The 122,500-nt window shown below is 45.4% G+C and overlaps 4 protein-coding genes across 4 annotated transcripts; 3 read left to right on the forward strand and 1 right to left on the reverse strand.

Moving 5' to 3' along the window:
* Nucleotides 1-5,158: 5,158 nt before the first annotated feature.
* Nucleotides 5,159-17,811, forward strand: LOC130119966 (ethanolamine-phosphate cytidylyltransferase-like). Its single transcript, XM_056288578.1, has 13 exons — nt 5,159-5,413; nt 12,405-12,493; nt 13,848-14,009; nt 14,189-14,255; nt 14,387-14,471; nt 14,574-14,615; nt 16,068-16,200; nt 16,678-16,760; nt 16,880-16,957; nt 17,065-17,130; nt 17,217-17,282; nt 17,406-17,494; nt 17,697-17,811. The coding sequence occupies exons 1-13, from the start codon at nt 5,283-5,285 to the stop codon at nt 17,809-17,811; spliced, it is 1,206 nt and encodes a 401-aa protein (XP_056144553.1). The 5' UTR covers nt 5,159-5,282.
* A 3,493-nt stretch (nt 17,812-21,304) lies between these two features.
* Nucleotides 21,305-42,304, forward strand: LOC130119969 (guanine nucleotide-binding protein G(o) subunit alpha-like). Its single transcript, XM_056288581.1, has 10 exons — nt 21,305-21,343; nt 23,881-24,016; nt 24,120-24,211; nt 24,341-24,433; nt 28,519-28,679; nt 31,412-31,540; nt 36,155-36,284; nt 36,503-36,574; nt 40,486-40,573; nt 42,111-42,304. Exons 1-10 carry the CDS (start codon nt 21,305-21,307, stop codon nt 42,302-42,304), a joined length of 1,134 nt encoding a protein of 377 aa, XP_056144556.1.
* Nucleotides 42,305-43,114: 810 nt separating this feature from the next.
* LOC130119974 (neuropeptide B-like) lies at nt 43,115-44,152 on the reverse strand. The gene is made up of 2 exons (XM_056288586.1): nt 43,904-44,152; nt 43,115-43,243 (listed from the first exon to the last, which is right to left on the reverse strand). The coding sequence occupies exons 1-2, from the start codon at nt 44,150-44,152 to the stop codon at nt 43,115-43,117; spliced, it is 378 nt and encodes a 125-aa protein (XP_056144561.1).
* A 14,455-nt stretch (nt 44,153-58,607) lies between these two features.
* rnf213a (ring finger protein 213a) lies at nt 58,608-113,603 on the forward strand. The gene is made up of 66 exons (XM_056288447.1): nt 58,608-58,699; nt 59,723-59,843; nt 64,196-64,320; nt 65,083-65,784; nt 65,902-66,086; nt 66,676-66,884; nt 67,020-67,321; nt 67,419-67,678; nt 68,585-68,797; nt 69,437-69,629; nt 69,724-69,779; nt 69,871-70,045; nt 70,146-70,316; nt 70,459-70,557; nt 70,656-70,778; nt 71,561-71,744; nt 72,007-72,180; nt 72,339-72,491; nt 73,046-73,665; nt 76,797-76,956; nt 78,492-78,709; nt 78,797-78,934; nt 79,078-79,242; nt 80,013-81,282; nt 81,460-81,638; nt 81,724-81,879; nt 81,971-85,576; nt 85,666-85,790; nt 85,899-86,012; nt 86,096-86,220; nt 86,313-86,435; nt 86,540-86,592; nt 86,855-87,014; nt 87,106-87,247; nt 87,903-88,094; nt 89,490-89,620; nt 89,721-89,878; nt 91,070-91,276; nt 92,314-92,513; nt 92,644-92,764; nt 93,661-93,761; nt 93,858-94,040; nt 95,729-95,889; nt 96,015-96,114; nt 97,799-97,913; nt 100,785-100,992; nt 101,418-101,614; nt 102,904-103,026; nt 103,189-103,299; nt 103,411-103,653; nt 103,745-103,820; nt 103,929-103,963; nt 104,071-104,171; nt 104,279-104,435; nt 105,294-105,468; nt 105,582-105,673; nt 106,562-106,813; nt 107,519-107,651; nt 108,489-108,572; nt 108,672-108,852; nt 109,139-109,340; nt 109,427-109,504; nt 109,665-109,862; nt 111,040-111,129; nt 111,325-111,503; nt 112,673-113,603. Exons 1-66 carry the CDS (start codon nt 58,661-58,663, stop codon nt 112,824-112,826), a joined length of 15,576 nt encoding a protein of 5,191 aa, XP_056144422.1. The 5' UTR covers nt 58,608-58,660; the 3' UTR covers nt 112,827-113,603.
* The last annotated feature ends 8,897 nt before the right edge of the window (nt 113,604-122,500 follow it).

Genomic DNA, 122,500 nt, shown 5'->3' on the forward strand with positions numbered 1-122,500 from the left:
ACCACGTCTCCCCAAGCCTTAAAGGGCCAGACACGTTTTTTTTGTTGCCACGCTTTATCCCATTTACTACAAACCGCGTGTGCTTCACCTTTACCCCTTTATTCACAACCCCCCACAAGGTTTTCTTCTTCTACTGTTTTTCGCCGACGTTGAAGAGGTCACGGCGGATGTTTGAGTGTCGTTTGAATGAAACAAGTTTCTCCACCCCCACCCCACCCCACCCCACCCCCGGGACTATTTTTCTCTCTGGCAGAGAAATTCTGCCACAGCGTCGCTCTTGTTGAGCCTCCGCGGACGCATCGGCCTCGGGAAAACCTCTCAAATCCGTCCGCGCAGTCCAACGTATTGACCCCCGCGAAGTTCGCGTAACTTTGACAAAACGACACGTGCGACTCTTACAAACTGTGGCGCGTCACCCGTCTCCGCTTCCGGTCTCCAGGCTCCGCAAGTGGATTTTCACACCGTAAAGGAATGCGAACCCATGGCTGCCTGCAAGCTATAGGAAAAAAACATGTTTTTAAAAAAAACAAAAAACGGGCATGATTTGGGGTTTGTTTTTGTGTGGTTAGGACTGATGTAAACTACATGCAATTGGTAACAAATATGCTAAACACGCAAAAACACCAGTATGGCCCTTTAACGCCCCTTAAACTCGTTTTGGCCTTGAGTTTTGCTAACTCTTCTTGAAGCAGAGCGTTCCTCTCACACGAAAGAGAGGTCATGGGCCATGGTGACCTGTGACTCAGAAGATGTTGCGCTCTCTCTCTCTCTCTCTCTCTCTCTCTCTCTCTCTCTCTCTCTCTCTCTCTCTCTCTCTCTCTCTCTCTCTCTCTCTCTCTCTCTCTCTCTCTGTCTCTCTCTCTCTCTCCCTCTCTCTCTCTCTCCCTCTCTCTCCCCCTCTCTCCTCAGATGCCTGCCCCCTCGACGGCTCGATGGCCTCTGAAGAGTTGATTAATTTGGCGGCTTGGGTTAAGGTGAGCTGGTGGGCAATCTAGGACAGCATTCTTCATCTTCACCCACTTCTGCAGCAGGTGCCTGCCCCAATTCTTAGACCACGGCACGCTGCACAATTAATGCGCCCCCCCCCGCTCTGCCCGCCCTCGTCAGCGAGGCCAGCCCTTCATTTACTATGCCCACTCTGCACAAGCTTGGCATGCATGGCGCCGCGCTCCATGAATGTCACAGCGGCAGAGGACGCATCTGAGTTGTGTTGAAGCTGTGATGTTGATTTATCCAGTTCCACGTTAGTGCATGTTTGGATTTCCTTACACTGCAGTTGTGCATATGACACAGCTAGCGGACAGTAGATAGTGGGTGGGGGGGGGGAGCTCATTTGCAGTATGCCACACGCCCTATTTTTCGGAGCTCCGATGTCATCACCAGCAAACTTAATTTGCGTCGCTGTCGAGATTAAGGACGATGAGCTCAGTGTTATGGAGATAATTCTTCAAGATGATTCACCGTCGGGAGTTTGTCTATGAGGCTGGTATGAGCCCTGCGATGTGTGGGGACGGGTTTCCCCCTGCTGGCAGTCGGGCGTCAGGACACCTACTTGAACTAGACCATTTATTTGGGGCAAGGTGTGATTTAACAGGGTTTTTCCACAAGATGACGCCATACGTGCTGCCCTGACAGCAGGCTGGAGGAATCCCTCCGACTTCGACATCATACACGCCATCGACTCGTGAATTAAATGGACATGCGTTTTCGTTCTTCTTCGTTTAGGGCAGACTCTATTTATGTCGGTGCAGCAGACACCACAGTGGTGTTATATTGTCCCGAGACAGGCATCTTTAACACCATTTTATTGGCCGATTGGGTATAACTTTTAATGCAAACGAGCCTCCAGTCCAGACACAATCGACTCAGATGTCACTATGTGGCAGCGATCACCTATTAACCAGAGTGGACTATCAAACAGTTTACGAGCAAACTGACGCACACTCGAAAACATAATAAACAAAATGGGTCAACATTTGAAATTGCATTTAGTCATCGTCCACAAAACCCATACTGGCGTTTCAGCTGTCAGTGACAGCTGTCAATCAGTTCTTCCCCCGTCCCCATAGACAGACGAGTCAATCGTGTGTTGGGGATTGTTTTGTCTGGAATAATATAGCATGCAAAATGTGTTTTGCGGACAAGAGACGTGGGATCCTGGCATATAGGCATGCGCATGCGCAGTAACAGTTGGGGTCACTGACGATAGAACACCGGCAACAAATAAATCAGTGCATCCCCCCCCCCCACACACACACACCCCTCCTGCCTACACTGCATTGAGAGGTTATTTAAAATAGGCCCCAAATCGTGTGTTTTATTTCTTTTCTACACTATTAAGCCTTGAAGTGGGACGGCGCATGCGTCCCACTTATTCACCTGATTCCAGCAGGTGAACATCTCCGATAGACTCCGTGCAGCAACATTCAGGTAGCAAATAACGGAAGGGTGATTCTTCAATTAAGGGTGTTTTTCTGTCCCCAGGGTAGATTTTCAAGGAAAAAACACATTCAATGAAAAAACATTGTTGTATTTGTTAGAGTTAGGTTGTGTTAGCTATGGAAAAAAAAAGATTTGTGTCTCAATGATGACATTTTAATACTTTTTCAGTATGTTGAAAACTCAAATGTGCCAGAATTTCACTGTCTGGGGCTGGTCCCCAACCCAGACTTTCCAACTTCCCCTCTATAATAAAGTGATAAAAATGATTAAATTCATAAAAGCTTTTCTCATAATAATTTAAAAAGACGTATTTCAAAGTCATATGGTTTGTGTATGTGCAATTTGCACATGTTTTATAGTTAAATGTCGCTGTCCCTGATACATGTGATTACCATCTGATGTTTGCTTACTTCTAGTCTTTCACCATGACCTTACATTGCTTAGATGGTCGCTGGAAGTCCAAGTGTAGTAGGACAAAGGTAGTCTTATAAAGCGTCTTCTCCAGGTGAACAAATAAGAGCCTATTGTTAATTGTTGACTGTATGGGAGACTCACTGAGTGCAGCAAGTCTGTACACAGTAAATTGGAGAAGTGGCCTTGGTGGATGGGAGCTGGAAGACATGAGATAAGGAGGGGAAGAACAGACCAACTGTCCTATAAGAGAGGCTGCACTGTATTGATCGGGGCGCATTCAGGCACCTGGGCTTGGATGCGTCTCTTCATGAACATATTGTAGCGATCCTGGGGGGGGCAGTCCGGGACCACCGCAGCCGGGACGCGAACCCGTGGCTCCCGCTCCGCAAGCGACAACGTTAACCAGTCGACTAAAGGGCTACCGAGCCTATTCATCCGTGATGGTTACACTATATTAAAACCGTGTGACAACACTGTAAGAGATATTTGTCTCGCCCCTCATTTCTGTCAGCGTGGAATTCAAGAACTGCCACGACGCCATCACACCGAACATTTTCCAGAGCGATAACCTTTTTTCAAGCAACAACAACAACAACAACAACGTGGTTGCCATGGAAACGAGGAGTGCCGGAGGCGCATTACCGGTCGTGGCAGAAGCGTGACTTTTCCATGTCCACAAAGGTAAGGAATTTGAAGCTTTATATGCCCTAATCTGAGAGTGTGTTTATTAGGCGTCCTTACCAAACAAGTTACTAACTGAGTATTTGAGTTCAGAAAGAAGAAAGTTCACTTTATTCACGTATATTCGTTGTACGTTGTATGCTAGCTAACAAGTTAGGTTAGCAAGTGTAAGACTTAGCCAACTTTATCTCCAAAAAGTGAAAATGGTCGTTACCATCTCGTGTCATCACCACCACATTTTGCTGTTACAACTGTAAACTACTAGTAAGACACGTTAGCCCCTAGCTAACGAGTCTGACCCTTTAGCCGAGCGGTTAGTGATGTCGGCTTGTGGTGCAGTACACCCGGTATCGAATCCCGCATCGGGCAAGAAAATAACCGGTTACATTGGTGGCAGCGGTGGGATCCGGAAGTGTGCAGATCCTCAGAAGTCTCTTCGGAGCGCGGGAATAACAGAGGGCGCGCTTCCGGGAGAGGGTGACGACTGTAAACTACTAATAAGCTGAGGTGGAAAAACACGGTCCAGAAAGTAAAAACCCTAACTGTGTCTTTACTCCACCCATGTACTAAACCATCAGATTGCACTGACTAGTTTCCCAAATTAGCTGGTTTAATACATGGATGGAGTAAAGACATGGTTAGGGTTTTTACTTTCGGGACCGGGTTTTTCCACCTCTGCATAAGACCCGTTAGTCCCTAGCTAACGGGTCTGACCGTTTAGTCGAGCAGTTAGTGATGTTGTGGTGCAGTACACCCTGTATCGAATCCCGCACCGGGCAAGAAAATAACCGGTTACACAACTTTGAAGAAAAAAAGCACCATAATATAAAAAATGTCGTAACGAATTGGGGGGGGGGGCAACCCGGGAATTGCCGCAGCCAGGACGCGAACCCGGCTCCCCCGCACCACGGGCGACAACGTTAACCAGTCGACTAAAGGATCTGACCGACAAGCATGTATACGGTCCTACCACTTAGCCAAGGGCTAGCGAGTCTATTTATCCGCGCACGATCAAAGCGATGCTGATATTTGTTGCAGACCACTTAACAGAGCTTTTGAAAAAGAGAAAAAAAATAATTAAAGAATTTTATTCATTTTTTTTTTTTTCAAAATTTCAAAAGCCGAAAGTTGCCCCAAATTGAAGAATCCCCCGCATGCAGCCCACTCAGTCGCCTGATTCCAGCAGGTGAACGTCCCCGATAGGCTCCACACAGCAACACCCAAGGGAGTAAATACCTGAATTTGTTTCCATGCAAATAAAGTGCAAATAATGAATGGGGAGGGTGGGGTTGTTTTTTAGACGTAGACGTGCTCTGTCAATGAACGTGGAATAGAAAATATCCCGGTTATGGTGGAGGAGGAAGAGGAGGAGGAGGAGGAGGGAGGGGGGGAGGGAGGGGGGGTCGCTATAAAGTCATGTGACAGTGGAAAAACGCCGCTGCTGTTATGTAACAATATGTCGGCGCCGCGCTCGCAGTCATCGTCCGATCCAGCGCCGTGCGTGACGCTCCTTCCACTGCGCCGCCGCCGAAACCGGCTGTCCTGCACAGAGCGGGCAGGCGACTGACACAGCAACACCACCCCGTTTCGCACATTTGTTGTCGTCGTCGTCGTCAGTGTTGTTGGTGTTGTTGTTGTTTTGTTTTTTTTTGTCGGTGTTGTTGTTGTTGCTGTCCTTGTCTGTGCAACCGTTCGCACCTGCAGAACGCATTCGCCGGCTTCACGAGAGCCTCGTCGTGCGTAAAATGCTCAAGAACGGACACCACCACCAAGTGAGCAGCGCACCGGCGGGCACAGACGCAGGGACCAGCCCCGGCGCCGCGGCTTGCAGCCCGGAGAAGAGAAGGCGAAGCGTCCGAGTGTGGTGCGACGGCTGGTGAGTTGCAAGGGGATGTCGATCGCGTTGCCATGCATGCGGGGGGGAGGGGGGTGAGAGAGATGCTGCGACGGCTGGGGTGGCGGATCGGCTCGTCTCGGCGAGCGTGTTTTGATTTAGACGCCTTAACTTGGCGGTCTACCGGCCTGCACCGGACTGCCTGCAAGGCGTGTGAGGCGTGAGATTGTAGTCCATGGGCCCACAGTGTTACATCGTTTATTCTGCACGCAAAAAAAACTGCCGTGCAAAAGCTCCAGTCTGCATGGAGACACGTGACGAAATCTTCTCTTTTTCCTTCATATTCATATTCATATTCATAGCATGCACACCTGTGAGGCAGTGTGGACTTCGGTGGGCCGGTGACCCAGCCAATGCTGAGATGTGCTGAGTGCTGATACCCTTAATATGTAAAAAGCATGACACGGGTCTACGGTTTTCCGTATTAAAAAAAGCGTTTTACTGTCTAAAGAAGCCATGGTTAAAAAAAAAAGAAAAGTGGTGTTGATCTTCCCACATTGGCTCTTTCCTCTGGCCAGATTCCCCCACAATCTCGACCCCCCCCCCCTCTTCAGTGGATAAACAATTGTTTCTGTATCCTCTATATTTAACCGTGCACAGCCCTAAAACTACACTCAAATTATAGGAATGAGAAAAAGAGTATTTGTTGCAGTCACACGGCACACAAAGCGGGGCTTTTTTTAGAGCAAGTGTGACAGGGTTAAATAGCAAAATGTTTTGGTTAACCGCCTTATTAGTCATGATCCCAAACATGTTTCTGTAACGATGCCAGCAGCTCCAAAGAAGCAAAATCAGCCAAAACTATAAATGGGCTCATGTAAGATGTTGTGTTACAAGACGGGGGGGGGGGGGGGGGGGGGGGACAGCATCTACGTTGACAGTTATTTAGGAACAAATGTGGACTGAGGGTGCAGAGACAAAGAGCAAATGCAAGAAGGAAAGAGAGAGAGAGAGAGGCAGGCTTGGATGTTTGGCGCCTGAAGGCCGGAGTTAGTATCAGTAGATATTAACGTCACTGAATAGTCCAAATTTTGATAGTGGCACGTGAATCCCTTATCTGGCATTACCAAGCATGACTGATATGTATTCGGGCAAGCCAGTCATTAAGCTGCTAATGAGTGGGAATAGCACACTGATTTCCACGGAGAGGAAGGAAATTATTGATGGCATAATATAATGATCTCCCGTCGAGACGATGGGGTTTTTCCTGCGGTTGAACTGAGGACGGCATACCGCGCTCCAGAGAAAAGGAGCATGCACTTACGGTACTGTACTGCACAGAGTACTGTACAGTATTCTGCACAGTACCGTACTGTAGAGTATGGTACTGTACTCTGCAGGATACGGTACTGTACAGTACTGTACTATACTGTATGGTGCAGTGCAGTGCTGTACACTGTATGGTACAACGTAATCCAGCGTTTACTTAAGATAATTTGACATGCGAGAAGATAATTATGACAAACATTACGTACTGTAATTACACCCAGCCCTACTTGTTTCATGCTGTTGTGTTGTTTTAGCTATACGAATAGCAAGTGCCTTTAGCACTGTAACTGACAAATTAAAAACAAAAAACAACAAGACGTTATGAGACTAATAACTGCATCCATAAATCCTTGACTGTGTTGGCCCTGACCAGGAAAATCCCAAGCTATTGGTTCTGCTGCCCAAATATGGCATGGCAGAATATATGTATCATATACATTGGTGGAAATACAAATTGTGTAGTTCATAATCTGCTGTGGCATAGTCACCTGTCAGTAGTTTCAGCTGGCTGACTTTGTGCCACCGCTACACATTCATACAGGTAGGGCTGGGCAGTGAGTCAATATTATTGTATATTGTCTTTCAATGGTGGTCTGTTGTGATGAGATTAGGCTATTGTCATGTTGTGATATACATTATTGCTGGGGGCGGCACGGTGGCGCAGCGGTTAGCGCGGTCGCCTCACAGCAAGAAGGCCCTGGGTTCGAGCCCCGAGATAGTCCAACCTCGGGGGTCGTCCTCTGTGTGGAGTTTGCATGTTCTCCCCGTGTCTGCGTGGGTTTCCCCCCACAGTCCAAAGACATGTAGGTCAGGTGAATCGGCCGTACTAAATTGTCCCTAGGTATGAATGTGTGTGTGTTTATATGGGTCCTGTGTGAAGGCCGGGCGGCCTGTCCAGGCTGTCTCACCGCCTGCCGCCCAATGACTGCTGGGATAGGCTCCCGCGACCCTGAGAGCAGGATAAGCGGTTCAGATAATGGATGGATGGATGGATTATTGCTGATGAGATAAATGATAATGACAGTCGGTTCCCCAACACGGTGTTCTGGCGATGCACCGACTCCTCGTCAGACATGACTCTGCTGTTGATGGTCACGAAACTCTGAGCAAACCAGCGGAGGTGCACAATGAAGCGCTCTTTTGCTGACAGAAACGATGCGTGTGCGCAGAGGACATTGTGGCAGATACGGCAATTAACCCCAACCAGGTGACGGCGCTGCCACGTGACTATACAGACAGGGCTGGGAAGGGCGAAGTGAGCCGTGTGAAAATGTGCTTGTGTTATCTGCAAACCGACAAACACAGCAAAGCAAGGCTAAGCAAAACCATGCCAAAGAATTGATGAAATGCTTGACACCGCCCCCCCCCGCGCGCACGGCTTGAGGTCACCGGAGGTGGCCGTAGGCGCTCCGACCTAAAGGCCCCTTGCAGCGGAGCTTTTATGGCAATACAAATCCTTACCCCGGGGTGTTTTCTGAGAGAAAGGTCAATAAAGGCCTGCTAGAGTCAGTCGTTTCAGAGGCACATTGGAGGGCATGCTATTTTTAACACTCCACCGCTGTGGAGGCCTGCTACCTACACATTTTATATGGCGCATCGTTCTGTTATTGATTGATTGATTGATTGATTCAGCACTTTCGTCAAAGACACTTATTTTTTGCCTGGTTAGCTTTTCCTCCCTTGTCAACTTGGTACTTTTTGGGGGGGGGGGGTAGACTCCAGGAAATGACCTTATCGAAGCCAAGACACGCGCTGCCAGTTTTTAGAGGTCTAATCGTCTCTGTCATGAGAAGCACCGAACCCTCCTGGGCAGAGTCTGGGATTCACGGGGCAGAGGGCAAAAAAAAAAAGCTTTGAATTTCTGTGCATGAAGACCGGGATTATAGCGGCTTTCTCTGGGAGAATTCCAGCCATTTAGGTGCGGCCGCCTAACCGTGGTTTGATGGAATGATGCAGAATATTTGGGATGCCAGAATATTAACCGGTGGGCTGAGTTCGCAAAGAGAGCCAGTGTCAACAGAGATCATGTCATTAACCCCTCTAACCCCTGTGGCCCACACCTGCCATGGCCGATGTAGTTTATGCGGCCCTGCTCATCACTGAGCACATTGTTTACCGCGGCCTACTGGCCATCGCTGTAGTCTTATTGACGTCCTGCCCTGTCAGCAGTATGCCAGAGGGGCAAATTGTCTGAGGAAAAAAAAAGAAAAGAAAAAAGAAGCATTTATTTTCAGTGACTTCATCTGTGCAGATATGCCTGGCCCCGCCCCTTGCCCCTGCTTCTCCAGTGAAGCGCTCCGCTCTGGTTGGTTGCTCCCTGACGCGGGCTGACTGAGGTCAGCGATCAGCAGTTGAACCGGCATCATCAAGGAAGTGGGTAAAGTCCAGCACCCGTATCTGCTCAGGTCGCGTGCAGAGACAAACCTGTAAACAAGCTGTTTACAGCCATACTCGGGGACGGAACGGTCATCGTTTCAGTCACTGTGGGGTCATCTGACAATACATATTCTGAGAATTAACGATGACGTGTTGAATTTTTAAAAAAAAACTGCAATTATATTAAATTTACGACCCTGAGAGCAGGATAGGCGGTTCAGATAATGGATGGATGGATGGAAAAGTATTTAGTTTCCAACATGAGATGAAAACTCGTGGAGGCATCTTTCCCCCCCCCCCCCAAACCCCAACCCCTTTTTTTCCCCCAAATTGTACCCGGCCAATTAACCCACTCTTCCGAGCCGTCCCGGTCTCTGCTCCACCCCCCCTCTGCCGATCAGAGGAGGGCTGCAGACTACCACATGCCTCCTCCCATACATGTGGAGTCGCCAGCTGCTTCTTTTCACCTGACAGTGAGGAGTTTCCCCAGGGGGACGTAGCGCGTGGGAGGATCATGCTGTCCGCCCCCTCCCCCAGTCCCCCCGAACAGGAGCCCCAACCGACCAGAGGAGGCGCTAGTGCAGCGACCAACCAGGACACATACCCACATCCGGCTTCCCACCCGCAGACACGGCCAATTGTGTCTGAGTGGACGCCCAACCAAGCCGGAGGTAACACGGGGATTCGAACCAGCGATCCCCGGTGTTGGTAGGCAACAGAATAGAGCGCTACGCTACCCGGATGCCCATAGAGGCGTTTTTTAGAAAGTGTTTATAGCTGGTTACAAATTGCTTATTAATGTGTAATAAAGCCATAGTAATATGTTACAAAGCATTAAAAAAAAGGGGGCTTATTACGTTGCCAGGTTGGACGCCAACGTGGAGCGCGTCCCTGTAGACATTCTCTCGGAAACCACGTGATTAGCCTTAACCCAAAAGCTCACCGCTACCCAGTGGTAAACCGTAGTTGCCGTCGCCACTGCGTGAAAACCGACTTTTCCGTCTGCATTGCGCAATATTTCCCAAGTCGTGTTATTTGAGCACCGCGCGCTGAGAACGGGAGTCAACGGTCCTCGCCGGTCACGTGGTTTCTTAGAGAACGTCTATGCAGAGTCTCGTATTAATGTAAGATGTAGGTCACCAACCTGGCAACCCCAAAAAGTCTTCTTATTAATGCATTTTAACATCTTATTACTGATTTCTAATGCATTAATAAACTAGGTATTAAGCCTCAATTAAGTAATTAGTAACCACTCATAGGTGCCATATAACATATGCCTTAGTGTAAAGTGCTACCTTACACTGTTTTGTCATGTAATCCGGTTGCATCTCATTGAAATTGTATTGCGGTCATGGTTCTGGGTCTCACATCTGATTCTGCAAAGTCCATTGTCTTTCATGTCGACACCTTCACCACTGGTTGCTGCACTTTTACCTCTACACTCTCTCACTTTTTACTCCAGATGCCTCTCCCGGTGCCATTCTTGAGTAGCACAGGTGCTGTCCGGGTGTCTGCTAACCGGCCATTCTTATTAATATTTAATCGTCACCACCATGATCCTCTCATCATCTATCCTTGATAAAAAATACAAAAGAAATACAATCACCTCATCCGGCACCTACCTTGTGTGCCTGGGTTACAGGTTTTGCCCGGGGGGGGGGCGCAGATAGCGACAAACGCCCAAAGGTTTGCTTGTAACCTTATGTGACCTTATCTTAGTCCTGAGAGTTGTCTTCTCTCAATATTTACCCTTGAACTCCCCCCCTCCCACTCCCCCCCCTTGCATGTCTCCGGCCCTGCACCTGCACTGGGGCACCTGCCACATTCCATTTCGACTCAAATCTACAGCACGAAACATGACACCCAATCATGTTTAGTTTTAGTCTTAGTCCCCCCCCCCTTGCTAAGGGAAGCCTACATTTTGCAGTTTGTCAGCGTCACAGTAAATGTGGTTGATTAGACATCACACAGACGAGCCCTACAGTGCGCGGGTCGGTTGTGTCATTTCAAGACCTGCAGCACACCGGAGGAGGGTTCTTCGGTTGACTCGAGGACAGCTCGGTCTGGATCCAGTCTGTGTACACCGACACCGCAGCAAGGCACAGACGCTTGCCTTTCATTAGCATGTCCCGGCGACGTGGGGTTCTGTTTCTGTTGGCGGCCTTGTACACATTTCCGCTGCTGCCTTGTGTGTCTTTTCTAATCGATTTGTTTTTTTGAACGCTGTTTATCCACGCTTTACATCTGCGAGGCTGCCGTGCAATGCAGTGCACCACATACAACAGCCGTCAATGGTCACATTATATTCACGTTAGCCTTGCATCGTCATATCGTCATCGCCGCCGTATCCACCGAAGGCATCAGAGTGTTCACAGTGCCATTAGCAAGCTCGTTGCACAGCATCAACGCAATTTGATTTTTAATGAGCTGCTCCCCAGACGCTCTTAGCTTAGTTTAACATCTTAGAAGTCACACCTTAGCCTGCTGTCAAGTCAATGGCGTGCCTAAAGCGAGCCGAAAAGAAGAGAAGCGATGTCGTTGGCTGGCTGTTGTCCACGGTAACGGTGACAGAAGGCCAACGTCTGTCTCGTGTCTATGCTCGATTATGGCGTTGTATCTCAGTTCCAATCTGTGCTAATCTAATTGTCTACAGATGGCGTGCTCGACCCTGGCTGATGGAGGGGAATATTTATACGGCACTGACTTTTTTTTCCACTAGAAAGTGTTTTTGTTTTTTTGTGTCTCTATTTTATTACATTATGATAATATCTTTCAATCACATACTGTAAATGCTAAGGGCAGCATCTTTCAGAAAGCCACTACGTGTACATTACGAATCAGTAAAAAACTGTACTTGGAACCGAGGGGAGAAATGTACCGTTGGTTCCTACCAACCTTACAGATTGCCCTAGACAGCACTTATAATGTAGTTATATGGGTATATGTATGTACTGATATGAATGATCCAATCTGACACGCCTCATTCATTGATCAATACACTCAGGTGCAAAAATCAACTTAAACACCGGATACTGTATTAACACAGGGCTCCTCTACATGACAGGGCCTCAGGACTAGATAATAATGCAGGACCCCGCTTAAGGCCCCTATCATTTCAGTTCATGTTGTGCTTAAATGGGGCATATTCCTAAACAACTTTGCATTTAATCAAATTACCACAGAACGGTTGACTCATGGTGAACCTTCCTTGGCCCTTTGGGGGCCCCAGGGCAGTTGCCTGCTTTGCCTGGTCGGTAATTCGGCCTTGTCGTGTCTTACCTCATGTACGGTTTTTTTTTTTTCACTGGTTCTTTTTTTCTCTCCTCAGCTATGACATGGTTCATTATGGCCACTCCAATCAACTGCGACAGGCAAAGGCCATGGGTGATTACCTCATCGTTGGAGTGCACACAGACAGTAAGGGGACAAAACCAGGGCGCTCAGTTATTTCCCTGAGACCGCCACTGCATGAGCATTCACATCGCTAGCCCTGCACTTATGGTACTGTCGTAAAGAGGGCAAATTAGATATGTTGCTGATGGACTTAAATTCATTCCCCATCCTTGAATATATCCAATCCTTTCTGGCCTTTTTTGCCAAATTCATACACGGCTCATCTACTTTCTTATCTTTATTACAATCCCCCCCCCCCCCCAACAAGATCATTGCACACCACTTAGATCTAAGGCTGTAAAGCATACTTACTACAACCTGGTCTTACCCCATTACCTCAAAACACCTTTGCTCATCTACCTGACTTATTTCGTTCCCTAATCCTTGACCTCCATCGCTTCCTGACGATTTCTTCGGTCCCCCAACCAGCCACATTAAAGCCTGGAAGTGCTGGCTCTGGAGAGCTGACTGGCTGCCAGCCTCTGTTTGTTCTCCATGAGTCCATGACCAGCAGCCAGGCACCAGCTGTGTGCTTTAAGCTTAAGGGGATTGTTGTGACAAACACATGGGGTCCAGCGATCACCCAGCACCCTGCGCCATTGTACCACAGTACTTCAGGGCCGCCTGACGTTGCAATACATGGTGGTGATAGGCCAGTCCAGTGTTTATGGTAATTCACCACAACATCGCCCGGGCCTCAAGTCAAACAGCAGAAAGCTCTTGTGCAGACGGCGCCAGTGCAAGATAGCTACAATCTGTGGTTTAGTGAGGCAATAAGCAGCTATCTCTAGAGCGGGAAGGACAGAAAGGATGACACACTCATTCACTGTGCATACGCTCATCATAGTTTAGTGTAACAGCAATTCATCTGCCCGATTCTTTGATTGCTTAGGAGTCCTATTTCACTGTTTCTTTTTGGAAAAATTCAATTGAAAAATACTGATGATGTGCGGGGCGTCCAAGTAGCGTAGCGGCCTATTCCGTTGCCTACCAACACGGGGGTCGCCGAATCGAATCTCCGTGTTGCCTCTGGCTTAGTCGGGCGTTCCTACAGACACAATTGGCTCTGTCTGCGGGTGGGAAGCCGGATGTGGTTATGTGTCCTGGTCGCTGCACTTAGCGCCTCCTCTGGTCAGTCGGGGCGTCTGTTCTGGGGAGGGGGAAACTCCTCACCGTCAGGTGAAAAGAAGTGGCTGGCGACTCCACATGTGCCGGAGGAGGCATGTGGTAGTCTGCAGCCCTCCCCCGGATCGGCAGAGAGGGTGGAGGAGTGACCAGGACGGTTCGGAAGAGTGGGGTAATTGGCCGGATACAACCGGGGAGGAAAAAGGGAACCCCCCCCAAAAAAATACTGATGATGTGTTACTTTTGTTCCAAGGCGAGATCGCAAAGCACAAGGGTCCGCCGGTCTTCACTCAGGAGGAAAGGTACAAGATGGTGCGTGCCATAAAGTGGGTGGATGAAATAGTGGAAGGAGCGCCCTACGTCACCACCCTGGAGACCCTAGACAAGTACAACTGTGACTTCTGTGTACATGGAGGTACCGGCTATTATACTGCTTACATGGCAACACCTATTGATGAGTTATGTTGGCGGCAGTTTATCGAAATCCTCCCAGCATTAACATCCCCCACTGGCAGTTTTTCATTTGTCATCAAGAAATATGATGGCGCTCACTTTTGCCCTGGACTCAGTTTAACGTGTGTACTGTTGTTTCAGACGACATAACGCTCACAGTGGACGGGAAGGACACGTACGAAGAAGTGAAGAAGTCGGGGAGATACAGGTGAGATTTCTATTTGAAATCAGATGGAAAAGGGATTCGTAAATCAGGGCCGGGGGGTGGTGGGGGGGGTGTAGTTTATGCTCTGCAAAGGGGGTGGGAAATGTGTTTCCTAACTCAGTAAGGTGTTACAGGGAGTGCAAGAGGACCCAGGGGGTTTCGACCACAGACCTCGTCGGCAGGATGCTGCTCATGACCAAGGCGCACCACAGCAACATTGTAAGCATGGCCGAGCCGTACACCCTCTCTTGATATTCTCATCACACGATGCGAGAGGGTGAAGTTCTCAAGCCCCCTCATATGCTCCTCTTCTCTCCCCAGGACAGCTCAGACTATCAGCAGCACACAGACAACTTTGGGAAGGTAGGTGTCATGTCCACTTTGACACGTTTCCTCCTCATCTTAATGTTCTTTCGGTGTTTTTCAGCCCCTTGATCGCTGCCACTTGATGCAGAACACTGCCAGATGCTTAACTGTGGGCCATTTGCAACCAAATCCTTGGCTCTTTCCACTCTCACTGCCTAAACTGTTTTGTCACTCCCGTTGCCATAGTTGTCATCAGGGACGAATGCCAACAGCCTCCAAACAAAGGCTTTTACTGTGGGCCCACTTAATAATCATTTCGTATGCCTAGCGAATGCACAATGAATACCGCCTCTGTTTCCGGATGCGGATGCTAAATCAGGGTCAGCAAGCAGCAATGCTAAATAGAGCTGAAAGAGGAGAATTGTGTTTTCACATGTCGGTGTTTATGAGCGGAGGACTAATGCTGTGAGTTTGGCTTGTGTTGAACGAGTGCCATGGGGATTTGGGGGCCAGATTCGAGTTAGCCGTCAGGCTCGTCATAAGGTACATGAGTCGTCTCGCCACAGGGCGGTGCTAGAGTATCAAACGCTGCTTAGCGATCGTCTGTCAGACATGACGTTAAAGAGCCAACAGGTAACTTTTTGGATTTTGGCAATGTCGTTTACGCCAAGGGTCTCAACACCATCCGGGGGTTGTTTTTTATGGCATAGGATGTTTATTTACAAGCCGTAGCTCAACAGACTATTGTGGGCGTCCGGGTAGCGTAGCGGTCTATTCAGTTGCCTACCAACATGGGGATCGCCGGTTCGAATCCCTGTGTTACCTCCGGCTTAATCGGACGTCCCTACAGATTCAAATGGCCGAGTCTGCGGGTGGGACGTCGGATGTGGGTATGTGTCCTGGTCGCTGCACTAGCACCTCCTCTGGTCGGTCGAGGCACCTGTTCAGGGGGGAAAGGGGAACTGGGGGGGAATAGCGTGATCCTCCCACACGCTACGTCCCCCTGGCGAAACTCCTCACTGTCAGGTGAAAAGAAGCGGCTGGCGACTCCACACGTGTCGGAGGAGGCATGTGGTGGTCTGCAGCCCTCCCCGGATCAGCAGAGGGGGTGGAGCAGCGACTGGGACGGCTTGGAAGAGTGGGGTAATTGGCCGGATACAATTGGGGAGAAAAAGGGGGAACAATTAAGAAAAAAAGAAAAAAAGAAGACTATTATGGATGAAGGCGAGCTATGTTGTGCAGCGTAAAGAAATCCCTAAATGTCCCGGGAGGTTTCATGCCCGGGGGCAGACACAATGCGCAGCCCAAACAAGGCTCCCAGGGAACTGATCTGAACGGTGATTATTTAGTTCTCCCACGGCCATCACGCTTTGCCCCCAAAATGAATGCAATGATGATACGTTAAACCAAAAAGGTTACCTGGTGCCGCTTCAGAGGCAGCTGAACTTGTTCCTTGTTACTCTGTACTCATTACTTCTGTTTTCTGGATTATGGGGGTCGCATGGACAGAAGGGTCACAGTCCTTGGACGGGGGTGTCACAGTTCCTGCAGACGTCCCAGAAGATCATCCAGTTTGCCTCAGGTCAGGAGCCTCAGCCCGGTGACACCATCATCTACGTAGCGGGAGCCTTTGACCTCTTCCGTATCCTCTCACAACCACAGCAGACCCTCCGTGGGGTGTGGTCCGGCATAGAAGCATCACAACCATTCCATCAGAAATTCCTGTTAGTTCCAGATAATGAGTCATCTTTAATTGTGTCATTACCCTTAACAAGTGCTGGAAAATGTTATTATCAAATAATCACAGGGAATTCTGCACAACATCAGTATCACAACATCTGCGTACGTATGCAGAAATACCATGTTCAAGAATCCAGCTGAGGTTCATCACTTTGAACCGTTTGGTGATTTGAACTGTAACATCAAGCCAAAACTAGTTTTCAAATAATACACCTTCAGATATTTCAGACCTCATTTGGTGAGGAATTTAGGTAATAGACTCTCTATCATTAATTTAGACGATAAATTTGTGCGTCACGATGTGACAAGATCTGCGTTTCTTCGATGTTATTGAATCAGAATTCTTCCCCAGCCCTGCCCTTAACCGCTGTGCTTTCAGACATCGGCCACGTGGACTTCCTGGAAGCAGTGTATAAGCTCGCAGAAAAGCCATATATTATAGTGGGGTTGCACTTTGATCAGGTGGGTCCCATCCACCTTTCTCCAGGAGTGTGACATCACCACTGCTTCATTCAACCTTGTGCAAGAAAAGTAGCAGGAATTTTTGCTTTATTCTTCTTCTCTTTTTTTTTTTTTTACAGGAGGTGAATCGCTACAAAGGGAAAAATTACCCCATAATGAATGTGCATGAGCGAACGCTCAGTGTTCTGGCTTGCCGAGTGAGTTCTGCCTCCTTCCCCAATGGATGCAGGGTTTTCCATTTATTGCTAATGACCAAAATTTCAAGAGGTTAACACCTGATGGCATTTGTTTTTTATCTCAACAGTACGTTTCTGAAGTGGTGATCGGTGCACCCTTCGCAGTCACAAAAGATTTGCTCGACCACTTTAAGGTAGGCACAGAATGCAATTGCAGTGTTGTCAAAAACCCAGAGTCAAGCCAGAATGTCAGTACCCAAGCCTGGCTTTGTATCTCCAGGTGGATATTGTGTGCCATGGAAAGACGGAGATATACCCCGATAAGGATGGATCTGACCCTTATGCTGTAAGAGCTACAAAACGTTCACATTTTGCAGATACTATTTGAATCAATTTTATGAGTCAACGCATTCAGAAAAATCACAGCGAGCGACGATTAATCACGAGAGTGTGATTTCTGTGTGTCCAGGAGCCCCGGAGAAAAGGGATCCTGCGTACTGTCGACAGCGGGAACAGCCTTACTACAGATGCCATTGTGCAGAGGATCATTAAAAACAGGTCCGAGGAAACACTCTCAACCTGAAGTACAAGACAGAAACACTAGAGGGAAGCAACAGCTGTCATTTCATTGCACACACTTGGCAGTTCTGTCAGCCTTTAAGATTACAAAAATCATGTTAACCTTGTGTGTGCATCATCACCATCATCATCATACCAAAGACTGAGTATACGCTATTGTCAACTTCTTTTGCATGACCAGGTTGCTATTTGAAGCAAGAAACCAGAAGAAAGAGGCCAAGGAGATTGCTGTTATCCAGGCCATGAAGCGACGAGAAGAGGAAAAGTCTAAGGAAAGAGCCCAGGCTGTACTGTAGCAGGGCTCCAAACAAACAGCATCGAGGGGGGGAAAACAAAATCCCAATTCATTTCAACTCCTACATAATAAATTTAACCCATCTCATAAATGCTTTGGGACCCGCCGCACACCATCCTTCCTAACAGCAGTCTCCATAAAAACCCTGTGTTGTTAGTTCAAAAGTGACCCGTGTGGTGTAGCTCCGCTGTGGGATCTACGCCCGTGTACGGTGGTGGGGGTGTTTGATGTCATATTACGTACAGCATATGCAGTTGTGTGCTATTCTAATTCCTTCATTTCAACAAATCCCCTACTGGGGAAAAAAAGAAATCCCTGTCTGCCTTCCTTACTGTCATGGACAGGGCAATTATCATAATTTCAAGCCCATTGCACAGAAGGTATCGCAGTGTCCTCAAATACATTTGTTTTCAAAATATCATAATTCGTTTCTCATTTTCCATCGCGAGATTGGTGATATGAGGGTCAAACAGGAAAACTGACACGTAGGTCAAGGCTTGGAATTTTTGGTTGCTAAATGAGGATATAACAAATCCTTACGGGATGGTTGTTGCACAACAAACATTTTGTCATTTTCAAGGGGCTGTTGCTGCTTTCTGCCCAGTAATGGGCTTAGCCCTCCAACACACAATGTCAACTGAGGTATCTCTGTATATACGCATTGTATGTATCTATTATAAATTAACAGCGGGGCCTCTGCACGGTGCTGAAACCAGAAGGGAATGGGGAATGCATACTTCCCATCCCTTCAAAAGCATTCCATTGGCTGATTTTCTTAAGAGGACTTGAGGGTTTTAATTGAACTTTAAATTGATTTAGTGTTTGTGCAAGATAGCCATGCTTCAGTTAACAGCTGTTGTTTCAGAAGTGGCTCAGTACGGTCGAGAACATGTTGCCCCAGCGACTGCCCTCTGTTACCACCTGGGGTAGTTCTGCCTTTGGAAGTAAAAAAGTATGGAGTATTCGATGGGCCAACTTATGGGACCTCATGTACATACCAGATCCAGCTCCAGGTTGCACTGGCTGTAAACTGTTCTGAATCAGCTTGACTATTTTATAACAAGAACAGGTTTTTAAACTCAAAAATGCACACTGTTGAGACCTGTACACCTGGCATTCTGAGTGCAGTTTTCCTTCTTTTTTTTTAAAAAACAAAAACAAAAAACACTGCTTGTACTATACTTATTGTAGTATAGTGTCTTGTAGACTTTTAACAGAATGCCTGCAACATAAAATCATCTTAGACTAGAGAATTATGAAAGATGCTCAGCATTGCTGACTTAATTATGACCCAGACCACTTAACTGTCAACTTAACCTCTATCTCGCAATCAAATGGGATTAAATATTCTATTTTTTGTAGATGTATATTTTGCTGACCGCCCCAACATTTACTCTGGATGGTTTCATATTGTTTTAAAGAGCATAGTAACATGTCTGTATGTCAAGTTGGAATGTATTCATTGTCAGCTATACTCTGTATGTTATTGATAACTTGTAATTGACAAATACTGAGGCAACTGATCAGCCTGAAGTATATTACCACTTACAATAATAACAACTACACCTATGAAGCTGCGTTTGTCATCTTGTCCGTGTAAACATCACTCTGATGGGGTTTGAGGTTTCTGTCTCATTTATTTCTCCAAATTCTATTTGAGGCAAGTGAGAAGGTTGCACAAAATGTAAGGTTGTGTCTTTGACCACAAGTTGCCCTTTGGTCAGAACGGACGAAGAGCCTAATATCGCCACATATAAATCACACACACTGGGAGGTCGGTAAAATGCAATTATTTTAGTATGGCCTGGTGGCTTAGAAACCTGCACTGTTGCCTCAGTGTGTTAAGTGCCCTGAATTCAGTCACGGCCCTTGGGGAATTTGATTGCATGAAATTTTCTTTTTCTTTTCGTGCTTGTGTGCTATCTTCTGGGTGTTGCAGTTTCCTCCCGCAGTCCACAGACATGCATGTTAGACTGATTAAGGACTTTAGATTGACCGTAGGGTGTTGGGTGATTGTACATGTCATGAACTAGCTGCCTGTCCAGAATGATTGCCTGGCCGCTACAAAATGCATGCTGGTACGCTGACTTGAATTAAGTGGGCACAAAAAATAAAAAAAATCTAGTTATAATGAGGAATTTAAAAAAACCGTGTGGAAGAATGAAGCGATAGAGATCTCTTATTAATCACCCTGTTTACACTTTGTTTTAAAATGCCCTTTGGGCGATCGGATCACAGGTGGACAGCGAGACACGTCGCCGTTTACACCTGTGTCTATTATGCGTCTCCAAATGCTGACCACTTGTGATCAGATTTCGTTACTCCGAAGAAGAAGAGTTCGTTGCTGTCCACGTCACTTCCGCTACAAGGGCCTCAGTCAAGCGCCAGATTTGCCGACTAGCTGTGAAAACAATAGCTAATGTTTGAAGATGTTTCAAGCACTAATACATACATGTACGAACTATTCCGACTGTTGAGATTGACAGGACTGATTCTTCTGCCCAAATGGGCATTAGGCATCTCGTTTCACTTGTACTCCAATCACGTACACTCTCAACCACGTACACTCTTCTCGCCATTTTTTCGAAAGTTGTCACGCTGTTACCAAGACAACCACCACATCCGGTATCGGTGACGTATTTTCCTGTTATTGCCTCGTCGGGGACGCATTAGCGTTTACGCCACAGAAGTTATGTGGTCAAATGCGTCCCAGACCACCTCGGCAAGTGGTTTGAGTATCCGGTTCACAAAACGTTTTGGTGGTCGTTTACGCTTTTATTCAAAGCTGTCCACTTGTGATCCGATCGCAAAAAAAAGCGCACCCCGAGAGTGCTGTTTAATTTTAACACCTCCGGTCAGAACCGAACGGAACTGACGGGAAAGGAGAGGCACGACCCCCGGGGTGCGCCTTTCTTCTGCCCCTCCCCCAACAATGTTTTTGGAAGTGACAACAATTAATAGAGTAAATAGCAATAGAGTAAATAACGGAGCGAACACAACAGTAACAAGTGAAAGTAAACCAAGGCAAGTTGCAAAGGAAATAAATAGAAAATAAAACTAAATCTTCAGCCCTCGCTGCGTGAGTTTTTTTCGTACCCGTTTTCGGGCGCGTTGTTATTTTTCCCACCTGGATTCCGGGAAGACCCGCCCCTACTCTATCTCTGATTGGCTAACCCCACCCTAACCTTAACCCTAACCTTAACCCTAACCTTAACCAACGGAGGCAACGAGTACTAGCCAATCAGAGGCAGAGTTCCCGGAAGTCGGTTACGGAAAAAAAAAATCACGCAGACTTTCACTCAGCCGAGGGACGTGACGTCACCGGACGCTGATCTTTTTCGCGCTCAATTTACACCTGTGTCTTCCGATAAGACCGTTACTTCCGTCGACGCGATTTCCCTTTTCCCCTGCCTTCTTCGTTTCAACCAAATCCTTCGATTTTGGGACCCGTGGGCTTTTTATTATTGTGTTCTTATCGCAGAGTAAACGGATCCATGTTCTGCTGTCTCAGATTTCTCCCTGTTCATCTGCAGGTAGCTATGGTTTCCGTTCATCGTGCGCTACTTTCAAGAGGTATTTTCAGAGACGCCTGCCTTTAGGTTCCCAATCGCAGTTCTGATTGAAACGTCATCCGAGTCGTTCTCTTGGCCTCGTTTTGGGCCGGCTTAACTAATTATGGACTTAACACATCGCACGATGGGCCCAATTAACTTTAGATGTCCTACCGGGGTCGTTAAGGAAGACAAAAATGAAATTTATTCGGTTTTGTGTGCTTCGAGCACGTAGGTTGTATTCAGGGGTTAAAGTGGGATTTGGTAAGTGGGGGGTCTCTGTATTAGAGAGGTGGGCAAAAGTGCGGGAGTGATAGTCGGCCTCAATACTGCGTCTCAAATCAGGAAATTAACCCTACGAGCACATGCACACACACACACACACCCACACACACACTACATGCTCAATAAATCACTGGCTACATGTTCAATTTAAAAATTGAAATGCATTTTAATCAGTCTTTTGTATTAGTTGAAAGTGCCACTGAACAGACTTCATGAATTTACTAGTAGTCGTCACAGCATTTAATGTTCCAATTCCAATCATAATATGAAACAAACCAGTTTTTCAGCAATAAAAATTGAATGCTGAAACAAAACAGCCCCTTCCTACCTGTCTCCACCCTTCCATCCCAGCCCCTACCTGTCTCCACCCTTCCATCCATCCCAGCCCCTACCTACTGTCTCCTCCCTTCCATCCATCCCAGCCCCTACCTACTGTCTCCACCCTTCCATCCATCCTAGCCCCTACATACTGTCTCCTCCCTTCCATCCATCCCAGCCCCTACCTACTGTCTCCACCCGTCCATCCATCCCAGCCCCTACCTACTGTCTCCACCCTTCCATCCATCCCAGCCCCTACCTACCGTCTCCTCCCTTCCATCCATCCCAGCCCCTACCTACTGTCTCCTCCCTTCCATCCATCCCAACCCACTACCTACTGTCTCCTCCCTTCCATCCATCCCAGCCCCTACCTACTGTCTCCACCCTTCCATCCATCCCAGCCCCTACCTACTGTCTCCTCCCTTTCATCCATCCCAGCCCCTACCTACTGTCTCCTCCCTTCCATCCATCCCAGCCCCTACCTACTGTCTCCACCCTTCCATCCATCCCAGCCCCTACCTACCGTCTCCACCCTTCCATCAGTCCCAGCCCCTACCTACCGTCTCCTCTCTTCCATCCATCCCAGCCCACTACCTACTGTCTCCACCCTTCCATCCATCCCAGCCCCTACCTACCGTCTCCACCCTTCCATCCATCCCAGCCCCTACCTACCGTCTCCACCCTTCCATCCATCCCAGCCCCTACCTACTGTCTCCACCCTTCCATCCATCCCAGCCCCCTACCTACTGTCTCCACCCTTCCATCCATCCCAGCCCCTACCTACTGTCTCCTCCCTTCCATCCATCCCAGCCCCTGCCTACTGTCTCCTCCCTTCCATCCATCCCAGCCCCTGCCTACTGTCTCCACCCTTCCATCCATCCCAGCCCCTACCTACCGTCTCCACCCTTCCATCCATCCCAGCCCCTACCTACTGTCTCCTCCCATCCGTCCCAGCCCCTACCTACTGTCTCCACCCTTCCATCCGTCCCAGCCCCTACCTACCGTCTCCACCCTTCCATCCATCCCAGCCCCTACCTACCGTCTCCACCCTTCCATCCATCCCAGCCCCTACCTACCGTCTCCACCCTTCCATCCATCCCTGCCCCTACCTTCCGTCTCCACCCTTCCATCCATCCCAGCCCCTACCTACCGTCTCCACCCTTCCATCCATCCCAGCCCCTACCTACCGTCTCCACCCTTCCATCCATCCCAGCCCCTACCTACCGTCTCCACCCTTCCATCCATCCCAGCCCCTACCTACTGTCTCCACCCTTCAATCCATCCCAGCCCCTACCTACTGTCTCCACCCTTCCATCCATCCCAGCCCACTACCTACTGTCTCCTCCCTTCCATCCATCCCAGCCCCTACCTACTGTCTCCACCCTTCCATCCATCCCAGCCCCTACCTACTGTCTCCACCCTTCCATCCATCCCAGCCCCTACCTACTGTCTCCACCCTTCCATCCATCCCAGCCCCTACCTACTGTCTCCACCCTTCCATCCATCCCAGCCCCTACCTACTGTCTCCACCCTTCCATCCATCCCAGCCCACTACCTACTCTTTTGATGTCAAGTCTGGTGAAGCCAGACAGCAGGCAGGTGCGGGTCACGTGAGGACGCGATATCATTCAAACTTTTAGAAAAAGTAAATAGTATAAAAATAGAAGAACGACTTTATTTGTGATTTATTTTGTAATGCTTGTGAATTGGCTGCATCATGTTTTTTGTTTTAAATTTTACTGTGACAAAAAGGTTGAAATTACTCCTGTCTACAGAGTGCCGGATCTCAGCTCCGGTTGACTTGGGGGAGGAGGGGAAGTGCTGGTGTCGGGATCCGGGTAGCTCCGGCCCACTTTAATCACTGGTTGTATTTGAAAAACGTGACTATCAGCTAAACCGTTTCTCATTGGCTGTAGGTCTGCATGGGAACCTGCCTGCATCGTGATGTTGCGGAGGAGGACAAAAGCGCTAAGAAACAGAGCTCCAGAATAGAGCAAGATATACGCGAACACGCAAAGCGTGAGATGAATGTAGTTAAAATCCTCATGCTTGGTAAGTTTTGTGTGCTATTTATTGATGTCTTGCGCGATTAAAACGCCCCGTTAAATTGCTGTCCGCCATATTTCCATTGAAATGAAATGTTCTGGCTTGTCAGGCGCTGCAGAGAGCGGAAAGAGTACCCTGATCAAACAGATCAAGATAATCTACAGCCATGGCTTCTCCAAGCAGGAACTCCTTCGTTTCAAGGTAGTGTAGCTACTTCAATACTGTGTTGACTGTGTCAGCGGATTCTTACTTCTTCTTTTTAGCTAAATCAGCCTCCAGCCGTGCCACACGACATACCTCTCAAAAGTAGTCGATGTTGTCCATCCACAGCCTGCAGTGCTAGACAATCTCCTGACCTCTATGAAGTTTGTGCTGCACGGGATGGGGATGCTGAGGATAAACCTAGCAAACAAAAAGAACAAGGTGAGGAGACCGTGGGTTTCAGCTGAGAAATGGTTTCAGAATAAGCCAGAGTCTTTTCATCCGTGTTTCATTAACCCCTCTGATCACTTATCTTTTCTATTGTCTTTATGCATGCGCAATAATCCAGGTAAGGAAATCAAAGAAAGGTGAATCAGTTCATCTGGATACAACGTTTAGTGACAGAAACGTTTCATCACTCATCTAAGTGACCTCTTCAGTCTAAACTGACTGCAGGTATCCCCACCCTTATAAACGATACAGTTGCATAACGACTGAAACCAACTATCAGTTTCTTATGCAAATGGTCGTGACTAGACTAGAGTTTCAATGGCCATGTGTACTATTCACAGAATTTGGAAATGTTTGCAATCACAGCATTGTAAGATGGCGACAGAAGGCGGCGCCTTTGACAACCTCAGTAGAGATGAGAGGAAAGTGCTCCCGACTCAGTAAGGCCAATAATATCATCCTTCCGGTAGACAAAGGCTGATACACTGTTGTCTTAAACCAGACAGACTATCATGAGAAAGATGACGTTACTGAGCGACAGAAATACTTAGGAGCCCCTAAAACGAGATTCAGGCAGTGGTCACAAGAAAAAAGTGATAATATTGTCTGAAGCTGTTGGAACAGGACAATGCTATCGACAGAATTTTTGTACCACAGATTATATCCAGGGGAAGCTACACCTAGTTTGTATGGTTTACTGAAGATACATAAACAGGATGTGCTATTACAGCCTATTGTTTGTATGATTAACTTAGTGACCCATAACATCTCTAAGTTTCTTGCATCTATTCTTAACGCATTGGTTGACAGTAATGCACATCACATTCAGAACACTACCACATTAAATCTGTGGACAACCACATCAAGTTCATTGGGAAGGATGTGAAAAATGACAGGTTAGCCTTCTTAGACTGTGAAATTGCAATTGGTGATGGGGGACATTTGATTGTTGATGTTTACTGCAAACCAACATATACTGATCAGTACTTAAGGTTTGACTCTCATCATCCACTGAAGCACAAACTAGGAGTCATCAGAATACTGTACCACCGAGCTGACAACATCCCCACCGACACAGTGGCCAGGGAAAGAGAAATCCTACATTAAGCAGGCCTTGGTCAAGTGTGGTTATCCTAACTGGGCATCAAAGCCAGGAAGATGCCCAAACAGTGTGCCAGCCAATCGAAGAGAGGAAAAGGACAACAGTTGCCTAAGCATAAACCAGTGGTGATTCCGTATGTGGCGGGAGTGTTGGAACAGTTGAGACGTGTATTTTCCAAACACCGCATCTCAGTTGCTTTCAAACCCCAAAAGATGCTGCGCCCGAAAATGGTCCACCCCAAGGATCAGGTCCCCCGGCATAAACAGAGCAATATAGTGAACTCTGTTAAGTGCCGGGAGAATTGCCGAGACTTGTATATTGGGGAAATCAAACACACTGGCCAAGAGGATGGCACAACACAGGAGAGCTAACGCATCAGGCCAGGACTCCGCAGTCTACTCCATCTACAGGCCAGTACCCACTCTTTCAAGGATGAGGATGTGCATATCCTTGATAGGGAGGAATACTGGTTTGAACGGGGAGTCAAAGAGGCCATCTATGTGACGAGGAAAGCCCATCCTGGAACCGAAGGGGGGGGGGGCTAAGAGTACACCTGTTGCTATCTTACAATGCTGTGATTACAAACATTCCCAAATTCTGTGTGAATAGTATACTTGGCTATTGAAACTCTAGTTAATGGTCACATCTAATTGCATATGAAACTGATCGTTGGTTTTGGTCGTTATGCAACCGTATTGTTTATAAGGGTGAACAAGTTTATAAGAGTTAGAGGGAAGGTTTACAAGATGGTAATGAGACCAGCTATGTTGTATGGTTTGGAGACAGTGACACTGATGAAAAGACAGGAGGCAGAGCTGGAGGTGGCAGAGTTGAAGATGCTAAGATTTTCATTGGGATTGACGAAGAAGGACAGGATTAGGAACGATTATATTAGAGGGACAGCTCAGGTTGGGCGGTTTGGAGACAAAGCAAGAGAGGCAAGATTGAGATGGTTTGGACATGTGTGGAGGAGAGATGCTGGGTATATTGGGAGAAGGATGCTGAATATGGAGCTGCCAGGGAAGAGGAAAAGAGGAAGCTCAAAGAGGAGGTTTATGGATGTGGTGAGGGAGGACATGCAGATAGCTTGTGTGACAGAGGAAGATGCAGAAGACAGGAAGAAATGGAAACAGATGATCCTCTGTGGCGACCCCTAATGGGAGCAGCTGAAAGTGGTAGTAGTAGATTGTTTTTTTTTATATATATATATATATACTATATAAATTTATTTCGGATTTTTCCCCTTTTTCTCCCAATTTAGTGGCCAATCGATCCCTGTTTTAGTTCAAACACCCACCCTCGTACTACATGCATGCATTCGGCAACTGCATCTCTCCGGCTGGCAGTCTCAAAGGAGACGCCTCCCCACTTTTGTGACAAGGCGAATCCAGGCCGAACCATTGCTTTTTCCGACACACACGGAGACGCATTCATGTGACGACCACAAGCCGACTCTGCTCCCCTCCCGAAGACAGCGTTGCCAATTATTACTGCTTCATCGAGTCCGGCCATAGTCGGATCTGACGAGACTGAGGCTCGAACCCCGGTCCCCAGTGGGCAACTGCATCTACACAAAGCCGATGCTTAGACCGCTACACCACCGTGGACCCTAGTAGTAGATTGTTTATAAGGGTGGGGATACCTGCAGTCAGTTTAGACTGAAGAGGTCTCTTAGCTGAGTGATGAAACATTTCTGTCAATAAACGTTGTGTCCAGATGAACTGATTTATTAGACTATCCTTACTCCTTTAACACTAGAACGACCGGGATTTCACTCCTACCTAAAACAACAGTGGGCCGTCAAAATGACTGCCGGTTTTTAAACTATATTCTGTCAAGATAAATACCCAATTGAGATATTAATGCATTGCATATGTTGGTATGTCTGTTAGGAAATGACTGACATCAAAATTAAAAATTTAACAACTATAATACTATTTTTAAACAATTTAAACTTAAGAGAGACATGGTCGAACTTGAATAGCAAAATTGAAAAAGTCAAAATATTACCTGAAAAACAAAACGGAAAACATATTGCTGATCTAGCAAACGTAACAAGGCCTAAAAACCGTGGAATGTAAAAAAAAGAACTGAAAATAATGATTGAAACGGTCCCAAACAACGACAGGAACTTAAAAACTACTAGAACGTTTGTCAAGATCACGGTTGTCAAGATAAATACCCAATTGAGATATTAATGCATTACATATGTTAGTATGTCTGTTAAAAAACGACTGACACAAAAATTGACATTTTAACAACTTTTAATTCTATTTTTCAAACGATTAAAATCGCCGCTGTCCAATGCCTGTCATGGTGCATCGGAAACGGCGTCTGTAACCAAACATGTTGGCAATAATCAAAAATCAAGGTAAGACTATTACTCTGCACTGGAGGACGCTAGTGTGTTTCTAGGACAGAGCAATGAACGTCACGAAGGAAATGACGCGACCAACACATGTCCTAAATAGTGACATGACGTGCACAATCACGCGCAAATTACGAGCGGTCTTTTTGACGGCTCGTGGTTGTTTTAGGTAGCTGTTATCATAACTTTTTTTTTTTTTTGCAATTGATTTAAAACTCGCTTTAATACGAATACATGCGATTTTAGGAGCATTCACAGAATGGCATGTCTTTATCTTTTTGCACCGTTATTGAACTTTGAAAATCCAAAACTGTCAAAATGACCGCCTTGGCCGTTCTAGTGTTAAACCGCACCCCTTCTTTAGCAGACAAAGATGTCCATCTTTACATTGTATGGTACTACACAGCATCACGCAGCAGTTATTCTGCAGTCGAGAGGATCTGATATCAAAAGTTGTTTTTATGCCAGTTCAGAATAACAATTTATTGAGAACTTAGTTGGCATGCATTAGTCACTGATTTAATTGATATTTGTAAATCATTGGTGATTGGAGCATATCTTTTCTGAGATTTTTTTCTGTAATGCATTATCTCTTTTCTCTGACAGGTGCACGCCCGTTCCATCCTCGCCTGTAGCCAGTGTTTAGGGGAGGACCAGGAGCTGCTTCCCTTTGTGGCCTATGCTTTTTGTGCCCTATTGGCGGACCAAGGGGTGCGGGCTGCAACGGCCAGGGGTTACGAATTTGAGCTAAATGACTCAGCAGTCTAGTGAGTAAGAGTTTAAGAAGTGGTCCAAGTGCCCATTTGACAACCAGTTTATGAGTAATGACTGGAAATTTCTGGGAAATTCTCCAAGGAAATAAAAAAAAAACCTTCCTTAAGTACAGTTTTGACAGTGAGAGAAAAGCCAAGAACATGTCTTCCTAAAAGTAATTCTTGTGACATATCTGAAAATAAAGGTTTAACTGAGACTATACTGACATTAGACAGGTGACCCTATTCTGTGGCCACATTCAGACTTTAGTATCCACCACATCTATCCAGCCTTGTATTGATATCTACTACATCGCACTGCAACCCTGCGGCTAAAAGTTACGAACCCATATCAGTATGCCTTATTCCTTGTACCTTTCTGTATCTTGTATCTTTCTGAAACCGCATTCTTTCCCGGAGTGATGGTTGTGCGGTGTGTGCTGGCCTGTTGACTGGCGAGATCGCTTTTGTCTATTCAGGTGCAGTACCAGATACCCGAGAGCAGTGGGATTGGAGGATAGATGGAGTGGATAAGAAGGATGCATTTGTTTACCCGCATGTTGAGCAAAGAGAGGGACTGGGTCTGTATGAAGGTGTGGGATGGAGTTTGGGAATTTCTCAAATCAGAGGTTTTGTTAAAACCCCAGCAGCCATTGTGTCCCCAATTTCACTGCAATTTACTTGCCACAGATGCATTGAGGTGTCGGACACTTCTAAAGAGACGATTCTCCTTGTCAGATAAACTGATAGTTTATGAAATGGTGCTTATTTCAACCTTTTGATACACCTCTTTAATACCACATGCTAAAGTGTAATCCACATTCTTAGGGAGCCTGTTGTCTAATGCTGTTTTGTTATGTGTGCGCATCCCAAAATGCCCCCCCCCCCCATGGACCGTAATTGTTTTGCTAAGTATCTGATGTTGGGAATGTGCAATGAATCTCATGTGGTCTGAACGGCTTTTCCAAATGGCTGTAATGGCCATCCTTGAGACTCAATGCAATTATGCCCTTTTAACAATGTACAAAACATCCCCTGATCTCTTTGCACACAAACGCTCTGCGCTAGTATCATGAAATTCTAATTCACCTCTTTATGGTTCATTTCAGGGATGTGGAGAATACCGATGATCACTTCAGCTGTTGTCATCAGCTGAAGTGTAGATTATTACTGTATGAACTAAATGCCATACTTAGCATATTTCTCTGTTGTTGTGCACCCCCTTTGGACTGTTTTTACATATATTTGCAGGTATCCTTTTGTCTTTTAAAGGTAGTTATAAGAAATGAATGGATCAAAATTAAGTTGTTAACAGCAGCAATGGGCAATTCTACCATCTTAAGTCGCGGCACTGGACCCTACTAAGCTGAGAAAACCGATAATATAACAGCTTCATTATCGAAACCCAATAAAAGTCTGTGGCTGAAGGATGACTGACACTTGACTGGCTGTTTTTTTTTTTTGTGTTCTCACCCCTCTACTCCCTGCAGTCACATTGAACTTTTTTCCTGAAATATTGGATCAGACTTTGTCGTGACACACCGTCAACCTCTCCCGGGACTAAGGACAGAAGCCACCTCAGTGTGTTGTGACTTTTGATTAACATCAATTACTGTCATGTCACAAGGGTTTGCAATCTTAGAAAATGCAGTATTGGAGCAACCAACTGGCTTCAACTGGCACTAGTGGTAACAACTATGTTTCACTGCCCTTAGCGGTATGGAAATGGAGATGTTGCCAATGCATCCACCGCTCTGTTTCTGGATGTTGATTTTGTAAAACGGCAGCTCGGTGTAGAATAGCAGGGGGTTGTGAGGGTTCATTCCTTAACAGCTTTTAGCCCCAGTGAATGTAGCAGTGTGGCAGAACCTACCTGATGTATTTGCTCTTATTCGTCGTAATCATCCTATTGAGGGGCGTCTGGGTGGTGTGGCGGTCTATTCCGTTGCCTACCAACAGAGGGATTGGTGGTTCTTATCCCCGTGTTACCTCCGGCTTGGTCGGGCGTCCCTACAGACACAATTGGCCTTGTCTGCGGTTGGGAAGCCGGATGTGGGTATGCTTCCTGGTCGCTGTACTAGTGCCTCCTCCTGGTCGGTCGGGGCACCTGTTCAAGGGGGAGGGGGAACTGGGGGGAATAGCGTGATCCTCCCATGCGCTACATCCCCCTGGTGAAACTCCTCACTGTCAGGTGAAAAGAAGCAGCTGGCAACTCCACATGTATCGGAGGAGGCATGTGGTAGTCTGCAGCCCTCCCCAGATCGGCAGAGGGGGTGGAGCAGAGATCGGGATGGCTCGGGAGAGTGGGGTAATTGGCCGGATACAATTGGGGAGAAAAAAGGGGGGAGGGATCCTCCTAGTTAAGTGAATAATTACCGCAACTCTTGACACCTTGATGTGTTGCTGGCACATTCTTCTCAGCAACTGAAATGTTGCAGGAACCTGCAAACCGGCTCCTTGACTGTGTGGCCATGCTGGTCTGCATTGTGATGGGAAGAGAATGAACCAGATGAGTGTTATCCCCCTCCTTGACGGGTGAGACGGAGGCCATTGGCGGCAAAGTCGGCTGATTTTCAACGATGCCCATCAGCACGTACAGTGGCCTCCTGGCTGTAGCTCGCATTGCATTTTAATGTGCGAAATGTGTTGTATAAAGTTTTGATTGATATGTACTTTGCCAGGTGCTCGGTATTGTTTTGGCTAAGAGCGTTTTCCTTTTCCCTTCTCTTATCTGGCCTCCTTTGCAGTTTCTTTGAGAACATGAATCGGCTCATCGCTCCCAACTATGTTCCCACAGAGATGGATGTATTGAGAGTGAGAGTGAGGACCTGTGGAATCATCGAAACTCAGTTTCAAGTCAATGAAAGGGTGTTCCGGTAAGCCACAAAGCTTGTGGTGTTTATAAATGCAAATGTGGCTTAAACATGATACGTAGCTGGTGGAATAATTGGTTTTAACTGCTTGGTCATACCTATGGCACCACAAATGTTTTCTGTTGAATCCGTGAAATTGATTGGTGCAAGTTTTTAATGAGTCATGCAGAATGACTCGCCCAATGGGTTATTTACAGGAGACAAATGTCCCTGGAAACTCTATAATGGAGTCATCTATAATTTATAGCGCTGAAAGCACAAGCGAAGATTAAAACAATATTTAACTTTTTTTTTTTTTTTTTTTTTTTGCAGTTATATCTCAATGAATACATGAACTACTAGTCATCTGCACCAGCTACACAGGACAATCATAGCCACAATGGTATTGCCCCCCCAGTTCTACCTTCAGTTGAACTCCTTTCCTTTACCCTCACTTGAAATGAACATGTGAAGAGAGAACATTGTATTGAAAAGGGATGACTGGAGTTCCTTACTTGTATAGGTGCGCACATTGTTCAGTTATTGCTGCTTTTACAAGGGTGGCAGGTCCATCCATTATCCAAACCGCTTATCCTGCTCAGGGTTGCGGGGATGCTGGAGCCTATCCCAGCAGTCATTGGGCGGCAGGCGGGGGAGACACCCTGGACAGGCTGCCGGGCCATCACAGGGCCGACACACATTCGCACAATGTATGAATAAAAAAAATCCAAAATCAATATCATACACAGTGATTTACAGGAAGGTGTAGATCCTGGTTGTATAAGGTGCTGGACTCACTCTCAGGACTTGATATTTGTGGTATACACACATCTAATGCACCAAAGTCTGGTCTCTTCAGAAGAAACTCTCATAGCTCCTCCTCAACTTCAGTGTTTGATTCAAGTTGAAGTCACATTTCTTGGCAGCCTGAAGTAAAAAAACATACTGTTAAACTGAGGAAGGGTTTCTGTTTAGCATTGTAATTGTAACAATAATGCAAACTGACAGCATTGCATTAATAAGTTCCAACTTATTTTTTCACACCTCGTATAAACAGGAAAAACTCATCTACTGCTACTAGTTTCGGCTGCTCCCGTTAGGGGTCGCCACAGCGGATCATCCGTTTCCATTTCTTCCCGTCTTCTGCATCTTCCTCTGTCACGTCTTCCTCTGTCACAGCAGCCACCTGCATGTCTTCCCTCACCACATCCATAAACCTCCTCTTTGGCCTTCCTCTTTTCCTCTTCCCTGGCAGCTCCATATTCAGTATCCTTCTCCCAATATAACCAGCATCTCTCCTCCACACATATCCAAGCCATCTCAATCTTGCCTCTCTTGCTTTGTCTCCAAACCGTCCAACCTGAGCGGCCCCTCTAATATACTCGTTCCTAATCCTGTCCTTCATCACTCCCAGTGAAAATCTTAGCATCTTCAACTCTGCCACCTCCAGCTCCGCCTCCTGTCTTTTCGTCAGTGCCACTGTCTCCAAACCATATAACATAGCTGGTCTCACAACCATCTTGTAAACCTTCCCTTTAACTCTTGCTGGTACCCTTCTGTCGCAAATCACTCCTGACACTCTTCTCCACCCACTCCACCCTGCCTGCACTCTCTTCTTCACCTCTCTTCTGCACTCCCCATTACTTTGGACAGTTGACCCCAAGTATTTAAACTCAAATGCCTTTGTCTCCTCCACTCCTTGCATCCTGACCATTCCACTGTCCTCCCTCTCATTCACAAATAGGTATTCCGTCTTGCTCCTACTGACTGTCATTCCTCTTCTCTCCAGTGCATACCTCCACCTCTCCAGGCTCTCCTCAACCTGCACCCAACTCTCGCTACAGATCACAATGTCATCCGCGAACATCATTGTCCATGGAGACTCCTGCCTGATCTCATCCGTCAACCTGTCCATCACCATTGCAAACAAGAAAGGGCTCAGAGCCGATCCTTGATGTAATCCCACCTCCACCTTGAACCCATCTGTCATTCCAACCGCACATCTCACCACTGTCACACTTCCCTCATACGTATCCTGCACCACTCCTACATACTTCTCTGCAACTCCTGACTTCCTCATACAATACCACACCTCCTCTCTCGGCACCCTGTCGTATGCTTTCTCTAAATCTACAAAGACACAATGCAAAACAGGAAAAACTCATACACAGCTTTAATATTTTTTTGCAACAGTGTTGAGCCCTTTTGGAGGAAAGAGTAAGAGGGGCAAGTATTGCTCCAAATGTTTTGACTGCCGTAACAGGATTGTGTAAAGTATAGGGTCACTTTTAATATCAGTGAAAAGAGATCTTTGAAGATGATGACCCATGAACCAGGTCCATGAACATGAAGTCCATTCATCCATCCATTATCTGAACCACTTATCCGGCTCTCAGGGACGCAGGAGTGCTGGAGCCTATTCCAGCAGTCATTGGGCGGCAGGCGGGGAGACACCCTCGACAGGCCTCCAGGCCATCACACTCACACACACACACACACATTTATAACTAGGGGCATTTAGTATGGCTGATTCACCTGACCTACATGTCCTTGGGCTTTGGGAGGAAACCGGAGCCCCCAGAGGAAACCCACGCAGACATGGGGAGAACATGCAAACTCCACACAGAGAATGACTTGGGATGACCTGCCAAGCTTGGACTACCCCCAGCCTCGAACCCAGGACCTCCTTGCTGTGAGGCGACAGTGCTAACCACTGCGCCACCATGCTGCCCTATATAGTCTGCCTTTTTATGCAGTTAGACCTTGATCTTGAATTGTGGTGGTGACAAACTTACACTGTATTAAGTTTTCCAGGTTGGTGGTTGTCGGTGATTAACTGATAATGAGGTGTAATGCAGTGATGCACTCTTAATTACGAGAACGCCGTTCTGGTTTCTCATAATAGTTTGAATGTTCAGCCTTGCAGATGAACGAGACGGGGAGAATTGTGTTTGGTGTCGTCATATTTACGGTGGAAACAGTCGATGCAGTTTAAGACTTTTCACTGTCTGACGCCTTTCCTAAAAGTTTTGGACTTTGCTGAGGAGGATTTATGGCTGTTCGCTCTGATCCTGCTCCTCCATAAAAACTGAAAGGGGGAAGAAAAGTTATACCATGGCTTAAATACTGACATCAGATGTGACAGTTAAGGGTTGTTAAAGCTGACTCTTGACTGCCCGGGCATGATTGTTTTATTGCCTCAAGTGAGCGGCGCAATCATGAACCTAGAAATTGTCTGTCTGCTCCTGATGGGAACTTATTACCTGTGTCACGTAGACCCACAGCTTCGCTTGGCGCATTTTTCCCCCCACACAGAATGGTGTGGAATATTTCCCACAAAGGCTCAAGTGTGTCAAACCAATGCACTTTCTTATGAACGCATAGGCCTATGTGCTACATTAAATAGTATGACAAAGACAATTTTACCCCCATTTAATTGAATGGCCTTAACAGTGTCAGTCTAAGTTGAATGTGTGTGAATTTGCGTTAGTGTAGTTATATCAACAAGGCCGAACACTTTTGGTAAATAGGCCTATGTAGAAAACGTCAAGATGGGTATCCGGTTGGCGTGGCGGTCTATTCCATTGCCTACCAACACGGGGATGGGCGGCTCGGATCCCCGTGTTACCTCCGGCCAGCTTGGTTGGGCGTCCCTACAGACACAATTGGCCATGTCTGCGATTGGGAAGCCGGATGTGGGTATGCTTCTTGGTTGCTGTACTAGCACCTCTGGTCGGTCGGGGTGCCTGTTCAGGGGGGAGGGGGAACTGGGTGGAATAGTGTGATCCTCCCACGCGCTACGTCCCCCTGGTGACATTCCTCACTGTCAGGTGAAAAGAAGTGGCTGGCGACTCCACATGTATTTGAGGAGGCATGTGGTGGTCTGCAGCCCTCCCTGGATTGACAGAGGGGGTGGAGCAGTGACCGGGACGGCTCGAAAGAGTGGGTAATTGGCCAGATACAATTGGGGAGAAAGGGGGGGGGTCCAAAAAAAGGAAAACGCCGAGATTACAATCCTGAAGGTCCTCATTTTTGTTTTCATGAGGACATCCATGGTGATATGTGGTAATTTCAGTAGTACTTGACCAATCCAAGTCCTTGGCTATATTACGTCAGCACCTTCCCTACCGCCAAGCAAATCGAAATTGCTTGAATCTGGGTTTTAGCTACTGGTGTTCCAGTATCTTTCGGTGAAGGTTTTTTACAAACTTGCTCCGCCATGTTGCTCCCTCTAACTTTGCATGTGGCTGCTATGGTGAAAATGTCATCACTTTTCCTGGGAAAGTCCTACCTGACAGTGCTATCAAAATGAGCAGTTATAAAAATGTTCATATTTGGTAATTGGTGGATTAGCTGTTGTCTTAAATTACTTTTTTTTTTGCATTTACATTTTCTGGATTGTGACTTTATTTTTCACAGTTTCTTTGTCACATTTTTTGCGTTCACAATTACATCCTGTTTTCCCTAATCCTCTACCAGTGCAGTTCTTCTGGGTGTTTTAGAAATCTCTGTGGGATGACTTAAAACGTGAGTCCTGTAAAGGAGAGGGTTTCCTGAAGACTTGGCGTTTGGAGAGGGAATCCAACCGATCTTTGATATATGTATGAAATGAATAAGCCTCCTCCTGCCTGTCGACAGGATGTATGATGTAGGTGGGCAGCTGAGTGGAAGAAGGAAATGGCTCCACTGCTTCGATTGTGTCCATGCTGTCCTGTTTGTGGTGGCCCTCAGTAGTTACGATATGACCCTGATGCAAGACCTCTCAACAGTATGTTTTTTTTTGTTTGTTTTTTTATGTCGCAAAATGTAAAGGTTTGTTACACTACCTTTTGCAGTTTTCATGAAGCTGCTATGATAATGTGTATGCTGCGGAAATTTCTAGTAGGCACATTCAATGTCTTGTAATATTCAAGTTTTTGTGTAACATTATCTGGGCGTTGTCCTTTTTGATAGCGTTGATCTAATTTCCCACTTTTTCCCCATTAGAGCCGACTGCTGGAAAGCCTTGAACTCTTTACCTCCATCTGCAACAGCACAGTTTTCAAAAATACTTCTCTGGTGAGTATGCTTGGACTCGCGATTTAGAAAGCACTCATCTTCCAGTTTAAGGCGGCCTCTTCTGTCAAAGATAAACGCAAACTGGGTCACCTTTAGCCTATGTAGAATACAACCCCACAGCAAGGCTTGTGTTTTCTCTTTCCTTTGCCAGTAGGTTGTGCATGAGGAGGATGTCTGTATAGAACAGTAAACTGTTGGGGTAAAAGACAAAAGCACAGTTAACCCGTAGGGGTAAATGATGCACAGAACGGCCAAAGGTAATCACCTTTACTAAACAACAAGGAGCAGCAGGGCCATGATGGCCTTTGACATGGATAATTGGTGTTGGAGGTATAATCAAGGAGGAGGACAGGTAATGTGTGTGTTTCACTGACTGGAGATGTTGTTTAAAACCTGTGTAATGAGCTTGTTTGATTTGTTTCCACTAAATTGCGCGATATTTATGGAGGGATGTCTGCGTCACTGGTTGTTTATAGTGGCAGTTTTGTTTATACAATTAACTCGGAGCAGTGAAACAGCACTTTTTTCCCAACCTTTTACATATTTTTACATTTGCTATTTTATCAGACGATGGAAAATGCTTTGTAATTCATTTCCAATATGTTTGTAATTATGTAGCACTGCTGGAAGGAAAAGGGTAAGAATATTTTGAATTTGAGGCTCTTAGTCCACTAACCACAGATGAGGGATGGTCAGCCTTGGAGGTGAAGGTGCTGAGAGGTCTTGTTTGCTGCTCTCAATTCAGTGGAGTCCACCAGAAAAACAGTTTCTCTGGTCTACATTCTCTATTAATGAAGTAACATTGGGCCATGTTTGTCACTAATGAGTTTTGTATAATTATGGAAATTTTTACATAAAAATATTAAAGTAAAACATACTTTAATTGATTTTAGATAATTAAACTGAATATTCAAATTGTCACAGGGATGATGTCTTTTCAATGAAACTTTGAACCGGACATACCTATGTGCTACCCTACAATTTATTAGAGAAAAAAAGGCTTCGACTTCACTAACGAGGAAAAATTAGCATAGTTTTACAGCCAAAGTTAGCAACAACAAAAAAACCACCTCAGTTGCAAAAACAGGAAAAAGATGTGTAACAATTTCAGTTCATGGATTGGAGTTCAGTGTGTGTGTGACTGATTAATGCATTAATATACAGTGGCTTCAGAAAGCATTCAGACCCCTTCACTTTTTTTGCACACTTTGTGTTGTATATTTAATTTTAAATGGATAACATTGCCATTTTTGCCCATCAATCTACACTCAATAATCCATAATGACAAAGTGAAATGTTTGCATATTAAAAGTCCAAAACTGAAATCTCATTTAAGTATTCAGACCCTTAATTCAGTACTTTTGTAGAAGCCCCTTTGGCAGCAATTACAGCTTCGAGTCTTCTTGGGTAAGTCTCTCCAAGCTTTGCATTATCCAATTCTTCCTGACCTTACCATTGGATTGGACCTGACCTGACCTGACCATTGGATTGGACCCGACCTGACCTGACCATTGGATTGGACCCGACCTGACTTGACCTGAGCATTGGATTCTTGGTCACCTCCCTGACCATGGCCCTTGTTTCTCAATTTGGCCGGACGGCCAACTCTAGGAAGAGTCCTGGTCGTTCCAAACTTATTCCTTTTCTTAATTATTGAGACCACTGTGCTTGGGAACACCGAAAGCTTTAGAAATGGTTTTAGACCCTTGCCCTGACCTATGCCTCTACAGACCGTTCCTTTGACTTCATTGCTTGGTTTTTGGCCTGAAATGCAGTGTAAATTGTGGGACCTTATGTACACACACGTGTGCGCCTTTCTGTCCAATCAAATCAATTTGCCATATGTGGACTCCAGTCAAGCTTGAGATGCATCTCAAGGGTAATTACAGCAAACAGGATGCACCAGACCGAAATCTTGAGTGCCATAGCAAAGGCTTGGAATACTTATGTAAATGATGTTTTCATTTTTAATTTGCAAAAAATTCTAAAAACATGTTTTCACTTTGTCATTATGGGTTATTGAGTGTAGATTGATCGGCAAAAATGGCAATTTTATCCATTTAAACTTAAATCAACACAGTGTGCAAAAAGTGAAGGGGTCTGTCTGAATATTTTCTGACGCCTGTGCATGTGTGTATAAATTTTATTTTTTCCAGAAGAGAGGGATACGCGATGGATACATCGATGTTTTTAAATTGTTGGTTTCAGTGTGTAGGTTTGCACTACTCCACCAGTGTTGGATGCATTCATGGTCCCGAAGTCGGTCTTCTTGCTCATAAGAGGACTAAAAACATTCAAATTTGACTTGGGTAGTGTAAGGGCAATTCATATTTGCTTACATTTAATCTTTCACCATGACCACCTTACATTGCTTAGATAGATGCTTAAAGTCCATGTGTAGTAGAACAAAGGTAGTCTTATAAAGTTCTTCTCCAGGTGCACAAATAAGGGCCTATTGTTAACTGTTGGCTATATGGGAGACTCACTGAGTGGAGCAAGTCTGCACACACTAATCTCAGAAGTGGCCTTGGTGGATGAGAGCTGGAAGACATGAGATAAGGAGGGGAAGAACAGACAACTGCCCTATAAGAGAGACTGTACTGTATTGATCGGTGCGCATTCAATCACCTGGGGTTTGGATGCGTCTGTTCATTGAACATATATTAAAATCGTGTGACAATACTGTCGGAGAGTTTTTTATCTCGTTCCTCATGTAATGTCAGAGTGGAATTAAATAATTGCCACGACAGGTAGCAAAATGCTAAGGGTGGTGGAAGGAGAAAAAATATTCAGTTCTTTTTGAGCACAGAAACCTTTTGACAGGCTTTTTTTTTGAGGGGGGGCATATTTAAACCAGGGGGTAGTCCTATACATAACCCATTCCCACTGTAGAAGACTGCAGTTCTATGATCAGTAGGTTATAGCTCATGAATTGATTATGAACTACACTGTACATTGCCATTGAAAAAAGCAGGTGCCAAGTTACATCTGGCTGTTAAGGAGGCTGTGCGTATGCTCCCAGTGATGACCCATAAGCACCAGACTAGAATCAGTTGGGTTAACTTGGTCATACCTGTCCTCCCCTTTTTCCCAATTGTATCCAGCCAATTACCCCACTCTTCTGAGCAGTCCCGCCCCCGCCCAATCCGGGGAGAGCTGCAGACTACCACATGCTTCCTCCGATACGTGTGGAGTCACCAGCCGCTTCTTTTCACCTGACAGTGAGGAGTTTCGCCAGGGGGACGTAGCGCGTGGGTGGATCACGTGATTCCCGCCAGTTCCCCCTCCGCCCCGACCCACCAGAGGAGGCACTAGTGCAGCGACCGGGACACACACCCACAGCCGGCTTCCCACCCACAGACACGGCCAATTGTGTCTGTAGGGACACCCGACCAAGCCAGAGGTAACACGGGGATTCGAACCGGCAATCCCCGTGTTGGTAGGCAATGGAATAGACCACTATGCTACCTGGACGCCCCAGTCTGTTTTACATTACATTGCTGGTGTCATTTTATTTCTGTGTTAACCATGGTAGTGGTACATATGAACTAGATTAATACCACCATGTCGGCAGTAGCTTCACCAAGCGTCAACTTTTGCAGAACGTGTGCTTAAAATCTCATTGAATCTACAGAATATGCAAGAATATCAGGTTTACTTGCAAGAATGCCACAATGGGGCTAATTTAGGAAAATCGCAGGAAGGCCCCTTATTGCACTGTAGGGATTAGAGACAAGATCATGTGAAGTCGGGGGTTTTCTACGTTCATGTGTATAAGTTGTAGAGCTGATGCGTTTTCAATCCACAATGAATTCAGTGACCAGGTATCGCTGAAAGACAATGAGCGTGGGTTTTGAATGGTAGTGTGAGGGTCTGCGTTCACAACTGTTGACGGTGTCTCTCTTCTAAAGATCCTGTTCATGAACAAAACCGACCTTTTCCGGGAGAAGATCTTGTACTCGGGAAGACACCTAAGGCTTTACCTCCCCAGTTATCAAGGTATGCCATCACGTTCATCTTTCATGCTCTAAATGCCTTTCCATTGTCCTCACTGGGTCAAAATAAAGTCAGAACTACTGATTGGGCTACCCAATGATGTTTTTTTTGCCTGTGACGTTTCTGTAAAAAAAAAAAAAAAATCACAAGTTTGTCCAGAACCTGGGCTCCTCCAGATAAAATGTGAAAACCATATGAAATATGCTGTATTGATATGGGACTTGCTCTGAGACGTCTCCCGGGTGGCACGGTGTATTCGGCCCGGCATTATTTAGTGACTCCACAGGGAATCGTGTGTGTCTAAAGTTTCTTGTTACTTTTTGATTGACAGGGTCGACGAATTCCCCCTTAGCGTCGGGGAATCAGGATTCTCCCCTGCCAGAAGCTGTCACAATGTTTTATACATTGTCCTTTCGGCGGTTACACATGAAATATTCACTCGGGAGTACGGCCAAATCACGGCCATACATTTTTCAGCTTCGCTCACAGCAACTGGAAAACCGAGTCAGAAATTCAGGCGTCATGAAGCTTAACGTTTGCTGCAGGGTAGTGGAGAACACCGCCTTTCTCAGGAATTGCCAAGGCCTGTAAACTTTCTGGAAACTTGGCAATTATTTACCCTGCCTAGATAGCACACCAAACTTTATAAGACTGTTTCACTTCGGCCAACATATTCACACAGAATAATACGCTTAACACTACAACGACCAATTTTCAGTTAGGTAACTTTGGGGGGGGGGATACAGACCTGCCGCCCCCCGAATGCTCCTAAAATCGCCTATATTTGCATTGAAATGAGTTTTAGATCAATTGCACAAAAAAAAAAGTTATGATACGATCTACCTAAAACGACCATGAGCGGTCAAAATGACCGCACATCATTTGCGTGTGATTGTGCGCGCCATCTCACTATTTACGACGTGTGCTTGGTCGCGTCATTTCCTTCATGAAGTTCATCACTCTGTCGTAGAAACACATTAGCGTCCTCCAGTGCAGACTAACAGTCTAAACTTGATTTTTGATTATTGCCAACATGTCTGGTTACAGACGCACCATGACTACCACCGAGGCGTTGCAGTATTTACAGGCGTTGCACAGCGGGCGTTTGAAAAATAGTATTAAAAGTTGTTAAAATGGTAATTTTGGTGTCAGTCGTTTCCTAACAGACATACTGACATATGCAATGCATTAATATCTCAGTTGTGTATTTATCTTGACAAAATATAGAGTTTAAAAACTGGCGGTCATTTTGACCGCCCATGGTCGTTTCAGGTAGGAGTGAAATCCCGCTCGTTCTAGTGTTAACCTAATGTTGCTTACAATCTCACATGTGGATCTGAGGAGACTGTGAAAGGTTGAAACTTCCACTCGTTTGGTTTGTTGTAGATGTATTTTTAGGTGTGTGCCCCCCCCCCCCCCCAGCATTAGGGTTGGTTGAGGGGACAGGCACACTGGCAGACATTTGAGGCTTTGCATGTCTCTGATTTGTCTGACACATCTGTTGGTGCAGTTTCACAGTGTGCCTCCGTCTCCCTCACAGGACCAGATACTGATGTGAAGGCTGCAGCGCAACACATCACTGCCATGTTTGTCGCACGGAACTGCAGCAGACCCGACCAGCCGGTGTACCACCACTTCACCACGGCCACGGACACCTCCATTGTACAGAGGGTTTTCCAGGCGGTTACGGAGGAAGTCGTTCAACAGCACCTGAAAGCCGTCCCGCTGCTGTAACGTTGCCCCGGACACACACGAGGCTTTTTATAATCCGTTTTATACGTGCAACCCCACCAAAATGTAGTTAGTTTTTATTCCTGGCTTTTGCCTCCCCCTGCAGTGTTCACTCTTTAAAACACAAGTTCAGGATGTGTCGCTTTGGATGAGGCGCTGACAATTACAGTTAAGCAATAATAAGGTTTTCCTATTTTAAATTATTTTATGCACTTTTAATTTAAAAAATTTAACTTGACTGATGATTTTTGCTCAGGTAAGGTCACATAATAGGAGAATGTGGGAGGGGAGGGGGGCTCCTTTTCTCCTGCTTCACCAGTTCAACACTGAAATACGTTATGAATGATGCAACAAAATTAAGCCACAGCCACTGAAATGTGTAGAATTTGCACCTCAGGATGTCTTATGATTCTAGATGTAATAAATATCTAATTTAACGATTATTCAGTTGCTTGTGTTGCCGTTTTTCAACGCCAACATATCGCCTACATCCATCCACGAGCGGTGATGCCTAAAATATGAGCTTTTGGTTAATTTCCTGAAATAATGGCTTTTATATGCGAAACAAATTCAATGCCGGGATGCAATATGATTCATTTATTATTGCAAACTTGGGTCATGTATATACATTGTTACACAGTGAACATTATGGAGACAGTGTTGATGGGAAAGTCAGCCCGTAGAATATAGACAGGGGATTTGGTGTCATGGCAGATGCAGAAAAACAAAACTTTCTAGTATAACAGTTTGATTCAAGCATCAGACCAACTCGGTGCTGCCGGCCAGCATCCAGCAAATGACAGGCGACACTGGTCAGTCGTCAGTGCAGTCCGATGGGTCGAGTGTCAGGAAAACCTCCGCTTCACACTGAAATAAGCCCACGCTGTCCTGGAACCGCTCACAGTTGTGCAGGTTCGGCGTAATGTCTTTGATGCAAAGAGGCTGTCGGAGAGAAGCAACAACCACATTATAGGACAAAACCAACATACAGACACCCCACCCCCCCACCCACCCTTTTTAACTCAACTTTGATGACTTGGCCTCTGCAGTCATGATAAATGAGCTTTTTTTTTTATCATGTCTTCATTGTTTGCCTTTAACATGTGTTGTTGGGCTCCATCTAAAGAGCCTGCTGGGTGCTGACTGGACAGCTCCCCCGTGGGTTGAGGCGTATCGCCGCTAAACCTTCCAGTACTGCCTCATTATCCACCGCAACGACCACCAGCATCACCCGTCACTGCACGTTGAAACTACTTTCTCACGCTTTCTCACGCTTTTCATTTGTTCAGCTAATTATCGTTAACGCACGCGCCCCTCTTCTCGTTTACGTTTCATTCTACACAGTCCACTCAGCCAGACTTTAATATTTGATCATTTCTCTCACCCCCCCCCCCCCCCGCTGTAAGAAGACACTAGTTGGGGGTGGGGGTGGGGGGGTTGACTAAATGAAATATGTTCTGAACCTCTGCCGCTATTTCCATACAAAAAAATAAATTACAAAAAGAGTAAAAAAAAAATAAAAATAAATTTAGACGTTTACACCAGCCATTCACGACTCTGATCTAAATTGAGGACCGCGCGCGCGCGCGCGCGCCACCTTACCATGGTCTTGAGCAGGAATCTCAACTTGGAGGCGACGTTATCTGGAGCGGATCCTCGGCTGTCGGGCGGCTCCGGTTGGGCTCTCCTGGTGTAAGGGGCCCTCTGGATCCCGGACAGCAGCCCGGACGCTCTGCCCACGGAGTAATAACCGCCGCGTCCCGCCTGCTTGTACCACGCCTGCGCCGGACCGCAGGACACCAGCACGGAGATCACCGGGAGGAGGAAAGCCAGTTTAAAGGACGCGTCCATGGCGGGGTGGGATGGGGAGACGGGCGTGTCTGTGCGGCGCACGCCTCTCTTCTTCTCTTCTTCTTCTCTTCTTTTTTTGAGCGCAACTTCTTCGGCTGTGCGTCGGCTCCCTCTCCGCTCTCCGCTCGCAGGGCGCAGGGCGCAGGACGCGGCTTCTTATAGGCGCGGCGCGATCGTCGCCCGCGTTTCGTCAACGATGATTCACGTTTCCGCTCATTTCACGTGGAATGGTTGGTTATTATAGGCGATAGACAAGTTGATGCTGGTCTTTATCAGTGAGCACCAAGGTCTGCTGCGGGCGGGGGGGGGGTTGTCGGACCCCCCCCCAAAAAAAGGTCCAATAAGTGTAACTAAGGTGTATTCGGGTTTTAGGCCTGAAATAGCTGTTATTGGCCGACCCTTACACTAAATTACAAGTTTTAGCACACTAAGTAAGTAAGTAACCTTTATTGTCACTGGACACAAGTGCCAGCGAAATTAACCATCAACCCCTCCGTACATATACACAAACATACACACAATATGACAAGGGGGGGGAGACAGGACAGGGAGACACTACGTATGAAATATAGTGTATTCATACCCTGGTGTGTGTTACTACGTGTATGGCTGTAATGCTTGTAGGACTGTTAGGCAAGCGTTTCAGAATCCCAATGCCCTTGGTACATAGGACCAGTAAACTCTCTTGAATCTTGAATCGGACATCAACAACGTGGAAGAATGTGACTGGGAGGGGATGACAGGCCACGAGGAAAACCCATCACTGGCAATTTCTTTTTCCCAGTGTGACAGCAGTGATGCAAGCGACACAACTCGAAATTTGAGTGGTGGCCCCTGCGACATTGTGCGAGACAGGATGTTCTGCAGTGAGACGTGACTTCTGCGAAATTTGAAATTAGGTCCGTGCTGAAAAGGCGTATTCAAAGCTCGGGTAAAAGCACGACTGTCCAGCAGTCTGCTAGGCCTACACTATAATAATGACTACAGCCATACCAACATGTACCCTGGCTCTGCCGAACGACAGAAGCTAAGCAGGCATGGGCTGGGCTAGTACTTGGATGGGAGACCTCGTGGGAAAAGCTATGTTGCTGCTGAAAGTGGTGTTTGTGAACCAGTAGGGGGCAGTATTCCCTCTGGTCCTGATAAAAAAGAAACAAAATCCCAGTGCAGTGATGGCATGGATGTGAACTACTATAATACATCCATGAGTGAGGGGGACACTGTGTTGTAGGAGATTCCGTCCTTCGGATGAGACGTTAAACCGAGGTCCTGACTCCCTGTGGTCATTAAAGATCCCATGGCACTTATCGCAAAGAGCAGGGGGTTCCCGGGTGTCCTGGCAAAATTCCCAACCTGGCTGTCTCCATCTGGCCACCTGATCATCCCCCAATGTAATGGGCTCAATGATTCCTCCCTCTCCACCTCAAGCTGATGTGTGGTGAGCGTTCTGGTGCAAAATGGCTGCCGTGCCTCACCCAGGTGAGTGCTACACATTGGTGGTGGTTGAGGTGAGTCCCCCCCCCCCTTCACTGTGAAGTGCTTTTGAGTATCGAGACAACGCGCTATACAATTGTAATCCATTATTTATTAATCGTGATAACTATAATGCCTACGACTGCTGCATCTTCCACTGGTTTACCACCCGTTCTTGGGGACATTGCAGAAACGCTGACTTAAAAATCAGTCAACTGTGTGACCGCTGACGACCACCGTTTTTAGCATTTCAGCATCACTGTGCGGTTGCCCAGTGAACAAAGCAGTTTAGACTGGTCAAATCAGGACATTCACATTCCTCATGCTACTTGAATGTACCTCTTGCACCCCACATACAAATATGTTCGACTTTACACTTGTCTGGGGTGTATGTGACCTGATTTTATGGACTCAAAGGTGTTTCGTGTGACGCGGTTCTAGAGCTCACAAGAAGCTTTGCAAGAAATACAGTATCGGTTTGGCCATTGCAACTTCTTTTAACCTCAAACAGCGCTGTAGAGCGGCACGGTGGCGCAGTGGTTAGCGCGGTCGCCTCAGAGCAAGAAGGTCCTGGGTTCGAGCCCCGGGGTAGTTCGACCTTGGGGGTCGTCCTCTGTGTGGAGTTTGCATGGTCTCCCCGTGTCTGCGTGGGTTTCCTCCGGGTGCTCCGGTTTCCTCCCACAGTCCAAAGACATGTAGGTCAGGTGAATCGGCCGTACTACATTGTCCCTAGTGTGTGTGTGTGTGTGTGTGTGTGTGTGTGTGTGTGTGTGTGTGTGTGTGTGTGTGTGTGTGTGTGTGTGTGTGTGTGTGTGTGTGTGTGTGTGTGTGTGATGGTTTGGCGACCTGTCCAGGGTGTCTCCCCGACTGCTGGGATAGGATCCCGCGACCCCAGTTGGGATAATTGGCTTGGATAATGAATGAATGGACCCTGTAGAGCCCACGGCTGTAATATTACAACATGGACTTTTAACTCTACTATACAACTCTTTGGAAAAACATTTTTAAAAAAAACAAACTACCTTAACATTCTCGACGGGTCCTATTGTTCGTCCTATCAATCCTGCCGTACGGCTTAAAATCGACGCTGGCGCCATTCATTTTTGCTCAGTGCACGCGCTTTTCTTCCTGCCAAAATGGCCGCGTTAACAAAACTAGTCACGTGACGTCCGGAGCTCTATTGGGGAGAAAAGGGGAAATTGAAGGGAAAAAAACCCAAAAGGTCAATTACACAGTAACGCTGCCCTCTGGTGGATATATGTGAGCATAGCCTCCTGGTGACTACTCATCTCAGTGTTGGACCCCTCTGCATAGTGGACGAGTGGGCATTATCTGAGAGCAGTGCAGAGGCACCGACGATGTAAGGGTAAAAGATAACATAGTACACACCACAGTCTACTGCCAAACAAACAAGCCATCAGGAGTATGGGATTGTGAAGACAGGTTGCACTACAGATGACATACACATAGAGTGTATAGTAAACCCACAGCAGGTTACAGTATAGCTTTAGCCACAGGGGAAGCTCTGCTGGCGTGGCCTTTGTTTGTAAGCTGATGAGTTGGTCTAGATTTCGGCAGCCATACCAACATGTACCCTGACTATGCCAAATGACGGAAGCTAAGCAGGTATGGGCTCGGCTAGTACTTGGATGGAGATCTCCTGGGAAAACTGAGTTGCTGCCGGAAGTGGTTCTGGTGGGCCAGTAGGGGGGCAGTCTTCCCTCTGGTCCTAATTAAAAAAAACAAACAAAACAATAAGTATAAAATCCCAGTGCAGTCAAGTTAATTTTATTTGTATAAATTAATTAATACAAATTTGCCTCGGGGGGCTTTACAGCAACACAACAACCTGTCCTTAGACCCTCGCATCGCATGAGAATCAACTCCCTAAAAAACCCTTTAACCGGGAGAAAAGAATAGGAAGAAACCTCAGAGAGAGCAACAGAGGATGGATCTCTCTCAAGACGGACAACGTGCAATGGATGTTGTGTTTACACAATTTACAGAATACAACTTTGAAAGAGGATAACAAAATTCTAATTGTCTATGGGTGCTGGTGGGGCCCTGTCCGCCCGGGGGGAGGGGGTTTGGTGGTGGGTTGCCTGAGTCGGGAGTGAATTCGGCTACGTTGGTGTATGCTTGGTGCATGTGGCTGGAAGGGGTATCTACCCGGCAGCGGCGCAGTGGGCAGGCCTCGCCCCTACATAGGGTCTTGATGGCCATGCCCCCCCCCCCCCCCGCTGGATAGGTGATGCCAGCGGTGCATTGATCTTTCAGTTGTTGGGCCCGGTTGCAGGTCGGTGGTCTGTGATTGTCGTCTGCGACTTGGGACCTGCTCCTGCGGGCACCCCTTGGATCTGGGGGTTGGTGATGGGGGTGCATACCCGACTTGTGCTTTTGGGGACTGGTTTGTGCTCCTCGGGGTTGTGAATGGCTGCTGCTCTGTGGGCTCCTGGCCCCCCTCTTGGCTCTGTGTACCCCTGGAGTTGCAGTGCTTTGGGCTTCTGCTGTTCTCTTCGTCGTTGGGTGTCTTTTGCTCTGCACTTGCACTGACCAACTATGTTGTTTTGCACGATTTAGGGGTTCGTGGGTGGCTACAGGGAGGCACTAGGATAAGTCTCAGATCTCACCAGAATTCATTGGGACTCACAGGTGGACACTTCACATGTACATACACACTGCTAGCATCTGCCTCACACTCGCTGGAACACTCTCTGGATTACATCCTCCTTAGTCCTCGATTTAATTATGTTTTGCCAAACACACGTCAGCCTCTGTTTCTATGTCTGTGTCTTATCAGAGACACGTGGTCGTTTTTCTTTCTGAGTTTCCTTGTTTCACTTGTGGTGATTGTCCCCCTCTTGGAGAAGCGATGCTGGTTTGGTTGTTTAGTTTACCTGCTGAAGAGAGGGGGACCGGCGGGGCTATAAACTTATAACAAAAACATCCCACCGATCATCCAAAGGACGGAGCTATTATATGCAGATTGCCTTTGCAGGTGGAGAACCTGAACTCCACTTGCATATTCACTCTGTCTAGGACACATTGGCATACAATTTCCCTGTGTTGTATGCCAAGCCTGCTGACAGCACAGGTTTAAAAAAAGGAAGAAAAGATACTATCTCAGTAGAGAATGGCTTGCTGTAATGACTCTGTTTTTCCTGACCGGAGCTTTCTTCTGCATGCCTACCTTGACTTGTTATCGCTGTACCTCTGAATGTTTGCTTGTGATTGTCCTGGCAATGCGCTCCCTGCAGTTATATTGCGTTTATGACATCTGCTCATTCCCTTCCTGCCAGGCCCTCTTTCGCCTGGTGAGAGGTGCTTTGGATTTGCGAGTTGTAAATTTGCTTGTAAATTTTGTGAGTTTGGACTTCATCTTAATCACAACAGCTTGACAGCATCTCATGAAGCTGACGGCTCATCTATTGATGTGCAGCAGACGGTGTGTCGGTGAGCTCAATAGGTAAATGTATAACGTGATGCACTTTACCTGCAAAATCTCACACAGGTGCAGATAGTCCTTTTGAAAGAGAGCATCCATCGGGTCAAACGCCGTACAAGAATATTGTCAAAACCTTCAAGTCTGCTTTCTTTGAGGAGCATCCTTCTCTGCACAGCCTCAGGGTAAGCACACTCTCTCACTCACTCACTCACTCTCTCTCTCTCTCTCTCTCTCTCTCTCTCTCTCTCTCTCTCTCTCTCTCTCTCTCTCTCTCTCTCTCTCTCTCTCTCTCTCTCTCTCTCTCTCTGTCTCTCTCAATCAGACCATGTGACAATAAAACAATTTCTTTTCCTTTTTAACTTGGTCTTCATTGTAAACACATCTTAGTTGTTTGTTTAATACTGACCAACTATTTTCATATACAAGTGTTTAAGTAGCGACGGTGTGTTTTTGAGCCCTGGCTTCCTATCTACAGTGGGTATCATGTCAGAAGTTATTCCACAACCTACAAAAATAAAGTGAAAACAACTGGGAACATTTTGGGGGAAAAAACAACAACAAGTAAACAAAAGAAAAATACAGACGTTACAACAACCTGGTTGCATAAGTGTGCACACCCTTTTATAATTGGGCATGTGGCTGTGTTCAGAATTAACCAATCACATTCAAACTCGTGTTAAATAGTAGTTAGTATACAAGTACCAGCAATTAAAGTGATTGTGATTAACCCCAAATAAAGTTTAGCTGTTTCTGTAGGGGTGGCGCAGTGGTTAGCGCGTTTTGCCTCACAGCAAGAAGGTCCTGGGTTTGAGCCTCGGGGTAGTCCAACCTTGATGGGTCATCCCGGTCATCTGTGTGGAGTTTGCATGTTCTCCCCGTGTCTGCGTGGGTTTTCTCCAGGGGCTCCGGTTTCCTCCCACAGTCCAGAGACATGTAGGTCAGGTGAATCGGCTGTACTAAATTGTCCCTAGGTTTGTGTGTGTGTGTTGGCCCTGTGATGGCCTGGCGGCCTGTCCAGGGTGTCTCCCCGCCTGCCACCCAATGATTGCTGGAAATAGGCTCCAGCATCCCTGAGGGCAGGATAAGTGGTTCAGATAATGGATGGATGTTTGGTCCCACAATGACGGTAGACTGAAGCTGATATCTTGCAGTTGGTCTCTCCAGGAATCACTTATAATTCCATTATAATTATAATTCCATTATAATTCTGTCATCCTCTTTCAGCACTGCATTCTGTAAATTGTGTAAACACAACATCCATTGCACGTTGTCCGTCTTGGAAGAGAGATCCCTCCTCTGTTGCTCTCCCTGAGGTTTCTTTCTATTTTTTCTCCCTGTTAAAGGTTGTTTTTTTTTTTAGGGCGTTGTTCCTTATCCGATGAGAGGGTTGAAGGACAGGATGTTGTGTTGCTGTAAAGCCCATTGTGGCAAATTTGTAATATTGGGCAATGCAAATAAAACTGACTTGACTTATTGTCACAGAATGAAAGCACACCTTAGTGTGTCTGCTGGCTTTCTTACAGTTCCCCACACCCACTCCATGGCCTCTGTTATGCTTTCTGCTTCTGTTATTTCCCGAAAAATGGGGATTTTGAATGAATATAATAGATATCGTGGTTATCAGGCGGAGCAGCCTTGAGTGTAGGGATGGTATGGGTTCTTATCTATCGTGCGCCACTCCCATTCCTGTCTAGTTCATTTCATAAGTAAATCTTTGTAACTGTCCTCGCTGATGCACTCTTTTCTGTATTTTCCCACTTTGTTGAGTATGCTAATGTTGTGTGTGTGTGTGTGTGTGTGTGTGTGTGTGTGTGGGCGGGGGGGGGGGGCTGTGATGGCCTGGCGGCCTGTCCAGGGTGTCTCCCTGCCTGCCACCCGATGACTGCTGGAAATAGGCTCCAGCATCCCTGCAACCCTGAGAGCAGGATAAGTGGTTCAGATAATGGATGGATGGATGGATGGATGGATGTTTGGTCCCACAATGACAGTAGACTGAAGCTGATCTCTTGCAGTTGGTCTCTCCAGGAATCACTCACAATTCCATTATAATTCTGTTATTTATCCTCTTTCAATTTTTATTCTGTAAATTATGTAAACACAACATCCATTGCACGTCCTGTCTTGGGAGGGAGATCCCTCCCCTGTTGCTCTCCCTGAGTGTAAGTGACTGCAACCCTAATGTCTTTTTTTTAACCTACGGGTACTTTTAATCTGAGATAGCTTTACCTATGTATGGGGACTTTTATTTTGAAGAATGTTTTCCTTGCCGTCCGACTAGCGGAAGTTCACGTTGGCTCAATGATGAAAGCAGGTGAAGGCACGTGCATGTGAGATCCCGATATGAAAAGGATCGTAGTGTTCACTGCATAACTCGAGAATTAGCCAACATGTTTGTGATTACTGAAAAACAATTGATTCGAAACTATTGATAAGCAGTTTAAAAGGTCTGAGACCAGAAGACTGTTAGAGATGAAGAGCAAGTTGCAGAGTTTCCGGCAAGTTGCTAGCTGTTCCAAGACGTGTCTCAAGATGGCGCTCTAAGATTTTCCCAGCCCCTGGATAAGCGGAGCGAGTTTTCACGGTGCTCGACCAGAAAGTACCTGTGTGGTGTTTGAAGCAATAAACACACGCGTTTACACTCCCCACGTTTTTGTCTTTGTTAAAAATATAGAGGGCGGCTACAGTGAAAACTCGCTGCTGAGCATCGACGACAACTCGACGCCTCGTCTGCCATCTTGTGCTTCGAGAGCGCCTGAAGTCCCGCCTGAAGTCCATTGGCCCACGTTTGTAACCAGCACTCAGGCAAGGTCAGTACAGTAGGCTACCGAACGCACAGATGCAGTGAGAAGACCTTTTCTGACAAAGGAAAGTAGCCTAACGTTGATATCCACGTATTGGGCTGAAAGTTACCTGAAAATGATTGTGTATTTTCTGATTGTAAAGGGATTTAAAGACTAGTTACATGATCTAAGAGTAGGCCTACAGTTAATTTCATCCCTTAAATTTAGAACTACTGAACCTGTGTTATTGTAAGACGATCGAAAAGGGGAAATTGTGTAATTGTGCTGTACATTGAGATTTGCTCAGTGTTCGTTTGATAGAAATCCTTTAGGTGTTTAAAGTAGTATATGTGCAGTGGTGTCAGTCAGTGCGAAAAGAAAGTCTATATTCACTGAAGTTCAAGCCCAGACTCAAGAGACTCTAAAGTCACAAGTTAATCATACAGCTGTACAAGCCAAACAAAATGTCGATCCCCGAAGAGACATCGGTTGAACACAACAGGTTAGGTCAAGCTCTCGTGAAAGAAGCTTAACAGACAAGGGCCGAGAGATGGATGATCGGGAAACACGCAAAGGCATTTAACAAGGCTTATAACTCCTGGAAGGAGAGAGCAAGAGAAGCTAGAACAGCACTGAAATCATTCTGTTCGCAAGAAGACCTTGATAAAATTGAAAAGGATATTCAAGCCAGGCACAACGTAATAAGCCAACATTATGAGCCCATCCAACGCAACTGCACTGCTACTCCAGATATTGTTCATAAAATGGATGCCTGTCTTGCAATAACTGCAGAGATGTGTGACATTGTAAGTAAATGGCTAGAGGCCATTGATGAGGCCTTCAGTGCCCATCTTGAGAAGGAAAGAGTGAGGATGGTGCTAAATAAGGATGAGTATACATCTGTCTTTGGAGGCACAAATACAGAAACCGTAATCTCGGGGTTATCACAGAGATCAGACAACCACTCAAATGCCTCCTCCAAGGCCTTTAGCAACCACTCAAATGCTACCTCCAAGGCCTCCAGCAAGCGAGCTGATGCAGAAGCAGAACTTGCAGCTAAACAAGAACAAGCTAAGTCCATGCATGAAAACCATACTCAGCGAGCAAGACTTCGTAAACTAGAGACAGATATGCAAGAAGAGAAGACAAAGCTACAGCTGCTACACGCTGAGAAAGAAGTTAGAGTAGCAGCGGTACGGGTGAGAGCATACAACCGTTTTGAAGATGATTCTAAGCACCGCGATGAAGAGATTCTTAACAAAATGCTCTCTGTTCCTCGAAATAGTGAATCGAAAATTCACATAAACCCAGAAATGATGACATTCCAACCTCCGCAAGCACACTCTGAAATACCAGTAACTCAGGAGAAAGGTAGTCTAACCCAAGCAATCATAAGCTTACTAAGTATGAATCGTCTGCCTGCTCTAGAGCCAACAACATTCACTGGTGAACCCTTAAAGTTCACAGACAGCGGCGGGATGCAGTGGCGCCCCCAGAAATGTTTCACAGGGGTGGCCAAATGGGGCCCCTGAAAATCTTGGGGTGGCACACCAAAGCCAAAAGCCATGACTGAATTTCAGGAATTCTATTATGCCGTTGTAGTATATGGTATAGGCTGGTTGAAAACTGTGAAGAAGAGAGTTAAGGAATCATATACTGAAATGCTTTTTCTTATTTTTTTTTACAGTTAATGTTACTAAATATCTGATGTGCATAGACTAATACCGCTACAGTTAACATTTTGAGTTCCACAACAATTCTGTTTTAATGTGTTATGTATATATTGTAACGTGTTAGACGATTCATTGTTATATTGTATATGTGTGACGCAGTGATGGACGATCAAAAGCGGCTGGCTGCACCTAACAGCCCAGCCTACATGGTCAATTATCCTGACAATGGGAAAGCGCAGAAGCACAGACTGGTTGAGTTTGTGACAAAAACGATTGCAGAGCAGCAGACACAGACTTGACATGATGTCTGATGACAATGACTTCGAGGTGCAGGATAGGGCTAGCAAGGCCAGACAAAATACTGATGTGAGTCCAGGATGTACTCAGAGCCAGGTCCCAATAACTAGGCCTGAGGTGAACAGCCAAACACAGACGGGCAAGCCCAGCCATGAGCCTACACGATACCTTTCTAGAGTGAGGAAGAAACCAGATTATTTAAGTGAATATGTATCTGGTGAGGAGAGTGATGATCAGGTACATAGATTACTGTTACAGACTGATGTGTAATGTACCTCTAACATTCAGGGAAGCGGTAACCTCACCTAACTCAAAGGAATGGATTAATGCAATGGATGATGAAATGCAATCGCTCAGAGAAAATTACACATTTACCCTGACCAACTTACCTGAGGGTAAAAATGCAGTGGGGGTTAGATGGGTATATGCGATTAAGAACGATGTTGACGGATCTGACAAATACAAGACACGTTATGTAGCTAAGGGATACAGTCAAAAGATGGGTGTAGACTATGAGGAGACATTTTCTCCTACTGCTAACTTGACCAGTATGAGGGTGCTGATGCAAAAAGCAGTGCAGGAAAACCTGATTTTACATCAGATGGATGTCAAAACTGCCTACCTCCATGCACCAATAGAATGCGAGATTTTCATGGAACAACCAGAGGGTTACGAGGTGAAATCCAGTACAAATGAAAAGTTGGTGTATAAGCTAGAAAAGTCATTATATGAGTTAAAACAGTCAGGCAGGAACTGGAACAAAATGTTGCACGAGTATCTGAACGAAAATGAGTTTTTGCAAAATCCAGCTGATCACTGTGTTTACACAAGGGAAACGGAAAATGAGAAAGTGATAATTATAATATGGGTTGATGACCTAATTATTGCTGCCAGGGATGAAAATGCACTGAAGATTGTAAAGGAGGCGCTCACAGCAAAATTCAAGATGAAAGACTTGGGTAAATTGAAACATTTTCTTGGTATCGATTTTGACCAGTGTGATAAACGTGTGAAAATGTCACAGAAAAGGTATATGTGGGGGAAAAAAATGCTAGAAAGGTTTGACATGCAAGATTGTAAACCTAGAGCAACACCCTGTGAATAAAAATTGAACTACACTAATGATGCAGAAATGTTGAGTGATGCCAGAAAACACAGAGAGATAGTAGGTAGCCTAATCTATCTGACTACATGTACGAGACCCGATCTAAGTTTTGTAGTAAGTAAACTGTCACAGTACTTTACTGAGCCATCAGAAGAGCAACGGATTACTGTAAAACATGTACTGAGATATCTGAAAGGCACAATTGACAAAGAGTTGTGTTACAGGAAATGTGACAATGAGAAACTGTGGCTACAAGCGTAGAGTGATGCAGATTGGGCGGCTGACGTAACTGGCAGATGCAGCACAACTGGTTATTGTATAAGCCTAAATGAAAATGGTCCTTTGGTTTCATGGAAAACCAAAAAGCAGCCCACTGTTGCACTGTCCACTTGTGAGGCAGAGTATATGGCGTTAGCTGCAACTACACAAGTGTGTGTATACCTAGTACAACTACTAGAAGGTATTGACAGACGTCAGAACGCACCACCTAAGGTCTATGAGGATAACCAAGGTGCAATGGCGTTGGCAAAGAATCCTGTAAGCAGACAGAGATGTTAGCACGTTGACATAAAGCATCACTTTGTAAGGTCAACTGTGAATGGTGGAAAAATAGGTCTGGAGTACTGCCCAACAGACCAGCAGACGTGATGACGAAACCCGTAACAAATTTGAAGTTGGTTGTTTGCAAAGTTCGTGTTTGGAGAGTAACCATGTAAGTGAAAGGTTACATGATGCAAGGTAGAAAACCTTATGATGTTTTGAGTTAAGAAGATGAACAATATGAGAGCAAGTGGGAGTGTTGACATATATGAAATGTGTGCTCTCGATTGTAGAAGTGACCCCCATTTCACGCCGTGGCCATCTTGGATTAAAAAAAAACCAAGCGGTGGGAACTTAGCCACGCCCCCTTCTTACTTCATTGAAAACACTGCTGGAAGCAACATGTCGTACTGCTGTGTACCATCCTGCAACTCCTATCGAAGAAGGGAAAGAGATAAATCTGTATATATATGTATATATATATATTCACTAATCTTTCAATAGTGGATAGCTCTGTTCTGACACATCATCTTGATAACAGGAAAATGTGTGGATTTATATTGCTTCCCACATGTATGACATATCCTCATGTGTCCAGTGAGGTTTGGGCGACTCTACCTGGTCATGACTACGACGTGAAGCCCCTTTCTGTGAAAGACCAGCTTGACGCAGTAAAGAAACGCATCACTTTCCTGGAGGACGAAAATAAAAAGCTGAAAAGTGAGTGTTTTGGTCTAGAACGCTTCCAGTGTGCGCCCAATCTGATCAGGTTTTACACTGGTTTTAAGGATTACCACACCCTCAAAGCACTCTTCCTAGCTTTACAGCCTACTGCAGAGCCCATGGTGCGATGGACTCAAATGCAAAGGAACAGCCATAACCTAGAAGACATTTCTGTGTCTGGCTTCCATGCAGAGCATTTATCGCTGATTGATCAGTTTTTCCTGTTCTTGTGCCGTGTGAGGCAGGGCTTTTTTGCTCTGGATTTATCTGTACGATTCAATGTGTCGCCGGCCACAGTCAGCAGGAACTGTACAACGTGGGCCAACTATTTGCTCTTTATGTTAGGGACCCTCCCAGTATGGCCTAGTAGAGCAGCAGTAGACGGGCTAATGCCACCAGTATTCAGAGAATTCTACCCAAACACAAGAGTGATACTAGACTGCACAGAGATCCGCATCAAGACAGCTAGTTCGAAGGTTTTGAACACCATGACATACTCCCATTATAAAAGTAACACTACACTGAAATCCCTAATTGGGATCACTCCCTCGGGGTCAGTTAGCCTGGTAAGTAATCTATACACAGGATGTATTTCTGATAAGGAGATAACTATGAGGTCAGGTGTTCTGGACCTCTTAGAGTCAGGTGATGAGGTCATGGCCGATAAGGGCTTCCTTATCAAAGACCTGCTCGATGAAATAGATGTAAAACTTGTCATCCCTGCATTTTTAGGCCCAAGTGGACAGTTTAGCTGTGATGAGCTCACAGACACACAGAGTATTGCTGGCTTGAGAATACACGTCGAACGGTCAATAAGACGCATAAAGGAGTACCACATTTTTGATGGAGTCATAGCCCTTTCACTAAGTGGAACAGTCAACCAACTGTGGACTGTGTGTGCTCTCCTAACAAATTTTCAGGGACCACTGTTTTAAACCTTTGTTCAATTCACCTGACAAGAAAATAGTGCACACAAACCTTAGCTAGATTGAAACAGATTTAACTTCATTTCAGTACAGTCCCATTTTTTAGCCCACACCTTGAGATGAGCGATCACTATCTTAGTTTAGTAAACAATTGATGATTTGAGTTGGTAGCGAGTTCCAGTTTATTGCTACAAAAGAATGACAGTTGACCCAACATATTTTAGTTTAAAATGAACCAACAGTTTTGTTAAAGTTAAAGGACAAAGAATGAAAATATTGTCGATGGGACAATCTAATGTATAAATATCGAATGTACCGTATAAAAATCAATGAAATGAAAAATGAAATGAAATTGATTTCCGATTGAGTAAGAAGGGGGCATGGCTAAATTCCCACCACTTGGTTTTTTTTTAAATCCAAGATGGCCGCGGCGTGAAATGGCGTATTAACGCAGAAAACGTCATGAGTACATACGGGTACTGTGTGACGAACATCAATAACAGCCAATGAAATGCGCTGGGGTTGACACGTGGTCTGTGCATATATATATAAATTCGTCTTTCAATCGAGGCCCTCTTTCCACATGTGAACCTGGTAAGAGAGACACCTCTCGCTGTACCTCCGTAAAGTTAACAATTATTTCGGTCCAACACTGGGTGTACACGCCAGAATTGCTGTACAATTCAACTCTGACAACATTTATCCGATGAGAGGGTCTAATCAGGGTGTTGTGTTTTTGTAAGGCCCACCGAGACAAACTCGTGATATTGGGCTATACAAATAAAATGGACTTAGGTGTGTCTGCTGGCCTAATTATAGTTCCCTCCACCCCATTGCCTCAGTTATGCTTTCTGCTTCTGTTACTTCCGAAAATTGGGATTGTGAATTAATATTGTAGCGAATTCGGGGGACAACGCAACCACGGGAACTGCCGCGACCGGGAAGCGAACACGTCGCCCGCACCGCAGGAGACGTCGCTAACCGCTTTACTAAACGGTCAGGCCCGCCGGCTAGCGGCCAGCGTGTCTCCTTATCCATGCACGTTACAATATAATAGATGTCGTGGTTATCAGGCGGAGCGGCCTTGATATGTAAATCTATGTAAATGTCCTCGCTGACGGACTATTTTCTGTATTTTGTCACTTTGTTGTGTGTGCGTGCGCGTGTGTGTGTGAGACCCAAGCCTATTCCCAAATGATGGCGTTTACGTTTATTTGGTAAACAGATCCGGACATGGGAGCGACATTGCGTGTTTCATTTGAATCTTAACACGTAACAGTGACATGTTACATTGTTACAAACTTGAAACTTCGAACACCCAGAGTCATCTCAACCCAAGCCGCGCGGCGCAGCGTCCGGCCCCCCGGGACTGTAAAAAAAAAAACGCGTTCCGTCGACGCCCATTTCTAATGAAACGAAACTTAATGTAACCAAAAAAACAAAACGTAAAAATCAACCCCGTCCCCGGCGCTGTTGTTCTCCGGGCTTTTCGGGGCGACGGCCACGACACAACGTGCGGCATTCCCATTCTGCGCAGCTTTGCATTATGGACGACCGAGGGAAAGAAGGGAAAAAGAGAATTCAGGTACAGTTAGAATAGCGTTTACCTTATAGAAAAGGCCGGTGCGAGATTTTGTGTTTTTTTTGGGGGGGGGGGGTCAAGATTCGAGTGTCGGGAGGCAAATTTGTCCCGAATGACATCGTGACTTGAGGTGCGTGTGAGGGAAAGCGCGACTCGAATCGGTGGCGTTTTAATGGACGCGTTATATCGGAGGCGGCTTCCATCACACGCAGCGGGAGCGCTTTTTGCCGGCGGACGCCGCCGTCGCGACCCCGCCGGGCCTCTCAGCCGGTAATGCTGCCAGAGGACGGTAGCGGTTGGGGTTTCTTTCTTCTTCTTCTTCTTCTTCTTCTTCTTCTCTTTTCGTTCCCATTGTTTCGTAGTATGTCACGTCGACTCCGTGTGAAGCCGGGGTCAGGTAGACTTATCAAACTGGTAACGGGAGCTAAAGCAAGCTAGTTCACCTGTCGACTAAGTCGTTCAAAACGTGGCAATCGTGTGGTAGCAGAACACGGAGTAAATATGTGACATATTGCGGTGTGCTTTTTTTTTTCTTTCAAACTTATCCCATAAAAGACGGTGCATTACTTCCTCAACTGTGTTTAGAAAACATCGATCGAGTGGCCAGAATCGAAACAGGAAGTTATTTCCATTACGTAATGTCGACGTTGCACAGCCGATTGGTTGAAGAGTGAAGCCGCTTGTTGTGATTGGTCGTCGGGCGGGGCAAGCGAGAGACGGCGTCGACGTTCGGATGACAAGCGCTTGTGTGTCCCCGATGTGTGTTCTTTTTTGGCGAGTTGGAAGATTGACAGCCGTCAGAATCGAGACCGTCAAAGTTGCTAAATCCGCGCGGCGCTCTGTATAAACCAACAACACTCGTGCGCTCGCGACTTTTGCCACGCCGAGTTGGATAGGCCGACGTGCCGAGTCCGATCAAATGTATTGAACTGCATCACGCCCCGCAAGCCGAATTGAAAGTGAAAGGAGTAAGTGCACGGGACGACTTTCAGAGGACGGTGACGTTTATTTCTTCCCCCCCTGCAGGAAGACGGTCCGAACGTGGAGATGAAGCGGTCACGCCGTGACCAAGATGTCGAAAAGGCAAACAAATCCGGCGACGCACGTAACCGCCAGAGCTCTACCCAACCTCTCCAAGGGAAAACTGGTTAGTTGTCGTCGTCAATTTCAAACCTGGGCTTTGTGTATTTTATTTTGATTAATTAATGTACGATAAATCTACATTTCGATACAATAGCAGGGGTTGCTGAGATTTCGTGGGGGGTGGGGGGAGTGGGGGGGGGTTTCTCCATTCCATATAAATCAGCACAAAACAGTAAGTAGGCCTATTCTGATGCTCGTGGGGTGTCGGTGAGGGGAAAAGATGGCCTGTACATCTCATTTCTTCGGCTGTCTGAATTTTCTATTTTATTCTCTACAGATTTCCTATATTACTTCGTTATATACTCACATGCTACTCGACAATTGATTCTCTGCAGACTATTGACTCATAAATGATCAGTTTTTTTTTTAATGCCCCATGATAATGTTATAAGACTAGTTTCTGATCTCAAGATGGCAGTGGCCCTTCATGGCAACATTTTAGAGTTTCAGATTAGTATTTTGTGTAATTAGTATCAAGAGAAGTCTTTGTGCGTGCTCAATGATCCAGGTAAGAAAATCACAAAGTTGAATCAGTTCATCTGGACGCAACAGTTATTGAGAGAAACGTTTCATCACTTATCTACTCAATTTACTGCAGGTGTCCCCACCCTTATAAAGAATACAGTGGCATAACGAACAAAAACAACAATCGGTTTCATATGCAAATTGCTGTGACCATTAACTAGAGTTACAATGGCAATGTTTCAAATGACTTTATTGGCACGTCATAGCGATGTACATATTGCCAAAGTAAGCATTTAAACATTGAAAAAAGCAAAACATTAATTGGAAAACATTATTGAAAACAAACATAGTACAGCAAAGAAACATAGTACAAAACAAAATAATATACTGTCATTGAGAACAAGGGCAATGTGCAGAACTGTAGCAACTACAGAGGTATAAAGCTTCAGCCACAGCGTGAAGATATGGGAAAGAGTAATAGAAGCTAGGTTAAGAGGAGAGGTGATGATTAGCGAGCAGCAGTTTGGTTTCATGCCATGAAAGAGCACCACAGATGTGATGTTTGCTTTGAGAATGTTGATTGAGAAGTATAGAGAAGGTCAGAAGGAGTTATATTGTGTCTTTGTGGATTTAGAGAAAGCACGTGACAGGGTGGTGAGAAAGGAGGTGTGGTATTGTATGAGGAATTTGGAGTTGCAGAGAAGTATGTAGGAGTGGTGCAGGATATGTATGAGGGAAGTGTGACGATGGTGAGGTGTGTGGTTGGAATGACAGATGGGTTCAAGGTGGAGGTGGGATTACATCAAGGATCGGCTCTGAGTCCTTTCTTGTTTGCAATGGTGATGGAAAGGTTGACAGATGAGATCAGGCAGGAGTCTCCGTGGACTATGATGTTCGCGGATGACATTGTGATCAGTAGCGAGAGTTGGGTGCAGGTGGAGGAGAGCCTGGAGAGGTGGAGGTATGCACTGGAGAGAACAGGAGTGAAAGTCAGTAGGCGCAAGACGGAATACATATGTGTGAATGAGAGGGAGGACAGTGGAATGGTGAGGATGCAAGGAGTAGAGGTGACGAAGGGGTATGAGATTAAATACTTGGGGTCAACTGTCCAAAGTAATGGGGAGTACAGAAGAGAGGTGAAGAAGAGAGTGCATGCAGGGTGGAGTGGGTGGAGAAGAGTGTCAGGAGTGATTTGTGACAGAAGGGTACCAACAAGAGTTAAAGGGAAGGTTTACAAGATGGTAGTGAGACCAGCCATGTTATATGGTTTGGAGACAGTGGCACTGATGAAAAGACAGGAGGAAGAGCTGGAGGTGGCAGAGTTGAAGATGCTAAGATTTTCCTTGGGATTGATGAAGAAGGACAGGATTAGGAATGAGTGTATTAGAGGGACCGCTCAGGTTGGACGGTTTGGAGACAAAGTAAGAGAGGCAAGATTGAGATGGTTTGGACATGTGTGGAGGAGAGATGCTGGGTATATTGGGAGGAGGATGCTGAATATGGAGATGCCAGGGAAGAGGAAAAGAGGAAGGCCAAAGAGGAGGTTTATGGATGTGGTGAGGGAAGACATGCAGGTGGCTGGTGTGACAGAGGAAGATGCAGAGGACAGGAAGAGATGGAAACGGATGATCCGCTGGGGCGCCCCCTAACGGGAGCAGCTGAAAGTAGCAGTAGTTGAATATAGCAGCAACAACGTGTGTCAGGTGACTGTCACTCACTGCTCCTCACTTTATGGCAGGCAGCAATATACACTGCTGCTAACTTACACTCACTGTTCCTCACTTTATGGCAGGCAGCAACATAGACTGCCACTCTTTCAAGGATGAGGATGTGCACATCCTTGATAGGGAGGAACACTAGTTTGAACGGGGAGTCAAAGAGGTCATCTATGTGAAGAGGAAAGACCATCCCTGAACCGAGGGGGGAGGGCCCTAGAGTACGTCTGTCACCATCTTACAATGCTATGATTGCAGCTATTCCCCAGTCCTCTGTGAATTGTACAAATGGCCATTGTAACCTAGTTAATGGTCACGGCAGGTTTTATGTGAAACCGGTCATTGGTTTTGGTCGTTATGCAACTATATTGTTTATAAGGGTGGGGATACCTGCAGTCAGTTGAGACTGAAGAGGTCACTTAGTCAAGTCAAGTAGGTTTTATTTGTACCCAGAGGGGCAATTGTTGTGTAGCAGCAGCAACATTTAATACACTCCACAGAACATGTACGGCAAATAATTACAACATGTGAGGAGAACAAAGCCAATGAAAAGCAATGCAACAGTAAACAGTGTTAACAGTGTTTACCAAGGTGGAGCTGATATTACCTCTTACTATTGGAGTTCAGCAGTGAAATAGCGGAGTGTTTGTATCTATCGGTTTTGAATAGTGGGTATTTGAAGCGGAAACCAGAAACCAAGTTGTGAAACTCTAGGTGCAGGGTGGTGGGTGCTGTCAGACAGGATGGCTTCTGGTTTCCTTAACATCCGCTTGTCATCCAAATCAGACAGACTTTTCTGTTGGGTACTTGTGATATTACTGCAGACCTTGATCACCTTTGTCAGTGCATTTTTCTGTTGAAGATTGAGAGAGGCATACCAGTCGATAAAAGAAAAAGTCATAACTGACTTAATAAAAGATCTGTAGAACAAAGTCATCAGCGACCTGTCGACACCGAACTGAGCCAGCTTCCTCAGACAAAAAAGGCGCCGCTGGCTTTTTTTTTGCATAGCAAACTGGTATTACCATCAAAGTTCAGCTTGTTATCAGTTATAGTGCCCAAGTACTTGGGGACTATATGATTTAACAATGACTCAACGATTTCAACCTCATGACCATTAATCTTAGTGTTGACTTGGTTGGAAGGATTATGTCTAAAGTCAATTCACATTTAATTCCAAAAAGGCTCCCTATTTATATACTATGTGTTTGTGTGTGTGTGTGTGTGTATATATATATATATATATATATATATATATATATATAATCTTTGTTAAAAGAAACATTCAACGTTAGGGATAGTGCTCAACAAGTATGGAGCAAAATAATCCAGTTAGTCAAGTAAATTTTCTATGAGACAGTACAAGCCTGTTTCATGCTATTCATCATAAGATGATTGCTATAAGCAATGTGTGTGTGAGTATCGTCAATAAGATGACACACGCACACACACACACGCACACACACAGACACACATATATATATACATATAGGTTTGTTTCGGTCGTTATGCTACTGTATTGTTTATAAGGATGGGGATACCTGCAGTCAGTTGGGATTGAAAAGATCACTTAGATGAGTGATGAAATGTTTCTCCCAATAAACGGTTGTGTCCAAATCAACAGATTCAACTTTCTGTATCAAGAAATGTGTAAGTGTTCTTAATAAACGTCATGATATTGCAAATAATTCAGAATTGCCAAAACTATATTGTCTAAGGGCCTTTGCAAAAAGTTTTATTGATGGAAATATAATTGTTTCGAGACTGAGCAGAAGTAGAAATAAGAGGGCAACGCTGGGGCAATCTGTTACCCACCCCCCTGAGATTATTCAGTCCTTTTTATGGTTATCTTATAACTAGTGACCACAGAAACGAATCTAAAACTAACACTTTCTTTTCTTCTTTTTTTTTGCGAGGTTTAATTATAGAATGTCTCACTTACAATTTTTGGCTGAACCAAGATTTGGACAAGATGTGGCTTGAATGCAAATCGACTGCTGTTTATCAATCAATCAATCAATCAGTCAAGTTGCAAGTTGTCCTACTGTAAATTGTTTCTGAAGTCATCTTTCATTTTGGCAGTGATCAGTCTGAGATTAAGTGGTGTATTTATAGCTATTGTCTTGTGTAGATTTAACATTGTTTTAAAGATACAGTCCAAATTTTAACTTCCTAGATCCAACTGTTGAAGTCGGGACTGAAAAATCAGAGTCACAGGTTCATTCATTGTCTACGGACAACCGTAAAGCCGCGGAACCTCATCAACAACTTCCTGAAGGGACCAGCAATGCCAAGAAAAAGGTATGTTTAAGTCATAATGTGTTATTTCACTATTTAATGTTATCAAAATGTGACTTTATTTGAGGTTTTGCACAATCAAATAACTACCATTATCAGATTCTTATGAAATGGTCGTCGACAATGACAACTGACCACGCTAGTCACCTGCATATGTCTTTGGTTATGTTGTGATAACCTAGTCTTGGTAGCACACATTACTATACAAAGTATTGCAATATTGGTAGTAATGATTTTGTCTCAGGATCAAGTTCACTTTAGCCAGTGCTATCTAACAAAAATATACCACCTTTGAGCCAGAGAGCCATTTTTCTTTTGAGGATTTTATTTTTCAAATCTAACTTATTTCCTACAAGCAGAGACACCAAAGCGGGTTATGTGAAAACTCAGAGTATGTACACAACCTAGAGCATGTACATAAACTCAGAGTATGTACATAACCCGCTTTCTGGAATACCCCCCAGATTTTGATCGCCAGTTTAGTGCATCGTTTTATCTAAAAAGCATATTTAGATGTAGACTCTCACAGCATAACATTGATTTATAAAATAATGCCCGATGGTTCTGTGAGTTAGATTGTATTGTGCCATTATGATGAGGTAATTTCTTTATCTGGAACAAGTTTGAAAATATGGAATTCCCTTCTTCATTTGTCAATATAACACTGAACATTACTGATTGCCTAATTTGACTGAAGAAAAACTCTTGGTTGCTTGCATCTTACAGTATTTGTTTAATTGATGCTATCACCTGTTTTCTTAATAGAAAAAAAAGAGGAAGAGAAACAAAAAGAAGAGAGATGGCCCTGCATCATTGGACCAAGAGCAGATAACCTCTGATCTGTCTCTGGAAGGAGAGCAGGAAAAGAGGGCACAGGAAGGAGGAGGGAACTCATCTGAAAGTGACTGCTCAGTTACAGCTATAGATGCGACACAAGACCTACTCTGTGATGGTTCTCCCTCTCTAGAAAGCCAGCCTCATTCCTTAGTGGCTCAAAGTGCTACCGAACAAGCCAACAGCTCACCTGTCATTCCCAGTGTAAAAAGTGATTCCATACTGGAACCAAGTACGGAGAGTCCGTCATCTACATCCGCTGGTAACGGTACCACAGGAGAGAATGATAGATCACCTCCAACCCAGACATCTAAGGAAGCTCTGTCTGGCACTCCCACTTCCCCCTCTAGGCCAGATGTCAGAGCAAGTACAGCTCCTCAATCGGGGTCACAAAAAGAGTCGAAGGTCACCAAACCCAAAGATGGAAAGACCGAAGCTCAAAGCTCAAAAACTATGAAAGATATGGTCAACACCAAAACAGCTAAAGGGGACCAGAACGCTAGCGTGGCTCAAAATTTAAATCAGATGGGGAAAACTACACAGAAATTGAAATCTGGTCCAGAGGGACAAGAAGTGAAGCAACCCCCAGCTGATGAACAAAAGATGGTTTTTGGCCCTCAACATACTTCAAAGGTAATCATAATTGCCAGTAAGAGGCTATTTTTTAATTTTATAAAATGGGAAAAGAGTATGGAGTCACATTCTTGTGATTAAGTGTCTAACTTCTTTAAAATATTCCACTTTATATAGGCTAAAAACCAAGGGTCCAGTGTGGACCCACCAGTGAACGTAGAGCACATTGTGACTCAGCAGCCCGCCCAGGGGGCAGGAGATCATCCATCTGCATCAAAAACCTCAGATATTGTTAAGAAAAATAAGGACGACAATAATGATAGCACAGAATCCGAGGGCGAGGTTGATCCACCACCACAAATGTAATCAAAAGATTTTGACATCAGGAAATTTGAATTTGGATCAAGTTCAAATGGAATTAAATACACTCTCTTTTATCCCAATTTAGGATAGACAGTGGGAGCAAGACATTTGCTGCGAAGGATAGACTCACAATCTACTTTCATGCAGTTCTTTCTAAGGATTTAGATCTTAACCCGAATGAAGACAAAGTTTTCATCAGGGCTGGAAACCATATTGGGACATGGGAGGAAAATGCAGTTGAACTCAATGTCTCTAAGTGAGTTTTCCCAATAGTCACAGCAGTTTTACACTTGGATGTTAGTATTGGCATTTGGCCTGATTGACTAATGTGTTGTAATATTGTATGAAAAAAAAAAAGATCACCCACATTATAAAGATGGACCTTTAATGGGTCAGTCATTTAAAAAAAAATTCTTCCTCTTCCCTGCATTTTTGCAGCTTGGTATTTCACACATAAAGGAATGAATTTTAAGCGTCTCACTTTAACTGAAAACATTTATCCTTATTTATCCATGTTTATTCTATGAACTCAATGTATGTGGTGAATTTGTGGTGAATATGAGTCTTATTATTATGTTTTCTTTTCAGAGATCTTGGAGAACATGGATATTTAGTTGAGGGCAGTCTAACTACGACGAAAGCTAAAGCCCTAACTATATCCATACCATACAAGTATGTTGTCTACAAGTACAAAAAGCAGAAGTACACGTATGAGTATATTTACAAACTGGATTCTGTGGATTCTTCAAAAACGAATAGGTGTTTGTTTGTGAAATCCCATCTGCTCAGTGCAGAAGGTGAGTGCAAACTTCAGTCTGTTTATGCATAATGTTTGATTGCATTGCAGTAGCTTTTGGATACTACTTTATGGAATTTATCAATAACATGTTTTAATTAAACACTGTACTCCATTATCTTTTTTTCTTTTAAAGGGGACTGGCATCAGTATGATGACATCATCTGTGCTAAACCTTCAAAGAACATGATGAAACGATTCAAAGAATCTGTATTGGATGCTATCTGGCCCGAACAGAGAAAGAGTGTAGTCCGGGGCAAAGATATTGCAGGAAAAATCATGCTAGAGTCCATATTTGATCTCCTCAAGAGCTGGACTGAAATAAATTTGAGTAGTTTCCAGACCCAGCTGAAACAGTTCTTTCAGATTTACGCAAACCCTTTTGTGTATGAGGAGAAAAACAAGAAATGGGTCTCCTTAAACTATGGCGAAGATGATGTAAGCAAATAATTTGCAAAGTTACATTATTGCTATATGAATACATTGATTTTAGCATCTCATAATGTCTTATGTTCCTTCCCTAATGATTTACTAGGTGAGGAAGATGCTGAAGGAATTCATGCTGACAAAGGTGATTCCTGAGTTGGTTAAGGAGGGAAAAGGGAAGAGCATCTTCTTTCAGGACCGTCTGAAGGCGGCTGTGATCATGCTCCATGTGTGGAAAGTGTATGCTGTCAGACTGGAGCATACTGAACTCAACCAACTATGTACGGCCCTGTGCTTACCTAAGCTACCCAAAGATGCTTTCCTCAAGTATTGGACAACATTTTCACATGCTGTCTCTCGTCTCAAAAAGTAGGTACTTAAGTTTTGGTATCTCAGCTTGTCCTTTCTGTTCACTCTGAAGTGGTAGATAGTGTTTTGCTGTTGTGTGGAGATTGCTTATTTGCACAGATACCTGACTTCTGCACTTTGACCTTGATGCTGAATGAACACCTTTAAATCTCTTTGCCCACTACATCCTGTTGTTGGTTTGTTGTCCATTGTTGCTTTGGTGTTTTGTCTGTTTTCTGCATGTTTTGTGTGTTTTTTGTATATCCTGGCTACAAACCAATCTCCCTGTAAGGGGCAACAAAGATCCTTGAACTTTCCTGTGAACTTAACCAAAGGAAATGGATTATGTTTTCTGATTGTCAGCATTGCAACCAATACTGAAGTTTGATTCTGTCCATAAGTGGCAGCCTGTTTGTGATAAATAACTAGAAATTGGGCAAGCTGTTCTTCCTTAGGGGCATCTGCTACTCTTAATGCAATTTATGATTTGTGTGGTGAAATAATGTAAGGTTACAGAAAGATTTTAAAGGGTCCGAAACTGCTGTCTTTAAGGGCAAACACCTGATGTAAAAAAAAGAACAGTTGCAAAGGTCACAGTTTAACAGTAGGGGCAGAAATAGACATGGGTCCAATGAAATTTTTTTTTACCCTGAACAAAAGACTGAAATCAAAGATGGATGTTCATAATTATCCAGAAATTGCAGATAAATAAGCTTGAAGCTTAAGCTTGCAGATGAATATTCATATATTCTAATTGGCAGAATTCCTCTTTTTAAAGTCTAATCCATCGTATCAGGATTGTGTTTGACTATCATCTGTGTTGGGGAATACTGACCCAATCTATGTGGTAGTAACTTTGCTTTCATTTGATAATTAAACAAAATGTGAAAATCTGATCAGAAGCCAACTAACTCTGTCTTTGGCCAGTCTCCCAGAAATGGTGGTGGCTCTGATAAAAGCTGTGAAAACGGAGGGAATGCCCCGCTGGATTTTGGTAATTCCTCTTCTTCACCTCCTCAAGGGCACCACAAAGCCCTTCCAGCAGTTGCCAATCTCAGTTCCCATCAACAGTCCCTTAACCTGGGCAGGCTTGCAAGAGCTGGAATTGGGTTACTGGACACCCAACAGTCAGAACAAGAAGTAAGAGTTTTGTTTTTTTGTTTGTTTTTTTTTTTTGCAACATGACATATTCCCCCTGTTAAAAAAAAAATGCGTACAGACTAAAACTCATTACCAAAAGAAAACAAATGATGAAACAAAGGTCCGGGTAGCGTAGCGGTCCATTCTGTTGCCTACAAACATAGGGATCCCCGGTTCTAATCCCAATGTTGCCTTCAGCTTGGTCAGGCGTCCCTACAGACACAATTGGCCATGTCTGCAGGTGGGAAGCCGGATTTGGGTATTTGTCCTGGTCTCCGCAACTAGTGCCTCCTCTGGTCGGTCGGGGCGTCTGTTCGGGGGGGAATAGCGTGATCCTCCCACACACTACGTCCCCCTGGCGAAACTCCTCACTGTCAGGTGAAAAAAAGCGGCTGGTGACTCCACATGTATCGGAAGAGGCATGTGGTAGTCTACAGCCCTCCCCGGATCGGCAGAGGAGGTGGCGCAACGACCGGGACGGCTCGGAAGAATTGGGTAATTGGCCGGATACAACTGAGGAGAAAAAGGGGGAGGGGGGGAGAAAACAAATGATGAGGTAAGTTCCTCTTTAGAAAGGAATTTACTGAAGCTATCTGAAGATGTCTATATTATAATAATTACAATCTACCTCATTTTCAGGGCACTTTTGAATCTGGTTAAAAATGAAAACCACATGGCGGAGGTGGACATGCTTGCAGCCCGATCCTGGATGTATCTCTTTACACTTGATGAACTGGTAGAGTGTAGCCTCATGGTTAAAGCTGACCTTTTGGATACACTATGTGTTTTCCATCTAAAGACTCCTCAGGATATCAGCTTCACCAACTTCCAGGTGAAGGGGAAACGCTAGTTAAACAAAAGAAATCTCAGTTTTACCGAACGGCAATTCATCTTTTTTAATATGCTGTGCTTTCTTTTTTCCTCAGGATGTATCTTGTGTACTTGAACATGTTCAAGGGCAACTAATTGAGCAAAAATACAGGTGATTTATGTTCATGATCATCATCATGATTTTTGTTTGAATTGAGCAATTGATGCCTAATAATCCTCCACGTTTCTTTTACCCATAGCAGCTGTGTTGATAATGCTTACAAAATAGCATGTCTAGCAACTTCAGTGCAACTGTTGAAGAAGGTCTGTGACGGTGTCCGGCCTACAAGTCATAACCAGAAATTTACAGAAATACCTGTGGTATGCATGAATCTGGTTGCATTGGTCTCGGACTTCGCTCAGTCTTGTGGGGCTCAGGTTTGTGGAGCAAGATACCAATAATGAAGTGAGAGACTTAACCGAATTAGGTTGCTTGCATGTGCCAAGTATTCCAACTTCTGGCTATCTTGACATTCAGATGATTCAAGATGTGGAAAGAGATGAACTATGTGCAAAAGACTGCGAGTGGCTGCAGCAGGCAATGTTCATTATGAGAGCCTGGATGAGTAGGACCTTCCGTGAAAGATTGCTGAACAGGGAACTTAGCTCCATGTACCTCACAGTCACCGTCACTGAACCAGAGATTGAAGTGAGTTGTATCATATTTTCTGTGCTCATGTGTAAAACATTGTGTGTACCGTTATGTTGAGCTGAAGTGCACAAACCTTAGTATCAGTTGGGGATATTCTAAAGTCATGCTCATTGCACCTTATATTGCTTGTTATTCATAGATGTGGAACAACATAATTGCCCTCCAGTTCAAAAACAAAGATTTCACAAAGGAATGGAGACAGACGTTCATTACGGATTTTGAGGGCAAGCTTCTGAAGGTGCAAACGAATCTAAAACTTTTAATAGATTTTATTTTGCGTTTCCTTCAGCGGAAATGAGTAATTTGCTTCTACCATTATTTTTTCTGTTGCTTTAGGAGACTGCATTGGATCAGATTGAGTTCTACTGCTCAAACATTGAGAAACTCAGTGACTCCCATCCTCATGTTGCTTCAAGCGTTGAGAAGTGTGCTCTTGAGGCTGTCACTGTTTTGTGCCAGGTATGGGGACTTTTATCTACAATTTGATATGTGTTTAAGAATTTATCATTTCCTTGGTCTTGGACAATCCACTCTTTACTTGCTAAGTGCAAATCTACTACCAGTTTACACAAAAAAATGAATGGGGAAATGTAGTGCATTTTGCTGACATTTTCTGATCCACACCTGGTATTACAACACTATAAGAAATTTATTTGGGTGTAGAGACTCACGCTTGTCTGAGTATTTAAACAAAATCAGCTTTTAGGTTTGCAGATAAGGACCTTGATATATTGTCTATGAAATAGCTTCAAGTTTTTAATGGATTAAATATTACTTTGAGTATTGGTTCTCTTGTCTTCAGGATAAAGTTGTGCCTGTTCCCAAGTACTGATTTGACGATCACGGATCATTTTAATAAAAACATGAATTGTTAAATTTAACAATTTTCCCATTTTTATTTGCCAGTAAGGAACTAAAATCTATTGCTGGTACTACTACTATTGCTTTCGGCTGCTCCCGTTAGGGGTCACCACAGCGGATCATTCATTTCCATCTTTTCCTGTCCTCTGCATCTTCCTCTGTCACACTAGCCACCTGCATGTCCTCCCTCACCACATCCATAATCCGCCTCTTTGACCTTCCTCTTTTCCTCTTCCCTGGCAGCTCCATATTCAGCATCTCTCCTTTTAGTTCCTAAAAGGAACTAAAATAAGGAACTAAAATGCTTGTGCAGTTTTATTTCATATACCGAAAATGTACAGAATTATGCTAATTGATTGATTGTCTTATCCCACGTACAGACAAAGTCTGAAGGCAAACTTTTTGAGAGGTTCAAGATAAACTGGAAGTTCGGAACACTAATTTCAACAATCATTCAGAAATCATGGCCAAAGGATAGCCACGGAAATAATCATGAAGAGGAAGAATTGATCTTTCAGCATCTCCTCTCTTGGTCAGCTGCCAGAGATATATTCCAGCTACACGGTACTGTATTTTCACAGAACAAAACAGTGAGATGACACGCCTGGTATTGAAAAAATATGCAGAAACGAAACATACAGTGTCCGCAATATTTCAGTCTTTGTTATGTGCACATACCAATGCTCATATAGTCAGTATTTATCAAACTCAAAATTTTTTCCCACAGTATCTACTCTAGCTTAGAGCTTATGACTGTCTAGTATTGAGGCATAGCATTGTAATTACTGATGATTGTGCTTTTTAACTGTAAATTCTTTCACTGCAGGAGCAGATGAGCGACTGCTAGAGAAGCTCTCATCGGAGGCCAAGCAAAGGCTTGATATTGCAGTGTCGTGCTTCACAGCCTTCACCAATGAAATGATCCAAGGAAACATCAAGATCCGCCTGCTTAAATTAATTTTAGAAAGGAAACGTGTCTTTTTGGAGCTGCTAAAGATTGGTAATGGAACACACACATTTCATCTGCATGAAACTTGCTTGGAGAGATTTATGTTATAGATTTATTACGAAACCTAGCTAGTGTCGATTTCATTCGAGGCTTTTTGAAGGCCTAATGCACTTAAAATATTAGCATTGTATGTCCTTTGACTTTTATAGATTGTCTGTCTGAGAATGACCGATACAAGGATGACACCAAAATGAAGCGGTTGTTAGAGTACAGAGAGGATGAAGTTAAAGCTGTGTACTACGAGAAGGAACTGGTGGATGTTTTGTTAACGATGAGCCACAAACTTGAGGAACATGTGACAGGTATGTTGCTGGGATATCCGGTGGTGGATTCGTCAGTTTGGTCTGATTGCAAATAAATAAAAAAAATAATCAGGGCATCCGGGTAGAGTAGCAGTCTATTCCGTTGCCTACCAACACGGGGATCGCCTGTTCGAATCTCCGTGTTACCTCCGGCTTGGTCGGGCGTCCCTACAGACATAATTGGCCGTGTCTGCAGGTGAGAAGTTGGATGTGGGTATTTGTCCTGGTTGCTGCACTAGCGCCTCCTCTGGTCAGTCAGGGCGCATGTTCGGGGGAGAGGGGCAACTGTGGGGAATAGCGTGATCCTCCCACGCGCTACGTCCCCCTGGCGAAACTCCTCACCGTCAGGTGAAAAGGAGCGGCTGGTGACGCTACATGTATAGCAGAAAGTATGTGGTCATCTGCATCCCTCCCAGGATCAGCAGAGGGGGTGGAGCAGCGACCAGGACAGCTCGGAAGAGTGGGGTAATTGGCCAGATACAATTGGGGAGAAAAAAGGGGAGGGGGGGGAATCCAATAAAATAAAGTAATCAAAGGTTTCATCTTCATTGCAGTTGATGTTGATGACTTAAAAGAGAGACAACAGATCAAGATTGAGGTCATGGCCCTAGATCATTTTATGGATGTTCATCCATTTGATCAGCCGTCCTCTCCAAACGCTGGCAAGGTCACCTTCTTTGCTCTTGAGAATGACATCAGAAACATGGCAGAGGTTCTACACATCTTCAAAGATAGTTACATATTCAAAATGTGTTGGGAGGAGCAAGCCAGAAAAAAGGCCGCTGAAGCAAGAGCAACCGAAGACCTTTATGAATTGAGAGTGGTGGATGTTAATGCAACACTGTATGATATACAGTGCGATATCTTTCTAGCCTGCAATGACAACTACAAAAGAATCTACAATTGTCTGAAGAAGGGCAGCATCAGGCTTGAGGAGGTTGAAAAACTCTTCAGAGCTTACAAGGGCAAGTATGATGAACTCACACGAGAGTTGAACCTCATGTGCAGAGTTGATGAATCATGCGACAAACAGTGGGTTGATCAGAGGGTTCAACAGATATCGCAGTATCATGAGCTTCATCTAGCTGTGAAATCAGCCCAAATCATCATGATGGTCAAAGACGTACTTGGTCTACAAGGTGACTTCAAGGTTCTGCAGACACTACTAGAAGTTGTAAGTGGCCATGTTTTTTTAATTCATTTAAAACAGATATTTTATTATTTATTATTATTAGCGTTTTCAATGCCTCTCTGTAGGTCACTTTGTGTATGCACACCAAAAAAGCTGATTTTTGCAATATACTACAAAAAACTGGAGGCACTAGCTATGCTTAGGAACATGTTTAACAGGCCTCTAAAGTGGTGACAGCAATTGATGTAAATCAAAGTACATCCTGTTCCATCTAACGTATTTTTGTCTGTGAAAAAATCAGTGGGTCTCTTGAATCCTGTTAGCTGATGGCGCTTTGTATGAATATGGTGTACCATGTAATATGGTAGGTATGGATGACACATGGTGCAGCTTTTTACATACCCTAATTCCAACCAAGTTGGGACGTCGTGTAAAACGTAAATAAAAACAGAATACAATGATTTGCAAATCCTTTTCGACCTATATTCTATTGAATTCACTACAAAGACAAGATATTTAATGTTCAAACTTTATTGTTTTTTTGCAAATATTCGCTCATTTTGAATTTGATGCCTGCAACACATTCCAAAAAAGCTGGGACAGGGGCATGTTCACCACTGTGTTACATCACCTTTCCTTTTAACAACACTCAATAAGCGTTTGGGAACTGAGGACACTAACTGTTGAAGCTTTGTAGGTGGAATTCTTTCCCATTCTTGCTTGATGTACGACTTCAGTTGCTCAACAGTCCGGGGTCTCCGTTGTCGTATTTCGCGCTTCATAATGCACCACACATTTTCAATGGGAGACAGGTCTGGACTGCAGGCAGGCCAGTCCAGTACCTGCACTCTTTTACTACGAAGCCACGCTGTTGTAACATGTGCAGAATGTGGCTTGGCATTGTCTTGCTGAAATAAACAGGGACGTCCCTGAAAAAGACGTCGCTTGGATGGCAGCATATGTTGCTCCAAAACCTGTGTGTACCTTTCAGCATTAATGGTGCCTTCACAGATGTGCAAGTTATCCATGCCATGGGCACTAACACCCCCCCCATACCATCACAGATGCTGGCTTTTGAACTTTGCGCTGATAACAATCTGGATGGTCCTTTTCCTCTTTAGCTCGGAGGACACGACGTCCATGATTTCTAAAAACAATTTGAAATGTGGACTCATCAGACCACAGCACACATTTCCACTTTGCGTCAGTCCTTCTCAGATGAGCTCGGGCCCAGAGAAGCCGGCGGCGTTTCTGGGTGTTGTTGATATATGGCTTTCGCTTTGCATGGTAGAGTTTTAACTTGCACTTGTAGATGTAGCGACGAACTGTGTTAACCGACAATGGTTTTCCGAAGTGTTCCTGAGCCCACGTGGTAATGTCCTTTACAGAATGATGTTGGTTTTTAATGCAGTGCCACCTGAGGGGTCAAAGGTCACGGGCATTCAGTGTTTGTTTTCAGCCTTGCCGCTTACGTGCAGAGATTTCTCCGGATTTTCTGAATCTTTTGACGATATTATGGACTGTAGATGATGAAATCCCTAAATTCCTTGCAATTGTACCTTGAGAAATGTTGTTCTTAAACTGTTGGACTATTTGCTCACGCCGTTGTTCACAAAGTGGTGAACCTCGCCCCATCCTTGCTTGTGAACGACTGAGCCTTTCAGGGATGCTCCTTTTATACCCAATCATGACACTCACCTGTTTTCAATTAACCTGTTCACCTGTGGAATGTTCCAAACAGGTGTTTTTTGAGCATTCCTCAACTTTCCCAGTCTTTCGTTGTCCCAGCTTCTTTGGAACGTGTTGCAGGCATCACATTCAAAATGAGTGAATATTTGCAAAAAACAATAAAGTTTATCAGTTTGAACGTTAAATATCTTGTCTTTGTAGTGTATTCAATTGAATATAGGTGGAAAAGGATTTGCAAATCATTGTATTCTGTTTTTATTCACGTTTTACACAACGTCCCAACTTCATTGGAATTGGGGTTTGTATATGTTTAAACATCTGACTATATTTTTAAAAGACGTTATGCTTCCAGTCAAGGTTGGCATGCCGAGTCATCCCTCTCTGACTAACCTGCAGATATGGTCATTAGACATTAAATTATGTTAAGATAGGGTAGGCGGCCTGTCCAGGGTGTCTCCCCACCTGCTGCCCAATGACTGCTGGGATAGGCTCTAGCATCCCCGAGACCCTCAGCAGGGATGCTGGATAATGGATGGATGGAAGATAGGCAAGGCTCAGCGTTTTTGGTTTTTACTTTTCAAAGCTATCCAGAATGCCGAATTTCGCCACAAGAGGACACTGTTACATAACCTCACATGAACAGGAACAACTTTTGGATCCGTGGAAACATAAAATCCGGGTGAAAATCAGTTTAAAAACCTGGGTATTTTTCGGTGAAGATCAGTAAAAACCGAAAACGCTGAGCCTTTAAAATAGGCTAAGGGTTGCAACATTTTTGTATTACAACCTCAAAGTCCACCAGAGTCTCAACAGACACTACTGCTACTACTTTTGGCTGCTCCTGTTAGGGGTCGCCACAGCAGCTCATCCATTTCCATTTCTTCTTGTCCTCTGCATCTTCCTCTGTCATACAGTCACCTGCATGTCCTCCCTCACCACATCCATAAACCTCCTCTTTGGCCTTCGCATCCTTCTTCCAGTATACCCAGCATCTCTCCTCCACACATGTCCAAACCATCTCAATCTTGCCTCTCTTGCTTTGTCTCCAAACCGTCCAACCTCAGTTGTCCCTCTAATATACTCGTTCCTAATCCTGTCCTTTTTCATCACTTCCAATGAAAATCTTAGCATAAAAAAGAAGAATCTTAATAGACAAACGCTGCATAATCAAAAATAATGCTGCAAAATAGTCTAAACATACAGCTGGATGTAGGTAGAGGATCTTTTCCTACCCCTGTGCTTTTTTTTCCATTGAGTTGAAATTTGATTGATCCAGAATCACATATTTGGGCATCAAAATAATGCACCACTTTAGAGATCTGCTCCTGGTCAACATCTGTTGTACACAGAAAAATAACGAAATGGGTCAAGTCCTTGGTGTTAAAACAAAGAAACACGATGAGCATGCAAAAATGCCATGCTTATTCAGAGGTATTTTAGCAAGTGTTACTTATTTGAGGATATCTTTGACTTCCTTTCTTCAGACTCACATGGACTTTCAGAAAGAGCAGCTCAGTCGGATTGACAACGATCTAATGCAAGCCAAGGTGGTTTTGGTGGACATCACCGAGCCTCGCAGACATTGTCTAGAGGAGCTAAAAAATAGAAAACACTTTGTTAACTGGGTTAAGGAGGCCCTTGAAGGTAAGAAGTTATGTTATTCTATTATAACTACAATCGGGTAATATGAAATTTTCCCTGTTGACGATATTCATTTGATAGCAACAAAGACATGTTGAAAACAAGCTGATGGACTATCTTTCTGTATGTGGCCTTTACACAACATGCTTCTGTTTAGCAATACTAGAACGGTTTGACAAAAATTGTTTTCATATGTTTGTACCATATGTCTATGTTTATTATGCCTAATCTTCTTCTCAGCCACATTAGAGTGAAACAACTATATTGTGCTTGTTGGGAAATAAAGATGTTTTTGGTTCTGGGGCATCCGGGTATCATAGCGGCCTATTCCGTTGCCTACCAACACGGGGCTCACCAATTCAAATCCGCCGCGTTACCTCTGGCTTGGTCAGGCGTCCCTACAGACACAATTGGCCATGTCTGCGGGTGGGAAGCCGGATGTGGGTATGTGTCCTGGTTGCTGCGCTAGTGCCTCCTCTGGTCAGTCGGGGCGCCTTTTCAGGGGGGAGGGGGAACTGGGGGGAATAGCGTGATCCTCCCATGCACTACGTCCCCCTGGTGAAACTCCTCACTGTCAGGTGAAAAGAAGCGGCTGGCGACTCCACGTGTATCGGAGGAAGCATGTGGTAGTCTACAGCCCTCCCCAGATTGGCAGAGGGCATGGAGCAGTGACCACGACAGCTTGGAAGATTAGGGTAATTGGCCGGATACAATTGGTGAGAAAAGGGGGGGGGGGTCCCCCAAAAATTATTTTGATTTGGACTGCGTCTTAACACAATTATGCAAAACACATTTTTTTAATCTAAAAAAAGAAACCCGCTACAATTGTACATGTGTGCTGCAAAGTATAGGCTATAGCCGTACCTGCAAAGAACCCAAGCCTTGTGATGATGAACAAATGAATGTTTGGGCTAGAAGTGATCAAAATAAAATAAATAATAGGCTAAAATGTGCCAATAAGGCCACTGTGAATGCAAGACTGGTTAAGTACTCACAAATCTCAGCGATCTGGGTTCCTTATACATCTTTGGCCAGAAAAGCAAGAAAGTAAGTAAATATGTTCACTTCCTCTGGCTTCATTAAAGAGTGCCATAAAGTCTCAGCATTTCCAGCTGTGAAAATGCACCCCAGTGCAGGACTAGTGGCACAAATACAGAATTACTTTTGGACAGGTTTTGCAATCATAGGGCACGATTTCTCATTAAGTTTAATATAGCATTTAGTACATAGCTCATAATGAGGATCCAGTGTCAACGTCTCTTTAAAAGTTAACCTAAAATGTATGGATAGATAACAGGTCTTGGCTCCAGTGCCTTGTAGCTTCCCTTGTACAGTCTACCACCGCTGACTTTTTGAGGGGTTGAATCTCGTTGCTCGTTAATCTATATTTATGATCCTATTATCTGCTGACCAGTACTGTGCTGACTAATATCAGTCATCTATTGCTCAAGCTTTATTATAACACTGATCACTCTGATAATACTTGAAAAGGTTTTTCAAGCAAATTCTTGTTTAAAATATAAAATCTATCATTTCAGATATCAACGAGTTGAAGGTGTTTGTTGACCTGGCCTCCATCTCAGCTGGGGAAAATGACATGGATGTGGATCGAGTTGCATGTTTCCACGATGCGGTCCTTGGTTATTCGTCAATGCTCTATGACCTCAAACCAGACTCGGGTTTTCAGGCCTTTAAGGAGGCGCTGAAGAAGCTCTGGAGAGCTTTGGAGAATGACGTCAAATTGCCAAAGAAGCTGGTAGAGTAAAACCTTCAACATTAAGAGGTACTTATCTAACCCCAATTAGCATCCAACAAAATGATCTATGTTTTGTTGTTGTTGCAGCTTGATACTGCACGCCATCTTGAATGGCTCAAGACTGTGAAGGATAGCCATGGGTCGGTAGAGTTGTCCTCGCTTTCCTTAGCATCAGCCATCAACGACAAGGGTATCTATGTGATCAATGCACAGAATGTAAAGAAGGTAAGTAAAATAAATCTGTCATCGCACTCCTACTCTCATGCAGTGCCATACTTGTTTATTCAAATGGAATGGCATTATTTCTCCTTAAAAATTCAAAGATTTCATCGGCATAAAATTAGAAAGTGTTTCTTTTTTCAATTTAGTTTAGTCTTGATACAGCCCTGAAGATGCAGATTCCAGAGGAGCACGGTGAAGGCCATGAGATTCGCACTTACTCTCTTGAGGATCTGCGAGAGCTGCACAACAAACTCATGCTCATGTCCGGTAAAGCGGATCAGGGTCAGAATGATGTCGACTACTTTGCTGAGGTGTGCCTGAGTGTTTTCTTTTTCTTTAACATTGGTTATGACATTATAGCAGCAGAAGAATAGAACAATTATATCACATTTGTTGGGATGTTATAGCCAACATCCTTGATAATAAATGACAAAATGTTTATTTGGTTTTTGATTAATAACCTATACATTGTATTTGCAATGTCATGTCATGTACTTTAAAATAAAATTGAAGGGGTGTCCAGGTAGTGTAGCGGGGATTGCCAGTTCGAATCCATGTGTTACCTCCGGCTTGGTCGGGCATCCCTACAGACACAATTAGCTGTGTCTGCGGGTGGGAAGCCAGATGTGGGTATGTATCCTGGTCGCTGCACTAGCGCTTCCTCTGGTCAGTCGGGGCACCTGTTCGTGGGGGAGGGAGAACTGGGGGGGTAATAGCGTGATCCTCCCACGCTTCTTTCCCCTGGCGAAACTCCTCACTGTCAGGTGAGAAGAAGCGACTGGCAACTCCACATGTATTGGAGGAGACGTGGTAGTCTGCAGCCCTCCCCGGATTGGCAGAGGGGGTGGAGCAGTGACCAGGACGGCTCAGAAGAGAGGGCTAATTGGCCGGGTACAGTTGGAGAGAAAAAGGGGGGGAAATCCAAAAAAAATTAAAATAAATAAAATAAAAGCTAGTGTTGGTCAGCTTCCAAGAGAGAGTAAATAATACTTTATACTTTTTATTGGTAACAAAAGTAACTGTCAATACATAATGTACCCTTAGCTATGATTAAAGTATCACTCTGCAATTGTTTTCACAGGTATTTGCTAGTGTTCAAAGACTAGCTGAGGCATTCATTGCATTGTATGCAGCTGGGAATCCTTTGTTCAGGCACTGGGAAGCCTATATTAACTGCAGCTTAAGGAGTGGGAAACCCAGCATCACAGTGGATTTTGGCCTGGAGAATGTGGTTAGTGTTATCATCATGGAGGGTAACATACAGGAAGAGCTTCCTGAACTTTGCCGAAAAATGGAGAAATGTCTAGACTATTGGATGGACTTTGTGGACAAACAGAGATCTCAGCATTATTACTTGAACTACTACACAGCAGAGCAGATTGTCTACCTGTGCAGTAAAATGACTCAGCAAAATGTAGCTCATTTGGAAGACCAAGATCTCATGATGCTCTCCTTTGTCAAACCAAACTGCACAGCCTTAGATTTAAGGGAAGTATGGCATGCTTTTCAGTATGAAATCCTCACCAAACCACAAGAAAAAAATGAAGACATTCATTTTCAGACTTTTGTTGAAGTGTCAGACGCACAAGCAGGGCTGGACATTACACGAGAGTTGGATCCTCTATCAAGCTGTGTACAACAAGTAGTAGGTTCTCAAACGTTCGATTTGATGTGGAACGCTTACATGAAAGACATGAAAAAATTTCTTCCACGCATTCTTGATATAAACAGTCTTGGAAGACTTTTGGAAATACTGGCCAACAAGGGAGATGACGAGGAGGAAGACCTTTCAGAGGAGAAGAGGGAAAGTGTCATTAAAAGAAAGCCTCCTCAAGGTTTAGCCATTGGAAATCCAAACCTTATTCTTTGCACACACAGTGAGGTCTTGACATCTTGCATCTCCATTTATATGAGCAGTGAACACGAGGCACTACCCACATATGATGAAGTGCTCCTCTGCAACTCATCAACATCTTACGAGGAGGTGGAGCTGTTTCTCAGACGCTGTCTCACTGAAGGCTATAGAGGACAAAAGATATACACATTATTGTATGGAGATCAGCTGACATATGATGTGAGCTCCAAAGTTGAGAGCTTCTTCGAGCGAATTAAAAAGCAAAGCAGAAAAGATTACAGACTCGTTATCATCTGCAGCTCAGATCGAGAACATGCTTACCTTCCCTCAGTCTTCAGCCAGTATAGATTGCACATGGTCCCTCGGGAGCCATTGGCCAGGATCCAGAGGTACCTCAGTAGTCACTACACTGTCCCAGCTGATCAATGTAGTGCCGCAGCTGTGTTCAAAGACAGACTGTGTGTTGGAGTTGTGTCATCCATAAGAGCAGGTGTTGGTGAGTATGTATGTAAATTACTTGTTTTAAATTTACAGTCACTTTCCAGCAATTAGTGAGTGAATATTTTATTGCCAATCTATCAATGCTTAATTGAACAAGTTTCCTTGCTTTTCCTTCAAGGAAATGGGTGATTTGCTTACAGAATTATTCTTTTTGTGTTTTTGTTCTTTTCAGGTAAATCTCTCTACATAAAGAGGCTTTATGAGGAGCTCAAGCAGTCAAACGAGCCTTCCACGATGAAATGCGTCCGCATCATTGAACCAAATGTTGATGAAAATTGCATCCTTCAGTTCCTGTTTACTAGCCCCAAGAAGGCGGACCTGACAATTTTCCATTTTGATGTCACATCATCGGTAATAGTGTCTCTGCAAAAGACCTGAAAGATTATAGACATCTCATATCTTTTCAGTGAATTAACTCATTGATTCTATTGAAAAGGTGCAGAAAGGCCTTCACGAATTTCTTTTCAAACTACTGATCCTACGCTACCTGATGGACTCAGAAGGAAAGATGTGGAAGTGCTGCAACAAACAGTTGTACATCATTGAGATCTTGGAATCAACTGCAACATTGCCCAGATATTGTTCACTGCAGGTAAAGGTTTCTAAATTTCTGAATTGTTGCAGTCATTTAATATTCAACATTTTACTAATGTTGCACTTTAATTTCTAAATTTACTTAATAGAGCCAGGCAGTGAACAGCTCATTCATAGATGTCTTCCCAAACATTTCCTGCCGACCACCAAAAGAGGTTTTAATGTTAGAGATGAGGAAGCTAGAAGATCCCACTTTTATGAACCTTGAGGACCCAGTGATGGATGATCAAGTATTTAGAAGTGAAGACTTCCAGAGACCATATCAGTACCTCACACGGTTTTATAACCATGAAGATCTTGAAACTTTCTTCTACCGTGGTGTTGAAGGCTCACATGTAGAATGTCTACAAATGCTTCTCATGTACTGTGGCGTTATGGACCCATCCTGGGCAGAATTGAGAAATTTTGCATGGTTCCTGAACCTTCAGCTGAAAGACTGTGAGACATCTGTTTTTTGTGATGCCAGCTTGGTTGGGGATACTCTGAAAGGATTCAAGAAATTTGTTGTGGACTTCATGATTCTTATGGCTAAGGACTTTGCCACGCCATCACTCAGCATTTCTGATCAGAGTCTTGGGAGGAAGCAAATGGACCTGACTAAGCTCCGTGATGAAGATTTGGCCCCATTTCTTATAAGGAAAAGATGGGAGTCGGAACCTCATCCATACATCTTCTTTAATGATGACCATGTGTCAATGACCTTCATAGGATTTCATCTTCAGCCTAATGATCAAATGTTTGTTGATGCCATTGAGCCCTCTTCTAGAAGGGTCATTAAAAAAAACATCATGACTATGGAGCTGTATGAGGGCCTCAAGCTACAGAGAGTTCCTTTCAACATTGACTTTGATCACCTACCCAGAGGAAAGAAAATTGAGCAGCTCTGCAGTGTCCTTGGCATCCAGTGGCCTCTTGATCCTGATGAAACATATGAGCTGACCACTGACAACATACTGAAGATGTTAGCAATCCATATGCGGTTCCGGTGTGGCATCCCTGTCATCATCATGGGAGAGACAGGGTGTGGCAAGACTAGACTCATCAAATACCTTTGTGAATTACGGAGGGCTGGAGTGGCCACAGAGAACATGAAATTGGTCAAAGTGCACGGAGGGACAAGTTCTGATATGATTTACACCAGAGTCAAAGAAGCAGAAGTCATTGCTTGTATCAACAAAAAGGACTATGACATTGATTCCGTTCTCTTCTTTGATGAGGCCAACACAACAGAGGCCATCAGCAGTATTAAGGAGATCCTCTGTGACCAAACGGTCAAGGGTGAAGTTTTGACACCCCATTGTGGATTGCAAATTATAGCTGCATGCAACCCTTACCGAAAGCACACGGATGAGATGATTGAGAGGTTAGAATCTGCTGGCCTTGGGTACCGAGTTCGAGCCAAAGACACAGATGAAAAGCTGGGGTCCATCCCACTACGGCAGTTGGTGTACAGAGTTCAGTCATTGCCACCAAGCATGATCCCTCTTGTGTGGGATTTTGGACAGTTAAATGATCAAACAGAGAATATGTACATCCAACAGATTGTGCAGAGAGTAGTCGGCATCAGTGCAATCTCTGATGTAGGATACATCAAGGTGATCACAGATGTCCTGTCAGCCTCGCAGAGATATATGCGAAAGAGGAAAGATGAGTGCAGCTTTGTCAGCTTACGGGACGTGGAACGCTGTATGCAAACTTTTGTGTGGTTCCATAAGAACCATGACATGCTTTTTGCTGAGCTGGAAGAGTTGGAGAGAAAACAAAATTCTGAGATGACTGAAAGACACCAAATTGATCCAGAGGTCCGGGACCCTGTGCTCTGGTCTCTGGTCATGGCTGTAGGTGTGTGCTATCATGCTTGCCTAGAACACAAGGAAAAATACAGACAGAAAATCTGCAAAAGTCTACCAGTGTATACCTCAGTGAAAGTGATGCAGGAAATCTCACTTATGCAAGATCTACTTTTGAGTGGTGTTCCCTTGGGGGAAACTATCGCAAGAAACAGTGCACTCAAAGAGAACGTCTTCATGATGGTACTTTGCATTGAGTTAAGGATCCCTCTCTTTTTGGTTGGAAAGCCTGGAAGTTCAAAATCTTTGTCTAAAACTCTGGTGGCAGATGCAATGCAGGGCCAAGCTGCTCACACAGAGCTCTACAAAAAGCTGAAACAGATTCACTTAGTGTCCTTCCAGTGCAGCCCTCACTCAACACCAGAAGGCATTATTAACACATTCAAACAATGTAGTCGCTTCCAGGAAGGAAAGAATCTGAATGAATACATCTCTGTTGTGGTCCTTGATGAGATAGGGTTGGCTGAAGACTCCCCCAAAATGCCACTGAAAACCCTTCATCCACTGCTAGAGGAAGGATGCATTGATGATGAGCCATTGCCACACAAAAAGGTGGGATTCATTGGAATCTCGAATTGGGCCTTGGACCCTGCTAAGATGAACAGAGGTATCTTTGTCTCTCGAGGTGACCCTGATGAGAAGGAACTCATAGAGAGTGCCAAAGGAATATGCTCCTCTGATGCAATGATTTTGGACAAGGTCAGGGATTTCTTCCAACCCTTTGCCAGAGCCTACTTGAATATCTGTCGTAGACAGGGGAAAGGATTTTTTGGCCTGCGTGACTACTACAGCTTGGTAAAGATGATTTTTGCGTCATCCAAAACTTCTCAACATAAACCAAGTGCAGAGAAGATTGTGGAGGCAGTGCTGAGAAATTTCAGTGGCAGAGATGATATGGATGCAGTAACCGTCTTTACTAAAAGACTGCAGATTTCCCCCAACCTTGAGGGCATCAATACTATTGAGCTTGTGAGACAAAACATTTTGGCTATCGGACAAGAGGAAGAGTGCCGGTACTTGCTGGTTCTTACAAAAAACTATGCAGCCCTACAGATCTTACAACAAACTTTCTTCTTACACAGTGGCCACCCTGAAATAATATTTGGCTCTAGCTTCCCAAAGGACCAAGAATACACCCAAATATGCCGCAACATCAACAGAGTAAAGATCTGCATGGAAACAGGCCAAACTGTTGTGCTCCTGAACTTGCAGAACCTATATGAAAGTCTCTATGATGCGCTCAACCAATACTATGTTTCCCTGGGGGGACAGAAATATGTGGACCTTGGCCTGGGAACCCATCGTGTCAAATGCAGGGTGCATCAAGACTTCAGACTCATTGTCATTGAAGAAAAAGAAGTGGTCTACAAACAGTTCCCAATTCCTCTTATCAACAGACTGGAGAAGCATTACTTAGACATCCACACTGTCCTCAAGGTTGAGCAGAAGAGAATTGTGGAGGAACTGGAAAAGTGGGTTAAACAGTTTGTGTCTCTCAGTAGTCAACATGTGGTACCTCAGTCCCACAAGTACCAACCGGCAGATGTTTTTATTGGGTACCATTCAGACACATGTGCCTCTGTAATTCTTCAAGTGATTGAAAATCAAAAGGAGGACATGGAAACCTCAGATTCTGACAGAAGAGTTGTGGATGAGGCTAAACTCATACTGCTGAACTGTGCTACACCAGACTCTGTGGTACGCTTGGACTGCACTGGGCTTCCCAAAGTGGAGAGTGAATATCTCACTATGGTCTACTTTGAAAAGCAGAAGAACAGTTGCTTGGCTGACTTTGTCCTTGCTCACACACGTCAGGATGCCCGGTGCTGGTCCTTCTTCACAGAGGTACCAGTGAAGTTTTTGAATTGTACAAATCTCAGATATACTCTGGACTCAGCCTCTATTTCCTTGCTAAATATGATTTTATTCTACAGGTGACCACATTCTCCAGACTGCTGACAGCATCTGACTTGGAACCACTGGAGCAAGTCTTCCACAGTGTGGAGCTTCTCTCACTCCAGCAGTTTGACACGGAACACTCCTTCCTCAAGAAAATCCGGTTTGTTGATGTATTGCATTGATTTTAGTATGGATTTTACCATCTAAATTTGAAGCGATAAAATGAAAAACTGAATTAATTTGAAACAATACATTTTTGGCTTCTTAGACATTTTCTTACAGCTGAAAACAGAAGCAAATGTGCATCTGACCACAAGATCCTCTTCATTCAGTGTGATTTTGATGAAGATTCTCATAGTGCCAATCTTATTGCATCGGCAAGGTAGGTCAATTATAATATATTTCTCACAGATTATACGCAGCGTTGTGGTTTTTGTCTTATTGGGTTCTCTTGTGCATTGTCAGGTACTCATCCATAAATGAAATAAACAAAACCAGCCAAGAGAGCAAGGGAGGCAAGGTGTTTGTTTACTTCATTACCAAGCTGCCAAGAATGGAAGGAGGGGCTCCCTATGTTGGGTTTCAAGGAGGTGATTTGAACACACACCTGTGAAATTGAATTTACTTTTCTCATTAAATTTAAGATGCAGGAACTATGTTTTGATGTTCCAACCTTTAACAGGCCCCTGGAGATCTGTTCATATCGACGACCTCAGACGGTCAAAAGATATTGTGTCAGACATCAAAGCCCTGAGAAACCTGACAATCAGTCAACTGTTTGAGGAAAGGATGAATCACCGTGAATGTAAAACTGTTTTGTTTCATTACACAATACGTTCCTTTGATCAAAATATTCCTTGGTATAAAATCATTTGTGGCAATAAATTAACAAAAGGGTTTCACCTACAGCCATGGAAGCAGATGAGATAGAGCAACATGATATGGAATGTGAAGACCAAACTGTGAGTAAACCTCCCTCAAATAAAAATAAAACAAGACAAAACACAACACGAATTTCTCAGGTTGTTGCTTTCCCGAGAAATGAGGCTTGTGGCTTTCTTTTTTCCACTTGAATTGAAAATTAACACATTTAAGTGAGTAAGCAAAAAATAAGCAATCCATTTTCAAAAATGCTGAAGTGTAATTTTTGTCTTGGCTGTTTAAATCTACGCTTATTGCTCTTGATGTCCAATTACAGTTTGTTTTGATCTGCCTTGCCTCTAGCTTCAGAGCTTCAAGGACGCACTTGACACTACAGTTTTACTACGGAGCTGTGTGCAGAGTGCTGTGGGCATGCTGAGGGACCAGGTACAGAGCGGCTCCCGTAGTACCAGAAGAGTGGAGATCCTTTTGACACTCCTCAATGATGGTGATGAAATGAAAGGTAGCAACAAGTTCTTTAACTCTACTCGGCTCTCTTTTGGTGCTACAGATTACAATGGAAATCATGTTTTCTATTTCATGTTTCTCAACAGCGAAATTTCTGAGAACTGTGAAGCGGCGCCTACACTCTTTACTGGTGGCTCATGATGGCAACACTTTTTCATCCATCAAAAGCAACTGGGTCATTAACGAGGCTTCCAACATTGATGCTTTGCAAGAAGGAGGAACCTTCAGGTATGTTCTTTACAAGAAAAATTCACTTATTTTCAACCTTATCGCTACAACAGGGCATGCACATGAAAAACACCTGCAGTTGTTCCTGATCATTTCTGCATCTCCAGAACAGCAGTGAAACAGTTTTTTTTTTCTGGCTACAAAGTGATGTGTTGTGATGTCATTTGGCGGCCAGAAAAACTTACAGCCTTGCATGGTTTCTAATTCTCTAATCTACTCAAAACACGCTGTTCAAAAAACACGTCCTCATTCTCTCGGCTTAGATATGTTTCCATTGGTGTAAATGGCGTCCTACAACACTGGCACAGAGGATTTTGCGGACAACGTTAAAGAAGTTAGTGTGCAGCAATGCATTCTGGTACATGCAGGCGCTGTAAGAAAGACTGAGCAGGCGAACACCAAATTCTCCGCCAATATAGTACGCATTGAGGACTTTATTGCTTCAGTCAACATTACTCATCAGTACTTATTGCACATACATAAAACAATCGTTGAAATTTCCCCTTGACATAACACACATTTTTTTGTTTGTATTTAGTACAACAGCAGTGCAGTATTTGATACAGTGTACATTTAAGCGCAAGTAACCACTGATGCGTCTTAATTTTAAATAGTTATTTTAACCCTTTTTTTGGGGGGGGGTTGTTCATGACAGGAATACTTTATGGAAACGGATCCAAGCTGTGGTCATCCCCTTGTTAGCCCACCTCATTTCCTTCATTGACCGGGACCAGAACCTGGACATGCTGGTCGACACCAACTCTGATGAATCTGTTAAGAAACTGTGGTTGGATATCTTTGGCGATGATAAACTGCTGGATGTTCCAAATGTAACACTTGACTCCAGGTAATTGATTGTTTTGATGCAATTTGAGTTTCAAGTATCAAGTTTATCAAACACAAATAAGTTCACAAAATTACAAGTACCAGGAATTTACCTTGGTGTGATGCTCAACACAAAGACACTGGGACATTACCCCGGTGTTAAAGCGGCAGTAGACAACTTTTTTTGCTTTAATTCATTATGAAGTAAATGTGGATTGCACAGTGTAATGGCTATAGTATAATGACACCATCTGCGTGTAGATGGGGACCCAATTATGCAATTCTGTCTGCCACTGGGTACGATCTCACGGGAAAATGAAGGCTCGATTTATGGCTCAAAGGAAGTGCGTCAACCATTGCGCAACCAAAAGAGGAAGAGGATGGCGCTTTTGTTTTCTCCGGTAGCTATCGGTTGCTATCCCCAGTAGCGGAAATGGCAGATGGTGGAACAACCGAAGTGACAGTGGAAACTCTACCCGGCCAGAGGAAAAAAAACCCGTTTGATGGAGTTGGCAAAGAAGGGGAAAAGGGAGTGTGATATAAACAGAGGTGAAACAAGAGTGAACCTCAGACGGGCATTCACTCAATGGAGCGAGCTGCGGTGTTTTATGAAACGCTGTTTCCCCGTTGAGCTCTGTTCCCCCTTAGCCAGATTAAAGCATTCACATGGAAATGGGTTGGCTATCGGTTACGATTAGGTAGGTTAATGTAAGTGTTAGGTCAAACCTAGGGTTAGGTTGAGGCTAGGTTAAGGTTAATCAAAGTGTTCAACCAATCAAGGTGTTGTATCGAACTATGGCTAGGGGGTAACAGATCTCGACGGGGAAACAGAGTTCGGTACAACACCCGGGACTTGAGCGGGTTCCAAGCCGACATTCAGTTGGCATTCTTTCTTCTGGATCGGTAAGTAACGCAACCCGCCTACTTATTAATACTACCGGATGTTTTACTCTGCCTTTATCATAGTGCTGAGATCAGGGTTTCTAGTTCAAATTGGGATTCGTACGGTTGTTTCTTGCTTTGGACAGTAGCCAGGCTGCTAATAAATGGAAAGCGATCTGGCTGTCTTTGCGACAACGGTGCAGGCAACGAAAACACTTGGAAACGCTAGGGGAGGAGAAAGTTGAAAAATTGTCTACAGCTGCTTTAAGTAGAAAAAACAAAACCCAAAAGTGCATGGGAGGTATACAAATAAATGATGTATAGTAAAGTATGTTTGCTTTGAGACATTTTTTAATTTGATTAATTTACTCAAATCAAACATTATCTTTTTATTACACCATCTTTCCGAATACCATTATTTACTATTTACTAATATACTCTATATTCTCTCTGCCTCGCCCTCTGATTTCTTGCTCTCTCTCTCCTCTCTTCTGTCTCACTCACTCTCTCTGTACAATATGCTGCTTGGTCTAAGCTCTGAGACAAGAACCATCCTCATGCACAACTATATTGCCGAGGATAAGAAAATTGGCTGCAGCATGCCTTTCGGCTGGAGGATCAAGGACTACCTGGATGAACTCTGGGTTCATGCCCTTCAATATGAAGGTAGTGGCCTGTAGTACTTTTTTTTGCTGTGGTTTATCTTATTGATATGTCACCACTTTAATGTCATTATGTCTCTTTGACCTCATGTTTTGTTTGATAGGTCACACACAAAGTCAGTTTGAAGAGTTCTTTAGGAAGACTCCACTCGGCCAATTCATTGCAAAAGTAGACCGGGACATGCAAACAGAGTTTTTCCACCGATACCTACAAGATTTCATCTCCATGACAATGAATGTGGCCTGTCAGAAAGATCTTGAGGTAGTTTGTTACTTGTTTTTATTTTTTTTCTATCTTTTTTGGTCAGAGCTTTATCCTTGATTGCTTTTTTTTCAGGTTGCGATTTAAAGCCACAATCCTGAAGATTGTTGTTTTTTTTTGGGTTTTTTTTGTTGTTTTTTTTTTTTCAATTTATTGTTGCTTAATGGTAAATGCGTTAGTGTTAGACAGCTCCAAATCGTAGAGATCGCTCCAAAATGAAACAAGATGTGTCAGTGCTTTTGTTTCATGACCAAAAAAAAAAACATGTTTGAGCCCAAATTTGTTTTGTGTGGAAGCCACAACAACTTTGGCTTCTCTACAAACACTGCTATGTGCCCTCTTCCTCATTTGGCTGTGGCCCAAAACACTATGCGCTATACCATTTCTTCCAGGGAAGTCGTATACGCAGTGAAACAGGAAAAAAACTACAGCCTAGTAGGGTTTCTAATACTCTAATGTACTTAAAACACGCTGCTCAAAAAACACATCTTCATTCTCTCAGCTAAGTTACGTTTTGGATGGTGGAAATTATGCCCCACAACACTAGCCCAGAGGGTTTTATGGACACTGATACACAAGTTTACATGCAACGCATTCTAGTATGTGTAGGCGCTGTTCATCAGTACTGGTTGCACATACACAAAACCACTGACAGCATTTCCCTACTAAATGATTTGGATTTTCTTTGCTTAGTTAGTGGTTTATAGATTAATGTTGTTATAAACTGTCACGGCACAATGGCGCAGTGGTTAGCGCGGTCGCCTCACAGCAAGAAGGTCCTGGGTTCGAGCCCCAAGGTAGTCCAACTTTGGGGAGTCGTCCCGGGTTGTCCTCTGTGTGGAGTTTGCATGTTCTCCCCGTGTCTGCGTGGGTTTCCTCCGGGTGCTCCAGTTTCCTCCCACAGTCCAAAGACATGTAGGTCAGGTGAATCGGCCGTACTAAATTGTCCCTAGGTGTGTGTGTGTGTGTGTGTGTGTGTGTGTGTGTGTGTGTGTGTGTGTGTGTGTGTGTGTGTGTGTGTGTCGGCCCTATGATGGACTGGTTAGTTAGCGACACCAGTGATGGAAAGTATTGAAAATGACATTTGTTTACACACAAGTCTTAAAAATTATCACTTTGTAGACCTGTTTTCAAAAGGCTGCATTTTTACTGGGTATGTTTGATTTTGTTAATTCATATTGTCTTCTCTAGCTCCTTTGTGGCGCTTTACACTGTTGTGTCAATGAGCTGCGATTGCGCCATAATGCTCTTGATAAAGAAGTGTCTCTTCCATGGGTCCATGCTGCCTACCATGAGTTCAAGACTCGATTGCTGAACCTCTCCAGAATGATCAGTCTTGAGCCCCGGGTGACCCAGGACCTCCTGACACATGCTCATGCTAAAGATGGGATGGAGCTGGTGAGCCTGAAAATATCTAATGAAACGCTACTTAAAAACACTTACAGAAATTTCTAGAAATAATTTTCCATTCAAGAATGCAGAAATGCAAATGTTTAAATTCATCTGGTATATGCAGTAGAACCCACTCCAGTCAAGCTCCTGACTTATACCTGATACCTTATATATATATATATATATATATATATATATATATATGATGAAATATGTGATATATATGATGACTTTGATACTTGACAACTCAAATGTTTTTTTTAAAGCCCTGACAACCTAGTATATTTTCATACCACCTAAACCTCAGATGAGTCAAGGTCTTATTTGTCGAGAACCTTGTTAATAAGATCACTCCCAGGGTGTCCAGGTGGCGTAGCGGTCTATTCCATTGCCTACCAACACGGGGATCGCCGATTCGAATCCCCATGTTACCTCCGGCTTGGAAGCCGGATGTGGGTATGTGTCCTGGTCTCTGCACTAGCACCTCCTCTGGTTAGTCGGGGCGCCTGTTCGGGGGGGGGGATACCATGATCCTCCCACGCGCTACGTCCCCCTAGCGAAACTCCTCACTGTCAGGTGAAAAGAGGCGGCTGGCGACTCCACATGTATCCGAGGAGGCATGTGGTAGTCTGCAGCCCTCCCCGGATCGGCAGAGGGAGTGAAGCAGCAACCAGACGATTCGGAAGAGTGGTGTAATTGGCCGGATACAATTAGGGAGAAAAGGGGGAAACTCCCAAAAAAAAAAACATCACTCCTGTCAGTCCAAAGCTGTATTTTAACCTGTTTAACTCGATTGTAATTTTTTTTCCAACTATGGTTAATTCGAGGCCCATCCCCATGAGTACCACACAACCAAACCTTTCAACAACCTCTGTTAAAGTCGAGGTCCAGATAGGTTGACTATTTTTTCCCCTCCCGGGGTGGGGGTTATCTTAACCGGGTTCAACTGTATGTTTTCTTGGGGTACACACAGATTTGAATTCCTTTCGTTTTTAATTTGACTGTGCTTTGAATTATAGCAACCGTATTCTTTTGCCTTCTAGCTGCTGGACGTGTATGCTGCGTTTGCCTGCATGGAGCACCTAGACCCCCAAACTGACCTACAGTCCCTGGCCACAGATGCCAAGAGACAGGAATGGCTCAGGCACGTCAAAAAGCTTCAGATTCCCATCGAGTTAATCTGCTCTGAAGACAGTTTCACACTCTATGGAGAGAGAAGCAAGACCATGATCTGTAGAGTTCGGTGAGCCTAATTTTCTTTTTTTTTTTTTTTTTTTTTTGTATCTTTACAAATGTCATCTTAAGATACTACTTCAGTTGTTCTGGGTTTGCCGTCTTAAGTTTTTTTCAGTTCATTGCTTTGTTTTATTTAGGTCCGGATGGAACCGTATCTTCTCCTTGTCTCTGTTTGTGGAGCACATGTTGATGGGCGTTGAGGAGGTGGACAAGAAGTTGACCCCATTAGTCCTGAAACATACCCAGCAGCTCGGCATGGTTGGTGCTACGTGGTTGACATAAGCGTACTTTTGATAATAAAAGTCGCCTAATCGAATGGTGTTAGCATTACGTTCCTGAAGATAGTTGCTGTGTTTACAATGCTGTCAACCATGGTGATGGCTTGTAATTGCATGCTAATACACGGTAACTGGTTTTCTCACCACCAGACTAACAGGGTTGAACCTGGGTTTTAGCCATGGTTGTTGTGATATCTGGTGTTAAAGTTCTTTCATGACCTTGATCATGCATATCTGCTGGCTAGCCACAGCAATTTTGCTTTTTCAAACTTAAACTTTCCGCAACCTGCCTTCTTTTTCCACATTCGCCGGCTACACTGAAGACAAATCAATCTGTGCCATATAATTGTTTTCCCTGCAGTCCTCCCTGAAGGTAACCACAAACATGAGCAACTGCAAAAGCATTTATGATTTGGGTATTTGTGAGCTAGCTACTGTCTTAAATATCCAATAGCTCTGTTTAAATCTTTGGGATTGTAACTTTAAACCATCATGCGGCACAGTGGCGCATGATGGTTTAAAGCACGGTTGCCTCACAACAAGAAGGTCCTGGGTTCGAACCCCAGCGGTAGTCTAACCTTGGGGGTTGTCCTGTGTGTAAAGTTTGCATGTTTTCCCCATGTGGGATTCCTCCCACAGTCCAAAGACATGTAGGTCAGGTGAATCGGCCATACTAAATTGTCCCTAGGTGTGAATGTGACGGCCCTGTGATGGACTGGCAGCCTGTCCAGGGTGTTACCCCGCCTGCTGCCCAGTGACTGCTGGGATAGGCTCCAGCGTCCCGCAACCCTAATTAGGATAAACAGCTTGGATAATGGATGGACTTTAAACCATCATCCACACTAACACACTTATCACATTTGTTCTTCCACCAAGATACTGGAAGACAATTCAGATCTCAAAATGCTGCAGCCATTCGAGGCAGTGATTGGCATGCTCAGAGCCTGCAGAGATGGAGTGGTAGAAAGCATCTTCAGGTTGGGATTTACTTTTTATATCTCTTGCCTTGTGCAGCTATATCTTGTCTTGACTCTTGCCACACTGAGTGTTAATCTCATACATGTTTCATCTAGGTTTGGGCCCCAGCCCTGCCCTGTGTGTATGGGGGACCCCCAAGATCCACTCAGTCTTCCATGTGACCACATCTACTGTGTGGTGTGTATCAGACAATGGCTGATAGCTGGTCAGATGTACTGTCCCCTCTGTATGCAGCCTGTTCCAGATGACTTTCCCATGGCTCCTTCAGAAGAGACAAGGTATCCAGTTTTACATAGATTTTTGCAGTGCTGGGAGAATCGGGTCCAACAAGTCAGTATCCTAAGAGTTTATCTGCCCCACCCATTTACTAAACCAGCTGATCCTAATCAACACCACTCTTCGGCAAGGTAGAAGAGACTAGTAAGGTGAAATCAGCTGGCTGAGTGCATGTGTAGGGCAAATACATGGTTAGGAGTTTGACTTGCTAGACCCGATTCTCCCACCTCTGGATTTTTGTGTCATGTTATATTGTTGATGCTTCCAATCAGTGAGTTAAATTTCAATGAATCAACTGCCGCTGTGGGCTATGCATCTTAAATTGGGGTCACTCACTCCGGGACGCAAATTGTGGTCACTCACGCATGAACGACATGAGAGGCATGCTTAGTAGGGATGCTTAACGGCCACTAAACGCATGCTCATCAGTGTTTGATATATTAACTATATACATTTCAAAATTCCATTCCATTCCATTTTCCAAGCTGCTTATCCTAATTAGGGTCACGGGATGCTGGAGCCTATCCCAGCAGTCACTGGGCAGAAAGAGGGGAAACACCCTGGACAGGCCTGCAGTCCGTCGCAGGGCCGACACAAACACACACACACACACACACACACACACACACACACACACCTAGGGACAATTTAGTACGGCCGATTCACCTGACCTACATGTCTCTGGACTGTGGGAGGAAACCGGAACACCCGGAGGAAACCCACGCAGACACGTGGAGAACAGGCAGACGCCACACAGCATGACCTGGAATGACCCCCAAGGTTGGACAACCCCGGGGGTTCAAACGCAGGACTTAATTGCTGTGAGGCGACGGCGCTAACCACTTGGGCACCATGCCGCCCATTTCAAAATTACTCAGAATAATAATAATCTAACTAAAATGCCTCCATTTTATTAAATGTATTAAATGTAAATGCACAGCACAACTGCTGCTGTGGGCTATGCTTTGCAAATAGTGGTCACTCGTTCACTCATGGATGCAAATTGTGGTCACTCACTCATGGACGACCTGAATGGGATGCTTAGAAGGGACATTTAGTCGGACGCGCTTGCCTACTAAACACGTGCTTGTTAGCCTTTGCTATATTAACGATATAATTTCAGAATTCCTCGGAATAATAATAATAATCTAACTAAAATGCTTCCATTTTATTAAATGTATCAATCCACACTGACTCCCTTTCTCATTAAACACTGACTTGCTCCACCTAAACGCGCAGCACGGGTGCGCCCTGGGTCTGGGAAGTTTCTTTTTCCATACAAATTCATGTGCTTAACGTCAGATCAAGTTGAAAGTGAGGGTAAAAAAAGATGACCATTAACCTCTACATAGGATGAGAGTGTGTGTGTGTCTGTGTGTTGAGGTTTTAGAACCTTGTTAAGGGAAGAGTCAAGTGCATAAATGTGTCTGAGTGATGATGGTACATGTTGGAGCAGGAAATTGACCATGGTTAGGGTAAAAAAAAGAAGAAGGGGTATTCGGATTGGCCTCACTCGGATACAGTTGTTTATCGGTGAATGAAAACCTTACTGCATGCCTGCATTCACACATTCAACCAAGTAACAATTAGTTTGGGTACTTAAGTAAATTATACCTATGAGATGGAGACAGACCAGTATATGTAATGTTGTCTTGTGACCTAATTGCTTTGTGAAATGTGTCTCTTGCAGGACTCTTGTCAGCCAGCACGCTCAGTTCAGAAAGCATTGCAACGCTTTCTTCATAGACCTGGTGTCTACTGTTTGCTTCAAAGACGACTCTCCCCCGTGCCACGCCATCATTTTACATTTGCTTTCCTATCTCATGGTGGAAGCCAAAACTGTTGTAAAAGGTAGACCCTCCTCCCAAATCTGACTCTTAGTACATGCATGTTTGCATACTTGAATACGTGCTCGTGCTTTACGTGTGTATACATCTTCTTGTCTTTCTAAAGTTTTTTTTTTCCTTTTCTGCCAGGTAATCAAATTCTGACTAAGGCACTTTCTCCATTTGACGATTCGTTGGATAAAAATCCGGTGGTTCGGTCGGTAGTGCTCAAGCTCTTGTTGAAGTACAGGTGAGTGGTGAGGGTAGTATGTTTTTCAAAGCCTTCCTCCATCTAAGGCAGGGCTCCCCAGTGACCCGGGCCGCCGATTGCCGGGCTGTGCAAACGCAGACCATTTATTACCAGCTGTGCAAACCTCAGAAAAAGAAAAAAAAAAGATTCCGGGCGTCCGGGTTACGTAGCAGTCTATTCCGTTGCCTACCAACACTGGGAATCGCCGGTTCGAATCCCCGTGTTACCTCCAGCTTGGTCGGGCATCCCTGCAGACACAATTGGCCGTGTCTTGCAGGTGGGAAGCTGGATGTGGGTATGTGTCCTCCCACGCGCTACATCCCCCCGGTGAAACTCCTCACTGTCAGGTGAAAAGAGGCGGCTGGTGACTCCACGTGTATCAGAGGAAGCATGTGGTAGTCTGCAGCTCTCCCCGGATCAGCAGAGGGGGTGGAGCAGTGACCGGGACGGCTCGGGAAGAGTGGGGTAATTGGCCAAGTACAATTGGAGAGAAAAAGGTGGGGGGGGGATAGATTGAATTTGACACCATTTGCATCTGTAGGCCATGTTTGTCCTCTCTCCCCCACTGTTGTAGCCGCCCACAATTATAAGGATTGGTTTCAACCAGTCCCTTAAAACAGTTGTCAGTCCTGTTGCATATTCATTGCATTATCTCTTAAATATATGGCATTTATTCCGGTGCTACATGATTGGTTGTTTTTAATGACGTGTCTGGACACGGGACTAGTTTTCACTGAGTGCATCTCCATTGTATGTCAACAGGTCAGGCTCCGCTTTTTATCCAGTATAACTTAACAAGACACCAGCTTTTAATTATTTCAATTAAGACCATCGAAGACATGTCTAAGACATGTAGGTCAGGTGAATCGGCTGTACTTAATTGTCCCTAGGTGTGAATGTGTGTGTGTGTCTGTGTGTGTGTCTGTGTGTATATCTGTTGACCAGAGATTTATACATCTAAAACCACACACCTAAGTCTACCCACAATCCCCCCTGCACCCACTGTCTTAAAGAGACCATCTCTTCCGCATGGTGGATATCTAACCTCACAGTAGGTCACTACAATACAATATTTCATGTTATAATAGGGCGGCATGGTGGCGCAGTGGTTAGCGCGGTTGCCTCACAGCAAGAAGGTCCTGGGTTCGAACCCCGGGGGGGTCCTCCCGGGTTGGCACAGTGGGTAGTGCGGTTGCCTCACAGCAAGGAGGTCCTGGGTTCGAACCCCAGGGTCGTCCAACCTTCGGGGTCGTCCACTGTGTGGAGTTTGCATGTTCTACCCGTGCCTGCGTGGGTTTCCTGTGGGTGCTCTGGTTTCCTCTCACATGTAGGTCAGGTGAATCGGCCGTACTAAATTGTCCCTCGGTGTGAATGTGTGTTTTGCACACCATGGGAAGAAATCCTTTGGGCACACTGGCTGTGCCAAGAGAATAAAATGCTCTGTTGTATTAGCATCTAAACCTATTAAATTTGAATAATTGCATGTATGAAATAGGCGGTTTTGGTATCAAACAGTGTTCCTGTCATGACCCACGCGTCTCCATGTCAGGTAGCAGACTGGCTGGATTGTGACAATATTCAAAATATAAAACCGGGCCAGGTTTGGGGACTCCTGATCTAAGACTTACCACAATTTCACAGATGCATATCGCTGTTATCAACATTTTTCTTGTTTGTTTTAAAGCTTTGATGAAGTAAAGGAATACCTGCAGCGTCATCTAGCAGCGGTCGAGCAGAGCAACATCCTGGAGGAGTCGGACAAAACGGAACTCTACTCCTTGTACATTAATTGCCTCGAGGTATGCATGCATACAGATGTAGTGTTTTGCTGTGCGGTGCAGGGAAAATACTAAACATCCTTCACTGAACTTTATTAGTTTATAAGATTTGCTGGTTGAATTTGGTCCATATCAGACTTTTATTTAGGCAATTTCCACCTAATCTGATCTCAAACCTACAGGTAAACAAACAAACTTTCGTCTTTAGCATTTGATTGGGGCATTCAGGATTTAGGGTGTGAACTTTACCTCGGAGTTCTGAGGAATTCTGGGAAATATCTGCATCAGTGATGGATTACATTTGGTTTCTAATCCATGTCCATGGCTTTCAAAGAATTACTTCCATCACTGTCACATGGGGGGGGGGGGGTTGCACTAATTTAACACTGAAGAAGGTTATGAAATTGTATATTTGCATGAAATGAATTATATGTGTGAGTTCACATGGGTGCGTTGCTGCATTGCTTGTGAACATGCATGTAAGATGTGTATAATACCCATGTCACAAGTGAATGGCATGTCACTTCCATGTTTGTTGAAGAAAAAAGATCGTCCCTCCATTATTGTCACATTTAAAAAGGGGATGCAGTTACAGTGCAGTTCCTCTTCCTTAATTATACTATGTTGATCAATTAGGGCTGCAGTGGTGTAGAAATGTCCATACGGGGCGCCCGGGTAGCGTGGCGGTCTATTCCGTTGCCTACCAACATGGGGATTGGCAGTTCGAATCCCCACGATACTGCCATCTTGGTCGCGCGTCCCTACAGACACAATTGGCCTTGTGTGCCAGTGAGAAGCCGGATGTGGGTGTGTGTCGTCGCTGCACTAGCGCCCCCTCTGGTTGGTTGGGGCGCATGTCCGGGGCTGGGGGGAATAGCGTGAGCCTCCCATGCGCTACGTCCCCCTGGTGAAACTCCTCACTGTCAGGTGGAAAAAGGTGGCTGGCGACGTCACATGTATCGGAGGGCGGATGTAGTAGTCTGCAGCCCTCCCCGGATCGGCAGAGGGGGGGTGGGGCAGTGACCGGGACAGCTTGGAAAATAGGGTAATTGGCCAAGTACAACTGGAGAGAAAAATGGGTGGAAAAAAAGAAAAGAAATGTCCATCCTACAGAATTAGACAGATGTTACAGTAATACCGCAGGTCATGGGTGTGTGTATTGGGGGGCAGGCTTTACACCAACAGGTATGTATGTCAAGTAATGGTAAAAACACCCTTTGAGCAATTTTAAGCAGGAAAAAAAAAAAGTAATTGAATCTGAGCAAAGAATAGGGCTAACCTAAATAAATAAGTCACCGGCTCACCTGCAGTCTATTCGCACAAGACTTTTATACAGCAATTTGTAATACTTGTGGATGTTTTTTACCCCGTGTGGATCTACTATGTCTGTAGATTGTCAAGTAAAAACCCCAGTACAAATTACCTTCAAATTTTGTGATGGAGGACGGTCCCCTGATAATACTAATCCCTTGCAAACTGAACTTAAATTTGCAAGGAATCCAATTAGCTCTGCTGTTTTACTGGTTTCAGGATTAGTCTGCTGAGTGTCTTGGTGATAATTCGACAAGTTTATGAAGTTTATAAATGATGGCATGTGCATCTCAAACACCACTTAAAATGATGAATATTTGGCTGGGTAATACAACTATCATAACTAGTTGTTATCTTAAGTAACAAAGTGTAAAAACAAATGAGTCTGTCAAGTTGCATTGAACAGCCTACAAAATAAAAACCTGCTTACCAATGGAGGTCTGTGATTTAAGTCCAAAAAGTAAAAACATCAACGCAGAATCAATTAACAAGTAAGTCCAACTGGCTAATAGCGTTCCAGTTTGAATGCACTTGACTGTAAAGGGGTGGCGCAGTGGTTAGCGCAGTCGCCTCACAGCAAGAAGGTCCTGGGTCCGAGCCCCGGGGTAGTCCAACCTTGGGGGTCGTCCCGGGTCGTCCCCTGTGTGGAGTTCGCACGGTCTCCCCGTGTCTGCGTGGGTTTTCTCCCACAGTCCAAAGACATGCAGGCCAGGTGAATCGGCCGCACTAAATTGTCCCTAGGTGTGTGTTTGTGTGTCGGCCCTGTGATGGCCTGGTGGCGTGTCCAGGGTGTCTCCCCGCCTGCCGCCCAATGACTGCTGGGATAGGCTCCAGCATCCAGAGCAGGATAAATGGTTTGGTTAATGGATGGATGGCTTTACTGTAAGGTAGCAGCATTTGGCACAATTGAATATTGTGCTGAATTGGACTTGTTCCTTGTTTTTTCTCACGGAAGTGCATTTAGTTGTCATTTATTTTTGCTCTATCTGTAGTAATTTCAAAAGAAATGTGAAAAAATTTGACCAGACAGTAGGCTACAGTCCAAATATTTAACTACAGTACAACCCACTGTAAAACCAGATGTGTTTGAATACAGAATAGCATATTGCAGTCCGTAACCGTAAGCTCCGGGGGTGCGTGCTGTGGGGGGTGTGGTACAACAAAAATCGTATTTCTGTTGTCGTGCTTGAACGTCTTAACATCAGACCCAACAAAGAGGAGCATTTACAGAACAAAGACAGCATAAGGATTGCCGTATAATGATGAGTTTATTTCAGATTGCACACAGACTAAGCCATGAGGATGGCAACACTCTCAACACTATGGCAACACCATCAAAAAATATTTATGACACTAATAGTGGTAACATCCTCTGTCCCGCGGTAACCTCCCAAATACCACAGTCATGTGTTTGTTGTTGCAGCCCTATAATCTTATTAAGACATTGGACCAGAGTCAGGTTTTCCGTCTATTAAGTCTAATTCTGTAGGTTGAAATGAATGCTGTATGATCATCACATGTGGCGATGCAGCTTGTTTTCAGGTGGTGACTTCACTTTTGCTGCGATTTACATTTAAACAGGATTCCATGTATGAGAGGGTGCATTTCCATAACATATCAGAGCAGCAGGCGTACCTGCAGGATGAAAGAGCTTTCCTGACCCACTATCTGCAGTCAGATGTTGTCTCGACCCACGCAGTCACTGTAAATTACCTGCAGCAGGTGGCCAGGGTGCGTATGGGCCTTGACATGGCTGCCGACCTGCTTGTGCAAAGACTAGCAGCTGAAGGTATGTTAATAACTTCCTTCATACTCAGTTCTGTCTTTAAATGGTAAATGGACTGCGTTTTATGTAGCGCCTTTCTAGCTGCAATAGCCACTCAAAGTGCCTTACAATTATTGAATACTTCATTTTCACCCATGCACACACACTGATGGCAGTGTCAATCATGCAAAGTAACAAGCAGCTCATCGGGTGCAGTTAGGCGTTAGGTGTCTTGCTCAGGGACACCCTGACATTTCTGCCAAGAGGAGCCGAGGATCGAACCGGCAACCCTCCAGTTACAAGACGACCTTCCTCTACCTTCTGAGCCACTGCTGCTCACGTCTCATGACATCTTTTGATTTAAAAGCTGATCGCCAAAACATTTGTGATTGAACAAAGCGTTGATTTGGCAGGTACTTCCCTTCTTTTGTCACTCTCCAATACAACAGAAGCCCAGGTAGACTGTCAGAATGGGACCACAGCTTTTCTGGCCAGTGTTATGGACCTATGTAGATGCAGAGGGAACAATTGGTACCGTGTCTACCTGATCCGCAAGATCTGCAGCCAGAAGGGAGTTGAGTTTGTCCAGGAGCTCCTCAAGAGGGACAACATGCGCTGGCTCTTCCCTGTAGAAGTTATGCAACAGGTACTATTTTTCCACAATTGATTTTTTTTTTCTCTACTTGTCTCCATATTAAAGTGAAGGAATGTCTACTTATATCAACGCTAGTAATAATTTTGATTTATGACCTTGGATCAAGATGGCTGCTTAGTTGAGGAGCTCCGTATAACCATGTTGTACGGAAAAGAAACGTGCCATTTAATATGTCAAAATCTGCAGCACACAAGCAGTGTGATATTTTTACTCGAGCGCACAAGACCGGTACAAAATCAACTCCATCGAGTCCATCGAGCGATGTGGACACTAACCTGGTTACATGGCAGATACAACCGCTGTTTTAAGTGAGCTGAAATCACTCCCAGCCGATTTGAGAACAAAGTTAGACAGTGTGACACTCATCTGACTGACATGGGGAACTCTGTGTCGACATTAGAAAGCAATTTAGCAGATATAAAAAGATATATTTCCTCTAATGCGAAACATATCGAGGAAGAGGAATGACATATAGTCAGCACAAGCGGAGCAGCTAGAAAAGATCGAAACCGCCCTTGCCTTGGCCACCGAGTGAATAGTTTACCTCGAAACTAAAACCTGTAAAACAGAGGCAGAAGGAAGAAATAGTAGTTGCCGTGGATGTAACTCCAGTTCTAGGAGTAGGTATGTAGCCCTCCACAACCTTCCCTATACATCTAAGCACTCTACATCACTGTCTGTGGGAATGCCCCAAAATTCCAATATTCCAGAAGAATGTTATAAAATTACTGTCAGAGTTTATGAATAGAAAAATTCCTTTAAACGCCAGACTCTGTGTGCTTTGGATGTATCTGGAGCACTTTAATAAAACATCAAAATGGACTACATTTCTGGATTTTAGACTTCTTCAAGCCAGAAGAGGGATAGCACTGTATTGGGAAAAGTATGGAAGCTCCATCATTGAGAATGTGGATGGAAGAACTCTCAGCCTGTATTGGACTGGAAAGACTAACTTACATTGCTAAAGGGAAACAGGAGGAATTATTCAAATTCAGAAACCATACATAGACTTATTGAGGGTTGGGAGGACATATCGATTAAAAGAAAAGAGTAAATAATAAATTGTGTATGATGTGTGTGAACGTGGGTATGTGTGTATCTGTGTCTGGTGTTGACTGTTAGGTTAGTGTTGTTAGATATTATACGGAAAAGGATATATGGAAAAGTTTGGGTAATGGATGGATGGATGGAATAAAGTTGTTTTTTTTTATTTATCAAATATCAGTTGAATATCTTGGTTGAATTCGATCACTTACACTCTCATTACATTTTTCTCCCAGTGTCAAGAGGGCAGTCCTATTGACCAGTTCCTTGTGTGCGGAGAGGATTATAAGACTATCAGAGATGCTGTAGCTAAGACGATGATGGAGGGCAAAGTGAAGGGGCTTGACAAGACTTGTGAGGTGGGATTTCACCTCATTCTTTTATGTAACACTCTGAATAATTGGGGAGGGGGAAGGTTACATGACACTGTGGGGCTTTGCTGTGCATGTTTGATATTTGTATTATGAATTATTTGTTTGTACATTTACCAGTGTTAAAATGGAAATCTGTTGTTCCCTTAGGACTGTAAATGCTTGCCACAAAGGAAGGTAGTTTTCCTTCTTCTGGCACTGTTCAGAGAAGTCACCTGTCTCTACAGATCGGCTAGCGTTAGCCTCCACCCAAAGCCCGAGGTAAATCCCAGCACGACAAGTAGATGACCTGTTCTCATATAATTGTCGTCATAAACTGTAAGGCCTCTTTTTTTCTTGTGGTCTTCTACTTATGTTTCTCTATAACTGCAGCAATGCCAAGTGCTGATGGCCTTCATCCAGGCTTCCACAGTCTTAGCCAGCCCACCAGTAAAGGCCTTTGCTCGGGCCCTGGTGACCAACCAGCTCGGGCTATTGACTGTCAAGCATGGGGCTTCTAGTGCCCATTGTGTGGCGGTGGAGCTGACAGTCCACCTAGCAGCCGTCCTACTTTGTGGGACACAGGGGATCCTTGTACCTCTGCAGCAGCTGGCACTGACCCCTGCCAACATGCAAGTAGGTGCACTGTCATGCACTTTCAGTTTGAATAACTAGACTAGTACATTTTGTTAGAGGGAAATAAACATTTCCGCATCTCTCGGTACAGCAAGCCTTCTTGCCCACCATGCCAGAGGATATGTTGGCAGTGGCTCGCCAAGCTCTGGGACAAGTGCGTTGGTACTGTAAGTAAAAGAGAAGTGAAGTCTCAAATGCATGAGTGTCAACTGTAGATGGATACACACCGCCAGAAACTTTCACAATCTTTTTTTTGCTTTATTTTTATTCCACAGATTGTCTGAATGGTCACCCCTGTGTTGTTGGCGAGGTCTGTACAGCTCCAACCTCCATATGATTATTCAACATTAGAGCTTAATGCTGCACTATACCTTTCTTGGAAGTATATTGTTTGAATTTTTCTCTTTGCTTGTCCAGTGCGGCCTACCCACGGAGACTAGAAATTGTTTGGACTGCGGTGCTGTGATTGGGGGAAATAACCACCAGCCTGTTGAAGGATTTACAAATGCTCCGTTGCTGTGAGAGGCTTTTTTTTTTAAATCAATAATTTGAGCAGAAAAGGGCAGCATAGATCTTGGATGTGTACACCTGGCTCTTCCTTGATTTTTGAATTGTCTTTTAACAGGGGCGACCGCACTCAGTCAGGCCACATCCTAGGCGACCCCCGTCGAAGGGACAATCCTGACATGCTGGACACCAAGAACATGTCCCCTGTGTCCTTTAACGTGGTCCGCATGCTCACCCACATGGCCATGCTGCTCGGGGGAAGCAACAACATAAATGTAGGTTACGTTATTGACAGCGTGGCTAATACAACTCAAATTCCGAATTCTGCATTTGGACCAGCCCTGTATGTCAGTGTTCGAACCGCTTCTTTGTTACCTTTTAAAGATACTTCTTGGCAGCAAGTTTTAGTGCTGTTTGTTGATCAACATCAGTGAATTCTTACCTTTTAAACCGATGAACACGTATATGTACATGGAATCCTACCTTAATGTAACGAATGTGAAGTTTTTCCCTTGTACAAGACAAAATGAAATACGACACAGCTTTATTGACAGTTTTCAAAGTAGTGATCGTCACAGCGATGACGCACAATCAGCACTTCTTTACTTTCCCCGACACTCAGTTCTTATGAAGTCCTAATATCCTGCTACGGGCAACAGAGCAGCTTTAATGCAACACGATATATATACACACGCACACACACACACACACTAATGCTAGATTAGTTGAAAAACATGAAGATAAAAAAGCAATATTAACATTGATTGTCAGTTTTGCTTTGTGTATTAAGCCCTGCACGGAGCACTGAGGACCATGCTACCTCCTTCTTGAAATATTTGACTTGTGTTTACCAGAAGTCATCATTTATTGTGGGCATTTACAGAAGCGGAAAGTTGCAGAGTAGAGACATTTTGCAAAGTGTCATTTGTGAACAGATCATGCAAATAACTCATATTTTCTCTCTTACCACCGTCATATTGGGCATCTTACTCAGAGTAGGTCTGCCATTTGCCTGTGGCATTATTCTTGATCCACCGGCATCATTGCAGTCATGGATGGATCAAGGGCGGTGATTTTTTTTTTTTTTTCATTAAAAAGGTGCCTGAAATATTTTGTCATGTGTGTGTTTCCAGCACATCTCCACTATCATCAAGCCTCCAGTTCCTGACCTCGAAGCGTTCCTCCTCGGTCACCTGCAGAAGGATATGGCGCATCTAACCAGGTCTCTGGGCAAGGGCACAGACGACACAGTCAACGCTGTTCACCTCCTCATCAGCAGTCTTCTAGAGCCAAACCAACGTGCCCCATGTAAGGAGTGTAGCGGATTGCCTTCAAGCCAACTTCATTTCTAAACTTAACTGCTAGTTGCCCTCTTAAGTGTATTTGTGAAGGGTGAACTTTGTCTTTGGCTTCTCTCTCAGGGCCTGTCCCGTATGATAATCAGCTTTCCACCAAAGAGGCCAGAAATGGCTGGGAGATGACAAGCGACAACATCATTACTCCTCAGTTAAAGGTAAAAAAAAAAAAAAGTCTACAATGTACGTGTTTTCATCAAATCCTTGCAAGTTAAATTGTTTTTTTCAAGGCAACAAATGTTATCTGATAAAAATGATAATCTTAGTAAGTAGTTTTTGTATGAGATCAGTTCTTTCACTTCAGTAAATTGTCTTGATTTGTCTTGCTAAGACAATATACATGTTTTTTAAATAACTATAAAAGTAACTGGAAACGTGTCCAGTTAAGGCTCCATGGTGCCTTGTGATTGTCATTGACATTGATGATGTTAACAGTGCATAATATATGTATTTTTTTTTTTTTTTGGTGTGGATTTTTAGCCCCTTTTTCTCCCCAATTGTATTTGGCCAATTACCCCACTCTTCCGAGCCATCCCGGTTGCTGCTCCACCCCCTCTGCCGATCCAGGGAGGGCTGCAGACTACCACATGCTACCTCCAATACATGTGGAGTCACCAGCCGCTTCTTTTCACCTGACAGTGAGGAGTTTTGCTAGGAGGATGTTGCGCGTGGGAGGATCACGCTATCCCCCCAGTTCCCCCTCCCCCCTGAACAGGCGCTCCGACCGACCAGAGGAAGCGTTAAGTGCAGTGACCAGGACACATACCCACATCCGGCTTCCCACCCGAAGACATGGCCAATTGTGTCTGTAGGGATGCCCGACCAAGCTGGAGGTAACATGGGGATTCGAACCGGCGATCCCCGTGTTGGTCAGCAACGGAATAGACCGCTATGCTACCTGGACACCTAACAATGCTTATTTTGTTTATTTATTTTTTTATGAGTCGGACATCTGCATATTCTTGTTTCACAAATTTGTGAAAGGCTCATACATCTGGTTTCTTTTCTTTTTCTTTTTTTTTGTCCTGTCACTGTTTCCTCCCAAGCACTTGGACAGACAGCTGAAGGACGTGAACGCTTTCATCCGGACTGACTCTCGGGTGTCCACTAACCCCATCATCAAGCTGATGTTCGGGGATCCACGCCTCTTCCTGTCTTCCCTGCCCCAAAACTCGGTGATCCACTGCTCGGCAGTGTGGAGCGTGAGAGAGAAGGTGTCCCTGCAGAGCCTCACGCATCTGGTAGTGCAGAACGATGGCAAAGACACTCTTCCTGTCCTCTGGAGATTCCTGCACAAGGTAAATTAAAAAGGGACGAAACTCACAGTTGACTTTTCCTAAATGGCGCGTCATTTTACAATACCAGATGCAAGCTGAGCCACGTTTACGACAATTTTCACTTCCACGTTATTCTCAGATGACCCACAGGCTCATTCTAGCACTTTCGGGGGTGTTTAAGCCCCGTTTTCCCTGGTTTGTTGGGAGGGCGTGTTTGCATATTCTGACTGTGAGAATATATTGGAAAAACATGGGCAAGCATTCGCATGAATATCAATTTATATATTAACAGTTGCCTGCTGTTGAACACAGAGTTGAAACTCACTGAACTTTTTGAAAGTATTTTCGTGCAGCAGCCAGTCAAAACACTGACACATCAGTGACTTTACAGTTACGAAGTGGGTCACGTAGGAGCGTATTGTATCAGCTAGCAAATACGGAAAAGTGAAACTAGTGAAATCAAACCAGAAGAAAAGAAATCGCTGTTGAGTAACGGATTAATGTTTTCCAACATAGTCATGTGTCGTCCAGGAAGTTTAGGTATTGCCTAAAGGGGGGGGGGGGGGGATGGTTGGCTACGCAATGCAAGACCAGCTAAATCACCACAATCCTAATTAATTTCCTTTTATTATTTTCGTCATGATCAGCTTGTTGAGGTAATTAGAATGAAGGCTAATTGATTGATGAGAATTCATCACCGTGCTCATTGGTTGTTGCTTGTATTAGGAGGCAGAGCTCCGGTTGGTGAAGTTCCTTCCTGAGATCCTGACACTTCAGAGAAATCTGGTCAAGAAGTTCCAGAACATCTCCGACCTGCCGTACGGGACCATCGCTGAGTTCCTCCATAGTCAGACAGCAGGTAACAAAACGACCTAATCATTCACGTAGGTGGGTGCTACACACTCGTGCTGGTGGAAGCGAGTTACCTCCTTCAATGTGAAGCACTTTGGGTGTCTAGAAAAACGCCTATATAAATGTAATGATTATTATTATTATTATTATTATTATTATTACCAGTGGCTCATGAATTTTTCAGTTCCAGGATTAACTTAGATGAGAGATACACATTTCTAAGCACTCCATATGCAGAAACACCATGATAAAGTCAGCAGAATATATATTGTGACCACCCGCTGGCCGTAGGGTAAATTAAAAGACAGGAAGAAAAGTTTCATGATATACATACATGATTTTGTTTGCAGGTAATTAATTAAATATTAATTACGAGCAAAATCTCTATGTCCAATAAACTGTTCTAGAGTAGGCCAGTGTGCTTTAGCACAGTGTTTCCCAACCCAGTCCTCAAGGACCCCGCTATCCTGCAGATTTTCTTTGCAACCCTGAATAAGTACCTGTTTGTAGTTATTCAACCAATCAGCAATGATTTATATCAGATTTTGCACACCTTGCATAGTTAAGTGCTATGAGGTGATTGGTTGAGTAAGTACAAGCAGGGCTACATATGCAGAGTTACAATGAAAATCTGCAGGATAGGGGGTCCTTGAGGACTGGGTTGGGAAACACTGCTTTAGCACATCAGTGGAGAACCACTGATTTACAGGACTGTATCCTCATCTTAAAGAGACCTATTCAATGTGTTGCATGAAAAATGTTGATAGAAGAAATAAAGATGTGTAGAAAGATTGCATCTCTTTTCTACGGAGCTGATTTAATATTTAGTTTCTTTGGTACCAAGTGTCACTGAAAGCCTGGTATGAGAAAAGCATCAACATCTTCCTGACAACCTGGAATCAGCTCAGGGTTTCTTTGGCAACTAACGGTAAGTGCATGCACCAAAGCGGTACATTATACTAGATGCAGTTCTCACTGTTCAGGTCTTCAGGGTGGCCTAAAACCAACTGATCAAAATATGTTTCAGGGGAGATCAAGATTCCAGCTGAGTTCTGCCAAGAGGACTTAGGCCTGACCAGCGACTTGAAGGTGCTGTTACCACGGCGACGAGGCCTAGGCTTGTGCTCGACGGCCCTGGTCAGCTACCTCATTGCCCTGCACAATGAGCTGATCAACTGTGTGGACAAACACACCGGCGAGGAGACCAGGTGGGGGCGCTGTCATTCCACGCTATGTGCTTGTGCATTTTTGGCCCATGCTTAATTTTTGTTTCCAAGTTTCCCTGGTCTGTGTGAAGATCATGTATACTAGATATGTTTATAACTTGTCTTCATGTGATGTACTTAGAAATTACTGCCCCACTTTCATTTTATTGGCAATAGCTGGATAGAAAGGAGAAGGACATTTTAGTGCTCACTCTAACTTTGTTTACAGAGATGTCTATAGGTTGACCGCTTTGTCTTTCTCTGTCCTAAACCCCACTCCCACCTGCAGTTACAAAGTGAGCCCCACCGACCTGACTGACCTGCATGTGATACGCTACGAGGTCGAGAGGGACCTGATGCCCCTTGTTCTGTCCAACACTCATTACAGCGTTCAGAGAGGCCAGGAGACCCTGCATGAGTATGACCTCCCCAAAATCCAGCAGCAGATCCTCACCCACTTCCTGCATGGGAAGCCTCTCATTACCCTTAATGTGAGTGAATGGAAAATACCACAAGAAACGGGTTCTAATTATTTTAATGATATTTGATCATTAAAATCCATGTCTCCTCACCATAGGGCATTCCAACACTCGTAAACAGACACGACCGCAACTATGAGATTATTCTCAAGGATGTGAAAGACAAAGTCAAGCAAGTAAGCCCATGTAGTTTACAGCGTATTGGTTGTATTCACAAACCAATGATTTCTTTGCCACTGTAATGTTTGACCATACATAAAGCATGGTGCATTTGAAAAAAATAAAAAATCCTGGTGACCGTATGTGACCATGTGTCTGGTCCCCCCCCCCCAACAGGATTCTCTTCAGGCCCTGACCCTCTCTGCCGTGGCTGGGGAGCTGCAGTCCTACAGCGAGGTGTGCGAGGCGTTGTCTACGGTAGAGGTGGCCCTGGGCTTCCTCGCTAAGACTGGGGGAGAGCCCGACATGCAGCTGGCCTGCTACCTGGAGGAGGTGCTGCAGATGGGAGACCAGACGCCTCCACACATCCTCAAGGTCAGCCCCGTCTCAGATTGCTACTGTGCCTCACGCAGATGTGCCGGTTATCATTGCCTCATGCACTTCATGGGCTTCTCCTTGAGCTTGAGGGCAGTGGCTAGCCTGCGGAGTCTGTATTCATTCTGTATTCAACTGGTTTCCCGAATACTCCCATACTAACTAAACGGCGTGCAAGAGAACACACACTATCTTTGCAGTGTGCACCTTTAGACTGCTGTCATTCTCTCACCACTGCAAAATATTAACTTCTTTAACACTAGAACGACCAAGGCGGTTATTTTGGCCATTCTGGATTTTCAAAGTTTAATAACTTTGTGGGGGGGATACAGACCTGCCGCTCCCTGAATGCTCCTAAAATTGCACATATTTGCATTAAAACGAGTTATAGATCAATTGCACAAAAAAAAAGTTATGATAAGATGTACCTGGAAGGACCATTAGCAATCAAAATGACGGCGCGTAATTTGCACGTCATCGTGTGCGTCATGTCAGTATTTACGACGTGTGTTGGTCGCGTCTTTTCCGTCGCGAAGTTCATCGCTCTGTCCTAGAAACACGCTAGCGCTCTCCAGTGCAGAGTAATATTTGATTTTTGATTATCGCCAACATGTCTGGTGACAGACGCCGTTTCAGACGCACCATGACTACCACCGAGGCGTTGCAGTATTTACAGGCGTTGGACAGCGGCCATTTTAAATTGTTTGAAAAATAGTGTTAAAAGTTGTTGTTAAAATGTTAATTTTGGTGTCAGTCATTTCTTAACAGACACACTAACACACGCAATGCATTAATATCTCAATATTTATCTTGACAGACTATAGTTTAAAAACCGGCCATCATTTTGACCGCCCGTGGTTGTTTCAGGTAGGAGTGAAATCCCGCTCGTTGTGGTGTTAGGATTTTTTTTGGCATTTTTTTTCCTTTTACTGGATGAAGGATAGTGAAGTGGCAGACTGGAAACAAGGGGGGAGAGAGACGGGTACGACATGCAACAAAAGTCACCGGCTGGAATCGAACCAGGGACGTTGCAGTTATGTGGCATGCGCCGTAACCATTCGGCTACCAGGGGGCCGTGAAATATTAATTTCAAGGGAGCAATATGTTGTTTTTGGGATTGTGTTTTTTGCTGTATGACATGAGGTAAAACGTGATCTACTGCCTGTCTCGCCCACAGGCCTTGAGCATGTGCAGTCTGAAACACTGTGTGGCGCTGTGGCAGCTCCTGACTTCGCTCAAATCCGAGAACATGCTACGCCTCAAGAGGGTAAGACCACACACACAACTGTGGAGGCAAAGTACAGAAAGTCACAGTCGAAGACTTTAGTAGTTGTAGCAGAAGTGTTAATGTCAAATGATCACAGGATCAAGAGCATGCAGTTTAAATCACTACATGAATATTCCATCTATAAAAGTGCAACCCTTATGAAAACATATTTTTGGTATTCTTTGCTTCCCTCAGGATCCATTTGTGGAGGTCTCGGAGGTGTACAAGCAGGCCCTTGGTGAGGAGGAGCGCAGGCTTCTGACTGTTTTCTTTTCTAAGAGCAGCACTGACTTCTTCCTGCTGGAGATGCACGAGTTCCTGCTGCTGGTCCTCAGAAACCCCAACGCCACTGACACCTTCAAGCCCAACTGGGGGTGAGAGAATGATCAGAGAGCTTGTAGTTGTCTCCTGAAATCTTGATCATTACTAATAGTTTCTTGGCAAAATATGATTTTTGTCTTTCCTGTTAGGACTGTCACTAAAGATTATATTGGTAAATAATCAATAGATTATTATCTATTGCAGTGTTTCTCAACCCTTTCCATAAGGAACCCCTATCCTGCATATTTTCTTTGCAACCCTGAATAGGTACCTGTTTGTAGTTATTCAACCAATCAGCTATGAATTTTGTCAGATGTTGCACACCTTGCATAGTTAAGTGCTGCGAGATGATTGGTCGAGTAAGTACAAGCAGGGCTACCTATGCAGGGTTACAATGAAAATCTGCAGGATAGGGGTTCCTTGAGGACTGGGTTGAGAAACACTGATCTATTGATTATTCTGACGATGAATCGAGTTAAATCAGATGAGTGCTTTTATGGAAGTACTTTTGTGTTTTATTTAAGAGCAACAGTTACGTTCAAGATTCATTCTGGCAGCGTCCGGGTAGCGTAGCGGTCTATTCCGCTGCCTACCACCACGGGGATCGCTGGTTCGAATCCCCGTGTTACCCTCCGGCTTGGTCGGGCGTCCCTACAGACACAATTGGCCATATCTGCGGGTGGGAAGCCGGATGTGGGTATGTGTCCTGGTCGCCGCACTAGCGCCTCCTCTGGTCAGTTGGTCGGGGCGCCTGTTCAGGAGGGAGGGGGAACTGGGGGGGAATAGCATGATCCTCCCACGCGCTATGTCCCCCTGGTGAAACTCCTCACTGTCAGGTGAAAAGAAGCGGCCGGCGACTCCACATGTATCGGAGGAGGCATGTGGTAGTCCGCAGCCCTCCCCGGATCGACAGAGGGGGTGGAGCAGCGACCGGGACAGCTCGGGTGAGTAGGGTAATTGGACGGGTACAATTGGGGAGAGAAAAGGGGGGGGAAATCCAAACCCCCCCCCCAAAAAAAACAATTCTCTCAACTCAGTTCAAATATAAAAGGGAAAAGGAAGTGATTTATGATGTGAGACAGGACTAAGGTATGAGGCTTGTCTGTCTGTGTGCATGCGAGCGTGATTGCGTGTGTGTGTCTGTGTGTGTTTACCTTTAACGTCTTGTCAGCAACAACTAAAGATCATCCATATCTTGTGTTTTTTTTTTTTTTTTTTGCAGACTGAAAGTCACACTGTTGTCTTACATGGAGCTCAAAGACATGGACGCCTCCCCCGATGTGGAGGAGCTCTTCCCGGATAAGGTCCTCCTGTCCCAGTACATCGAAGCCTGGAAGTTCATTGTGGCCTTCAAGCAGGAGCGCAGTCAGAGATAATGATGTCGAGCTGCTCGGGACTCTGTCGGCCTTTGTCCATTTTATATTCCTCAGATCTGCAGTCTCAGCTTCTACAATCACATTAATCGATCAAAGTCTGTTGCAGGAATGGTGATGATGTGTGTCGCACACTTCAGTGCGTGTCATATGTGCCGTTTTGAAGAGCACTGAGAACAACTGTAGCAGGGTGAGTTTAAGCTGGCCCGCTGCCAGCTTAAACTCACCTCATATACAAAGTTGAACATCATTTCCTGAAATAATTACAATGCTGTCCTCTCCTTTCTTTTCGTTTTCTTTCAGAATATTTCTGCTTGTTATTGTTCGGCGATACTTGTTTATTTCCAAGTCAGTTTTTTTGAATGTAAAGTGTATTTTTTTGCTTGCACCCCAATTCAATGTGAATTTCTTTGACAAAGAAAAAAATAGATTCTATGTATTATTATTTTTTTTTTACTCAGGTGCTGTGCAAAACTCGTGATACGCGGACTCATGTCGATGTTGAAACTCGAGCGGGTCTCGACCGCTTGGCGGTCAGTCAGTAGAAGAGATCCGGTAACAGCAGCCCGTCTTGAGTTTGCCTTACTGTCAAGTAGCTTCGTCAACCATGTCCTCAAACATTTTACTGACTCCCGACTTCTCACAAGTAAAAGCTGCCAACTTGTATTTCTTGCACTGTTTAAAGTCGGACACTTTTCTGCTGTTATTTCTTATAGCTGGACCAGTTCTTCTTTCGCTCGTTTCCAAATCTGATGATTAAAATGTTGAATTTGTTGAACGCTTAAGTCATCGGTCACCTTCTGTCTGTTTTTTGTCTTGGCCGCTTTTGGATGGCTTCTTTTCTTTCATTAGGTACCGTGTTGAAGTTATGAGGCGATACGGGAACTTGCTCATCGCGGCTCACATGACACACCTAAATCAAGTTAGACCAAAGGCGAGTTCCCGCTGCGCTCGTACTTTCCACGGACAACTGCCCCGGTCTCTGACGTGGTGATGGATGCTTCACGCTCCTGCTAACGGCATAATTGGGTCAGCTGGAATTCCTCTTCGTTAACTTGTTACATCATTGCTCAAAGGCAAGCGGGGGCATCCGTGATTGAGTGCTCAGGAAATGCCTGTCCCGCCCCGGGTCAGGTGACTTTGTGACCCTCTGCTGGCGGGGGCTCAATGTGGTTCTGATCATGGTGATGGACGTGATAAGGACAGAGCCGCGTAGCTGGGCAGCTCCTTAATTTGATTTCCTCTGTACCAAAGCGATGTTTAGCATAACAATGTCAAATGGGAGCACAGGCCCTTTCAAGAGTAGACCGGTGCCGGCGACCACCGTGGGGGCCGTCGACCACGGGGCGTTTGGTTGGATAGAGTAGGCAGCCAATGTAAACGATACCCAGAAGTGGAGTCACAAGCTGGAGGTTTTCCAGATTCTTCTCAGATGTCGAATCTTAAGTGTGTTATTCTGTCTGTAGCGTAACGGTTATCATGATTTATCCAACAACATTTATCAATACTTTATTTTATTCATTCATTTATTTATTTATTGGCTTTTGTACCCGGCTAATTACCCCACTCTTCCGAGCCGTCCCGGTCGCTCCTCCGTCCCCTCTGCCGATCCGGGGAGGGCTGCAGACTACCACATGCCTCCTCCGATACACGTGGAGTCGCCGGCCCCTTCTTTTCACCTGACAGTGAGGAGTTTCACCAGGGGGACGTAGCGCGTGGGAGGATCACGCTATCCCCCCCCCCCCCCGAACAGACACCCCCCGACCAACCAGAGGAGGCACGACCAGGACACACACCCACATCCGTCTTCCCACCCGCAGACACGGCCAATTGTGACTGTAGGGACATTTATTTTTTTGTCTTTTCATCCGACAAATTCCATTCCTGTGTGCCAGTGGCCGACACCCTTCCCTGTCAACCCTTGTCCCTGCTGCTCATTAGCGAAGCATGCCGTTGGACTATATGGGTAAACTTACCCACAATGGGCCATGGGACGTGGTCTCTACGGCACAGTCTAGTGGTGCAAGCCTCATTGAGCAAGCTAAATCGCTCTCCCTTCCACTTCTGTGGGCTTCGGGTCCACCATGCTGGCGGCACAAAGGGAAGAACAAAAAGGCCCAATTGGTCCTCCTCCTCCGCATTGTCCTCGTCCCCTTGATGAGGGGAAATTAGTCGCGAAAAACGCAAGGCAGCATGGGGCACATCTAACTGTATTCATAGTGGGTAGACAATCAAAATTGGGTGATGGGCATGAGTGTAATCTGATGGACAAAGCGCACATAATGGCCCTCTGCGCTCTACAAAAACAAGCTCTTCTCAGCAGCGCCTTGTTGAAACTCACGCTCGGGCACAATATGGACGGAGAATGTAAGCCTGTTGAAAGGAGTGGATAATTAGGCCACTTACGTATTAGACTACCTAATTTAAATGAGACAGCGTGTTATAAGTGTCTGAGTGAGAAGTGTGGAGTGGGCACTCTTGTCTCCCAAGTGTCCTCACCGGAGCGAGGAGCCACAACAACAACACTGCAAGGCATCGCTGCCATTAAGAATTTATGTGCGACTGCTGTGCTGTTTTGTTTAACCTGCCTGCTTTGTTTAAACTGCTGAAAACGGAGTAACGTAACACGCCGAGAGGAGGAGGGGGGGACTGTGCAGGGGGAGGGGGGCTGCGGGGTTATGTACTGAAACCCGAACGCTTCTGTTCTGCATTTGAAACAAAACCTTGTGCCACCTCGGACACTTCAGGTTTACTGAGGGTCACCGATGAGTCCTCTGCACTCCACAGCCCAATCATCGTGCGTGCGTGTGCTAGGGGGTTGCACAGAGTACTCACGCGTGTGTGCGTGTGCGTGTTAGGGGTTGCACGGGGTACTCAAGCATTTGTGTCCGTCTGTGTGTGTGCGCATGCGTATGTTAGGGATCGCACAGCGTACTCGAGCATTTGGGTGCGTGTGCGCATGCGTGTTAGGGGTTGCACAGAGTACTCGAGCATTTGTGTGTGTGCGCGCGCGCGCATGCGTATTAGGGGTTCCACAGAGTACTCGAGCATTTGAGTGTGTGCGCGTGTTAGGGATTGCGCAGAGTACTCGATCGTTTGTGCGTGTGCGCATGCGTGTTAGGGGTTGCACAGAGTACTCGAGCATTTGAGTGTGCGCGTGTGTTAGGGGTTGCACAGAGTACTCAAGCATGCATGTGTGTGCGCGCGTGTCCGTGCGTGCGTGTGTGTATTAAACATATATATATATATAATAGGTGTCCTAAGGTTCGCCGTCTAGTGAAAACCGGGTCCAGGTCAGCGTCGAGTCCTCGCTGCTCCCTGGCCCGTGGAGGAGCGTCCAGGTTTGAACCCTTCTTAAGCAGCCTCAGGTATTCATCAGGTTTACACCTCGGGAGATCCGGTATCGCTCGCGGAGGCTGACGCCAGCCAGGCGCGCTCAGCCCGAAGGGGGCTAAGATTTTAATGATTGTGGTATGAAATCAGGGCTCCGAAACCCCCCCCCTCCTCCTCCTCCCCCCGGAGACCCCCCGAGAAGGCGCGGCGACGGGCTACTGTATGTCCTATGGGGAATTACACGCGCTTTACCGGCGGTCCGGGTAAATGTTTTCTTTAAATTAGCCCTTCAGGGGTGCTGCTGTTATTGCGTTATTATCAAATTAGTGTCTTTTAATTACGACGTCATCGGAAATGTATGTGCCGATGGGTCAGGGTAGGGTGAGAGCGGCGGAGACTGTGTGAGGAGGCTCTCGAGTTGCCCCGGTCTCCTCTGGTCCGCCGCCTGGGAACAGGAGAATCATAAAGAAACAGAAAGAATCCGAAAGAAACAGAAAGAAAGGAATCTATGGCCAGCCAATACGGCACATCTGTGAATTATATCAGCTAATTGCGCGCACTTCTGCGCGCCTCCGACGTCGGGTTGCCCCCCCCCCGAGCACACGGAAGACATTAAGAGCGCTGCCGCCATGTTGTTCCGCTAGACACGCGGAGAGAAAATACAATTAGTCGTTAAGTGGGAACACACCGCGAGGGCTTACGCTCGGGACGGCCGAGCCGGTCTCTCGCCGCCGCGAGCGCGGGGAGGGGGACGCGTCATTAAGCCCCGGCCTTGCTTCTAAGGGACAGTTATGAAAGTATTTTTATTTGTGGGGGGGGGGGCGTCCTGGGTGTCCAACACGGGGGTCGTCGGTTCGAATCCCCGTGTTACCTCCGGCTTAGTCGGGCGTCCCCTACAGACACAAGCCGGGTGGGGGTATGTGACCTGGCCGCTGCACTAGCGCCTCCTCTGGTCGATCGGTCGGGGCGCCTATTCGGGGGAAGGGGGGGGGGGTAGCCTGATCCTCCCACGCGCTACATCCCCCTGGCGAAACTCCTCGCTGTCAGTGAAGAGAAGCCGGATGAGGGTATGCGTCCTTGTCGCTGCACTAGCGCCTCCTCTGGTCAGTCGGGGTAACTGTTCAGGGGGCTGGTGGAACTCGGCGGGGGGGGGGTAGCATGATCCTCCCACGCGCTACATCCCCCTGGCGAAACTCCTCGCTGTCCGGTGAAGAGAAGTCGGATGAGGGTATGCGTCCTGGTCGCTGCACTAGCGCCTCCTCTGGTCAGCCGGGGTGACTGTTCAGGGGGCTGGTGGAACTGGGGGGGGGGGTAGCATGATCCTCTGACACTTTACGTCCCCCTGGCGAAACTCCTCACTGTCAGGTGAAGAGAAGCGGCTGGCGACTCCACATGTATCGGAGGAGGCGTGTGGTAGTCTGCAGCCCTCCCCGGATCGGCAGAGGGGGGAGTGGGGTAATTAGCGGGATACAACTGGGGAGAAAATGGGAGGAAAATCCCCCCCCCCCCCAAAAAAGTATTTTTGTTTCTCAAATGTCCGAAATCCTCGAAACCGAGGAGCGTCCTTGACGAGCGGGCAGCCCAGGTGGAGGCCCGCTGCTCGACCCACCCCGGGCCAAGAAACCCTAACCCGGCTCTACCGGTTTCATTACCCGGGCTTGAATTTCGACACCGAGCCGTCTGCAACGGGCAGACAGCTTCGGCCTTGCGCTCCACAGCAATAACAGCGCGCAGTGAGGCGGGTTGTTATGGTAAGATGAGGAGGTGTTTGGAGGAGGCCCGAAATATGTCCAGCATTTCCCAAATAACAATAAGAAGTGGGGCAAAACAGGGCTGTGGTGTCAGGTGCCGTGTTACATTTGACAACCCCCCCACCCACCCCTCACCCCCACCCACCCCTCACCCCCACCCCCGCCACTGACTTGTTTTGGGAAGCTACGGACCCTGGATACAATTATAGGGGCCAAATCCCCCCCCGCCCTTCTCCCCCCCCCTAGCCATTGCACATTTGTCAGGATTGTGTTTTGTTTGAAGAGAACAGTTTGGATCGCGATGTCCCGAGGCTGAGGAGGAGGAGGAGGAGGAGGAGGAGCAGCAGCAGTAGCAGTTTTATAACAGAAATGCTCTCTGCCGCGCGAGCCCAGCGCCAGCGGGCACTGAGGAGGTATTCCGAAACACCACCTCCGCGGAGGTGACGGCTTTTAAGCCCTCCACACAGACTGGACTCTTCTAGTCCAGTCTTGTCCAGTCTACATTTATGCTGTCGACTTTTTTTCTTTTTTTCTGTGGCATTTCTGCTTTTATTAGCTAGCGATAGTTGAGAGAGACAGGAAAGGCAGGGGAGGGAAGAGGAGGGAGGGAGGGAGGGGGGGTGATATGCAGTAAAGGCCCCGGGCCGGAGTCGAACCACGCCGCTGCGGTAAGGACTCAGGTACGAGCTCTACAAGGTGAGCTACCGGGGCGCCCTTTGCTGCCAGATTCCTCGTGCGCACCCACACTTGGCCAATAAAGTTGGTTCTGATGAATATCACCCCCACCCCCCTTTTTTTTCCTCCCCAATTGTATCCGGCCAATTACCCCACTCTTCCGAGCCGTCCCGGTCGCTGCTCCACCCCCCTCTGCCGATCCGGGGAGGGCTGCAGACTACCACATGCCTCCTCCGGTACATGTGGAGTCGCCAGCCGCTTCTTTTCACCTGACGGTGAGGAGTTTCACCAGGGCGACGTAGCGCGTGGGAGGATCACGCTACCCCCCCCCCCCCCGAACAGGCGCCCCGACCGACCAGAGGAGCGCTAGTACAGCGACCAGGACACATACCCACATCCGGCTTCCCACTCGCAGACACGGCCAATTGTGTCCGTAGGGGGCGCCCGACCAAGCCGGAGGTAACACGGGATTCGAACCGGCGATCCCCGTGTTGGTAGGCAACAGAATAGACCGCTACACCACCATCCTGATGAATATGGTCCTTATAGCTGGAGGGGAATGTGAACTCCTGTCCTGCCTTTAACCACTTTAATTCTCCCTCTATAAAGGCCCTCGGCTGTTCTTTTAAAGGAACAGTTTGGGGTGTTTGAAGTCTATCACGTGGCCCCATAGGAAGGCTTCGTTTTCCCAGTCATCCCAACCTTTCCTTCAAACTGGACGCGCAGGGCCAGCTCGCCGTGCAGGGTCCAGCGCAGTTCATGTGGGGAGCAGGAAGTAGTAGCACAATAGAAACGACAACTGTTATAAACTGTACATATATATATATATATATATATATATATATATTGAACGAGGATTGTGGGTTTGAGCCCCGTTAATTGCAGGGGGCTGCAGACGGCAAGGCGGGGCCGCGTGCCTGGTGTGAGGAGGAGACCTACCTGGGCACTCCGGGAGCGGCGAGCATGACTTAAGGATGGACTGTAAAAATCCTGAAGTATTCCTTTAATTCCAGACGGCACCTACACCCCCCCCCATCCCCGACACACACACACACACACACACACACACACACACACACACACACACACACACACACACACACACACACACAGGATTGGCGTATCATCTGCACGCGAAATTGGATTTTGGCGCATGCATTGCACGCAAAGTGTAATATCGTGTTATTTGTACCCAGGTTGTGAGACCAGGTTGGTGTGTGTGTGTGTGTGTGTGTGTGTGTGTGTGTGTGTGTGTGTGCGTGCGTGCGTGGTGCGCAACCCGGTCTCTGTCTGTCTCTGTCTCTGTCTCTGTCTCTCTCACACACACACACACACCCACACACACTTCACTGGCTTCTGAGCCGGCCGGCCGGCAGGCAGGCAGCTGCTTCTCATTCTTCAGGGCTTGAGCAGATCCTCAGCTGTTCCCACTTTTCCAGGAGTGCCTGCGTGAAGGATTAACACTCTTTGGCCTGGCTCGCCTCAGTATCTGCAGCACAGGCCACACAGAGCACCGAGGAAAGGGTTAACCCGGGCTCGGGGTCGGCGCTCGGAGCCACGAAACAAGGCTCCTCTGCCTCCATGACCTTTGTAAGGCTCATCCGAACTTGACTGAAGAGGAGTCGGGGGATGTGTCAGGTTGCCTCTTTTACCTCTCCCAAAACGGCCAAAGTGAATATGACGCGTTTTAACCCCCCCCCCGCAAACTCCCATCTTCTCCGTCCAGGGACGGATATGCATCCTTTAAAAAGAGAAGAGACCGAAATGCAAGTCGTCTGTAAAATCTGCGCTTTTTATGAGTCGTAAACGTCTTTGACTTACGACGTAAGGTTTCCACAATCTGGGCAATGCAGACTTTCTTCTTCTTCTTCTTCTTCTTCTTCTTCTTCTTCGCTCCGCTGTTATAACCGTGTTACATAAACAGCGGAGATATAATGGGCTCGGTTTTCATCGGAGTGAAAAAATGTCGGCGCGATGCGAGACCGGGACCGGGACCGGGCCCGGTATGAAAGAACCCCCCCTCCCCCCCCCCTGGTCTGGAAGAGAAACCCAGATGCTGCTCGGAGCGCTGAAAAGGGCCGTTACGTAACACAATTAAAGACCGCGCTTATCTGCCCACCTCGTCTTTCAGCTCTCTTGACTTGCTGCCTGTTTATTTTCTATTTCTCTCTCCTTTCTTTCATTCCCCCCCTCCCTCCCCCTTTCTTTCCCCATTAATCCCCCTTTCCCCGACACCCTTTGTGGTGGTCTGACGGCCTATTGGCTGTGAATAGATAATGGCTGTGCGGGAGGCTCCGCGGGCCGTGAATGGCGGAGGATTAGGCTGATGGCTGCTGGTGCCAGCCCTGTGCGCAGCCAGGAGGGCCTGTCACGGTGTGTGGAGGTGCTGACACTTATCCCGCACAAGACTACAAAACCCCGGGATTACGGCTTGTTGTCTTCCCCACCTGGGCGATGAAAGGCTAAAGCAGAAGAGAAGGATGGGACGCGCAACAATGCCAAGACCCCGAGGGAACGAGAGGGATGGCTCGTCCCGTCCGCTTCAGTGGCGCGTCGTAAACGAGACCCACGTGGGAGCGACCTCGCCGTCTACTTTGACCCCCCCCCTTCGTCCTGCGATTCCCCATGACGCCGATGGGGGGCGCGCAGGAAGAGATCGCTCCTTCCCTTGCCTCCCGTTGTCAGCCCCCCCTCCCCTCCACCCCCCCGCCCCTCTGTTCGAGGCTAAAGGCGGTGTTCGGTTTCAACGCACCTTTCTCCCCCGGCCCCAGTACAAATACACAACGCCCTCTCGGATTCCACCCGATAATATTTATCCTCCATTATAACTCCACAGATATGGACTCTCCGCCGGAGTACAGTGGCAGAGAGGGGGATGGGCGGCGCGGACTCGGCCCTCGTCTAGGCCGTGCAGAGGCGGGCTCCTTGCGTGGGTGCTTGGACGCGCCGTGAGCCGGACTCGCCACCAGAGCCTCAAAACAAGCAGTGTGGCCATTAAAGACCCGGCTGTGTATTTGTCCTTTCAATGGGTGCGTGTGTGTGTGTTGCGACGGAACCAGCCAAAATACACGTGCGGCGGTCGGTCTCGAGCTAAAATAAATGACCCCCGGAAACGCGAGTCCTTGTCTGTGTCAGACTCCCCCTCGCCCCCCGATAGGTGGGCGGTGTCGGAGATAAGCGTACTAACGACCGAACACAGTGTCGTAAAGCGGGAGGCCGTAAATTGGTCAAACCAGCCGTGTGCAGTATGAAAAACGAGGCAGAGACCTTGGTGGGGGTCCTCCCGCCTGAACACCCCCACCCACCCCCCGGTGCAGGAGAGGCTCACCTCCACCATAATGGGGATGAGTTATAGCCGGTACGGAAACTGCGCTGTCAGCTTGTCGGTTTTGTTCGCAGACGAGTGGCCTAAGAGGTTTCAGGGGGCAGAAAAGAAACGCAGCGAAGTTCCTCTGCCGGGGAAAACAAGCTTTGGGCACCGCCTTTCCTTTCTTTCTTCTTCTTCTTCTTTGTTTTTAATCTTGCCGTGTTGTATAAGAGATGGCACCGGGGTGAGGGACGGGCAGCCTAGCTCGCCTGCGTCCTTGTCTTCCCCCTGCAGATTTTGGCCCCGCAAGCTCAACACGCGTGCTCGAGCAGTGTGCTGCACAGTCTGCAGGCGCGCGCATGTGCGCGCGCGCGCGCGTGAGAACTCAGCAGCCCACCAGAAAAAAACGACTATTAGGTGACATTTCTCCGCTAAATGACATGGGGCACATCGACCTGAACGTATTTAGGGAACCAAAAAAAAAAAAGGGACTCCATGAATTTCTGGGAAATAGCCAATGTCATCTGTACATTGAGAGCCATATCCAAACTTGGCCAATCAGAAAGCATTAGCGTCCCATAACCCGTGGCCCTCGTACCTTAAACCATGGC

This window comes from Lampris incognitus, chromosome 10 (assembly GCF_029633865.1).
Source record: "Lampris incognitus isolate fLamInc1 chromosome 10, fLamInc1.hap2, whole genome shotgun sequence".
Classification (NCBI taxonomy): domain Eukaryota; kingdom Metazoa; phylum Chordata; class Actinopteri; order Lampriformes; family Lampridae; genus Lampris; species Lampris incognitus.

What these genes read in the sequence shown, in the direction of transcription:
- LOC130119966 (XM_056288578.1), top strand. Translation starts at nt 5,283, where the DNA reads ATGCTCAAGAACGGACACCACCACCAAGTGAGCAGCGCACCGGCGGGC. An exon ending in CGTTGGAGTGCACACAGACA is followed by an intron (nt 12,494 to 13,847) that starts GTAAGGGGACAA and finishes TTTTGTTCCAAG; the next exon opens with GCGAGATCGCAAAGCACAAG. An exon ending in AGGCGCACCACAGCAACATT is followed by an intron (nt 14,472 to 14,573) that starts GTAAGCATGGCC and finishes TTCTCTCCCCAG; the next exon opens with GACAGCTCAGACTATCAGCA.
- LOC130119969 (XM_056288581.1), top strand. Translation starts at nt 21,305, where the DNA reads ATGTTCTGCTGTCTCAGATTTCTCCCTGTTCATCTGCAG. An exon ending in AGTTAAAATCCTCATGCTTG is followed by an intron (nt 24,017 to 24,119) that starts GTAAGTTTTGTG and finishes CTGGCTTGTCAG; the next exon opens with GCGCTGCAGAGAGCGGAAAG. An exon ending in TGATGCAAGACCTCTCAACA is followed by an intron (nt 36,285 to 36,502) that starts GTATGTTTTTTT and finishes TTTCCCCATTAG; the next exon opens with AGCCGACTGCTGGAAAGCCT.
- LOC130119974 (XM_056288586.1), bottom strand. Translation starts at nt 44,152, where the DNA reads ATGGACGCGTCCTTTAAACTGGCTTTCCTCCTCCCGGTGATCTCCGTG. An exon ending in GATTCCTGCTCAAGACCATG is followed by an intron (nt 43,244 to 43,903) that starts GTAAGGTGGCGC and finishes TCTCTCCGACAG; the next exon opens with CCTCTTTGCATCAAAGACAT.
- rnf213a (XM_056288447.1), top strand. Translation starts at nt 58,661, where the DNA reads ATGGACGACCGAGGGAAAGAAGGGAAAAAGAGAATTCAG. An exon ending in CAAGAAGGAGGAACCTTCAG is followed by an intron (nt 87,248 to 87,902) that starts GTATGTTCTTTA and finishes TGTTCATGACAG; the next exon opens with GAATACTTTATGGAAACGGA. An exon ending in CGCCTCCACACATCCTCAAG is followed by an intron (nt 109,863 to 111,039) that starts GTCAGCCCCGTC and finishes TCTCGCCCACAG; the next exon opens with GCCTTGAGCATGTGCAGTCT.